This window comes from Fringilla coelebs, assembly GCF_963513975.1.
Source record: "Fringilla coelebs genome assembly, chromosome: 9".
Classification (NCBI taxonomy): Eukaryota; Metazoa; Chordata; class Aves; order Passeriformes; family Fringillidae; genus Fringilla; species Fringilla coelebs.
Genome location: NC_140067.1, coordinates 28,771,291 through 28,893,186, shown reverse-complemented (window position 1 = coordinate 28,893,186; position 121,896 = coordinate 28,771,291). Strand labels below are relative to the sequence as shown.

At 46.8% G+C, this 121,896-nt stretch overlaps 6 protein-coding genes across 10 annotated transcripts; 2 read left to right on the top strand and 4 right to left on the bottom strand.

The window, feature by feature from the left end:
- Positions 1 to 4,026: 4,026 nt before the first annotated feature.
- On the bottom strand, positions 4,027 to 44,292 carry RXRG (retinoid X receptor gamma; the record flags this gene model as incomplete). Of its 2 annotated transcripts, none has more annotated exons than XM_084211113.1 (10): positions 4,027 to 4,174; positions 4,830 to 4,935; positions 5,211 to 5,302; positions 6,012 to 6,144; positions 6,738 to 6,867; positions 7,997 to 8,157; positions 10,773 to 10,952; positions 11,581 to 11,725; positions 15,356 to 15,597; positions 44,196 to 44,292. In XM_084211113.1, 10 exons carry the CDS (start codon positions 44,290 to 44,292, stop codon positions 4,027 to 4,029), a joined length of 1,434 nt encoding a protein of 477 aa, XP_084067239.1. The 2 variants fall into 2 exon arrangements, with proteins under 2 accessions (XP_084067239.1, XP_084067240.1); XM_084211114.1 differs by lacking the exon at positions 44,196 to 44,292 and adding an exon at positions 26,830 to 26,878.
- Positions 44,293 to 55,731: 11,439 nt separating this feature from the next.
- On the bottom strand, positions 55,732 to 64,216 carry SELE (selectin E). Its single transcript, XM_084211091.1, has 16 exons — positions 64,121 to 64,216; positions 63,792 to 63,864; positions 62,975 to 63,361; positions 62,533 to 62,640; positions 62,228 to 62,413; positions 61,425 to 61,610; positions 61,155 to 61,340; positions 60,444 to 60,629; positions 60,174 to 60,359; positions 59,450 to 59,635; positions 59,180 to 59,365; positions 58,696 to 58,881; positions 57,606 to 57,713; positions 57,279 to 57,300; positions 57,096 to 57,167; positions 55,732 to 56,735 (listed from the first exon to the last, which is right to left on the bottom strand). The coding sequence occupies exons 2-15, from the start codon at positions 63,826 to 63,828 to the stop codon at positions 57,110 to 57,112; spliced, it is 2,208 nt and encodes a 735-aa protein (XP_084067217.1). The 5' UTR covers positions 63,829 to 63,864; positions 64,121 to 64,216; the 3' UTR covers positions 55,732 to 56,735; positions 57,096 to 57,109.
- Positions 64,217 to 75,591: 11,375 nt separating this feature from the next.
- Positions 75,592 to 78,382, top strand: LOC311157096 (14 kDa phosphohistidine phosphatase-like). The gene is made up of 3 exons (XM_084211506.1): positions 75,592 to 75,757; positions 76,570 to 76,694; positions 78,207 to 78,382. The coding sequence occupies exons 1-3, from the start codon at positions 75,628 to 75,630 to the stop codon at positions 78,297 to 78,299; spliced, it is 348 nt and encodes a 115-aa protein (XP_084067632.1). The 5' UTR covers positions 75,592 to 75,627; the 3' UTR covers positions 78,300 to 78,382.
- A 4,272-nt stretch (positions 78,383 to 82,654) lies between these two features.
- On the bottom strand, positions 82,655 to 84,487 carry METTL18 (methyltransferase 18, RPL3 N3(tau)-histidine; the record flags this gene model as incomplete). Of its 2 annotated transcripts, none has more annotated exons than XM_084211818.1 (2): positions 84,406 to 84,487; positions 82,655 to 83,832 (listed from the first exon to the last, which is right to left on the bottom strand). In XM_084211818.1, the coding sequence occupies exon 2, from the start codon at positions 83,705 to 83,707 to the stop codon at positions 82,655 to 82,657; it is 1,053 nt and encodes a 350-aa protein (XP_084067944.1). In that variant the 5' UTR covers positions 83,708 to 83,832; positions 84,406 to 84,487. The 2 variants fall into 2 exon arrangements, with proteins under 2 accessions (XP_084067944.1, XP_084067945.1); XM_084211819.1 differs by having other exon boundaries at positions 82,655 to 83,835; positions 84,406 to 84,445.
- Positions 84,427 to 113,011, top strand: FIRRM (FIGNL1 interacting regulator of recombination and mitosis). Of its 2 annotated transcripts, XM_084211817.1 has the most exons (24): positions 84,427 to 84,642; positions 85,235 to 85,274; positions 85,970 to 86,058; positions 87,240 to 87,344; positions 87,880 to 88,017; positions 89,447 to 89,609; positions 89,934 to 90,018; positions 90,543 to 90,681; positions 91,122 to 91,202; positions 91,525 to 91,589; positions 92,982 to 93,130; positions 93,677 to 93,785; positions 94,277 to 94,463; positions 94,794 to 94,876; positions 95,241 to 95,292; positions 95,574 to 95,667; positions 96,342 to 96,523; positions 97,201 to 97,323; positions 98,217 to 98,312; positions 98,732 to 98,845; positions 99,247 to 99,351; positions 99,667 to 99,747; positions 100,473 to 100,586; positions 100,870 to 101,248. In XM_084211817.1, the coding sequence occupies exons 1-24, from the start codon at positions 84,544 to 84,546 to the stop codon at positions 101,053 to 101,055; spliced, it is 2,679 nt and encodes an 892-aa protein (XP_084067943.1). In that variant the 5' UTR covers positions 84,427 to 84,543; the 3' UTR covers positions 101,056 to 101,248. The 2 variants fall into 2 exon arrangements, with proteins under 2 accessions (XP_084067943.1, XP_084067942.1); XM_084211816.1 differs by lacking the exons at positions 84,427 to 84,642; positions 85,235 to 85,274; positions 85,970 to 86,058; positions 87,240 to 87,344 and adding an exon at positions 112,905 to 113,011 and having other exon boundaries at positions 87,900 to 88,017; positions 100,870 to 101,051.
- Positions 101,422 to 117,400, bottom strand: SCYL3 (SCY1 like pseudokinase 3). 2 transcript variants are annotated; one of them, XM_084211814.1, is made up of 14 exons: positions 116,168 to 116,407; positions 113,938 to 114,212; positions 112,934 to 113,119; positions 112,173 to 112,286; positions 111,415 to 111,471; positions 110,625 to 110,727; positions 110,005 to 110,116; positions 109,594 to 109,671; positions 108,039 to 108,178; positions 107,565 to 107,752; positions 106,504 to 106,675; positions 104,597 to 104,728; positions 103,305 to 104,032; positions 101,422 to 102,143 (listed from the first exon to the last, which is right to left on the bottom strand). In XM_084211814.1, the coding sequence occupies exons 1-14, from the start codon at positions 116,373 to 116,375 to the stop codon at positions 102,081 to 102,083; spliced, it is 2,556 nt and encodes an 851-aa protein (XP_084067940.1). In that variant the 5' UTR covers positions 116,376 to 116,407; the 3' UTR covers positions 101,422 to 102,080. The 2 variants fall into 2 exon arrangements, with proteins under 2 accessions (XP_084067940.1, XP_084067941.1); XM_084211815.1 differs by lacking the exon at positions 116,168 to 116,407 and adding an exon at positions 117,302 to 117,400 and having other exon boundaries at positions 101,423 to 102,143.
- Between the last annotated feature and the right edge of the window lie 4,496 nt (positions 117,401 to 121,896).

Below are 121,896 nucleotides of genomic sequence, written 5' to 3'. Positions count from 1 at the left end.
GCCCAGCTGTCACGTTCTGTGCAGGTCCCCACTGCTCACTGCTGGAAGGGGATCAGCAGCACTCAGCTCCCAGGCAGCCACAGCCACAGCAGCTGCCCTGGCTGCAGACAGCAGCAGCCAGATCCCTCCTCCAGCATCACCTTAACTCTGCCCAGCCAAGCAGATGCAGAAACCCCCAGGAGCAGGCAGGGCTGGCCCCAGAAGCAGGCACACAGGAGACCCAGGAAGAAGATGGCCATGAGCCACCTTCCTCGGGACAGGAGTCACTGGGCCAGCACCATCCAGGTGCCTCAAACCCCCGAAGCCAACTTTGCACAGAAGAAAAAGCCTTGCCCAGCAGCAGAGATGTCCCTTGATGCCACTCCTCCCTGCAAGGAGCACACCTCCCTGTCCTTCTGCCACCCCCAGAGCCCTTCAGAGGCATCAGCAGCTGCACAGCCAGCTGGGCTGGCCAGCCTGGCACAGAGGCAAGCCAGAGACCAGCCCACAGCCACCAGGCTGTCAGATAGCCCTGGGGTGATGAAATCCTCTGAAATCCACCAGACCATGCCTGTCTCAGGTAGAGCTGATTGCACAGAGGGCACAGGAAGAGAGGAGAGAGAAATGGAGTGGCAGCCTTGCTTAGACAGAGGTTGGTCTTTATCACTCACACTGATAAACACTTAGGGATTTATCAGGGCTTCTCTCCCATGCTTTCCACCACAATGTACCTTGCCATCCTCCCTGAGAGAGGATACACACACTGCTTCCCACTGCCATCAGCAGCAGCTCTGGGGAGCCTCCTCTCCTTCTTCCCTCTCCTCCCTGTGCCCCAAGAGGCACCAACTGAGCTCAGCCTCCCAGCTGAGCCTCCCATGGGACAGCAGAGAGCTGGGAGGGACACTGAGGGGAGGAGCAGAGGAATCAGGCAGCAAAGGGAGTATCCCAGGGAAGCTCAGGTGAAATGGGAAAGGCAGTCCCATCAGAGGGCTGCCAGACAAAGTCCAGACAAGAGGTCCTTGGGGAAAGGTCAGTGTTGGTGGCACTCAGCTGGACCCACACTGTTGGTGTCTGAGAGTCATGTCAGGTCTACGGGATCTGTCCCCAAACCGCTCAACCCACCAGGGAGCCCAGAGCCAAACTGAACATAAACCAGCTCAAACTTTTATAGTTTGAGATGTATTCTTTTTATTCTCAATTCAGAAGGGCTGTTGTTGGACTCAGCAGAAACTGAAGCAGCTGCTACAGAACCCAAAACTCCACTATTTTTTGAAGCCCCCTCCAGAGAGCATTGCAGAGGGAGCAGCTCAGAATTGATAAATGCTTTGACACATTTGGCCTGTGCACCAGAATAAAGCTTGTCCATGGTGGGGGGGACCTGCTACTAACTCAGGAAGCTCATGAGATGTGATGCATGGTGGCAAAGAGAAAATGGCCTTGCACCAATCATTCCCAGAGCCTGGCTTGCTTAATAATCCCAGAGCAAAGGAAAAATTGTCTGAGCTTGATCTGAGGCTATGAGGGGCTTCATGGGGTAACCAGTGACTGGATGAATCTTTCTTTGGCTTATCAATGATGGTGATTTCTGCTGCTTTATGAAAATTAGGTTTTTCCAGGCTGGGGAAGCTCCAACCATGCCAAGCTGCTGTTCTTCTGCAGCAGCTCAAAGAAGGATAACCACAACAGTGAGTTATTGCCAGCTGCTATGGGATTTGTTCCTCAGAGTGTCCAAAGACTCCCTCCTACGCTTTGCAAGGCTTGGGGAGGCACAGCTCTTGGACAACACCCCTGTAGAGAGGTCTACAATATGAATGAGGAATCCAAGGGTTGGGACCAAATCCAGGAGATTGCATCAACGCTCAGGTCCCCAGTGACTGCAGCTAGAGCTGGGTTGCTCCATGACTTGTTTCCTCTGCAGAACACATTGGTTTGCTAGTGGCACTGGCAGATGAGCAGGGGGTGTCTTACAGAGGCCACGTGGAGAGTCATGGTCTCTCTGCCCTGCCAAACACAGGGTTGGGGAGTTTGTGGTGTGCTGTGTGTTAATTCTTTTTTTGAAAAACCCAGTAGTCATCTGGAGAAACAGGACAAAGCCCTGCTCAAACTGCAGCCTGGAGACCTTGTGGCCCAGAACCCAGAGACTAACCTTCCAGACTGCTAAGAGAGAGTGTGTCCTGCAGCCACCTCGAGGCTTCCTGCCCCGTTTTGGTTGCCATATCCATCACTTCCTAAATCAAAATATCACAGGCAGAAGCCTGGGATTGTTTACAAACAATGGATTGAGATCAGCATCCATCAGAAAAGAAATCTGACCCAGGCAGCTGGGGACCAGCTCCTTAGAAGTTTACATCTCTTAGAGGGGAAGCCTGAGCAGCCCAGGCTGGAGGTGACCTCTTGCTTCATCTAACCAGCAGTGTGGTGTGGCACCATCCCAGCACAGCCTGTGTGCAGCATCTCAAATTCCATCAACACTTTTTCAATGAGCAGGTTGTGTATTCTCTGTATTTAAACACTTCTCTTTTAACCAAAAAATTACCTTTTCAATTAAAAAGTAGCTTCTTGGTCAGTGCTTTTCACAGGTTTTGAAATTCCCCCTGGGTTTTTCTCAGGAGGAAAAGAAAAAATTAAGTGTTTCGTAATGTCGGGGTTTTCCCTCTTTGTCTCTGCTCTTTTAGATTCTCCTTTTCCCTCTCTCAGTGAAAAACTGGAAAATGAATCATGTCCCCGTGTGGGAGCTTTAACAAAACGTTTCATTTTTATCCTCCTTCCTTTTCTGTTGTCAGCCCTCCTCTCCCTCCAACCTCCCCGAGCCGGCAGCGTCGCAATCTGTCACGCGGACAGCCAAAGCTGCATCTCACCCCACTGTCTGCTGAGAGGGTCAGGAGGGGCAGATCACTTAACACTACACCTGTTTTATGAATAATAATACAGACAGTTTTGCTGGGTTCCTGGGAGGACATTTTCCCACCAGGATAAGCGCTGCATATTGAACAAATTAATGTCTTTAACTCGTTTGACTCTGGTGAGCTCGGCTGCAATGGGGAGCTCCAGCGGTGCTGTTGGAGCAGGGGAAAGAGCAGGCAAGCCTTTGAGGGGGGTTTGTTAGAGGGTCTTGTTTTTCCTTCCCTGCAAGTTTCACTTGTGGAAGTGGGAGATTATAAATTTTGGGGTTTGTGAAGTTGTTTCCAGAGCAGAAATATGGAGGGGAAAAAAAAAAAAAAATGGGACGCGTGAAGCTTCAGGAAAATCGGGAAAATGGAAAGTTATCCATGAGCCCACAAGATCTGCTTCACTTCAAAATGCTCCACCTGGACCAAAATTAAACACTTTGGTTCTTCTGTCAGTGGCTAGACTAGCTCAGAAAAGAAAAACACCAAACTAACCAACTAACTAACCAACCAACGAACCAAAACCAGACAAGCACCCTCTCACACATTAAAAAGTTATTTAAATATTACTTTAGAACTTCAAAGAATTCGAAGAGTCCAAGAGTTTAAGACGGTGGAATGAAATGTTTTGATTCACAGCAGCCAGTTTCTCTTGGTCTTTCCTTAGCAGAAACAAGAAGGAGCAATACCTGAGTCTTCTTTCAGCCAGGGGACTGCATCCATCAGCACAAGCAGAGATATCCCAAATGACATTTCTGCCCTGACTTGGGCTGTCCCAGAGTGTCAGGAGGAACCCTCAGCCCCACCCCAAGCTGGACCTGTCACCACAGCAAAAGAGGACACTGCCCTTTCAACTGCAATCAGTGCCTCACTCGTTATTTTATTTGTTCTGTTGACTTTTATTGAGAATGAAAAAATAATTTAAAGCAATTATCTGTACAGGGGGCAGGGGGGAGGTTAGCTGGGTAGAGGATCTGTGACCCCCCCAGAGAGGCTAGGGAGGGCTCGAGGGGGCGATTTACAGCTGTACAAAACCACGACAATCCCACCGAGGAGGAGCGGAGGGCCAAGGACATCTCTGGAGCTCTCACAGGCTCAGAGCACAGGGGCAGGAGGCTGTGCAGGGCACAGAGGGGCCAGGCTGTGGCCTGACAGACCCTCAAGTGACCTGCAGGGGTGTCTCCAGCATCTCCATGAGAAAGGTGTCGATGGGGGTGTCTCCAATCAGCTTGAAGAAGAAGAGGTGCTCCAGGCACTTCAGCCCGATGGAGCGCAGTGCTGGCAGGCGCAGGAGCAGCTTGGCAAACCTGGGAAAGACCAGAGTCAGAGGCACAAGGGAGGCACTGGCTGCCCTCTCCCACCTATTTCCAAGCCTGCACCAACCCAGATTCTCCCAAAAAAATGCTTTTGGGGCATTCTCAGACTTAGATTCTCTTAAGCTTTCAATATAAGCATTTGTTGCCTCACATGGTGGGAATATGTACCTTTCCAAAATGGAATTTGGCATTTTTAAAGCTTAAAAGAAAGCAAATAAAAAAGAAGATATGTCCAGATTTGAACATCTTAACACAACCTACATCCCCACAGTACCATTTAAATCTGTCTTCAAAAACTCCCCAGGCTCCCAGAGGGTGTGCAGCCCCTCAGCTGCCAGTCACTGCCTCTGGTTTGGAGGCACAGCTGGAAGGGAGTGCAGCTGGCAGCCTGTTCCCTGTTCCCCCTGCCCAGAGCCCACTTGCAGTGTCTGTGGGGACAGCCAGAGCCAAAACCAGCAGAAGATTCTGCGGGCACCGACCCAGCTGCCGGCGCTTCAGGAGCTCGGCCAGCAGAGGGTAGGATTAGACTGGAAAGCAACAGAATTCCATCTCCACGGCACCCTCAAGGCTGGGGATTTGGGCATTGTGGCTCAGGCAGAGCCAGCACAGCCAGGCTCCTGTCTGCAGGGTGGGCACGGGCACTCACCGCCCTGGTTGCTCGGGGTACTTCTGCTTCGTGTAGGCTTCCAGCGTGGCATAGACCTTCTCCCGCAGAGATTCCACTTCTGAGGGGCTGGACAAACCCTTGGCATCTGGTCAAGGCAGGAAATACAGGTGGGGAAAGGGTCTCTGCAGAGGGGGTCTTTGCACTGTCTGCACAGGCAGGAGAGGACTGGGACAAATCTGGGTCTGCTGGGAGCTGTCCCTGCCCATTGCAGGGATAGGGGTGGAATGATGTGGTCCTTGAGGAACCTTCCAACCCAAAGCTTGAAACCTGTCTGCAGCCCTGCTGCTCACTGTCACAGTGACCTGCTGTGGCCCAGAGGGAGTGCTTGTCACCTGGGACTGTCCCCAGCCTCAGGCTTACCTGGGTTAAACAGGACAATGGCTCGCAGGCACCCCAGCTCCGACTTATCCATCTGCATGTCTTTCATTTTGGACACCAGCTCTGTCAAAACCCTGCATGTGGGGGACATGGGTGAGCAGACAGTCAGAGACCAGTTTTTCCACTGAAAATAGGCACTAGGAATAGCCTCAATTCTTCTCTGCAGGAAGAGAGGCATCTTTGAGGCACGGCCATGCCCCACACTGCTGTTCTACAAGTGCATCAGCAACATCCTGAGCATCAAACCTGCTCCTGTTCTCACTTTGCTCAGCACACAGCACTCCCAATTTGCACTCACTCAAGGAAAGCCACATGGCTTTTTTCCCCTTTTTACTGTGTGGTGCAAAACATGGGCACTGTCCTTACACATGCCAGGTAAGGAGTGGTGAGGCAGGGTCCTGCCAGGCAGGGAGCAGGCATGGCAGGGACAATATACATGCACTTGTTACACAAGCAAGTTGGGGTTTAAGGCTTTCCCATCTAAAGCTCTTGGTGAGCAATATTAGGCCTAGATACAGCTACAGCAAACTCTTGAGACAAGAGCATTCCTCCCCCTGTACACCCAACCCAACATCTGCTTCTGCAGCTGCAAATCCCTTCCCACTGTGCTTTCACCCCATTCTTGTTTTTTAAAATCAGTCAAACATCCCCTGCTCATTCCAAGCTACTTCTGCCCCAAACCATGAAGAGTTTGCTCCAGTTCCCCTTAAGGGCATGTTTTCCATTCAGAGGGGAAGGCAGAGCCAGCCTGGCCAGCCCTGCTGGGGGATGGCAGCCACGTACCTGTCAAAGATGGAGCCCACGCCAGCGCTGTGGGCACTGCTGCGGTGCACGTGCAGGCCCGTGGCCAGCAGGATCCCATCCTGGACTGACACAGAGCGATGGGAGAAAGAGGCAATGAGCAGCTCATTCCAGCCTGCAAGCACAGGAGAGGACACTTCAGGCAGTCCAGCCAAAAACCAGTCCCACATGGAACAGCAGAGCTGGTTTCTCCCTGATGGTTTTGGACTAAACTCAGGGGAGAGTTGGCACCCCAGGTACACCTTGCAAGGGGTGGGCAATCTCTTGGAAATATTTGGAAAATGCTCTCAGGCACATGGTGTGATTCTTGGGGTTGTTCTGGGCAGGGCCAGGAGTTGCACTTTGATGATTTTTGCCGGTTCCTTCCCCCTCAGGATATCTTATGATTTGATGACCCTGACTAGGAGCATGCAAGGAGCAGAAACTGGCTCAAAGGGAAAACAATTAAAATTACAAGAAAGAAAAGGGGGAAAATATTCTGGGTTTTCTTCCTAAAAAACATATTCCTAGCAACTGCAATCTCTTTACAAACAACAGATTCTACTGCCCCATCCACAGCCTCTGCCAACCTCTCATCATGTCTCAGAACGGGACATGCAGGAATGGATTGGCTCAGGATTGCACATTCACCACCCAGCCTGGCTGGCTCTCACACAGCCCAGAGAAGGGACAGGGGCAGCAGGGACAGCCATAGGTGGGGGACACTACCTGCCCGGAGGAGAATGACTTGGTCTTCCAGTGTCAGGTCAGAGAAGTGGGGGATGCGCTTGGCCCACTCGACCAGTGTGAAGAGCTGCTTGTCAGCAGCGTGGCAGATGTTGGTGACAGGGTCATTTGTCTAACAGAGAGGGGTACCAAAAGGAAAAGAGCAGAGGAAAAGAGTAGAATTCATCAATGGAAAGTCTTTGATAATCACAGTTGAGTTAATGATACTCAATGCCACAAGTACAACACCCAAACTAACAATAATCTCAGGTAGGTGCTGTTGGGAACAGCTGGTATTTGTTACCACTGTCCCCTCTGCAGCCAGCCAAGTCAGCTTGATGCCTTGGAGTGGCCACCTGGAACAGAGGCTAGACCAGATTAAGAGGGTAAAAACAGGTATTTATTGCAGGTGTTCAATAGGCACACCTTGGGCAGCCAGAAGGGGGCTACACCCAGGATGGACAATGGTCACGAGTTTTTCAGACAATTATAAGTTTGGTCCATTTCCATATCAGGGGTTTATCCTCCAATTACAGCTTCAGGTAACGAAGTCATATTCCCCCAGCTTGCTCCCCACCAACTCACTTTTGTTTATCCTTTTTGGGGCCTGAGGCTGTAGGGTGTCCTTGAGTTTCAGGCCCAGAGGGATTGTTTTGTCTGACCAAAATGTGAAGACAGTAGCTAACACTCTATATGGCATTTAGAGTTATACACTAAAGCAGTACAGGATTTGAAAAATATAAAAGCTAAAATCCTTAGGCATCAAGCTGGTTGCTAGACTTTTCTGTTTGCTTGTTACCCTTTGCAAAGCAAGTCCCTCATGGCCAGCTGCAGTCCTGCTCCCCAGGGCATATCTAAAAGCCAGGGAGCAGCCCCTGAACAGGCATGAGCACCAGTTTCATCCAACCCAGTAAAACCACAGCAGTAAACCTGCTGTGTACAGCTCCACCCCAGCCTTGGTCACAGGGACAGACAAGAAGTGTTCAGGGCTATGCATGTGTGAAAGCCAGCACAGGGCTGAGGCTCTCCAGCATCTATTTCAATAAGGAGATTCCTCACTGAAACTAAAAGAGACTGGGGAAAAAATGCTTGGAAAATAACATATAGCTGTCATTCAGAGTATCTCCAAAACAGAAACTGCTGGTGATTTTTAGGTGGCGTGGAGCAAAACTCCCTTGTACAATGCTTTTTGTTCACATGGTGCTTGTCTGCTCAAATCCCAGCTCAAATCTCTAGCAGCAGGTACTGCCAGGGGCTCTTACCGAGCTCTCTGTGCCCATGTCACTGTAGGCCTCTGTTTTGGGCTCCACTGCCAGCTCAGCTTCCAGGATCCTCTCCACAGGCATGTCTTCACTGCCACTGCTTGTGGACTCGGCCTCGGTCTCACTGCGCTCCCTGCTCCTCTGCCTCTCCTCCTGCACAGCTGTGGGACACAAACACGGCTCTCACCTGCTCACAGGGGGTCCCCACAGGTGGGATGGAAACCCCCTCAAGCAGGGCACAACAGAAAATAAACAGGGGTGGCATTCACATTCTCTGAAAAACTTCCTTTGCCCAGGGTTTTTCTCCTGGGAAGCTGAAAGGCAGCAAGAGAGGCCTCAGAAAAAAGGAAAACAATTCTTATCTCATTTGCTTCTCCTGTGTTGTGCTCACGTGGAATGTGTTTGGGGATTGTTTACCCACAGGTGACTGCTTGATTGAATTCTGGTGTGAGTTGTTTTGACTCTTTGGCCCACTGGCGCCAAGCTGTGTCAGGACTCTGGAGAGAGTCAGGAGTTTTCATTATTATCTTTTTAGCATTCACTAAGTATCCTTTCTGTATTCTTTAGTATAGTATAGTATTCTTTAATATAACATAGTATAATAAAGTAATAAATTAGCCTTCTGAGAACATGGAGTCAGATTCATCTTTCTCTCCCCTTGTCAGTGGACCTGCATTTTACAACAAATGGTTATTTCAGATGTTCACCCATTAAAATGGCTGCTCCCACACCAAGAACTCTGAGGTTGCTGCAGATCAGTAGCCTCCAAATTTGACCAAAGATTGTGATTTCCAATATATGAAGCTCCAGAACAGAGGGAAGAAGGCTTGATGCCTCCAGATGGCAGCCTGGACTCGGCTGTCACTGCGTGCTGGAGGAGGCAGGAGAGACCCAGCACTCACAGACAGGTTTTTTGTGCTCTCAGCGTGCTTCCACCAGTCCCAGTATGCTTTCAACAATCCCACAGCAGCCAGAGCATCCAGCAGCAGGGCCAGACAGTCCCAAACCCCCAGCTGGATTCACACCTACTGCTTGTCTCATTCCTAAGCAAAATCCTACCACATCTGGCCCAGCCCTGGCATTACCTCTCCCTCCACCACCTCTCTTCCTGATCCTCCTTACTAGAAAGTTCCTTCTATATCAGTACCCCAACACCTTCACTGCCTTCTCCCCTATCTGTAGGTTTTCCAGAGAAGGCACAGAATCATGAAATTCTCTCCAAAGCTCAGTTTTTAACTCCCAGGGCTGCTGTGTGTAAGCAGGTCAGTGTAGGACCTGTATATCTTGTGTGCAACAAAAGTCCTGGTACACTTTTTTTTTTTTGAGAAATCCCAAAGGGAAATACAACAATCCTGCTTAAGAAGTGACCAGCAGGCGTTATATTTGTTCAGTTCACTGCTGGAGTGAAATGGCAGCACCCAAGGAGATGGATCAGTGGGGCATCCAGCCTGGTGCTTGTGAGGAAGGGCAACACAGGACACAATATATGCCAGCCAGTTGGGGGGAATATTTGTGCTCTTTAGAGTAATGGACAGGAAAAGCCACGCAGGTGTTTCTGAAGTCACCAAAATCTTACTGAAAGAAAGAACATAGCAAGGAAATACCAATCCCATCACTTAGCCCCTGAACTCAAGCTGCACTCTGTCCCCAGTTTCTGCAGCTCTCAAAAAAACCCTGTGATTGCTGCAGCCAAACTCCCACAGGATCCACCAGGATCCTGGGGTTTAAATTTTCACTCTCTGCAAAAGGAAGTTGTGCTAACACCGTGATCCTCTGAACCACTTTGCACCTGGCTGGATGAGGGTGCTATGCCTGGGATTAAGTTTTTTGATTCCAGCCTGGCATTGTGCAGTCCCCTGCTGCCCTGTGAGCTTGAGGCAGCACAGCTTTGGTGATGCTGCAGGATGAGGACCAGCTCATGCCCAGTGTTACAGCTGCTTCCCTGGGCAGTTCTGCTACTTTATCTTAGCAAAAATAAGCTTAAATGCTGTGTTGGTTGTTGCTTCCTGACCTTGCATCTGTTAGGATAATTTGGGAGACAATCCAGCTCAGCAGGTGAGTGGAAATTGCAGAGGGGAAATGACAGAGAACTATAAAATGAGAGATAGAAATAAATCATTCACCCTTATCCTCCAGTACAAGAATTAGGTGGTGACAAATGAAGTCAGCAAATCAAAAACAAAAAAATGAAGCTGCTCTTCACAAAGGAGACAAGAAGGCTGCAGGACCCCTCATTGCTGGGTGCTGTCCCCAGCAGAGGTTTACAGGTTTCCAAGGGGTCCAAGCCATTAAGAGTCACTAACTAGAGGCAAAGTTGGGTCAAAATCAGTTAAAACATTCAATACTCACCAGTGTGTATGATTAGGTGAGAAACAAAATACACTGTAACATCATCCCCATCGGTCTCTTCCCTTATTAGCCCTTACCAGGAAAAAGTCTTCAGAGAAGGAAGCATTTATTGCATCCTGTCCAACATGGGAACAGGCTGCTCAGGGAGGTGGCTGAGTCACCATCCCAGAGGCATTTAAAGGACAGGTAGATGTGGCACTTAGGGACAGGGTTCAGTGGTGGAATCTGCAATGGTTCCACTTGAACTTAAAACTCCTTTCCAACCTAAACCGACTCTCATTCCCTTTACAGAATGAGGTCCAAAACCCCCTGATGCCCTCAGTGTGGGCTTCTGGAACGCACCAGCCTGGGAGGGTCACCAAGAGCCTGATTTATCCTGATGAATGAAGGAAAATTTCTCCAATCCCACTGCTCCCAGCAGCCCTACCTTCCCTCTTCATCCCCATGGCGAGGCACTTCTGATAGCGGCAGTACTGGCAGCGGTTGCGCTGGCGCTTGTCGATCAGGCAGTCCTTGTTATCCCGGCAGGTGTAGATCAGATCCTTCCTGATCGTCCTCTTGAAGAAGCCTTTGCAGCCCTCACAGCTGTACACCCCATAGTGCTTCCCTAGGGAGGTAAGGGAATTGCTGGGCAGGCAGGTATTTACCCTTCCTTCCCAGATTTACCCTTCCTTCCTTGATTTGAGCGTGGAGGAGCTCAAATCAAATCCAAAGGTGAAAAAACTGCAGGGACTGGCAGGCCTGAACTGGCTTCAGGAAGTCTTTGCAGCAGTTTGACTTAGTCAAACCACAGGACCACTGTTTTCCTGTGATAAGGAGGGGCTGCATGCCAGTGGAGTGATGTGGAGCATCTTAGCTGCAGAACAGCCACAGGCAGCAAATGGGGTGCACTGATATGGAGAGGGCTTGCAAGGCTCACTGGGGTACCAGAGAAAACCCAGACACAGCCAGAGCCCAGCTGATACAAAGCACAGGGAACACAGAGATTTTGGTAGATTTACCTTTGGTAAATAGGGACAGAAGGTAAAATGAGGTTACACACACGAGGGAGAAGAGTACAGCATTTAGTTTGCTCACTTTTGGGCACTGATCTGCAATACTGTCAGCCAGATCCAGCCATGACCTTACCATGCCAGTGTGGCCCCAGTGAGCCTCCAATCCTGTTCAGTGCTGCACAAGAGCACCAGGAGAGTTCTCAATGCACAAAGCCTTCCCCAAGAGAGAAAGCCTCCTACCTGAGGACCTGTCCCCACAGATGGCACAGATGTGTTTGGCTAGGGATCCTGGACTTGTGGATGGATAATTCATGTTCCCCATCCCCGGGAGACCCGGCAAGGGCTTGACATCCTCCGAGCTGCTGACATTGTTCAGGACATTGAGCTGCAGAAATCACAAGACAGGTTAGAGGGGAGAGACTCACATCTCAGTGAAGCCATCCCCAAATGGAGATGACCCTTCCCTTGCTGCTCCTGCCAGGCTTGTCCCCCAAGCTTATCCCCACGGGGCTGCCCTGGGCAGACAGACATCCTCTGCTGAATGCAGCAGGAGGGGTTTAAGCAGGCACTAAAGCAGATATTGCCTGATGTTGTAACCAAAGCCAGGACTGAGCAGAGCTGGAAAAGGGCAAGCACTAACCTCAGCTGCTCAGTTACAGCCTCCAAGCCATGAGGCTGCTGGGATCCTGGCTGCTTCATTAGAGGATGCTGATTGCTGGCTGCTGGCAGCCACAAGCACTAACAGCTTAGTAAAGCAGAGCTTTGCAGACAGGTAATTTGTTACAATCAAACCTGCACTGCTGCATGGCTAGGGAAGCTGTAATGGTGTTTAAGAAAAGAAAAAATAAATAAAAATTAGTGGGTTAGCTTCCCTGATTCACAGTATCTGCACTTACACGTGAGTTCATGGCCATTTGGTGACTCTCTGGGACTTAGTTTTCCAAACACTATCACAGGTGGCAGATTTGGTGTTACCAGATTATTAAAAAAAAAAAAAAAAAAAGGATTGAGCTGAGCAACTAAAAATCAGCAGCTGGCAAATGATGCAGAGCCCCCAGCTGAGATCCCCAGGAGCTGCTCCTGGCTGCTGAAGTTAAAGGTTACAAACCCACATTGATTAGAGACCAAAGCCTGACGTTGCCCAGGGCTTCCTTTTATTGCTGTTTGTTTTGGAGCCATGTCAGGCAGGGCCGGGAGGGTTAAGGGCCATTGAGCACGTCTTGTCAAAAGCTGTCTGGGCAGAACAATCTCCCTCCAAGCCCACCATCCACCACCAAATCACCTTCCCCACTGTTGTGGGATGAGGGCTGGGATGGCTGTTCCATCCCTGGGTTTGTTTGGAACAATTGTGCCAATTTATCAGCATAAAGAAGGCAGAAGCAGAGATAGAAAACAAGGGTTTGGACGAAGACCCAGCTCGAGCCTTCATTCCAAACTCTGTAACATTTAAAATACAGTTTTATGCTTTCATGCATCTTGCTGAAAGTTCTCCATTTGCTCCAAGAAACTGTACATTTCCCACAAAAAAAGTGGTAATTTCCACAGTAAATTTCAGTAAAGAACAATGGTTCATCCTACTTGAATTTTTGGACCTGTCATTAGAAAAATAAAAAGGTGAAGCCTGTTCTTATCTCCCTTCACTGCTATCCCTTCATTTTCCAAGCTTAAAAGGTTTAATAAGATGGAAAATAAAAATTATCCAGCAAAAATCAGGAGCCAAGTTGTTTAGCTCCACTAGGACATAAAAGTGTATTGGGAAAAATTGCCCAGAGGAACAGAGGTTTGATCTCCCCAGCAGAGACTCAAACCAGGCACTGGCAACTGTAAATCCTTATGCTTCAAAATCCAGGCCAAGGAAAGGAGAAATAAACCCCTTCCTCCCCACAAGTGTCCATCAGCAAAACGCTGAGCCAGGAGGAACTTTTTATGGTTTAAAACGTAACTCAGAACTGGGGTACCACCTTTTCTTCCTTCCTGCCTGCACTTTGAAACAATAAAAAGGAGAGAGGGTACAGGGGAGGGGGACACACAGGGCAGTTTTAGCCATCAGTGTCCTTAGAGCTTGACTCTTGCAGGTGAAGTGCAATCATGGATGATATCTGGGACAACTGCTCGAACCCAAATCCATTAGCTGCCTCCCTGCTGAATCCCCAGGGCCCAGCTGTCTCCTTCCATTAGAGGCAACACAAATGGAACCTTCTCCTCCGATCTGGGAACTTGGCACAGCGCCCAGGCTGGGGAAACCACTTCCCAGAGCATCCCTAGTCCCAAAGGAAAGGCTTCCAACCAGCCAGTGCTGCCACAATTTCCTGTCCAACCATCCTGTCCTTGATGTCACGGGTACAAATACTGTCAGATCCATGGGGAACAGCTGGGTGCTGCAAGGGGAAGAGGGATCCTCCAGCATTCCCACTGCTGACTGGGCTGGGGAAAGGTAAGCCAAACCTCCTCCTCTTTCAGAGCTCTTCAGGGGCCTCCCCATGCCATCCTTTCCCGGCCTTCCAGGCACTAGGAAGAGCTTCAGGCATTCCAAGGAGTAGCAGCATGGTATGGGGCAGAGAGGGCTTGAGGACCATCTCCTTGCTTTTTCCTCAGCAGGAGCCAAGAGTCTTCTGAGTACTTCCCACCTTCAGGTCCCACTAATAAAACTCAGAATCTTGCTCCTAAGAGGCAGAATTTTCACTTAGATCTGGATGCCCAGAACATTTCAGCTCTCTGTCGAGACACCACAGTGCCAGCAGAAATGCAGGAGGCAGTGCCAGGCTTTTGGAGCAGCATGTCTCCATCCCACAGAACCACCCTGGGAGGCTCCCAGCCCTCCCATGGCTCTGGGGAGGCACCAGCCCTAACACCTGTCTGGAAGGGAAACCTCAGCACCCACGTGAGCACAGGCAGCAAGCATGGGAGTGCTTCATTTTGCTCCAGGCCAACTTGATATGCAACACAGTAGGTGGCTGGCATTTAGCATTAACATCTGTCTCTCCCTAGAAAGTCTGTCTCCTTTCCAGACAACCAAACGAAGCAGATACGCTTTTGCAGGAGGAAGGGCAATGTTTCACACGCTGCAACCCCTGGCTATCCTGTCTGTTTCCATGTACAGTAATTATACACTGCAGCAGAGGGGAGCTGGGCTGCACCCACAGGGAGGACAAAGCTGGAAATTAGCTCTCTTCCCTCGCCCTGAGTCATCCAGGGCAGCCATTCCTCTGGCTGACCTGGATGACTCGAGACCCTGGCAAAGGGCTCAGAGACCTTGGCACGGAGTCAAAGACACCTGTGCTTTGATTTTAGCCCATGGAAACAATTACCAACTTTGTGTGAAGAGTTACAAGCCACAAGAGTTTGAGTAGAATGATAGTGAATTTGTCACAGGGTGAAAAAGTAGAATTTTGGGGATTTAGAATGGGGGTTCAAGAGGCAAGATGGAGGAATCTGGGCATGTCCTGTCTTTCTTCTCCTTCTTGCCCTCCATCTTCTGCTGGGGTGGTGATACTTTTAGATGGTTTAGAATAGAGACAGACTGTCTAATATAGGTGATAGGTACTGGAAAATTATTGTAAATAAAGTACATGTAGTTCTTAGCATAAAAAGTTAACACCACCCCAAGGGCAGGCACTGTGCCACAACCTGACCTGCTGGACAGATCTCAGCAGGTCAGAGAAAGAATGTAGCAGATAAGAGAAAATAAACAACCTTGAGAAGCAGAACTGACAAATCTTGACTTCTTCCACCACGGGGCTGGGAAAAGAAGACTTTCTAATACCTCGGGAGGTATTTAAACCACAGAAACCCGAGAATCCTGTAGGGTATTTAAAACTGGTGTGCTCTGAGTGTCTGTGCAAGGCTGATTAATGCAGATTCACGTGCTAGAAAATATTCTTTCCAGCTGAGCTCCCCGAGTGGCCGCACTCCCCACCAGCCAACCCTCTCTGTCAACTTTTGGGACTTTACCCATGCTTGGGACTTTACCCATGCTGAACACTGAACTGTAGCAAAGAAAGCATCACATCCCCACCTGTGGGCTGGCGTGTGCCACGAAATTCACGCCGGGGGCCGAGGACAGAGCGACGGGGTGCGAGCCCAGGGAGGAGGCGATGACCCTGTAGGGCGAGCCCAGGGCGCTCATGGGCGACGGCAGCGCCCGCGCGGCGCTCCCGGGGGGCTCCAGGAAGCTGGGGGGCCCCTCCACCACCGGGCTCCCCGTGGAGAGCCCCGAGGACAGGCTCACCGACGTGGAGCTGCCGTGCACCGGGGAATCTGCAGAGAGAAGAGGAGAGATGGAGTGTAACAGCCACCAGCTGCCCAGCCTTGGTTGTTGTCACCATCATATTTTCAGGAAAAATCCCTTTGCCAGGATTTCTTCTCCTGAAAAGCTGAGAAGGCTCAAAAAAAAAAAAAAAAAAGGAAAACAATAATAATCTGATTGCTTCTCCTGTGTTTTGCTGCTTTGGAATGTGTTGGAGATTGTTTACCAACAGGTGGTTGTTTCATTGGTTTAATGTAAATTGTTTTTACTTAATGACCAATCATGGTCCAGCTGTGTCGGGGCTCTGGAAGAGGTCACCAGTTTTTCATTATTATCTTCTAGCCTTCTGTAAGTATCCTTTCTCTATTCTTCAGTATAGTTTTAGTATAGCATTCTTTAATATAATATAATACCGTAAAATAATAAATTAGCCTTCTAAGAACATGGACTCAGATTCATCATTTCCTTCCTGCCACGGGGGACCCCAAAAATACCACAGGTTGTGTCAGCTTAAAATGCCAGCCCAGCCTCAAAACCAAGCAGCAAAGCACGCTGTAAAGGGAAAAGAACAAAATGTTGGTTATAGTACAGGAAAGTGAGTTATATACTGTTGGAATGCTGGTTACTGAGAATTTGAGTATTACTGTGCTGCCCCCCAAGAGAACACTACATTTAACCTGAGACCATAGAGAAGACTTCCAAAATTAAATTATAAAACTAAGGTTATGAGTGTGTAGTTTGAATAGAAGTGTGTAATATCACATAGTAGAAAGCCTAGAGTTTAAAGCTTTAGAATACAGTATATATCTATATAGAATTTATATATATTTTTATATAGAATATATAAAACAAGATAGAAGTTTTAGAGTGAAAACTAGTCCTTCTTCACCTTCTTCTTCATTAATTTGAGCAGTATTGTATTATATATAATAATAATAATTATATATATATATAAAAAAAATAAAAAAGTCTGCATTGCGAGTCATGGGTAATTAGTCATTTAGTTAAAAATAATAATAATTTAAATGTCATTTCTTAATTAGACAGTTTATCCTTAAAACACCTTGTAGAGAAAGAAATACAACTCCATTTTTAGCTTGTTAGAGTGAAGCGCTGTAAAACTCAGTTTGTGAGATTGTAATATAAATAAGAACCAATAAACATCTAAGTCCAAACAAGAAATACCATCTCACACATTTAATCCTAACCTTGGCAGAAGAAAGAAACTAAAGAATCCACAATATACAGCAAAAAAATTTATTGTGGAGATAATATTTAATATCAAAATATTCCTTTTCCACTTCAGTGCCTCAGCAGACTTGGAGGAAGGCACCACTGCGTGCCTCAGGCTGCTTTTCAGTTTTCTCTGAACTCTTCCCTGAGGTCTCATTTCTTTTGTCCAAGCCAACTCTAGGGACAGCACATTCCTGAAACCCTGACATCCTCACCAGCCAACCTGGAAACTGGATGTTCCACAAGTCTTATGATGAAGCGCCTCTGCTCCTTGAGGTGGCTCTGGCCTTGTGCTCCCATGGCTGAGTTTTCCCCTCCCCACCCATTGTGTATCCACTGTGCCTTTTCACATGTTCACTCCCCAACCTGGGTGCCAGCATCTTCCACAGCAGCTGGAGCAACCCAGGAATGGCTCATGACACGCTTGCAATGGAAGTTTCAGGACAAGGCAGCCCCAAAACAATCTGTCCTTTATTTTTCCTCATTTGTACAAATCAGAGCAGAGACTTTGGCCAGGAAGATGTCCCAGGGGACTCTCACAGCTACAAGGACAGGGGGTTTTCTCCCTGCACACTGAAGAGCTGCAATGCACATCCCCAAGCTGAGCCTCACAGCAACCACACGAGATCAGTCTGCCACTGAACCTTGCTGAGGAAGAGGTGGGGCAAAAAACAATATAACCGTGATCATTGCCACTTCAGGGCAGACTCTGAGGCTGAACAGCCCAGCCAAGGCCTAAATACTGTCTTCTGTAAGACCAGTCTCAAATATTCAGAGGGCATCTAGGCATCAAATGCCCACTAGTCTCAGTGGGTCATGCATCTAGGTGCATTTTAAGCATTTCCATGACCTTTTCTCCCTCCCTTAGAATTTACCAGCCCTAGTTAGCATTAGCTGTCATTAACATTTCTGTGAACCATTATTTCTCTGTTGGTTTTTCAACACAGGAGATGATTCCCTGAAGTAGCAAGGCAAAGATGTTGTGTGGGAAGGTCACACAGCTGCTTTTTCATGGCTGGCACAGAGGATACATTCTCCCATTGCATTTGCAAGTAAGGCAACGCTTGGGTGTTTTGTTTGTTTGTGGTTTTTTCCCTCCTTTTAACATTACTGCAAAGTTATTTACGTGACAGTGTTTGTTATTCTACCTGAAGTAACAATCAAATCTGATTCAAAGGGAAGATGCACAATAAAGACGGGAAAAGGTCAGCTTGCTGAATAACATTAAAGACATTTGTCAGAGTCAAGGAGGACTCCATCCGCCGTTATCAACCCGCTTCAGACTTAATTCTGCTGAGGGAGGGGGAGAAAAGGTCTTTGTCAATTCTTGCTTTGGCTTTTTGGATCAATTCTCCCGGTGGGAAAGCGATGTGCAGCAGAAGGAAGCCAGCTCAATGACAACAGCAGAAGCCTCAGAGGCAGCGAGGCGCTCTGGAGGCAGAAACAGAGCTCTGCCTGCTGCCACAGAGTCACCCCACATCCCCCTGCCACCATCAGGGAGACACACAGCCTGACTTCTGCTAGCAGACAGCAAAATCCCTGCCTTGGAATGGATTCCAAGTGCTTCAGTCCTTCATCCCCGGGAGAAAGTGCCTTTAGCACTGGACAGAAGCTGTGCTGTTTGTCTGGACCTCCCCTTACCTAAGCAAGCACTCAGCTCACACAGGCACCTCAGATGCTTCTTGGGGCTTAAAAGGACCATCCTGACTCGGGCCATTATCAGCTTCAGTGAAAAGCAAATGCATTTTTCATCACCTGTGGTGCCACAACACACAGTCCTCCTGTGCAGGATTCTTTCTAGGTCTGTGCAGCACAGACCTAGAAAGAATTTGCTTTTACGCCTCTTTAAATAACTAGGTAAACAACATTGCCTTTGAGGATTCCTCAGCTTGGAAAATAAGTCATTGCAGGGGATACTGGGCAGAGATCTATCACACCAGGACAGCTGAGCAGAAGAATGATTCTTCATCCTTTTCCATTAACACAGAAAAGGGCATATTTTGAAAGTATCACGCAGAAGATTTAAACCAATAAGGAAAGACACCCAGGAGAGTTGACTGTTTGCTTTTATGCCAGACCTTTCAGAAATGCTGTCACTGCTAAGTTTCTCCATTAGAGAGGCTCCAAGTTCCACAAGGAGCCAGAGCAGGGCTTTCACACCAGGAGGCTGCTGGTCAGTGCAAGCCCTGTGGTGGGCCCCTGCCCCTGCCAAGGGGAAAATGTTTCAGGGGAATCCCCTAGACTCCAGGATGGGATCAAAGGTCAAAGGCAAACCTGGAGGGTTTTACCCTGTTACACCTCTGTTATCCCGGCAATGAGATACTGAAGAGGAAGTGTGAATGGGCAAAGGAGTGTTTGCTGGTGGAGATGGATGGGTAAATGAAAATACCTACTGGAGAGCACAGCCAGGCTTTGCCAGGGCCTGATGACACAAACCAGAGTTAATATGCTTGTTTCTACAGTGCCTGGCTACACTGTCCTGCCAAGGCTCTCACAAACCCCTTGCTCAAATCCAGCAATGTTAAATTTCCATGTACCAAACAACAACTTTATCGATCTGCTAAAAATTGGAATAAAACCCCCATTTAGAAAAGCACAACAACAAAGACAAAAAGCTCACAAACCACAAAAAACTTTGACTTCCAGTTCCTTTCTGGGATAAGTCTGCTAAGTCATCTGCCAGGGGAGCAGAAATGCATTCTCCTGCACCTGGGGAAAATCCTCCTCTCAGCTTCTCATTTTCAGGCTAGAGTGCTCAGAGAGGGATATAAGAAATGAGTGTTAGCAGACTATCAGCTTGTGAGAGGAGCAATTTTCATGGCTGAAAGGTGTGCAGGAATAGCCAAGCCAAAGCATCCTTGACCCTGGGGTTAATTATTCGCTCAGCTGAATACACTCAAACTTGTTACAGTTCAAAGAAGCCATGGAAGTTTGGACTGTGCAAGCAGCCAAGTTTTGAAAGAAAATAATTAAATTAAATGACTTGCAAGAAAATACTGATGGTCTGTGTCCCACATCTCCCAGCAGAACCCAGAAAGTTCCTGGGTTCACCGGGATGGAATGGCTTTACTCCAGCTATTTTCTCTCATCATTTGGGACAAATGGCAGTGGAACAGGGCTAGGTGTTGGGGAAGATGAAACAAAAAAGCCTTATAAATATGATTGCCTGGCAAAAGATTTTGAGAAGATGGAAACTATAAGCAAGATTGAAATGAAAGCAAGCTCTGAGATACTTTAGTTACTGAACAACTGGAAAACAATGGTCTGGCTGGCTGAAGGTAATTCCCTTCTGGATCAAACAACACCCTCTGCTTGCAGACAGGTCCAAGGTCAGAGCAGACCCTACTGGCTTGGCAGAAGGGGCCCAAAGAGGAGTTTTTAGGGTTTAAAATGTAACACAGTGTGGTAATGTGATGATTCTTATGGGCTGTATGTAAATGCTGTAGGATTTGTATCTTGTACTAGATTGGTTAGTGAGAATTAGAATGTTCAGCACAGAAGATTTATGGTCCTGTAACGGGAACTTCTCTCTCTTTTACTCTTCCTCGCTCTCTCATCCTCTGTACCACGCTCTTGCCTTCCCTCTCTTTACTTCTCTGGGGCTGCTCTGAGCTGTGGCTGGCAGCTCCCAGCAGGGCCCTGCACCCAGCCCTGTGCAATAACCCACAAGTTCCACGGCCTGGCTTCAGAGTTCTCTGCTCTCCGTCCGTCCCCACCGTCCTACCCACCCTCGCTCCTACAACTGGGGAGGAGCTGCTCTGCAGCAGGGAAGCAGCTGCGGGCAGGAGCAGGGTGGGCTGGGGAGACAGGAGTCAGTCCTGCAGCCAGCCCCAGCCGGCCACCCCCGCTGCACGGGGCACAGGTGACATTTACCCAGGCCTGCAGTGTCCATCAGGTAATGCAAGGTGACAGCAGGGACAGGGATGCCCCGAGCACAGGGCACCAACCACGCTGGCCATGTCCCCACACCAGCTGGGGAAGGCCAGCTGGGATCTGCACTGAGCATAGGGGCTTGCTGCTGCTTTTTACCACCCACTCTGCATTCACCATTGGCTTATTTCTGATTCACAAGTGGGGCTGTTTGTCCTTCTGCCCTGTTCCCTTCTCCACATTAATGTCTGGACGGGTATATCACCATCATATTTTCTGAAAAATCCCTTTGCCCAGGATTTTCTCCTGGGAAGCTGAGAAGCCTCAGAGAAAAAGGAAAACAAATTCTTATCTCATTTGCTTCTCCTGTGTTGTGCTCACATGTGGAATGTGGCTGGAGATTGTTTATCCAACAGGTGATTGTTTCATTGGTTTCATGTGAACTGTTTTGACTTATTGGCCAATTAGGGCCAAGCTGTGTCGGGACTCTGGAAAGAGTCATGAATTTTCATTGTTATCCTTTTAGCCTTGTGTAAGTATCCTTCCTGTAGTCTTTAGTATAGTTTAGTATAATATTCTTTAATATAGCATTATAAAATAAAAAATTAGCCTTCTGAGAACATGGAGTCAGATTCATCATTTCTTCCTGCCACGGGGCACATTGCTAATAAAATACAGGTAGTTTCCTGTCCAAGTTCAGGGCAGCTCGATTTTATATTTATTTCTTTCCTGGAGGAGCAGGGGAAGGGAGGACAGGAGGATTGTGTGGATTTTCCAGTATCTCTGCTGTAAACATGCACTGCCCAGAGAAGCCAGTGCCTCCACCAACTCTCCACAAGCTGCCTTAAACAGAAGCACACACTCCAGCCTTCTCTTTGAAGGGGGCAAAGCTTAAGAAAGAAGAACTTGGTTAAGGGTGTTTCACTCTTTCAAAGTGGCTCTGCAAATTACAGCACTGTTTGTGGCAGGGAGCAGCTGAAGTACACACACACAGAAACACAAATAGTGTCCATACTGTTGCTTCAGCATTCAGAAAAAGGATCATATCCAATACCAGCTTAAGTATCTCTGCTGACATCAGGAAAAATAATGAAGAAAGACACCAAGAAACACTCATTTCTCTGCATTTTGAAAATACTGCCCTTGAGGACACAAGCAACAGCATTACCCTCACCCACCAGCTACTGAAGCTAAGCAAGCACACAAAGCTTTGATACTCAACTTCCAACTGTGTTTCATCTTCACTTTATCAAACTCCTAATCCTGGGATAGGAAACTTGCATGAATAGCCTCATAAATCAGGAGCAGAAGAACACTATCTACATCACAGCAGAAGTGGAGGTGTCCAACAGACGCACCTGCAGGCACAAAAGCTCCAGGTCCATCACACCAATGCTAAACAGCCAGGTCTGGGCTGGCACAGTGAAACTGAACCAAGGTGAGCTTCATAAAGGCACTTTGGATGCACCCCTGTGCTCCAAGCACTTCACAGGTAAAGCTGAGGAAGGCGTGGAAAGAAAGATTTCTCTTTTGCAAGAGCACACAAGTGACCCCAGATATCTTGGTGAAGGAAGTAGGAGCAGAAGGAACCAGGCTGCAACCAAGAAAACTGTCTTGATTTTCACACAAATAATAGCAGCAAACATCAGCTTCAGCAGTTACACCTGAGCAGAAGGAAGAATTAAAATGCACAGACCAGAAACATCCAGGCACTGCACACACTGTCCGTTTAACCACCACAGGCTGCAGGTTTGTTTTGGCCAGTGCCCCTTCTGCTCTAAACCCTGCAAAGCCTTGAGAGAAATACCTGTGTTCAACACCAGGGTCTGACCTCATCTAAGGCCTAAAACAGCCCTTGAAGATCCCCGGCAAGCTGAGAGATGATGATACTCTCAACATTAACAGTTTCCTTTTTAAAATCAGAGAGAATCAAAAGCTGGTAGTCATGAAATAATGAAAAACACTTATGCTCCCAAGGCTTCAGAGAAAAGGTTCACAAACATTTAAAGGTGTGAGTTGCCCTGCCTGACACATGACTTTGCAGATACTTCATCCTCTGCAGATCAGAAAGCACTGAGAAGTGGGAAGAGGCAGGCAGAGAAGGGCTGATCTCAGGAGAGGAGCACGAGTGTGCGTGGGAGGTGCAGCCTGGCAAACAGCTCGTCCTTGGGGACGACCTTGAAAGGGAAATACCTGAGAGAAACACTCCTGAAAGTGGCTGCAGTTATGGTAGCAGGATACCCACCACAACTGGAATCAAGCAAAGTTCTGCTGCTGTGACTGCAGAAGTTGTTTTTGTTTAATACAGAGAAGATGATCCAAAAAACTCTTCCCTTTCTAAAGATATTTTTAACCATCCAAGCAGATTCCCACAGACAGTACAAACTGCCATGCTAATATCCCACAGAAAGGTTAGTGGGTTTGCCTTGCTTTTAAGGTCCAGTAACCTCTGTGTTTCCATCTTCCTGCTCAACTCCATGCCAATAAATAATGCAGCCTTCCTTGAGAACTAAAAACGAAGAGGAAAACTCTCTGGAGCTGCAGTGGCACCTATAGGAGCAGGGGTTTAGCCAACAAGGACCTACACTGGGCAGCAGAAAGTTTCCCTCATCTCTCCAGGTGGTGGGAAGAGCTGCTTCCTCTCTTCTCTGGTAATGCTCCTGTGCCTCCCTTGCAAACAGCGGCCATCCAAAACCTGGCCACAAGAAGCTGTGTGTCCTGTCCAAATGTACTTGGATTTACTAAGCTATTGAACCACTGTCCAATTTCAGTCCAATCAGGCCAAGACCTCAAAATAGCATCTGCTGCTGAGGCTGCACCAGGGAAAGACTCCTTTAGCAACTACACATCAAGTAATTAAAACAGAACTGCAAGCCAAATTTACTCACCCTAACAAGGTGTCACATCTCCCTGGTGACCACAGTAACACACAAGAGTTGGATAAAGTTCCTTGTCTCCAATGATTGTTTGATCAGATTTCCCACTTGGCCAGCAACCACCAGGAAAAAACATGCACAAATTCCTACAGTTGTCTTTGAATTTGTGGAGAAGCTACGGGTCCCCAGGAGAATGGATCCCACTGACTGCAGGAACCGTGGTTGCCCCAGGCAACTGAAGACAGGAGTCTCCTGCTTTAAAAGAAAATTTTTCACAAAATTTAAAATTTCATTTCCCCAGATACTGAAGCTGCCCACTCACTGGATTTCCTCACACCTTTGCTGGGTCAAAGGGCTCTTGTCCACCCTCACATCCACAGTTATAGGAATGGACACAGCAAGCCATGACATCCAGGGGAAAAAGTATCCTGCACATGTGAAAAGGTGCCAGCCAGGCAGCAGAGCCAGTCCAGCACAATGTGGGTTTTCCTCTCCCTATCCCCTAAACGACCTGGCCTAACCCTGCTTTGCTTGGGAGAGCTGACAAGATTGCAGCCGGAGGTGGTGTGGCCACAGGCCAAGTTACATGAGTACCAATAAAAGAGACTTTGTGGAGGAGCCAAGTTAGTTCTTGTCCCTAACCAACGGTGCCAGAGTGTGCTCAGAGAGAGAGGACAGCCAGCACAGCATCTTTCCTTGCCCTAGGAGCTGGGCTTTGGGTGATATGCATCCTTTTGGAGAATAAAAACACATTTTTAAGCCCCTTCTTTGCTCCTGTAGCCCAGCCTTAGCCCAGCACATCTCCTGCTTTAGATGTCTAAGGGTGACTCATCTGAGCATTTTCCCTGCTACTCTACAAACTCATCTGTGACACCTTGGAGTCTGATTGTCCTTTTCTCATCACTAATCATGTGCTTATGACCAAGTTGTGGATGTATTTCTCAGACAAACTTGGTGGTGCTAATCAGATGTTTAAGATGAAAGTGAGTGTTGCACACACCATCAAAAACACGCACCTTATTTCTAACCTGAATGCAGATAAAATTAAGGTAAAGCAGATGTAACAGCTACATGAAAGCAAAGAAAAAGACAGCAAGTAGATCCCTTTTTTTGCCATTATGCTGAAACTGAAGCCCAGGATTTCAGAGCTAAAGGAAATCTGAATGCAAGAAGAACAGCAGAGCCTGCATCACCTTAACTTTGCCCTCCAGCAACACCGTGCAATGAATGCTACAAGCTGACAGCTTAGTGTGGACACTGCCCTGGCATCCTGATGTTCTCCCTAATTCACATCCAGGAAGAGTTTCATGCTTTTCCAAGGATGGGGGAGCAGTAAACACCAGGAACACATGGTGGGCCTGATGGAGATGCAGGCTGCCTGCATGGGCTTCATGGTGAGGACCCAAGGCAGTGGAAGATCCCTTCCACCCGTGGTCACCATCTCTCCTCCTCCAAAGCCTGGCTGCCCTCTGACACAGGCCCAAAGCTGTCTGGCCAAAACAGGCACTGCTTTCTCAGCCAGCCAGAATCCCCCTCACCCACGGACAGGGAGCTGCCACATCACCAAGCTGCCACAGGGACATGGAAGGCCTCTGACTTTGAGAGGAGTGTGGCCAGGAGTGGTAAACTCCATCCAGGGAGCACAAGACAGGACAGAGGGACTGTTTTAAAGCATCCCAAACAAAACTTGGCCAATGCTTTTGCATCTCTGCCAGGCATTCACATTACAGAAAACACCTCTGTTTCTAACACCAAGTTGGAAGCAGGTTAAAACCCCAGTTTAATACTTTAAATGGAAGCTAAACTCCCAATATACTGAACTGTTAGACAGCAGTCACTTCACCTTCATTGGTGGAACAGAAATCCCTCTGCTCCTATTACCAACTTCCTCTCCTAGAAATCTCCCAAAGGCTCTGCTGAGTGTTGTGACCCTTGTCTGTACAGGGATCTCTGCCTGGTTCCTATAAAAATCAGCTTGACTGTCACTTTTCTTTTGGTTTGTTGCAAATTTGTAATAGAAATAAATTAAACACAAATAACACTTTCATTGTTTCATTCTTATTGCAGCAGTAGGAGAGAGTTCAGCTTGTCTTTGCTGGGTCCTTAAAACCACCAGTGAGCAACACATTCTCTCAATGAGCCATCCCCTTTCTGCAGAAACAGCCTAAAAAGGTATTTTGGAAAGTCGAGAGCTTGTGAAACTCGAGGATAACTTGATGCAATACCAATGACTTTTCTGGAGTTGGAGAATTACCAGAGGTGAGCATCTGGTGAAAAAGGGAGGGGGAAAAAAGCCCCACACAAAGTGGGAACATCCCATGTGCAATGTGATGTCTGCACAAACTGCTTCTCCAGCAGAGAAATAACAGGCTGATGTACACAGCCCGGGGGCCTCCAGAGCGAATCCTGGAGGCATTTCCCTACCTTGAAGGGCTGGGAACAACTTAAGGAGCTTTCCAGAGGTACCAAGACCTTGCACACCCATGCACTTTGTTCCACCAGTACTTCCAGCAGTCCATAGGTGGGTGCTCCCAGCCCCTCGCAGCCGAGCACTCCAATCTACAGCTCCTCAACCCTTGTGTCAGGGCAAGGGGAATAACCCCAGATAAAACATAAAAAGAGCAATCCCAAAGTGCATTTTCCGAGAGCAGCCGCGGTTCCTGCAGCCAGGGCTCGCTCACGGTGGGCACGGGGGTGTCAGAGCCTCCTGGGCAGCCTCCCTTGGCTAATCTGACACGGCTCCACACGATTATGGTGGGATCTGTGTCACAAGGGCAGCAGACAGCCCCACAAAGGCAAGGAATTAGCCCTCTTAAGATTTTCGCGGGAGGTGTTTCAGGTTTCAAAAGTAATAAAGTAATTTCCACACCCCCCCCCCTTCCCCGCCAAACAAGTTAATAAAAATGAAATTGGAAAGGTGCTTACTTGGTTTGATGCTGCGCTCACAATGAAGAGATTCAAGCCACCACACACAGACACAAACATGCATCTCCCAAATGATCCGCTAAACTTCAAAGCGGAGTGGAGCGCTTTGACCCAAGCCCGCAAGATTTCAGGCAGCCTGGCGTGGCTGTGCCGAAGTTCACAGCACATAAAACCACAGGACAGCTTCCATCACAAGGGCATTGCAGGTTACAGCCGCATCCGAGCTAGGTTAAACACGTTTTTAAATTCCTTTTACACTCCCCCGCTGCCGCCACCGCGGGATCAGTTCCTCCCCCTAACCCAGAAGGCACAGCCCGCAAACGCAAGGAAAATACTTACTGCCAAAGCCCGCAGGAAACTTAATGAAGTGAGGATAATTCCCATACATGTTTAATCTTCAGTTCATCGCTCGCCTTTCTCGACACAACTGCCTCCTCTCAACTTCAAAGCTGCCCGGAGCGCAGCCGGGCTCGGGGCACGGCTCTGAGGGGGCTCTCGGAGGGTGCCGGGGCAGCTTCCCCCCGCCGCGGGCCCATCCTCGCCTCACGCCGGCAGCAGCCGGGGCCGAGCCAGGCCCGCGCTCCCCGCTCCTCAGCGCCCGCTCCCGTGCTCGGCTGGCTCGGCTCCCTGCGAATTCCCGGCGCTCCGGGCACGCAGCATAATCGCCCGGCGGAGACGCCAATCAATGCACGGCGGCTCCGGTATGGATCGGGAATTGGGAGCGGGGGGAGAGGTTAAGTTGTTCAGGGGAGGAGCGTCGTGGGGAAGGAGGGGGTGATTTGCTGTTCCACCGGTGGTGCTTCCAGCCGCTCCGGCCGTGTGGAGGGTCTGTGTGGCCAGGGAAAGGAGCAGCCCTGGCCAGGAGGAGTTGCACATCCCTCCACCCCGCGTCCCACAGCAGATCCTGCCTCAGCTGCGCTCCCGAAATCACGGCACGGCCCTGCGGCGCTGGGCTGCAGCCACCCCGGGGAAATGCCAGCCTGAGGGCCAGCAGGACCTTCCTGGGGCTAGCAGAGCTGGCAGCTCGGCTCTCATCCCCAGCCCCACCCAAAGGAGCGCAAAAGACACGCAAACCACACCAAAAGCCTCATTAACCGGTTGCTAAAGCTGTGTGGGGCGGCAGGAGGTGGGACACAAGACAGAGCCCGGGGAGGCTCAGTCCATGAGTGTCAATCCCAGCAACCACAAGGATTTCTAACCTGTTGGCAAAGTTTGCTGTTTCAGGACAACACTGGCTTTGCCTCCACTGCTGTCCTTCAACAGCCACGCTGGGGATCCTTGTTAGGAGCAGGAGGCAAAAGCCTGGCACCAGGCAGGGATACCTCAATACTGACTGCATACAGTCAGTAAAGTTGACAGCACAGCTTGACAGCCCCAGACCCACATCCACAACTTCATCTAATGCCCAGCCCTCCCGACAACGAATGTCTGCGGGAAATGTGCAGGAATAAGCAGAAACGAGCAGCCAGCAGCCAGGCAGGGGCAGAGCCACATGCGGTCCCCAGCACTGCCCCCTCCAGTGCCCGGTGCTCCGGGTCAGGAACAGTCCCAATTCCCTGACTGGCAAACCCCAGCCCAGCTCCTGCAGCTGCTGGGAAAGGCAAGGATACAGCACAGCCCCCTGGTTCTGGGCTCTGATCTGGGAAGCCTCAAATGAAGCCACCTCAAAGGAATGGAGGAGGGAGAAATTTTGCTGGAGGTCTGCATTAATATATGTGCTGGAGGAGAAGGTGGCTTGCAGACCTGGCAGCCACACAGCAGAGAAAGGGGCTAGCAAGGGGCTTTGCCTTCCCAGGGGGACCATGGGGAGCATGGCATGTAAGCAGCAAGACAAAAGGAGAGAAGAGCAGATTAGGATGTTTGGCGTCCTACAAGGGCCTTTTGGCACTTGGCTCCCTCCAGGTCACCCCAGGACCCACTTTGCCCTTTGGCACAGAGCATGCTGGAAGGGAGGCTATGGAATCTGCCAGCCCAGAGCTGCTCAGAGCACCCAGCAGCAGCTCAGGGAGATGCTGACTGAGGTGCAGTCAGCCCTGAGGTATCATGTCTGCAGGAGAAGGAAAGGTTGCCCTTGTTAGCTCTGTTTTTTCCTTTGCTCTCAGACGTTGCCACATCCATTTATCTCTAGCTAGAGTTTAGGCAAGGGAAAGGCTTTTTCCTCTCCCTTATGTTAAAAACCTTTTTTTTTAAAGGTGATTTTATTTCCTCCAATTCCTGCTCTGCATCTGTGTGTGAGGACTTGGTGATGTGCAGTATTTGGAGGACACCATGGCATGGATGCACAGCTCTTTACAGGCAGGACGTACATGAGATCAGCTCCAGGGCTTAGAATTTACCTGGGAATGGGAACCTAACGCTTGGGAGTGCATCTCCACACAGCAGAACAAATGGATAACCTGCCTGCTGTCAGGAGCAAGGAGGTTTGCAGGCAGCAGTATCAGCATTCTGTATAGCCCATTAGCTATGGCCTAGGTTTACACACACCTTCTTTTTTCTCACAGTTAAAAAACAAAAAGAAAACCAAAAACCCAAGAGATCAGTATTCAGAGTAGGTTCTACTGAGGCAAAAAAACCACTAAGCAACTGCAGTCTTGCAGGGGGAATACAAACAGCAGAGATCACTCTTGTATTTTCTCTCTGGCCACCTTTCACATCTCATTTGTTTTACTGCACAAACATTAATGGCACTGCAGACCTGTTTTTAGAGGAGGAGAGGCAGCTGAGCACACATCCCTCTCACTGGACACAAGTTTTGAGCTCTGGGGAAGGGAGACCAAAGGGTTTGATGACCACCAGAAGAGCACAACACAGCAGCATCTGACTGTGTGGTGCTGTGTCCTGTCCCTCTCCTGTTCAGCTGAGCTGGTGTGCTGCCCTGCCACCACCCCAACATACAAGGCCATCCCCAGGGAATGTCCTCAGCTCAAGCCAGTCCCTCCAGTGTTCACAGCTGCATCCAGGTGCAGGAGATGTAGGCACAGCTTCTGTTTCACTGGAGGCTGCCCCACACTCCACCCTGTCTAATCCAAGTGTTGTCAATCCCAGCAACCACAAGGATTTCTAACCTGTTGGCAAAGTTTGCTGTTTCAGGACAACGCTGGCTTTGCCTCCACTGCTGTCCTTTAACAGCCACGCTGGGGATCCTTGTTAGGAGCAGGAAACAAAAGCCTGGCACCAGGCAGGGATACCTCAATGCCCTGCAGGCAGAAACCCAGGGCACTGCTGAGGATCACACTGCAAGGTGCCTTGTTTCAATCTCCTGATAGAAAATTGGATTTCTCAGCAGGGCAAGTTTTTTTCCCTCTGTCACAAGACCAAAAGAAACATTTTTCAATCAAAAAAGCCTTGCAAACAACCTGCTTTCAAAAGAAGTGATTTTTCACACACACACACACACAAACACGCGCTCAATAAGATCCAAAACTTCACACGAGAGAAGGACTTTGTGCAGCCTGCCAGAGGGATGTTTCTCTGATCTGGTGGCATGGGAATGCTCTGGCATGCCTGTCCAGCCCCCATGCAGAGCTGCAGTGTGGCCTCGTGCCCCTGGTCCCCAGGTGCCCACCAGCACTCAGCACTCAGATGCTGTTTTGACACAAATCCACTCTTGCACACCAGTTTCGCTTCCACCTGCTCGAGCCACACTTCCCTGCCATGCCAGCCTGGCTTGTCCCTTGCCCTCAGGCTGGACAGGAGGGTTTGTGCCCTTGCCAGGCAGGGGCAGAGGCAGCTGCATGCCCTGGGAACGGGGAGGTGTGAGCAGCTTTGTGTTCTAAGCACCAGCCGTGCCGAGGTTTAGCAGCACCATTTATTCTCACCACGCGGGATCTCAGCAGCTTTAATTCCATGCTAATGAAGTTTTAGTAGGGAATTATTTTTATTGATCTGCCCAGAGCAAAGAGCCTGATTTTAGACCAGCTCTGTCAGCACCCCCTTCCCCACAGCTCTTTTCTTTCTTTGAGAGAGGAAAGAAGACAAAACAGCTCTGAGCTCCTTAAAAAGGTTGGCAGTCCCAAGCAGTAAGTGGATTACTTTATTGATTTTTAGCAGATCTGGGTTAGTTAGTGCTTAGCACTGCAGAACACATGCACATACAGAGCAACTTCAAGGAAACCCCTCCAGGCCCTTTCCTCAGGCAAATCAACTGGCAGGCAATTAATTTAGGAGGCCACCATGGATTTTGGAGCATGGAGAAGTTTCAGTCCCTGCACCCAAGTCAGTCTGTGACAAACAGACTCTAGGAGCCAGCCCAGCCTCTCTTAAACAGTACTGCAGGACCTTACAGAGGCAGCCCCTCAGTTTCTTGTAGAATAGCACAATTCACAGCTTCAGAGTATTAAATGCTTTTTATTCCCCTGCCTGTCCTCATTGTTGTGTAAAAGGAGAAGACTGCCACTGTTAATTTAGGAAGGAAAACCAGGGCCATGCTGCACCCAGACGGGATTCAGTGCAGCCACACATGGGGGCATCAGTCAGAGCAGGACTCCTGACAATGCAGAATTGTTCAAGCCAGCTGAGATGCTAACATTGTGTTGGGATCCTGAGCTCACTCATTCACCTCCCAGGTAGCTTGCCAAGGCCACTGTACTGTAGATAGATTCCTGAGTGTGGTGGAATAGCATCTCAAAGAACTCCTCCACCACTACTGCTCCACCAAGCCTTTAGGATGCTGGTCTCTGGAGCCTGACTGCATAAGGGCCTACAGCAGAATAATTTTATCCTACTTTGTGCCAGAACCAGGAAAGCTGGAAAGTAAATATGGTCCCTTTTCCTTGAACTAGGAAAAACCCAAATATGTTCCAGAATTCCATCAAGCCCAGCCTATATTTGTTCAAAGGCAAGGGGAGTCCATGTATATACTAATGCCATAGATATGACCAAATAGAAAGGTTGCAGCTCTTATAATCCCACAGCATTCATCTTCCTCCTGCCACACTGCTCCAGAGTGACAGAATTCCAGAGAAAACCTGCTTCCTGTGGGGTGCTGATGTTAGAGCTAGGGCTCCCTTCACATGGCTAAAGAAGTGCAATAAGGGCTACCAGGCTGAGTGCCCTAAGAGCCAAAATGCCCATTCTCCTCCCTGCTGGCCTCTGAGGGTGACACAGACACCAGGTGACCTACTCAGGGCCAAACTGGAAGTCAGTGCCAGAGCAGGGACTTGAAACTGGATTTCTCCAGGCTGGCAAAGTGGAGCCAACCTCATCCATGTGTCGCACTGGTCCATGGCATTGGCCTGGGACAGGCACAAGTCACCAAAAGCAAGTTGCCTGCCTGGAGGTGGAGAGGAAGGGAGCTGCTGCATCAGCCCTTCCCCATCCATCCCTGCCCCTCCCCGTGCCCAGCAATAACCACAGACACCAAGCTAATGAAATTAAGCCCAGAGCCCCACCGGGCTAATGCAATTACTGACAGCAGCACATTCAAAGAGCAGCACCACAAACACACCTGCAGGAGCACAGCCTGCCCTCTCCTTCTCCCCAGGCCTTCCCTCTCTCTCCCTGAGCCCCACAGCTGCCATCCAGTGTGAGTGCCACCCCCAGGGTGTCAGGCCAGGGCCATCATCCCCAGTGCCAGGCTGCTCCAGGGAGGAAGGGCACTGCCTACCTTGCAGAAAGCACCGTGCCATGCAGCCAAGCGCAGCCTCTGAGGGCAGATTTAAAGAAGCCTGTTAAAACCTTGGGAGACCTGCAATTACCAGCACCCTAATGAGGCCCTGGACACTAATCAGCAGTGTCACTGAATCCTCTTATGCCTGCCTAAGCACCTCCAGCAGCTTTGCTGGTTGCGGAGCCCAGCTGCCCAATCCTGCAGGGAATTACCTCCTCAGACAGCCACCGGTGGTGGTGGTACTTAGGTCTTTTGACAGAGATGAAGGTAAAGCGCTCCCAGGCATTTGTGCAAGGTGACAGAGATACCTGACAAGGCTTCTGCCCAGCCCAAAGGCACCTGGGCCAAGCCCACACTGGAAATGCACTGGAGTTGATGCCTTAGGATTTAGCTTTTCTATTTTTCAGATTCTGTACTGCTTTAGTGTATAACTCTAAAACCCCACAGCCTGCCAGCTACTGTTCTCCCATTTTATTCAGACAAAACAATTCCTCTCTGGGCCTGAAACTCAAGGACACCTTATTGTCTCAGGCACCAAGAGTTGTAAACAACAGTGAACTGGAGGGGCAAACTTGAAGTAAATGACTTCATTACCTGAAGCTGTAATTGGAGGATTAACACCTGGTATGTAAATGGACCAAACTTATAACTGTATGAAAAACTTGTGACCATTGTCCATCCTGGGTGTAGCCCCTTGGAGGCTTTTGACTGCCCCAGGTATAGTGTGGTATTTTTGGGGTCCTCCGATGAAGGGAGGAAATGATGAATCTGACTTTGTGTTCTTAGAAGGCTAATTTATTATTTTATGATCTATATTATATAAAAGAACGCTATACTAAACTATACTAAAGAATAGAAAAAGGATATTTAAAAGGCTTAACAAGATACTAATGAAAAACTCGTGACTCTCTCCAGAGCGTTGACACAAGGTTAAAACAATTCACATTAAACCAATCTGTTGGATAAACAGTCTCCAAAGCAGCAAAACACAGGAGATGCGAATGAGATAATTATTGTTTTCCTTTTTCTCTGAGGCTTCTCAGCTCCCCAGGAGAAGAATCCTGGGCCAAGGGATTTTTCAGAAAATATGATGGTGACAGTGTAGCTGTAGAAGGCCTTCAATAAATTCCCACTTTTATTCTCTTAATCTTGCCCACCCTCTGTTCTGGGTGGCCACTCCAAAGCATCAGGCTGAACATTGCTAAACCAGCAGAGATATTGTTAAACCAGCAGAGATATTCCCATGCTGCCCCTCCCTGAGATGCAGAGGGCAGATTTAGGCCTGTCAGCTGTACCCACCAAGCCAAGGGGATGCTCCAAGAGAGGTTGGAGCCCCCGGGTGAGGCTGGCAGGTGGCCCCGTGGCGCTGCTGGCCGCGGCTGGCGGGGCGACAGGCGGCTCTGCCTCTGTTGGAGCTCCCTGCTCCAACAATGCACTTTTGAATATCATGAGGGCAGCAAAAACAACAGGTCCACTATAACCATGAGATATCCTGAGGCAGAAAATCCATTGGGAGCCCAGCTAGAGAGAGCAGAGTCAATTAGACACTTTCTGGGGCGTCAAGCTGCCAACAATCCCGGCCTTTGTGCCAATGAAGAAACACTGCCTATGTGCTTCCCAGAGACTCCCCCTTGCCCCAGCAGAAAGGTCAGCAGCGTCATGGAAAAGCATGCAGCAAAGTATTCCTGGGAAGATGGATCCAAAGAAGTGGCCATTTGGATCTTCTGGAAAATAATGCTTTGTCAAAAGCATGGGCTGCTTTGGGTTGGGAATCTTTTTTTGCAAGGGAATGAGCAAGCCCGTGATGCAGGGGATTTGTGCTGCAGCACGGAGGGGTTTGGGTATACATTTTATCCTGGAGCAGTGGTGGGGTTGAGAGGGTGGAAGCTCAGAGTTTGGGAGTTCACAGCTCCCTCCTTGCTTTCAGATAGGTCACTCCAACTTTTTACCTTTCCTGGAATAAAGATCAGAGAGACATAAAAGGAACCACAGCATTCCAACTGGGAAAGTTCCCCATCCCTCTTACTTCAAGGGAAGCACCTTATTTCTCTTGTCCATGGTACAGGACAGCAAATTGTGCTGTAAAACCAGGATTTCAGGCTGGATGAGCGCTGAATGAAGTGAGGATTTCTATGTGCAAGTGCTGAAGTCGCTCAGATCCAAGAGCAGATCTCTGACAAAAGGGCCTTGTGTCCAGAAAAACTTTGTTGGGAAAGCTCTTAAGTTCATCTTGACAAGTTATTTGATGTTCAGCATGGGATATTCAAAGGACAGGTGAAGAAAGGTTCACTTGATACCTCCTTGATACCACCCTCCAAGCAAACTCTCCACTCAGACCACCTGAGAGCACACAGGTTGTCACTTAAACACAAGCCCATCTTTAACCCTGCTGTTCACATGATGAAGCTGAGATTTCTGCAGAATGCCTGAAAACAGGTCATCTTCCTTCAAAGAAAACTACACCCTGACCAGGATTTCCTCATCTGCTGAAAAAAAAAAGAAAAAAAAACCAAAAAAACAAACAAAAAAACCCCACAGGGTTCTTAGAGAAACCTTGAAAGACACAGCCCATGCAATTTCCCACTTTTCCCACAGCAACCATTTTTCAGACAAAGCATCTCAACAGAAGATGTTCTTTGTCCAGGTTAACCCTCCATTATTGCTTGTAGGGACAAGTACTTAAAAAAAATTAAAAAGGCAACCCTCAGTCACAACAAATTTCTGATTTAGAGGCTTCTTTGGTTGAGTGAACTACCTGAGTGAAACTTGGTCCTCATACCTATCTCTTCTGGAAAACTGTCAACCCCTTTCCCCCCACCCTTGATCCTGCTCTATTCTTTTGCTGGGAAACCTGGATTTCTGTGAGCAGACTTGTTGGCCAGAGGCTGAGCTGGTGACACACAAGGCACCTGCTGGACCTTGCAGGGCTCAGGGAAGGTCTTGTCACAGCAGTGCCCTGCTGAGGGCCACCAAGGGCCCCCACCTGCATCCTCCCTGGCAGGTGGCACAGCCTGCTGTGCAGCTGGGGGGCTTTTCTTGCTGCTCTCATGCTGTGCATCCCCACGTTGATGCTTTTACATTTCCTCCTGCTTCAGCAAGTGCAAAACTCTGGAGACAACCTGTCAATCTCCATCACATCCAGCTGCCTCAAATGGTCTATTTATACCTGACAGGCAAACGTGGCTGTCCTGGAGTTCAAGGGAACAGGGGTTATTTCTGCTTGGAGTAGCTCCTTTCTCAGGGGAGGGAGGCTGGAGGCATCCAAGAGGAACAGCTTCACATCAAGGGCTAACACCGGCACCTTCATGGCTGAGGGCACAGCCATGGGTCCCCAAGGTCCCAGCCACAGCAGGCAGGCCCCAAAAGCCCAGAAGGTTGATATCTATCATAAGATATCTAATCCCAGGTCCCTCTGGGTCCTGCCATGGGAGAGGGGAGCTCAGCAGGTACATTTGGATTTCTGATTCTGCTCCAAGAAAGGCCACAGCTTCAAGCTTGTTTGTCACCATCATATTTTCTGAAAAATCCTCTTTGCTCAGGATTCTTCTCCTGGGAAGCTGAGAAGCCTCAGAATAAAAGGAAAGTAATAATTGTCTGATTCGCTTCTCCTGTGTTTTGCTGCTTTGGAATGTGGTTGGAGATTGTTTATCAACATGTGAATTGTTTTGACTTAATGACCAATCACGGTCAGGCTGTGTCAGACTCTGGAAGGAGTCACGAGTTTTCATTTTCATTCTTGGTAGCCTTCTGTCTGTATCCTTTCTCCATTCTTAAGTATAGTTTTAGTATAGTATTCTTTAAGATAATACAGATAATAAAATAATAAATTAGCTTTCTAAGGACATGGAGTCAGATTCTCAATTCCTCCTCCATCTGGGGAACCCTGAAAATACCACACTTGTTCACACTGGGTTTCTGCACTGAGCTCTGCCTGGATCAGGTGTGAGCCTCTGACTGCACACTGTCAAATTAATGCCACAGTGAGGGCTCCAGCTTTCTCTGAATCACTCCTGTCTCTCCTCACATGTCTCCAACAGAGTCTGCTCTCTGGCAGATCTGTCCAGGATAAAGCCTGCCTTATCAAATTGGCCCCATTACAATAATTTGAAAAGATCTGAGGAAGGAGAGGGAATTTATGCCAAATTAGCACTATGGATCACATGGCCACAGAGCTTTAAATCTGGACCAAGGGCCCAAGAGCCACATCCACCAAATCACCATGGCACAGCTCCAGTCAGCACTTCTCAGGCAGCTGTCTTTGGAGTTTAGTCCTTGCTCCAGTCACTGAGGCATTTCCTGTTAGCCACAGTGGGAAGCTGCCTCTCTCACAGGATTCCTGGAGCTCCTCAGACAGCTCACCTGGATCCCACCTCCACTTCACTTCACTTCTGCAGGTGCCATTGGCACATTTAACCCCTTTTACAGTAGATTTCTTCCTGTCCATTGGATCCCCTGAAAGCAGGGAATGAAATCAAATACCAGTAAAACCCAAATGTGTCCTCTAGAAGGGAGAGGCAGGCTTTTTAAGGCTTTGCTGTCTCCTCTCATGAACAAAGCTCTCCTGTTTCTGTAATGACGCAGGATTCCTGGGAATGGGTCTCCTGAACTCCACTCAGGAATTTCAGGCAAGCCTCAGAACAAGTTTCCATTGCTCCAAATACCCCAATCCAGCAACTCCGACCGTGCAATTCCCCAGCTCACACCTGTGATGCCTCTGAGTAATCAGGGAATAAAAGCTCCACACCACACCCCCCCCAGCCAGTAAACCAGAGCCCATCTTTGCCCAGAGATGCAGCTATGTCCATGCTCTGGTGCAAATATACCCACACAGCCTCTCCACAAACACCAAATCTGGAGACCCAGCCCAGGCATGGCAACTGCAAGAAATTAAGCACAACTCAAGTAATGAGGTGTAAAATGATGTATTTAAGATGAGCCAACCCAAAGAATCCCTTCATGAACTGGCAGTTAAAACAAAAAAAAAAGGAGAAGGGGGATATAAAGAGCTCAGCCCTCATTGTCTCTGCCTCCACTGGTGGCCCAAACCACTCCACTCTTGGTAGTTTGTGCTTGTCCTCTAAGCCATGCAGACATTTTGATTTCACAGGAAAGCAACAGGTTCATTTTGAGGTTATCTCTTTATAGGTGCAACCAATTCCAGCAGACTCTGCCAGCCCAGTCTGTTTGAGATGCAGAGGACCAAGCCTTCCCTTTGCCTTGCCCGCACAGACACACAACTCTCATCTGTCCTAGCAGCTCATCTGCCTTCTGCTGGCAGCCAAAGGGAGACAAACACAGCATGAAACTCAGCCAAGATGTTCTCCAGCAAGAAAGTTCCCCTGCAGAAGATGTTTTAATCCCTCTCTTCTCAAAAGCCACAAATTCCCCTGTAACAAATGGAAAACCCAGTGGTATTTAAAGCTGTGGGAGCATGACAAAATTCCCCATGCCCCAAAGAGAGGAGCAGCCCAGGATCAAGGTTGGGACAGACCACACCACACATGACAGCCCAACAGCAAGGAGCGAGCACTTGAGGAATTTGCAGGGATGTGGAATGACATTTGCTGTCAAATATCTGCTCTTTGCCCCTCAACCCCTTCTTGGGAAAAAGAGAGGGAAAGAAAAGAGCAGCAGCCACACATTTTGGCCCTGTCCTTTTGAGCCTCTGAGCAGAAGGAGCAGCCTCCACACAGCAGAAGCAGAGAAATGACCTGAGATGATGTGGGCATACTCAGGTACTGGCACTGCACTGATGTGCACTGACTTAAGTCAGCTTATTAAAGCAAGCCCTGAAGATCAGCTTCTCCACAGAGCTGTCTCCTCTGCCAGCCAGACATATCCCAGCTGAAAAGTCTGAGCCTGGTCCCTTTTCAGGCTTTAAGTTTTCCAGACCAGCAGCACACCCTGAAAGGTTGATAAATTCACCAGTCCTAGGGCACAGTCCCAGGGTCTGTCCTGTCAGCACAGGCCAAGGAGTGTTCCCACCAGGAACTCTGGGCACTTAAGAGCCAAGCCATATCCACACAAATTAGTCTCCACGGCTCATTTAAGGAATGAGGCTTTTAAATCACACCTATCTACTAAATCTGGCAGCCCTGGTACCTAAAATCCAGGGCAGCAAGGACCCAACACTGCAAGCCCACCATAGACTGTGCAGGATACACCCCTCAGTGCCTTGAGTATTTCCCTGAATCCCCCCAGGCATCTGTGTCTGGTGGGAAGCTTTCCAGAAAGGAGAGCAGAGCCAGGAAACACCTTTACCTGCCATGCTTTGGCACACATAACCTCTGACCCAGGACAAGCAAGCAGCAAGGGAAGAGAGTATTGATGAACCCATGGGTAGGTGAAATGGAAGAGCTGAAAGAATCCAGGGCCTCAGGTGACTGCAGGAGACACACCTCTCTGACAAACAAAACAATCCTGTTTGGAATGGCCAAGAGCAGCCCTGGTGCCTTTTTTTGGGTGGAAACCAAGCAGTCTGTGTGGCCTGGCTCCCAGAACCCCAAGCAGTGAGACCAAAGAGCAGAATCTCAGTCAGTGTTCTCCGTCTCTCCCACTCCTCTAGGAATTTGCACCCTTCTGTGCCTTCCCATCACATTCAGGGAAGAATCTCCCAGAAGCTCCCCCATCATCTGTAACCCTCCTTGGAGAAGAGCCTTGTTTGTGTCTCTGATGAGCACCTTGCACGGCCACTCCCTCAGAGCAGCCACATTCCCGGCCTTTGCAGCAAGTCAGCAGTAAGAAAAAGGTCATTTACTTCTGTCACCATCTGTGTGGCAGTGGACAGGGCCAGGGTTGCCAGAGGACATCCAGGTGTGCTCTGCAGGCATGTCTGTGCAGATATCCTCACAGATTTGGGAGCAGCCTGTCCCGGACCCACAAGGTTATCAGTGATGGGAGATGCTGAGCAGCTCAGGCTGCAGGTGGGTACCTGCTGGAGGAAGGACTCACTCTGCTCCTATCTTCCCTGGATGCATCCATCATTTTCAAGATGGACAGACCTTTGGCCTGGCTCTGTCTGAGTGCTTTTTACATCCAGAACAAGCTCTCACCCAGCCCACACAGCTCTGAGCTACCCCAAATCCAAATCCCAGCCTACACACAGATGGCAAACAAACAAACAAAAAACCAAACAAATAAACTCACAGACCCAAGTTCAAACACCAGCATCCCTTTTTCAGCCTGGAGAGGAAGGCAAGGAGGATGCTTGACGTGAGATGTGATGTGACCACTCCCTGGCATCCCACTGAAGCCACCTGCCCCATCCCCTGCTGAGCAGGCACAGCCAGCCCCGGGGCACGTGTGGCCCTGTGCGTGCAGCCGGTGACAATGGTGACAATGGCTCCCCAGCCAGCACAGCAGCCCTCCCCACGGGCTGGGGCTCTGCACGAGATCCCTGTCAGGGCCAGGGAGCATGGCCCAGCCCAGGAACAGGGCTGAGCTCTTCCCTGCTCCCTCTGGCCATGGGGGTTGAGTCTAACCAGGGTGGGACAAGGCTCTTTACATCTCAAGTGCTCAAGGTGCTGGTGCAGCTGTGGAGGGGTCTGTGTTGCCCAGGTGGTGATTTGCCAGGGGACAGGTCCACAAATGCTCCTCCCTCCTCCCTCCCCCCTCCTGCCCTGTTTCACCCCCCAGAGTATTAGGAGCATTAATAAACAATTATGCAATTATAAATATTTTTAAAACCTCACCAATTAACTACAGGACACTATCTCAAACCCACCAACACAAACACTACATACTCACACTAATAAAGGCCACCACAACAGAATTAAACACCTATCCTCTGCTTCATGCTATGACCCGTAAAAACCATTGTAAACCTTAAAAAACATATCCTTTAAAAACATAATACCCCATCAAAACCAAATCCAACATCAATTATCATAACACCTGAACCAAGAACCATAAGATTCAAGAAGGAGGGGGGAATATTCACGTGCTCCAGGGTCACTCTTGGCTTCCCTGGTCACATATCCTGAGGAAAACCCACCCTAGAGCATGTTCAGCCTGCCTGTGAGCTGCCATTGCCCCAAACACAACCCCACATCCTGGCCTGAAATCCTGCCCCCAGTGCCCTGCTGTCCCCTCCTCGCCTCGTGTATGCCTTTAACAGTTTGCTGGATTACCCATTGCAACTAAAATAACAAAGCTACAAAAGAAGAGGGCAAACAGACTCGATATTCTGCAGCAATTAGGGCTAAACAGGGGAACGGGGAGCAGGGAATGAATGGACAATGGGGAGGGCAGGGACGTGGCAGCCCGGGCTTGGACAGGCCGGGCACGAACTGTCCTCGGGAGGCTGGCTCCAAGGCAGGGAGCAGAGCTGGACGTAAGGGAAGCAGGGAGATGAAAAGGGTTATTTAAACAAGCACAGGGCAGTCCCCACAGGGCCTCCCTGTCCGCTTGGCTTCATCACAGAGTGTCCAGGGAAGAGCAGCTCCCTGCTTCCCCCCTCTGCCAGCGCTTTCGGGTGGCGGGGGGACGCTGGCAAGCTGCGGTGGGGTCCGCTTCGAAAGGAAGGAATCCATTAATCTCTCTGGTAATTACTGCCACATATGGATTTGCACAATTACACTTCGTTAATTGGTTATTACAGGCAAGCCAGACTGATTGGGCAGAACGGCTGAGCTTTAACCCCTTCACTGCCCCACCAGGGCCAGGCAAATATCAAGGCAGCCTTGCTCCCAAAACAGTGCTGTGCTCTGTAACCCTGCTGGCTCCCATGCAAAGGACCAGCCAGCACAACTCCCAGCACCCAGACAAGATATCTTTGCTCCCATGCCTTCCTTTCCACTGGGGATCCCAAAGAAATGGACCCAAGGAGAAAGGAGTGAGCCTGCATCTCAGAACAGCCCAACTCCCCAGGCAGCTTCATCTGCTCTGAGTTTGCAGCAGACCCACCATGTAGTCCCCAGGGTGCTGAGGGATGGCAGACTCGGATTTTGTTTGTTTTGAGAAGGAGACTGAGATTCCTTGTGCACTTCGGCTTTGTGCCCTCAAGCCCAGCAGGGTTGGTGCCAGCGACTGAAGAATCCACCCCTGAGTCTGTCTCAGTCTCTGAACTCAGCCTCTCCTACAGGATTTGCAGTGTAATGTTTTACTTCCTCCAAACACTCAAAACAGAGGCTTTACTCTAGCAACAAATGCATACATAACCAGAGTAAAATGAGCTATAGCAAGAAATACAGATAAAGCCCTTGTAAAACTCCTGGCAGCCCAGGACTTCTGCCAGTTGGGAGTGGAGGCAGCCTGGCCTCCCCACAATGCCACTGTCACCTCTGCCTCTCCTCACTGGTGGGAAATGGACCATCCAAAACATAGCCCCAAAATGTGCTGTTCAGGATGCAGCCATGTTTCTGGAGAAAGCTCAGAAGAGGCAGGCCAACGTGAGAGCAATTTCTGCCAGAAATCTATCAAAGGCTTCCCATTAAAAACCTGTAACAAGAAAGGAGCTAAGATCTTCCCAAAATCCCCACAGGGCAGAAAGGCTCGTTTGAGGAGAGAGCTGTGCTCAGCAACTACTGACATCAAGGACAGAGCAGGCACTAGCATCCTGGTCCTTCAGAGCTGCTGCACTGCCCCTGGGACGCAGGAGAGGCACAGAGGAACCTGCTCCAGACAGCTCCTGTGTCTCCCAAGGGCAGCCCAGTGAGGCAGTGCCTCCTGGGCAGCAGGATATGGCTTAGCCCAGGCAAGACTGGGTCACAGACTGATTTACAGAGCCAGGCATCACACAGCTTTCACTCAGCTTCTGAATCACCCCAGCAAGCAGCAGGAGCAAGGGAAGAAACCAACATTATAGAAAGGTGAGAGGAATCTCATTCCAAACCACCCTCTGGCCTCATCCTGTGGATAAAAAAAAGTCCTTGGGGCTTTGGCTGAAGCAAAAAGTATCTGCAAACAAACACATTCCCACCCTTTCCACTGCCACTGCAGGGATGTCTGCTACAACACTCTAGGTTTGGCCTAGGATTAACCTTCTCATTAGCTAATTAAAGTGCTTTCAATGTTCTGTCTCCACTGCAAGGAGTAGCCGAGTAAGAAAAGTCTTGTCCCTCAGAGGTCACTGGAATGACATGAAAGTTGCAGCAGGAGTTGTTCCTGTTGTTCCATGTCAGATTAAGCCCTTTTCTGACCCAGAGATGGGGCAACTGAGAGCTGTTTTAAAAACTTTTACTCCTTTTTTAGTCTCATGAGAAGGGTGAGACAATACAGGTGTTATAATTCATGCCATCACAATCAGAAGCCAATTAATTCTTAATTACAATACACTAGAAGTGTTTCTTGGCCCATCAGCTTTTGCTGTCGATGCCTTAAAGCCAATCATCTAAAATTACCCCTTGTAAATCCTACTACAATGCATCTTTCATAGTTCTATTTCTCCAAAGTATCCAGCCTTATTTACAAAACTCGTTTCCAGTTCCATTTCTCTCTCAGCCATGTCTGTCCCATCCCATGGCATGCACACTATGTGAACCTTCTGTTGAGCTTTAAGAATTCTCTACAAATCCATTTCCCATTTCTCTTTCTCGTGCAAGAGGCAGCTCCCAGCTCTCTGTCTGCAGGGACAGGCACAGGCAGCATCTCCCGGCTCCCCGCCGTGGTTTGGGGTGTGCGTGAGCTGCTCTCTGAGGAAGGGAAAGGTTGCAGACCTCTCCCCTAAACCAACTGCCTCTGCAGCATTCAGAATGAATCTTCAGAGCTGTCAGGGGGAAGAACCTGCAACTGAGCTTAAAAAGGTCAGCTGGGAAAAGTCAGGATGGGGAGGATGCTCACTTAATTGACAGATGCAGAGTGGAAGGGGCCAGCCTGGGAGTACCTGCAGCTGGTTTGGGCAGCACACACTGGACTCCATCTCTGGGCTCTGCTGGCTGCAGCTGCTGACAAATGCTCTGTGGAACACTCCCAGACAGCAGAGTTTGGGGGCTAAGCCTGAAACTGAGACTGGGGCTGAGCTCCAAGCAGGGATCTTGTGCTGCCTTCCTTCATCCTGAGGGGTGAAAGTAGGCTGGCAGTTTTTCAGAGAATAAGATAATTTTCTCTCTGTCCTTTAGTTACATATCTGCACGACACAGGTTGGTTTTCATTCCCAGAGTTCAGAACTTGTGCAAAGGTTACTTTGCATCTGACTGGATCAGTTCCACTGATATATAGGAATCAGGCAAACAGTGTGCCTGCTGATGCTAATTAAACTTGATATTGATATGGATATGTGACATATTTACTAATAAAGCAGCAACAGGTAGCTGGTTTATATTTCATGTGACTTGGAAATATGTAAAGGCAAGTAAATATATTCCTTTCTGTCAGAATATTGATACACACATATTCCAAAAAGCTCATATGCAGCAGAGGTGGTGAAACATATTGAATCAGTTCAAAACACAAACCAGGTTCAAAGGGATCTGAAATTAATTAGGCCATTAAGACAGTTTTCCAGTGGAATTCACTCTCTCTCTCTCTCTCTCTGTACATACACGCACATATTTAATATATTTGACAGAATCAATATTTATTTAGGGATAGGTTCAGTTTTTAGTGAACCATCACTTTGTTAAAAGTATTATTCTCATGGAAAACTCTCGACTAGCTCTACGAGTAACTGCCACCTGACCTTTTTTACCCTTTATGAGCCAGAACTCCTTTAGTATGAGCCATCAATAAACACAGTATCCCCCTCCACACCCTGAAAACTTTCCTTTTCCTATGCTGCAGGAGGAAAACACAGGCTCATGGGTCTGGAAAAAACACAGAGGTACAAAAGCTCAGTTTGCCCATCTCCCTGCCCCAAATCAGAGACCTTCAAGGACAGAGCTGCCACCTCCTCCCCGAGCCATCACACCTCCACCTCTCCTGTTAAATAGCTTTTCCCAGTGTCTGGACTCTCCTGCCGTGGAGAGTGCAGCACACTCTTATGAAGGTTTCTTTCCAAAAACCTGCCCTCAAATTCAAGTCCCATAAAGGCTCTGCTCAGCTGGCACTGCTGGCCAAAGGAGCAGCATGCCCAGAAGGCTGGGCACACCCCAAGGCTCTCAGTGGTGTCCCCTGCAGCCTCCCAGCCCACAGCTGAGCCCGGGGTCAGGGCAGGACTTACAGAAGTGAGGGAAGGATCCTGTCTCCAGGGAATAAGGAGCCTGCATGCCTGGCTGCATTTCCAACCTGTGTCCTGTCTCTTCAGCAGACTCAACCATGAAGGGAGGTTTGGGATCAGCTCCCTCAGCAGCTCTGGGCTGTTGGAGAAAGAAAGGAGTATTTACGTATTACAGAGCAGCATCTTCCCAATCTCTCCTAAGTTACAAATTTACCTCCCAGACCTTGACCGGGGCTGGGGTTTCCTGTGTTTGCTCTTCGGGCTCCTGTCTCTTTGGAAAGCAGGAGATGTTGCAATGCCAGGGGGAGGGCTGGGGAGGGCTGGGCTGCCTGGGAAGGGCCCTGCCACGCCAAGCAGTCGGTCCAGAGCAGCTCTGCTGACAAAGTGTCTCCTGGAAGCCACTTCTCTTCTAATCCCAGCTCCGAAAGGAACGAAACCGAGCCAACAGCTGCCATCCATACGGTCTGAGCATCTGCCTCAGCTCTGCCCTCCTCCTTCTCTCTGCCAGTTGACTGCTTTCTCTCATCTGCACCAACTCTATCTGGTAACAAGCATCAAGGAGGTGGCAGTGTCAGCCCCATCACCACTGGCCTCCCATAGAGACCAAGCACAGCTGGTTTTGCCTCACTAAAGCTGTCTGAGGACAATGGGGGCAGGTGTGAAGGCAGCAATGTTCTGTACACGTTCCTGGGCAGTGTCCCTCGCTCTTGCAGGTGACCTGGACAGACCCTTGTCTCCAGGAGGCTTCAGAAAACAACCAGCCTGTGCTGTGACCGGTTTTTCTGGTGCTGAAGTTAGAGCCCCTGGCTTTGTTCCTGTGCTCGCTTATCTCTGTTACATTCTCTAACCATGCATAGACATCTTCGTGTTTGGATTTTGCCAGTCCTGATGGAGAAGAGCCACAGGCAAACAACATTCCTCTCCCCTGTCTGAACTGATAATCTTGGTATCTCATCTCCTTGGTGCTCCCCCTCGGGCTGTGTCAACACCGCCGGGGTTGTGAAGGGCGAGATTGCTCTGCCTCCACTGCCCCATCCTGTGCGCTGTGTGCTGCCCAGCCCAGCCCAGCTCCACCAAAAATTCCTCTGGGGTGCCAGCCAGACCTGCTGGGGGGTTTTAACCACCTCCCCCTTCTAGATTTCTCCACGTTTGCAGCAAGAAAATGTGCAGGTTTCGAAGCGCAGAGTGGTCTCAAGATGTTGTCCCCCGGAGACTTGGAGGGTCTGGAGCCTCTGCAGGGCTGAGATCGGCAGCCAGGGCACTGCCAAAGCCAAGTGAGGCCACACAGCCCCTTCCACATCAGTGCCAAGTGCCAGGACATCTCCTGCAGCAGAAGCAGCCACAGGAGTTCAGGCATGCAGAGCTAGCAAGGGTGCCAAATCGCTGCTTTGGATTTGCTTTGCCTTTTCAGGAAATTCTTAATCTGAAACTGCAACAAATTCCTCAAATTCAAGTTCTCATGGAGCTGAAACCCTGAAGGGTAGTCTGGATTGAAGCCAGGAGGTGAGAAAAGAGACTTCTCTTTAGAAATTAATTGTGCTCCATCAGCCACAATCATTGCCCCTCTTATGTCCTTGCACTGCTGTGGGTAAAATAGGTCCAAATTCCTTCTTTTCTTTCTTTATTTTGTTTTTAGCCAGGAAGGGCTGCCCAGCAGTCAGATCACTGCTCAGGGACTCCAGATCCCCTCAAATCTGCCAGTGACCTTTCAGATCCACTCTGGCTTGCCTCCCCAGTGCCCACAAGCAGTGAGGTTTTCTGAGCCCTGAGCTGTGGTGCTCAGATCCCTCTTCCCACCCTTTTCCCTTTCTCAGACCTAACACATTACAGCAGCTGCCAGGGCATGGAGCTGCTCCAGAAATGAATCTCCAGCGTGACATGGCGCAGCTTTGATTCCACCACAGGAGCCATAAGGAAGGCTGCAAAACATGGTTCTGTCAAAAAAAAAAAAAAAAAATCTTTACTTGAGGCACTTTGTGTGGCTGTGAGCAGAAGTAGCAGGACATGAACTCTCCAAGCACACAAAAGAGCTGAATCAACGTCCTGCTGATGCAGTCCAGCCAAACAAACTGGTGATGGGCAGGGCTGTGGGTCCTCATGTGCCAGGGAAGGATTTACAGTGCTACCAAAGGAATTATTTCAGCCCCACGGTGACAATACCCACCTGCTTCCTTATTCTATTTTATTGATCTTGCCCTAAATACATGTGGCTGGAGGAAATGATGCATAAATTACTAACAAGTTAATTTCTTGTTCCAACACAGACTCACAACGGCCCTTTGAAGGGGAACCAGGAAAGACAATGTGTGAAAGGATAAAGGCAATGAGACAAGCTTGGATGTAATAATCCCATGTGAATGATTATTGCTGCAACTAATGTAATCTAATAATGAAGAATTTACACCAGATGTCCCCCAGAATATGCTGGGCAGACTCAGGATTCAGCAGTGCATCCATTTCTAAGGAAACCTTGTTAGGAGGGGAAAAAAAATGCTGTTGTCTGTTCATCAAATGAGAGGTTGTAGACCTTTATAGACAGAGTGGTAACAAAAGGCTGCCTTGCAAAGCTTCCTGGAAGGGTGCTCAGCAGATCTGATTGTCCATTTGTTTTCAGGTGAAATTGAAGCCTTGGATTTGGCCTAGAAAGCTCCAAATAGTCCAGGAGCAGCCTGTTTCAGGGCTGACACCAGGATCTCCCCTGCCTCTCCCTGGAACTCAGGGGGAGCTTCTGGGACTTCAGGCTCCAGGACAGGTGAAAAAAGAATGGAGAATCACTTGTTTTTATTTATTTTGAACTTGAATCCCTTCAGCTCTTTCAAGTACATCCTTAAAAGAGTGCTGCATCCCTGTCCTGTTCATCCCTGTCAGCTACCAACCGGGCATTTATTTCCCTGGCACCTTTGGCAATCCGCCAAACCAGAGCCCCAACATCCACAAGTCTTCTTCATTCAAAAACCACTCTGAGCTAAGTGTAAAAATAGGCACAAACCACCCTTTTTACTCTCCCTCCTTGCCTCTAGCTTATTCATCACCTCTTTGAAGGTATTTTGTACAGCTATTCCAGCTGCACTTTGGGGTCTGAACTGCTGTTCATAATTCCAGTGGTTACTCTTTAGTAACCACTGTTATTTAAGTAGCTCTGTGGGATGAGGGGGGAAGGGAAGCTTTATCAAGATCCAGATCCACTAAAACACAAACCACTACATTCAACTTGAAAGATTTGTTTAAGCCCCATTAACTTAATTGGGACTTAACATCTCTGCTCATTGCTTGTTCCCAGAGATCTCTGCAGACACGTGTGACACCAGCACTGAGTGGTGGGGACTGTGTGAGCCTGCTGGCATTGTGTCCAAATTGCATCCCCTGTGCTCTCCTGTGATCCCCCTGTGTCAGGTAGCTGGATAGTGGAGGCTGCTTGTCTGTTGAGATTATTTCACAGGGGCTCTCTGACCCGAGCCTGCGTGCTGCTGCTCTGTCCTAGCAGGCACACAGCTGCTCCAAAGGCCTTTGCAAACAGTGACACGAACATAGCTGCACTTGCAAACAGTGACACAAACATAGCTGGCTGCACTTAGGACTTGCAAACCCTGATTTTGGCCAGTTTGTGTGTCAGGCATTGCCGTGCCTAGAAACGACTTGCAAACAGGACCAAAGATCAGGTCTAATTTTAGTAAGCCCTTAGGCTCTGCATCCCCTGACTGGGCTGGCTTTGATGAAACACAATCATAGGATGAAAGAAAGCAAAAACCCAGCTGGCACCTGCTGGGAGGGCGGGGAGAGAGGATCTGGCAGGCAGGAGGTTCCTACAGGGATTGCCAACACTACTACACGTCTGATTTGCTTTTTTGGGCAGCACGGTGAATCCAAAGGTGATCAGCGTTTGGCTTGGCTGGCCAGACAAGATCTGCCTGCATCAGACACTGCTCTCACTCTTCTCTCTCTCTCTCTACACCTCTCAAGGCAGCTCCTTCTGCTGCTTCACATCCCCAGCCCTTGAGTTTCAGGGAGGGTTGAGGCTCTGCTGGAGTGCAGCACATCAGTGGGAATAGCTGCTCCCTTGCAAAGAGCCGTCTGGCTGGCTGGGCTGCTCCTGCCAGACATCTGGACAGCCAATTTCACATTTCAGTTTGCAGCACAGCGCAAGGATTGTTGTTAGAGGATGTCTTTGAGCCTCAGGAAACTTAGTTATCTGTAGGATTTTTAGGACAACAGCTTTATTTACAACTCAGTGTCACGGAAAGACAAATGTTGAACCAAACTGGCAATGACTTTATTCTCCAAATACTTTCAGTGAGGAAAAGTGACTCTGAACTGAGAAAAACCTTTGCTGTTGTCTGAGCAACAAAAGAGGTTAGTAAAGATTCTTGCCTAGCCTTTCTCCAGCTCTGAAGTAGTGAAGAAAGTGCTGCAGCCCAGCTGCGCTCTTGAACCAAAGAGCATTTTGCGTTCTTCTTGCAGCACTTTCTTTCTATAAATACCCAGTGGTTTCAGTGTAAGATGCAGGTGAGCTGCCTCAATACATTCATAAACCTGAGGGAGTCAGTGCCCTGCAGCAGCAATCAGGCAGCCTCCTCCTCTGACACAGGGCAGGCAGAGCAGCCCCAGCTCCGGGCTCTGGTAACCCTTGTGAGCTCCCCAAACCCATCCCTTGCCCCCAGTCTCTCTCCAGAGAAGCCCACAGCACCTCTGGGAGTGCTGGGCTGTGGAGAACCTGCACCCTGGGCCCAGCAGCTGGGTTTTAGGGAGGGGTCTGCCCTGCAGGGCTGTGGTGGTCCCAGTTGTGGGTTTCTCTGGGTCTGGGTTGAAGGCACTTGAGATGGTAGTTCATGTTCGGACTCAGGTGTTTATTATTTCTTATCAGTAAAACATCTCACTGCTGTGAGTTGGGCAGCTTTGTATCAGAAGGCACAAAATGGCCAACAATCTCTTGGTGCAAGGGCTTTTAAGGCTAAACTATCCAAGTAAGAGCTGACAGCTAGATTATTGTCACCATCATATTTTCTGGAAAAATCCCCTTGCCCAGGATTTGCTCCTGGGAAGCTGAGAAGCCTCAGAAAAAAAGGAAAGCAATAATTATCTGATTCCCTTCTCCTGTGTTTTGCTGTTTTGGAATGTGTTTGGAGATTCTTTACCAACAGGTGGTTGTTTCATTGGTTTCATGTGAATTGGTTTTACTTACTGGCCAATCACAGTCAGGCTGTGTCAGGACTGTGGAAGAGGTCACCAGTTTTTCATTAGTATCTTTTTAGCCTTCTGTCTGTATCCTTTCTCTATTCTTTAGTATAGTTTAGTTTAGTATTCTTTTATATAATATAGTATCATAAAACAATAAATTAGCCTTCTGAGAACATGGAGTCAGACTGCCATGGGGGACCTCACAAATACAACATTATTTTCCCTTTTAACCCAATAACTGATCCCAAAGAGCCCCAGTGGGGACTTTTCTGCCCAAATACAAAATGCCCCCAAACCCATGGAGAAGGAGGAAGGAGCAGCATGAAGAAGAAACCCAGGATGACACCCTGTGCCCTCCATCCTGCTTCCATCCACAGCACACTAAAAACCCCAAACCCTCAATTTCTCACCCAGTGACACACCCACACTGCTCTCTATAATCTATTTCACACTTTTGTGGGTTCCAGTCTATCTTGAAGTCTGGGAAACTTTCTCCATGAGTGAGGGTCAGAGTCAGTGCTGCCCTGGGGGTCAGGGCACCCCAGAGCAGACAGGGAAATATTCCCAGTGCCCTGGGTTTGCACACAGGGCCCTTGTGGGATGGAAAGGGCTGCTGAGGGCATTCCTGTGTCTGCTCTGTGTCACAGGGAATGGAGCTTGCCTGCGCCGGAAACCACGCTAGGAAAACATGCAGACCTTGGTGGAAGCTACAGCAATTAGGTTAATTAGGGCTGGGGCAGGCCCATATGTTTTCTGATCTGTTGTTTTTTAGGTCCCCCTATTGCACCTGTTCCCACAGCATCCAAACACCCTGAAGGCTTAGGTTTTCCCACTGGAGACATGGGAACAGAAGGATGGCTGGCCTGGATCACAGCAAAGTCCTGTCTGGCCTCCCATCCAGCAGCAGAAAGAGAAGGCAGGGGGGTGACAATAGGAGGTGTCATTCCCCTGGTACAGCTCCTCTGCTCCTCCTGGGAAGGTCCCAGAGCCCTCCTCTAAGGACTTCTGCATCATTCTGTCCCCATCCCTGCAGGGATTTACAAAACATGGGTGGATGTGGCACTTGGGGATGTGGTTTAGTCACCCAAAGCCCCGCTGTGGTTTGGAACATCCTTTCAGACATGGGGGGCACTGCAATGGGGGCCACCCAGGCTCCTGTCAGAGAGCCCCTGCTAATTGCACAGGGTGCACAGCACCAGCTCCCACCTGCAGAATAACCCAGCCTGAGACAGGGCTTTGTGGCACACAACTTCACAGGGCTCCTCAAATCCTTTTTTCTAGGATCCTCTGACAAGTTCTTTCCTCAGGTGTAAGCTCAAGGAGAAATCTGCTCTTCAGAGGTAATTTTGCTCATTGAAAAATCTGGTGGAGCCCATGTTCCTAAAACTCCTCCAGATGATTCATCCTTGCACACTGCATTTCCCTAAGGCAGAATCACTTTCTAGAGCTTCATGGAAGTAGAGTACCTGCTGTTTGCCACCATCTCCATTTCCCCTGCTCATGCAGGAACATGAACAAAGTGCTTTTAAAGTCTGTGGAGTCTCCATCACCCATTTCTGCCACAAAAAGGCTGACCTGCAGGACTTTTCCCCCACTTAGGAGGCAGGGAAGGATGTTGTGAGGGTTCATTCACCATTTAATGGGCTGAGAACCAAAATATGCCCGGTGTGCATGCAAAGAAACAGGAAACAAAAGTGACAAAACAAAAGCTTTGACTGATCATTGTGGGTGTGTGTGTGTTATTAGCATTGTCTGGCAGCATTTGAAACACTTTGGTCAGCAACTAAAGGAGACACTTCTGAATTTAATGCGGCCAAACTGAACAAACAGCAGTCTGGAGAAAATGAGGATCTGTGTCTGATTTCTTTTCAGCAGAACCCAACACTTGTAAGCAGTTGCAGTTACTTTACAAGATACTTTGTACTCCTGGTAAGTTTTAAAAATGCAGATTTTAAACTCAGTTGTAGAATTAGAAGACGGAATCTGGTGCCTCTGGTTGTTTCCAGGGGTTGCACTGACCAAAAGTGATCTGCTGTGGAGTAACAGAGATCTTCCCCATGCTCTGTCAGTGACCCAGCAGTCCCCACCTTACCTGCAGAGCTCTCTTCTGCTGCCTTCAGCAGAAATGCAGAGAGGACTGGAGGGGGCCCTTGCTCTCAGCCTTAGAGAGGACTTTCCAGGACAGCCCCCAGTGCCTTCCTGCTCAGACTGTGCCATTTCCCCACGGCTATCTTGGCTGCTCGTGCAATGACAGCATTGCACCATGTCTGATTTCCATCTTATCTGGGCTGTTTGCACTGACACAAGATGGGGTAAAGCAGGGACATTGCTTTTTCCTGCTGGATTTTCACCTTGGTTTGGGCCAGGCTGAGGTCCTGAAGTGAATTCATCCTGCCTGATTGCAGCTCCTCCATTCCCAGAAATCATCCTATGGAATAAGCCCCGAACAAAGCCCTCTCTCCCCTTTAACCCTTTTCCTTCCACCCAAGTGCTCCATGGCCCAAGGCCTGCTCCAGAAGGCATGAATTCAGTGTGATTCCCTCATCCTGCCCACTCAGAGGCTGTCAAAAGCCAAAAATGACAGCACTGGAGTGCCAGAAGCGAGCAAGTCACCTGCAATTTCACACCTGCCATCGCTGCTTTCGTGGCAGCTGGCAAGGTGAGAAGCTGATGAAGGTCCCACTTGGCCCAGGCTGAAAGTCAGAGCAAATGTTGGGCTTTTCAGGGAATGTCCTTCCCTGAAGTAGGAAGGCAGGGAGAAAAGCTGCTGGCAGCTGCCCTGGGGCATCTGCTGCCTTGCTTAGGAGGCATTTGTGCTTTTTGCACGCTGTCCTGTTCTTGGCAGCAGCTTCCCTAAGCTGGAAAAAGCACTGGCCATCATCAGCTGTGGAAACACCTTCTGGGCTGCAGCTTTCTTTCTGTGGAGCCACAGCTGAGCTGTATTGGCCAAGTCTGAGTCCCTTCTGAGTGAGTGCCAGGGGAGTAGCAAAAACCCCCCAGCAGGTTTTGACTCCACTGGTCAAATCTAACCTGCACTTTTGATTGTTTCTTCCTACAGGTGTGCAGGAGAGAAGCCATAAACTAGGCTGGGGAGCTCCACAGGATGCAGATGCTGTGACAGGCTGGGCTCTGGCAGCTCCTTTCTGCCTTCCACCAAGTTTCTGCTGCCCAGGACCAACAGGAACCTGTCCTGCCTGTGGCTGGGCAAGCCCAGGCTGTATTTCTCATTTGCTGTGAGTTATGGCTCCCAGGGAGCAGCAAACTTGTGGGCTTCTCTGCCTCATCACATCCATTTGGTCCTCTAGGTCTGTGTGGGCTGAAGATCCCTGCCCAAACACCCACCAAAGAGCAGGGAGAGGAGCCAGCCCCCTGCAAGAACCAGAGGAATCCAAACAGCAGCAAGACTCAGGACAGAAAGCAGACTCACAGAGGCCCAGGAATGTTGCATTGCACAGACACTGTGTTTGCAGCCTGCCTGATATCCTCTGGCAGCTCCCAGAGCAGGTTATGGCCGCTGGATCATGACACCAATTCCTGCAGGAGCTGCTGCTCCAGAGTCCTGCCAGGCCCCAGCACAGCACACAAGGAGCTGCAGGGATGTGCAGCCTCCAGAGCCTGGAGCAGGGGCTCATCTTCACAAGAGAAATACTGGCCAAATGCTGGCTCCAGCCCTTAAAAACTGGAGTTTTGGAAGGCACCTTCAGCCAGACCCAAGTGAATGACTGCTTGTCTGGTGGCTAATGGCTTATGAAAACAGGGGGCACAAACCCAGTCTTGTGCCCCCAAAGCCCACAGAAACACTCACCCCAAACCAAACACTGCCTGTCTGAGACTTGCAGCAGAATTTTGTTTCTGACTCCCCCAGTCTGTCAGCCTGCAGAAGCGACAAAGCTGAAGCCACCCCGGGTGGGTGGGTTCATCAGGAATGTGTTAAGTTACACCACAAACTCCATCCCCGTGCCAAGCAGAGCACACACAAAGCTGTGAAAGGACACGAGTGCCTCCCAGTTAATGTCACCTTCACAGCTTCCATAGGTCACAGCACAAGCAGACACCAAAACACGGCGCCAGGCAGAACACAGAGCCCACTCTGAACAATGCCATGGGCCCGGGGAGAGATGAGGAATTTAAGGGAAGCAGAACAACAGGAAATAAGGAAAGTCCCTCCAGCGAAGGTCCTGTGGCCCATCAGTGGCTGCTCAGCACTGCAGTGACACAATGGAGTGACTAAAGGCCTGCCTGGCAGCCAGCATTCCCAAGGCCATTGTTGGCAGCACGGGAAGGACACGGATACAAACAAGAGCTGAGTTCCCAGGCACGGGCAGAGACACATCCACTGCAAATGAAATGACTCCCTGAAGCCCTTCAAGGCCTGCCTGCACCATGCCAGCCTAACTGGGAAATCGTATCCTGAGGCAGGAAAAGCTGTGCCAGGAGGGGATAAAGAGTCAAGCAACCTGGATGAGCACGGGCTGGGTTTTTGCCTGTGTTGGCAAAACTGGACTAGCAGTAATTATGTTGCTGGACCAGCATTAATTATGAGGATAGGTGGAACTTGAGCATCGCTGCAAGGAAGGAGATCCCCTTCAGGGAGTCTTTGTCTGGCCTAGGGGATATATGGGAGAAGGAGAGGATGAATCCCACCCAAATGGGATCTCACTAGAAGAGCATTGCCTCTAAAAGTCACAAAGCTTGGAGAAAGAAGAGGGATAATTTTATAGTCTCTTTTCTGGCAATAAAGCCCCTGTAAGATCCCAGGAAAAACTGCCAGAAGCACCAGCTCTGGTCAGGAAAGGAGAAGCTGAACTGCCCTGGGCAGCAGGGTGGGATCCATGCTGGATAAGCTGCTCTCTCCAGAGGATGGCCATGCACGTAGAAGACACCAACAAGGGCAGGCCAGGGGATCCGTGTGGTGCTTTAGCTCTCAAAAGAGCTCCTCAGGGATTCAGAGCAGGGCGTCCCGGGCTAATCTCTGCGTCCCTCGGGGAACCTGAGGATTACTGCTCTACATCTGCTCCCAGGGCTGGGCCCCACCTTGTCCAGGCAGTGGAAGTGCTGACAGCCACTCTCAGCTCTTTAATCGGTTTGGGACAAACAGCAATGGCCTCTGTCCCCTGTGGGGCAGCACCTTGTGGCATTCATACTCTCTGAAAAATCCTCTTCGCCCAGGATTTTTCTCCTGGGAAGCTGAGAAGCCTCAGAGAAAAGGAAAACAATTCTTATCTCAATTGCTTCTCCTGTGCTGTGCTCGTGTGGAATGTGTTTGGAGATTGTTTTTCCAACAGGTGATTGTTTCACTGGATTCTGCTGTGAGTTGTTTTCACTCTTTGGCCAATTGGTGCCAAGCTGTGTCAGGGCTCTGGAGAGAGTCACAAGTTTTCATTATTATCTTTTTAGCATTCTGTAAGTATCTTTCTGTATTCTTTAGTATAGTTTAGTATTCTTTAATATAATACAGTATAATAAAATAATAAATTAGCCTTCTGAGATCATGGAGTCAGATTCATCATTCCTTCCTGCCATGGGGACCCCTGCAGATACAATAGCACCTCTTAAGCCTCTGATGGTTTTTCTTTACTCTAGGCTGGGGCAGGAATGCCCCTCAGAGTTTGTCTGGCAGCAGCTTCAGAGCAGCTTCCCTGGTGTAGTGGTTTTGGTTTGTTAATTTGAGATTTTGTTAATTTTGAGATTTCTTGGTTAACGTACTAAAGAGCGTGGTGGGTTCAGTGCTGGTGAATTATGAATGTGTTTATTTTTTGTTGTGAGATAGGATTAGGAGAAAGGTAAAGTAGGTTTCAAACTTTAAAAGGGTATAAAGAAAAATGTATTAAAAGAAAGAGTAATAGCACCTGGACACGGCCCTGGTCCTTCCTCCTCCCGTTCAGACTGGGGATGCTGGTTTGGGATCTGCTCTGGCTGCGGCAGTCCCGGGCAGGCAGCCCCATCTGCTGGTTGCTAGGGAAATACGGGATGCTCCAGGGGAAATTTAGGTTGGATCTTAGGAAAAAGTTTTTTTGGAAGAGTGATAAAGTACTGGAATCGTCTGCCCCGGGAGGTGGTGGAGTCACCACCCCTGGATGTGTTTAGAGAAGGATTGGTTGTGGCACTCAGTGCCGTGGTTTAATTGAGGTGGTGTTAGGGCATGGGTCGGACTTGATGATATTAAAGGTCTCTTCAACCCAGTGATGCTCTGATTCTCCAGTAATGGACAGCCTTGCTTTTAGCCAGTCTTCTCCCGACCCTCACATTCTTCTGTCGAAGCCACAAGTCTCAGGCCTGACCCAAATAACTTAAATTATTCACATTTACAAATAGGGAGCGTTAAATTGAAAACATTTTATTAAAAAATGTTACAAATAGGACAATACATACTGGATTAAATGAGAGGTTTTTAATTTATAATCATAACTTAAACATAAATTAAAAGAGTCTCATTTGAAGATTTAACAGCTTAAAAAAATCATACTTGCAATATATAAACATACAAATTTCAGTCTTCCATTTCATTCATAAACATTATGCAGGCATGCAATCCTTACAAACACTTCCAATTTATTTCCAAATACATTCTGATCAACAGCCACAGACCCACTCAAGAGCAAGTATTTTACAATACATGAACAGTTAAGAGCATAGAAATATCCACAGTAAAAGCTGCTCAAATAAATACATATGTATATACACATACTACAGTACAGAATCCCACAGGGATGAGATAATTTCAGATCTACCTGCTGTGTTCAGAAACCAGAGTACCCTGTGTAAGCACCATGGCTCCTGGTGCTGTTGTATTTTTAAAAAAAGGCATCTAAGTTTTCTGGGATATGCAGCAAAAAGCCAAATAATTGCCCATATCACTGCAGGCATATCTATGGACTGGGACATCTGAAAATAAACTGACTTCCCCAAACCAGATCAATAGTTTAAAAGCTGTTCAGTGAATATTTTTCCATCCTGATTCTTCTGTTTCTGCAAGCATAACCCCTGTGACTCCAGAGGAGACACCTGCAGCAGTGTAGTGATGTGAAATAATGCATGTCTTCACCTCAGTACCTTTGAGTGGAGCAGAGGAGGAACCAGCCTCCTCTTTAGGCAGCAGTGCACTGCTTACTCACCACCTGCACAGGAGATGGCAAGCTCCCAGTTCAGGATAACCACATGGCTGAATGGAGGCAGGATTTGGCCACAAGGCCAGAGTTCTCTCTTTGTCTTCAATGGAAATACCAGACAGCTTGAGTTCAAGATTTCTGAATCACACACGAGGTCAATCTCTTGTCAGCAAAAGGTAAAAACATCTGGACAGCTGCTGATTTGCAGGCAGTTTCATTCTCCAGAAATCTGAGATGTAAGTGAAGGTGGCTGCAATTCCTGTGGAGAGCACAAAATTCCTCCATAAATCAGAAAACTGGCAGAGATTCGTATTTGCTCTCATCTCAGAGGAATTTTGTATGCAGCAGGTAGCAGAACTGCACAAAAGTGTTCCTAAATACCATTTGCAGCTGGACAGAATGCTAAGCACAATCATCCTTCAGGAGCTGAACAACCATTTCTACAGCAATAAATCCATCAGTCTTGTTAGGAACTGCCATGCAATGCCAAGATGCATATTAGATGTCCCAAAGCACCTATTGCTGTGTCAGCAACTGTACAGCAATTAGCAGCTCTGATTGATTGCTTGTGTGATTAAAAGGAAGAGAATTTGTGAGTGAAGCCATCACATGTGCTTACCTGAAACACTTGAGTTAGACAGTCTCTCCAGCACTTTGGAAACTACCTTCACTGGCTGTTTCCTGCCAGTTCCTGTAAAACAAAAAGTGAAAAGTACTTTAGTGACAATAGGTTTCTATCAAATGGATTTTAGCAAAGCGATGGCTGTGGTTTCTTCGTGTTGTTTTTTGAGACACAACTTACCTGAAAGGAATAAACTTCTTTGCTGCAAGAAGAATAAGAAAAGGTATTAGTATTTCAAGACAAAAGCCCTGATTTTTTTTGTCTAAATATTTGGTGTTTACTATTTTTTTTTCCTTTTTCAGATGTCCGTCCAAAAGCCAAACATGGCATACATGGAGGGCTCTTGAAAATTGTTTTGGAATTTATCTAAGCATGGGAATTACCACTTTTTCAACAAGCAAAGTATAGGGCTTTGGAGGTTTTGGTTTGTTTTTTTTTTTTTTGTTTCCTCCACTGCAAACTTTTCAGGAAGATAAAAAACTCAGTGGAGCCAGAGCGAGCGCTCACCTTTCCTCCGGAAGCGCCTTGCAAGCCAAAGGAGGAATGATGCTGTGGACAGCAGAGAGGCAGAAGTGGCTGCTATGCCCACAGAGATGTAGCTGGCTTGGTCAGAGGCTGGAAGGATGAAAAGATTTCAGTGAGATCAAGGGGCACAGGTGGTCTTTGAAGCCCTCTCTCTTTCTTCCCTTCCCTCGTGCTTTTCAAGAGGAACCAGAAGTGCAGCTTGTAACACTTAAGCTTTTGCTTGCTGAACACAAGGTTAAAAGCTGAATACTAAAAATTACCCCATCAATTGCCAGCAAAAGTAATGGCAAGGCAAGAAGCTCCCTACACCAGGGCCTGCCTCTAACCTCCAGCCTTGCCCAGCAATTTGTGCTCCTCTTATTTTTCATGTTGCAGTGCATATTTTAACTCCCTGTGTGCTGCCTTCCTCTTTGAGCAATCCTGCTGAGATCAATGAAATTCTTCAAGGATCTAAATTCTGTTCAAGCAAATGAAAGTGGAATTGAGGTTTTAGGACCTCAACCAAAAGCATTCCAGGCAGGCCAGGGGTGTTCCAGCTGAGGGCAGTGACAGAGCTCTTACTGCCTTGAATGAAAAGGCAAGGCTGAGCTTCTGTCCTTTAAAACTGCAGCCACTGAGAGAAAAGCTCTGTGAGGTCTTTTGGCTGAGGAGTGCATCCAAGAAACTATCACACCAAATCAAAAAAACCTATAAAATTTTCCACTGAGAACCAGACTTATGAGTGCAGATTTCCCCACAAGGTTCTGTTTGTCTAGAAAAGCTTTTGTCTCTATTCGCATAGAAAAAAAGCTCATAGTGAGAAATATTTTGTTTAAAAACCAAACAGAAAGAACTGAAATCTGGTTGCAGGGTTTTTTTATATATGAGAAATCAACATTTTCCACCAAGATCTTTTAGGATTTTTCCTCTCATCTATTTTCAAGCATGAGTGATTTTGTTGGGCTTTTGAATTCATGGACTTCTCTACATGTTCTAGCTCGCTGGTTGCTATTACCACCCCTACCACCCTTCCACACCTCATCTGACAAAAAATACAGTGTCACCTCCCTGTGGCTGCTCACAGGCAAATTACCTTCACATGTGGGCAGGCTGGCACTCCAGTTTCCTGAGTGGCTGCACTCAAGAACACGAGAGCCATTGAGGCTCCATCCTTCAAGGCAGCTGAAGTGGCAGGAGGTGTTGTAGGTGAACATCCCAGCCCCGTGGGAGCAATCCATGGAGCCTTTCTCAGGAGGGCTCAGTGCTTCACACTGTATGACTGAAACACAAAAAGATGTGGTTATTCCTGCTGTAGGGCAGTGAAGTATGCAAGAAAAAAAAATTAATAATCAAGAGGTTCCAAGCACACAAATAGTGAAATTTCTATACAATTTCCCATGGTTTGCTTGTATATAAACTTTTGCCAAAGAATGCAACTGGAACTAAGGGATCAGTCCTTGGGATCTGCTCAGGAAAATTGTTGGGGATGGATGCTACTCTTTGATTACATCTGATTGAGGAAGTCTCTTCAGATTCTTCCAACTTTAATCAATGGTTTCCAACCCAGCCAGCCTTACCTTTGCATCTGGGCACCGGCTCTGACCACTGTCCCCGCGCCGTGCACTCGGTGCTGGGGGAGCCCTCCAGGACGTGTCCCTCGGGGCACTGGAACCGACAGCGTGAGCCGGCCGTGAGCTCTGCAGGAGCGCGGTCGCAGCTGACGGAGCCTTCTGCCGGCCGCGGGACAGCCTCACAGCGCACGGCTGCAGCACAGGGAGAGCACAGCCATCAGCACAGGCAGGGCCGGCAGCCCCGAGGGCTCAGCCGAGCAGGGAGAGGGGAATTACCTGCACACGCTGGCTGCTGCCCGTCCCAGGCCCCCGAAGAGCCGCACTGCAGGGTAGCCGGTCCTGTCAGGGTAAATCCTTCCTCGCAGCTGAACTCGCAGGTGGTTCCCCAGGTGAGCTGCACAGAGGGGTGGGAGCAGTTCACAGCCCCGTGGGCAGGCGTTTCCAGGGTAGGACAGGTCACAGCTGAAAGGGACAAGAGACAGCACAGAGCTTAGCTTGGAGTAGGTCAGGATAAACAAACACACTTCTAGGAGCTGGCAAGAAGACACGTCCTGCCTGGAGCTGTCCCCTACAGAGCCATCACACCTCCCTTCAGACCCGGCAGTGTCTCACAAACAGAGATTTCAGGAGGTTGCACAGTGCAGCCAGAACCCTTAAATATGCACCCAAAGCACACAAGTCATCCTGGGAATGGCTCCAGATTACTCTCCACCCTGGACTGCATAAACTGACACTTGCTCCCGTTTGGGTTTTAGGGAATAAAGAATCCCTGCCAGACACTCCACTGTTAAAGTGTGTTATTGTGTGTGTTGGGGGCTGTGCCCCAGAGTGCTGTTTGTCACCCTGCGCTGCTGTTTCCTCACTAATACACGACCCCTCCTTGGGATCTGCTCAGGAAACGTGCTGGGGATGGATGCCACTCTTTGATTACATCTGATTGAGGAAGTCTCTTCAGATTCTTCCAACTTTAATCAATGGTTTCCAACCCAGCCAGCCTTACCTTTGCATCTGGGCACCGGCTCTGACCACTGTCCCCGCGCCGTGCACTCGGTGCTGGGGGAGCCCTCCAGGACGTGTCCCTCGGGGCACTGGAACCGACAGCGTGAGCCGGCCGTGAGCTCTGCAGGAGCGCGGTCGCAGCTGACGGAGCCTTCTGCCGGCCGCGGGACAGCCTCACAGCGCACGGCTGCAGCACAGGGAGAGCACAGCCATCAGCACAGGCAGGGCCGGCAGCCCCGAGGGCTCAGCCGAGCAGGGAGAGGGGAATTACCTGCACACGCTGGCTGCTGCCCGTCCCAGGCCCCCGAAGAGCCGCACTGCAGGGTAGCCGGTCCTGTCAGGGTAAATCCTTCCTCGCAGCTGAACTCGCAGGTGGTTCCCCAGGTGAGCTGCACAGAGGGGTGGGAGCAGTTCACAGCCCCGTGGGCAGGCGTTTCCAAGGCAGGACAGGTCACAGCTGAAAGGGACAAGAGACAGCGCAGAGCTTAGCTTGGAGTAGGTCAGGATAAACAAACACACTTCTAGGAGCTGGCAAGAAGACATGTCCTGCCTGGAGCTGTCCCCTACAGAGCCATCACACCTCCCTTCAGACCCAGCAGTGTCTCACAAACAGAGATTTCAGGAGGTTGCACAGTGCAGCCAGAACCCTTAAATATGCACCCAAAGCACACAAGTCATCCTGGGAATGGCTCCAGATTACTCTCCACCCTGGACTGCATAAACTGACACTTGCTCCCGTTTGGGTTTTAGGGAATAAAGAATCCCTGCCAGACACTCCACTGTTAAAGTGTGTTATTGTGTGTGTTGGGGGCTGTGCCCCAGAGTGCTGTTTGTCACCCTGCGCTGCTGTTTCCTCACTAATACACGACCTCTCCTTGGGATCTGCTGGGGATGGATGCTACTCTTTGATTACATCTGATTGAGGAAGACTCTTCAGATTCTTCCAGCTTTAATCAATGGTTTCCAACCCAGCCAGCCTTACCTTTGCATCTGGGCACCGGCTCTGACCACTGTCCCCGCGCCGTGCACTCGGTGCTGGGGGAGCCCTCCAGGACGTGTCCCTCGGGGCACTGGAACCGACAGCGTGAGCCGGCCGTGAGCTCTGCAGGAGCGCGGTCACAGCTGACGGAGCCTTCTGCCGGCCGCGGGACAGCCTCACAGCGCACGGCTGCAGCACAGGGAGAGCACAGCCATCAGCACAGGCAGGGCCGGCAGCCCCGAGGGCTCAGCCGAGCAAGGAGAGGGGAATTACCTGCACACGCTGGCTGCTGCCCGTCCCAGGCCCCCGAAGAGCCGCACTGCAGGGTAGCCGGTCCTGTCAGGGTAAATCCTTCCTCGCAGCTGAACTCGCAGGTGGTTCCCCAGGTGAGCTGCACAGAGGGATGGGAGCAGTTCACAGCCCCGTGAGCAGGCGTTTCCAGGGCAGGACAGGTCACAGCTGAAAGGGACAAGAGACAGCGCAGAGCTTAGCTTGCAACAAACCATTTAAAGTTTTTTTTTCTTTTCTGAAGCTTAGCAACATATCCACTAAACAGGAACAGCTTTAGAAAAGGGTCTACTATGCCACCATCTCACAAAGCAGACAGAAGGGGAAATATTTTAAAATGGGAAACTAGCTCTTCAGGCAAGACTGTTAATTCATCGGCAGCTCATGACAGCAACTATTTAAAATCCAAAATTTCCCTATTTTGATTGTTGTTGGGTGACCTTTGATGCTTTAGTTTGCTTAGAAAAGTATCTTATTCTAAGCCAAACACCTCAGAAAATGATCCCTACAGTCAGGAGTAACTGGCCTGTTGAGAGCAGTCTCACAGCTAGGTCATCTCAATTCCCTGTTTCCACCTAAGAGTTGGAAAAGTCTTTCCCTGCAAGGAACGAGGCCAGAACAATCATCCTACTCATCTCACCTCCTCAGGATCAGAGGCCTGTGTGCTGCAATAAAATAGCACCTACACCATGAAATGTGTTACAGAGGAATTGGCCAAACTTCCATTTGTACCCACTGCCAGCGCAGCACTGAGGTGCAGAGGACCACGTGCAATGCAGCAAGCTCACCTCTGCATGCTGCAAGGGGGGCAGACCAGAGCCCAGAAGAGGTACAGTGGACAGACTCCAGTGCAGTCAGCTCATAGCCCTCCTCACACTGAACTTTGCAGGAGGAGTTGTAGCTGAAGTCCCCCAGTGGATGGCGGCACTCGAGGCTCCCATGATCAGGTTTCTTTAGTGGATCACAGCTCTTAACTTCAAAGAAGCACAAGGAGGTACACAGTCAGTCTCTTTGGCTGAGCAGGTAAACCAAGAAGCCAAACTGAGCACTAGGTGGCATGAGTTGGTCAAGGAGCAGGATGAAATGATCTTACCAAACTCGCATTCAGGCCCATAGAAGCCAGGGTTGCAATGGCAGGTGTGGTTGTTGATGGTCTCTATGCATTCTCCATGGCCGCTGCAGAGAGATGGGTTGCAAGAAGCTGGAAAAAAAAAATAAAGCAAATTATGAAAGAATCAACAACAGTCACTAAGAAAACATGGCTAGCACTTTGTTTGTCTTTCTGACACTAAACAAGCCCTTTGTATAGCAAAAGAAAATCAGGGGGCTGGCATTGAGGATTATCCTGTCATTTCACAGAAGAATTTCTGAAATGCACACCTTTTACAGACTAGCTCACAGTAAAAGGGTTCTGCTGGCTGGAAACTCCAAGACCACTTGTTCTGAGGTAAATATTAGATGAAGTTAAACAACTCATCCCAGCCACCACCTGAACTCCCCAGGGTCACACTGGAGTGACCTTTATCAGACCATACCTGTGTAGCACAAGGCGACCTTCTTCTTGTCACACTGCTCATCGTTCCATTTGCCATCATCCTTCCCTCTTTTGATGTAGATCTCAACGCAGTCCTCGTTGTTCCCTTTGCCATTTGGCTCCCCTGAAGCCCAGTTTCTTGCTTCTTCTGTCAGTTCTTTGTTAGTTCCAGTCCAGGTCCACACATCATTAACTTTTCTGATTCCAATCCAGTAGTAACCCGGATTGAAGGGTAAGAAGGCATTGAGATGCTTGATTTCCTCCTTGTTCTGGATGGCAACCAGGTTAGTATACTTCTCTCTGCACCACAGCTCTGCTTCCCTGTAGGTCATGTTTGTGTCTGAATAATGGTACGTCCACCCATTCACCCCCTGCAGCACTGTAAGTCCTAGAATGAGAAAATATCCAAAAGTTGGTGTCTGACTTCTCCCCTCCTCTCTCTCTAGAAGAGGACATTTAAGCTCTATAAACACTGCAAACTTGTCAGTATCTGAAATATGCATCAAAACTCGTGGTAATTATTTTACAAACAATCACCTGGCAAGCTTCAAGCCAGGCAAGTCAGCTTCAAGTCCAGGACTTCAGCCTGTGAAACTATGTCTGATCACACAAAGCTTTGAGACTTATAGGAGCCAATTACGGCTTTGACAGGCAAGCAGGGAAAACGTGCCATTGCATCCAGAGGTTGTTCTGTGTGAACACAGCCTCAGGTTAATTTGGGCAGGTTCAAAAATTCTCTTTGATGCTGAGCTCAAAGAGAACAGTCCCACTAATATTGTCATCCCACTAGTTTTCTACACAGAGAAATACACACTTACCATAGGTAAGAAGAGACAGGAACTGCAAGCAAATCATGTTTCTGAGAGTTTTCTCTATCTTTTAAGCAGATGGCTATGAGAAATCAAAGAAACACATTTGTAAAAAACAAATGAGTCAAAAATCCATATAAAGTACTGGTCATGCAATTTTTGCTATGTACTTTTAAACAAGTAGGATTTCCACAAACTATTCATTTAAAAACTGTTTTTAATATCAAGATACTTTAAAATGTAAGCAGCTTTTAAGGAAAATGGACGCAGATTTCCAGCTGTCCAGTCCTCCTTTAGCTGGGCAGTGAAACAGAATAGCAGAGTCCATTTCTACTCACATTTTGTAGCTGCAGTGTCCAGGTGACAGAATTCCTCTGCGCTGCTTCCCAGAGGCTGTGGCTAAATGGATGAACTCAGCCTTGAAAATCAAGTTCAGCTCCAAGTGTCTGGACTCTGTAATGCACTGCCTTTTATTCCCTCAAATAGCCTGCCCTCCACGAGACGGGAAATTCCTGTATGGAAAAAAATTTCTTGGAAAATCCCAGGATCTGACCCCCCCACACGTTAGGACGGATGTTTCCCCCGGCCAGAGCAGCCCTCCCAGAGAGAACACTGTGGTGACAGAGTGCCAAGTGCCACATGACACTTTTACTGACAGAAACACACAATTCCAGGATATCAAGGAGGAGGAGGACAATTAGATGGAATTAAATGCATGAATAAGCAGATTGCAATTTTTCACCTGGCATAATGTTTTGCAGTAAGGAGGCGTCAGTTCTGGTATCTCAGTAGGAAAGACACCGACACTCAAAGCTGGTTAACCAAGTTGGAGCAAAAATGGGAAGTGCAGCACAGGACAAGCCCTTCCTTATGGATCTCAGCTGTGCAGAGCTCTCATTTGTGGTCAGGTTTGCCAGCTCCAGGATTGCTGGAACTCTTCACAATCCAGGTTCATCAGTCACTTGTAGCAGTCAGGCCTGAAACGTGGACCTTGCTTTGAAGAGTCCCTTGGACCATATCCTTCAATGTCCTGATCTCAATAGAGTTACAGCACCTGAACAAGTGCAGATAATATTTCAGTGGACAAGGCAATGCACTAGGAATTCATGCACATTTATTGTGTATACCCTGATTAATTATACTGCTGCATAAAGCTTCACTGCTAGGAATGGGATTTAATGAGGCTGAACATGCAAAGGACTCAGCAAGTGCTGGCAGCAATGGGAGGCCACAGGGTAGCACCCAATTCATATCTGTAAAGCATAGTGTGAGTTTATACAGTGCATGTTGGAGCTCTGATTTTGGAGCCTCAGCCTGTTCTTACAGAATAAAAACCAATGGCTTCTGGATTCCAAGCTAACATCAACTGGTATCGCCCAATTTTTTCACAAAAAGGAAAGAACTGTCAAGTAGCCAAAGATCTCTGCCCATCAAAGAAATTATCTCAGAAAAGAGCACAGAATAAAGAGTATATTTGAAAACAACCCCAGTTACTAACAAATCAGGAGAGTTGACTAGAAACTGCAACAAAGTCTTAGAAAGCAGGTCAGGTACTGAAGAGAGTGAGGATAAAAAACAACACACTGAATATTTGGAGGCAGAGGAACACTTTCTAGCAAAGCTAGAAACACAAATGGACAATCAAGAAACTCTGGAGAGCTGAGGTTAGCTTTTGGCTGGCCTGGGCAAGCCTTGCTTAGAAGCACCAGACATCCTGAGGCTTGCAGGCAGCATCAGATCAGGGCTGCTGTTTATTTAGCCTCAAACTGGCAATGAAAACTCTCCCTGTTTGCCAGCCCTTCTCTGTTAGGAGGCTTTACCACCTGAAGGACACAGACAGAAGCCTGTATTTTAATGCACCTATACAGCACATCATGCAGCAGGGCCTAATTTCAACATTATTCTACTACAAACTAATGTCAATCAGCCTTGATAGGGAAGGGTTTGTTTTTTTGTTTTGTTTTCTAAAACATTGATCAGCTGTTACAACTGTATGCTGAGAAAATTTATAGACAACTTCTAGGAAGAACCTTTATGCTCCCAGGCACCAAAAGACAGAAAATGCTACGCCTTTTCCTGGAGATTCCCTTTTCCAAGTCACTTAATGAGCTTCCTACTGGTAAGCACTCACCCTTGTCATGGCAGAAACTCTGAAGAAAGCTCTGAGGAAACTTCATCAGAGTTCATTTGCCAGTGGAATCTCCGGAGGAAGGAAGAGTTTATTTCATAGTTTACAGTAGTCTTCCTTTGCAGGGGCTGTCTGAGACCTCTTGTCTGCAGCAGATAAAGAAAGCCCCACAAAAAATAACAGAACACCAAAGTAATACGCTTGCAAAAACTCCAGCCTAAAAAAAGACTGTTTCTTTTTGTTGGCTGTATTCCCTTGTGCATCATTGCCATGGGGCTCTTTTTGGTTTTTCCCAGGGAATTCTGCTGTCCACTGATTGTATTCTTATTTCCCTCTAATGTACTGGAAGATGAAGGCAAAATTTTCAGGAAAAAAGAAAGCCTGAAAATCATTCTCAAAACCCCACTGTAGAGGTTAAAACCTCACTAATAAAAGTCAAAGGCACTTAAAAACTGGGATTCCTCTGAGCTAAAGCTTATCTTGGATGCTAAACTACATTTATATTTCAGGGAAAATACCTGTGCTATATTTTCTTAGGTTGAACTGGAGATAACCAAGCTAAAAATGCCATTTCTGATTTCTGTGTTATTTATTCTCTTTTCAAAGTTATTTCACATTCATGCTTTTTTACTCTTTTGACAATTGATTAGGGAATGTAATATCCTTGCTTCTTGAGCTGTACAGAGCTGGATGAAACTGTGTCTCTCTTCTTATGCTACATGAGTACAGACATAGTTTCTTAAGATTAACACAATTCCTCTCTGCCAGAAAACAGGAGACTCTAAAGACAAGTTTTTAGAAATGCTGAACAGTTCTTGTTCCTACACACTCCAGAATTTCATTTGCACAAGTGAAGGCCCAACTTTTTATAGGGAACTCTCCAGATCACCTCTTTTCCCTTACAAACAGAGGTGCACTGACAATCCTGTTGCCACAACTGATTCTCCAGTTGGAAGGTTCACTTAAGAGGCCACTATGAGACATAAAGGGTAAGAAAGGACTTTATAAACATATTAGGAGTAAAACAAATAAAATCCAGCCAGGTCTGCCATTTAAAGGACAGCAATTGACAGAGGACATGTCAAATGTCATTTCTTTCTATATAAAGGAAAGTTGATATTCACTGCAATAGTGTGGGAAAAGAAAATAGGTCAGACTATGGAGTGAAGACTATTTAGGTTGGTTACAACCAATCAAGCTACAGTTAAAAGATCCAAACCCTCAGTAACTAACTTTGAGAATATGAGCAAAAAGATGAACAAAAAGCAAATATTGCCTCTCTGTATCTCAGAAAAGAAGATCAAGGTAATTAGAAGCCAGACCTTCCATGTGAGCACCTAGAAAAGACCCTAGAATATTGAAAAATGTTAAAGAAAACCATTGAAAAATCAGCAGAAGGCTGCTAGGCTCTCAAGAACAGCTGACATTGATATGATTGATCTGTTCCTGGTAGATCAACCTGGCTTGTGCCTCAAGGCTGTGTCAGTAATACAGAAACAATAGGGCACTGTGGTTTATAATAATTAAGGTTTTTAATATCGTCCCATGAGACATTCTTATGAGGAAACAAGTGAAACAATGCTCAGCTGAAATCACCATAAAATGAGCACACAAGGGATGGAATCAGAACTCAAAGGGCAGATTTCCAAAGAGCCCTGTTTGTCCAAGAGAACTGTTTTATTCCCACTCCAGTGTAAAGAAGGGTGCTGGAGGAAAGAAATATTTACAATCTACTAAAAGCCAAAAGGTGCTTTAGAGAACTTAGGAGACACGTGATCAAGAATGTTTCACATCCACTTGGTGCTTAACAAGTAGCGGTGGATTGATTTGTAGGGACAAAGTTTTAATTGAAAATTTTCCAAAGAGGCCATGAATTGCTGAAACAGGGGTTTTGTAGAGTCTGTCTTTCTGTTGGAAATTAGTAAGTTTTGGTTTGAGAAACATTTTTTTCAGTATCTCTATCAGTATCTCAAGAAAATTTAATGCAGTGAAAAATTATTTTACTTTATCTGAAATTCTGTTGGACTTGAAGAAATCACAAATTCAAGACAAATAGAGAATGTGGTGGGATCCCAGGTAAACAGACTATATAGATGTACATTTGTACATGTAGAAAAAGACAGATTTCCCATGTGTTTTTTAAAGACTGGTTCTTTATCCACATCTTTATCTTGCATCTGCATTTACATATCAACAGACAAAAATAGAGCTTTGAGTGCCTCTGAGTAATCCAGTTCCATCTCTCCTAGAAGATATTTTTGTCATTCCTAAATTAAAACACGTGATAGGTATTTATTTCCAAGTGCTTTGTATAATGGACATTTATCCCATGGCATAGAACCACTTGTAATTTTGAAATAGTGGAAAAACCTCCAGCTTCACCCACAGTAATACTAGGAGAGGAAAAGTAAGAGATTTAGCCAGCCTGGAGGGGGAAAAAGGAGTTCTAGTGCCAGTAGTGAAGGTGTTTCCTGTTTGGAGAGGAGCTTGCAACACTTAATTCTTTAGAAATTAAGAGACAAAGGGTTTAAGGCACAAGTTTTCCCTGAGGTCCAGATGGGAAGAAAAGATAATTTCTGAAAACATACTCATCCCTCAGCCTCTGTGTCTGATTAAGTGTGAATAAGGTAGGCAGTGCAACTGCTACAAAAAGGCTGGGATTTCTCAAGGCTGCCTGAGGCAGTCTCCACTCTGTCTGGAGTGGAACCCCAGGAGTCAGAAAATCTTATCTCCACTTCTCATTTCGGGAATTCTGATGTGACTCAGTGCACAATTTCCTCCAAACAGGCAAAAATACACACTGAAGAATCTAACCTGATGCTGGGGGGGATCACTTGCACTGGCCAGGTGTGAGTCAAAGCATTGAAACATGAAACAAACAAGGAGCACAGGAAACAACAACTCATGCCTCGAGTTAAGATAAAAGCAGGACTGGCCTTAACATCACACCCTGGCTGCCTGCAAGTGGAACTGATCCCATGCAGAACTTGATTCTTTCTAATTCCACTGTTGGGAGTTGTGGCAGAGAAGCTCTTGGAGCCTTGTCACCCTTCATGTACACATAAAAAAATAAGTATATAATGCATGCATTGGCTGTTCATTTACTGTCCAGCTCTGTTCCACAGCCCCATGGTCTCAGCAGGGAGATGTCCCAGAAGTGACACTGACAGGAGATGTTGGCTCTGAGGAACAGAACAGGTACAGCTTTTGGCAAGTGAGAGAAGTGAGAGCAAGTTTTGGGATTAGGGGGTTAAGTAGGTGGTTGAGACTGTAAAAGTGGTAATCATGAGATACAGTTTTTGTTTGGCAGATTCTTTGCACAGCTTCTGCCGAGCTCTGTTCCATTAAAATATTGTGTTGACTTATCAGAGAGCATGTGAGCTTATCAGCAGCACTGGGTGGCTGACATGACCCACCAGCCTTCATTTGCTGTATCAGGAGGAAGAGGCTACAAAAAAAGGAAGAAGATGCAGCAGCTTCACTTCCTTACTAATGCATTTCACCATGGTTTCATGGATTCCAAGCTTCAGCTCTCTTCTCTTCAGTGCTCAAGTTCAGCTTCAGGTACATCATTTTTATACATCAATGGACACAGCATTTAACATGCTTGAGTCCTTAATCACAGCAGTATCCAAGAGCAATCATTAAATCATTAAACACAGCATTCATTATAACAAATATAACAGTCATGAAAGGTCCATCACCAAAACTACTGGAATTCTGTGGAATGAGAACTTCCCATGGGGTATCTGAAATCCTCAAGGCAGAAGACCAAAGCACAAGGAACAACTGCACAGCACTGAGAAGTAAAACATGACCCAAGAACAGCCATCAAGGTGTATCATTCAAACCACTTTTGACTTTTCTCAGTCAACAGACCAATGAGAGAACAGAAGTTGAATCCTGTTCTTCTTATATTCAAGAAGAGTCTTTGAATTAAGGACTCTTTCAGGAGCTTTTTTTTGCCACAGACATACCATCTATGAATTATTCAGAGAAAGAAAATTATTTCCATCAGCAGAATAAGTAATTACTTTTTAGGACAGGTGTTTTTAACATAGAATCATTAGTGAAGTCTACTTTAATTGCTGCATAGAATTGTTGTTTCAAGAACAAAGAACTCTTCACTAACATTGAAAGCAATGGTGTTAAATTGTTTAATTTTATCATTTCCCAGAATAGAAATCCCAACAAACTGGCACCACAAGGACTTTAAAGTTCCAGTTAACTGCTACCAAGAAAATTAGGACTTCCCTTATTTCTAGGGCTTGAAAACAATACTTTAACTTTTCCAACAAAGATTTTGCACTTCTAACACTTAGAGATTTCTTGACTCATCAGGAAGGATGATCTGTCACCTATCTTGAAATTGTTTCACTTTTATGTTTGAGCCTAAGAAGAGACCCACAAAGTGGATTTTCTCAAGTGCTAAGCATGTACTCCACCCAACAGACCCTGTTAATAATCCTTAAATGTTAATAATGGGTTGTCAAGCACTGGAACAGCCTACCCAGGGAACTGGAGGAGATATTTAGGTGCTTAGGGACATGGTTTAGTGGTGAATTTGGCAGTGTTAGGTTTCTATTTGGATTCTGATCTTACAAGCCTTTTCCAAACAAATGATTTATTCTGTGATTCTGTATTTATCCATCCTGGTGCATACTAGTTGTGGTTTTTTCCTCTCATTTATCAATAGGCATTTACCCATCATTTGCAGTCACATGACTGCAATCAGTAGCAGAGTCTGGTTATTTGGCCCACAGAAATAATATCACTTTCACAACAGGTATCAGCAAGAAGAGAAGGAATTGCCATTTACCAGCTATAAAATAATACTGGGCCTGCATACAACATTCTTATTTCAGGAAGTTAAGAGTGCAGTTAATCTAAATCCCCACAATGGGGGTATACAAATACAGTGGGGAAACTACCTTAGTGTAAAAATAAAATGAAAGATCCAGATTTATGGCACCCTGAATATAAGTAAATTAGGAGTGCAGATGCTCTATATCCTCTAGAGTCAGACAGACAAAGGTTTATCTAAAGGTTAAGTCAAAGGACATAACTTCAATTTATATCCAGAATTATGCTAGTAAGACTTCATACCATTACACTCCCCATCCATCATCTTCATTCTGATTTTTTCTTAGGAGCTGCCATCCCAATACCATGACAAAGGAAGGGCATGGTTTCCCTGCTGAATGCCTCCAGCTCTAAATATACCAATCAAAAACCCCTCATAGCTCTACTCCAAGAATGCAAATGCGTGAGCTTATCTTGAAGAAAGGCAGCTGAAAGGCCCATCCTGATATTCAGGATGTCACATATCCCACATAAATGAACTCTGATCAATTAAACAGCTCATTCACACTGTTTGTCTCTGCAGACCACAAAGGAACAGCTGGGCCTCAGGAACCATCACCTGCACACTGCTTCCATCATGCCCCCAGCATATGGTGCAAGGCACGGACACCAAGAGCAGGGAAGGACAACCAAAGGACAGCAGAGCCCTGGAAACAAACCTAGAGAGCTGTTTCGTTGATGAAGTGGATTCTGGGCATGTCCTGTGCTCTCTCACTTCAAACATTAACAATTCTGAGACAGGCTGGTGATATTTATGGTCACTCAGAAGGAGAGTGCAATGACACCTCCTGGTAGGAAAGCCCAGGCTTTTCAAGGAATATATACATGCCATGAGATCCCTTCTAAAGAAATACCTCTCCAGAAGCCTATTAGAAATTTGGGGTTAAGCCTGGGGTAGAGGAAGCAGCCAGGAAGGCTCAGAAAAGTAAAGAAGGTGCTCAGAAGTTTTCTGTATATAGACAGATACAGATGGTACAAAACCCCCAAATGGATAAAAAAACCTTTTGTGAGTAAAGGTAGATCAGAAATTAGAGAGGGTTTTTAGCCAGCAGAGCAATGGTGTTATAAAACTGCCTTCTATGAGGAGGAGAACAAAACTTGGTTTTCCCCAGATCTTGTTCATTTCCTGAAAGGGATCATTATTTATGAAAGCAAGATATGAGGGGTCCAGAAAAGACCCGTCACAGATGCCAAAGATGTTAATCCCAAGAGAGATAAGGTATTAACCTGCATTTGTTCTGGCCTCTTTGCTAATCTGAGGAGCTGCTAATCAACAGCTGTAGAAGAAGAATCTTTATTAAATCCTATTAAATTGAATAGGCCAAGCAGCAAAGAAGACCTGTGATCTTTGATGTCCATGGCAGAATTTACAGCAGTGCATTTCCTTTGCACAATTGCATTATGATCAATCTGATCAATCCCAGGGTTACTCCTGCTCTAGAATAAAAGGTAAATTTGCAAGTAAAGCTAAACATTAGCCTTCATTTTACTTTCTCTGTTGTGTGAGGGTTACATGTGATGGAAAGCACCTACTTCAAAAGCCTTTCCTTAATATTTTCCTGTAATACAAGCATGGGCTAAATGTATCCTTACATCTTGTGCTCTCTGTCAGAGAGCTCAATAAAAGGAGAAATTTATACACCTGGAGTTCAAAGTGATTGCTTCCCTTTTCCTGATTCCAGTTGCCTGGATTGATCCAATGGCTTGAGGGAACCTCATGTTGAGTTTCACTGCAGCACAGAGTATAGTTAAGAGCTTTGCAAAATAACAATATAACTCTTCTAGTCACTTGCCATTTAGAGTTCAAATTGCTAAAAAAATGAAGATGTTTTGGCATTAGGATACTCCTGGCTCACAGGATCTGATGATAGGAAGGACATAAACAGAGCAATTTTATTTATTTGGGTGCAATCCAAATCCTGCAAACTGCAATGCAAAACAAGACCCAAACAATGCTTTTTAGGACTCCGCTGCAGAGAGACAAGATGTCGCTTGAACAAATAAATAAAAACCCCCTCAGTTTTCTCAGAAAATAGTGCCAAGCCCATGACAAAAGGAAAGTCCCTCTGTGCAGTTTTGTTGGAGACAGGCAGTGTCTGGCTGAAGACCCCTGTCACCCCGAGCCATCCTCTCTGCACCCCTGAGGTCCACAAAGTGACGCACCGACAATTCCCACCAGCAGCGGGGAATTTTTGTCTAAAAATGGCCTAAAAGTCAAGAGGAAGCTCCTATACCTGGGCATGGCACAGGAAACCACCCTTGGATTAAATGGGTGCTTAGGAAGGGAGAAGCATTAAAGAGAACTGGACAAAGCTCTGCTGGGATTATTACTAAATCATGAAGTTATCTGCTCAAACTCATGTAGGGTGAAGCCTGATGCCTGTCCTCCTCATTGAGAGAAAATTCCTTTCAAGTTTAGCTTCTGAGGTGTGCCACAAGTATTTCCTTTGCCACCCTCACTATTGTTTGTTGCTAGTTCCTTTCGTGCATCATAACTGAAATGGGGCAATAAAGGTTTTCAGGGCCACGCAACAGATTTCTGTGCTTGAGGAAATGAAGGAAACCATTCCAGGGAGAAAGAAAAAAACAGAGTTTGTGCAAACAAACAGCCTCCATAACGCTGTGTTAGTACAGCATAAATCGGAACATGAGATATTAGGGTAGATAAAGTAAGCAACCACAACCAAACCAGACCTTTGTCATATCTCTAAATACTAATAAATTTATGTTTAGATGGTATGTGCTCTTCCTCTGTTTTACTGATGTTTTCCACTATGTCTTAAATTACATAACATTTTATGTATTTAGAGAAGGTATTCAAGTACTAGTTTTAGATTTTAAAGCTATTGTTGATGGAGAAATTAATTTCAACAATAACTTAAATGTTCATATGTATGAAAAGAGAAAAATAGTTTAGTTAGAAATTATCTACAATGTAACTTAAAATGCAGCTATGTGGAAGTGCCAGATGTTTTGAATTTTTAAAAAATTTCTAGTCGTTGAATATGAAATTTCCCTGATTTTGGAGTAAACACTTGATACAAACTGTGCTCTTACTTCAGCACTGCAATTAGTTTTCCTTTGGTGAATGTTATAGATTTAATCTTCAGTGACGTGGTAACAAAAGGGGATGGCTTTAAACGGAAAGAAAATAGATATAGATTAGATATGGGAAAGAAGTTCCTCACTGTGAGGGTGGTGGGACTGTGGCACAGGTTGCCCAGAGAAGCTGTGGATGCCCCACCCCTGGAAGTTCAAGGTTGGATGGGGCTCGGGGCAACCTGGGATGGTGGAAGGTGCTCCTGTCCATAGCAGGGGTTAGAAATAAAGGATCTTTAAAGTCCCTTTCAACCTAAACCATTCAGTGATTCTATGAAATTATTCATTCTACACATCTGTGACTGTATGATCAATTTGTGTGGGGCTTGCCTAAATCATCAGGTGCACCTATAAAACAATGCAGCCACGAGTTGTTGTATAGTATTTCTTATTGAGCTTCAGTACAACATGTGAAAAATGCATATTTTATGATTGGCTTTTCGCAAATATTAAAATGAGTATTATATGTGTTGTGTTAGAAAGTAATGCTGTATTCATTAAGTAGTGTGTTGAATAAAGTTTTAGGTTATAAAAAAACGTTAAAATAGAAACTATGCTATGTAGGATACTTTTTTAAAGAAAAGACTTGCAACAAGATAACAGCCAGAGGACACTTAAATCTTTCAGAGAAAAAGAATTTATTGTCCTGTTATCAGAAGAAACGAACTTCTTCCCGCCTCGAAGGTGGAGGTGCTGTTAGGATTCAGAGGAAGAAGATGATGATGACCAGACAAAATCTTGTGTTTGAGTGGAATTGATGCATCATGGATGAGGTGTATGAATATGCAACAAGCTGTTGCTTTTAAGGGTTAATCCTCTGTCAACATGGGGCCTTTTTTGGGCTTGTGCTGCCCAGAAAAAGGTACCCGGACGTCCGTAACTCTTTGTTTCTGTTGTCTCATATTGTCCTAATTCAAATTGTCAAATTGTTATTATTAGTCTAATTGTATTACTATTTTTATAACCATTTTATTGCTATTAAACCTTTAAAATTTTAAAACTAAGTGATTGTCGTTTTTTCACAAACATAACCTGAGGAATATTGGCTGTTAGAGCTACCAGCCTCCCTGGGACCCTCTGCTCTGGCACAAACACTTTGCTTTGCCTTGTGCCACCTACAAAATCCCAGCTTGAGGACAACGGAGAAGAGTCCACGGCTGCAAAGGGAGGGATGCAGGACAAGAGCTCTCTGAAGGGCACTTTAGTGTTAGAGGCAGCGGTCAGCTCCTGCTCTTGTAGTCTGTGAAAAATACTTTGTTTCTCTGCTTTTGGTGCCTTGACGCTCACGGAGGAGCGTCGGGTAAAAGCAGAGTTTTATTGCCGTGAGGGCTTCTGTCAGCCCCGAGGCTCGCATGACTTCAGTCCCAGGTCAGAAGTTAAAATATTAAATATATTGGTATAATACTTCTCTTGACTTGTGGATTTGTTGTCGGACTCTGTAACAGAACCACCTTGGTGTTTCATTGAAACCAGAGAAATAGTCATTTACTTCTTTTTAAGCAGATGCGGTGCTGCTATTTTTAAGGTTGTACGCGGCTACACAAGAGCGATCCGTAGAAGCGCAGCTTTGCAACTTGACCTAACGACAGAACTATATTTTTTTTATCGCTATATTTTTATCGGCGGGCACCTCAAGGAGGTGCTGCCCGTCCCCTCAGGGCGAGCCGCTGCCCACAGCCCGCCCCGCCTCACGGCCGCCATGGCGCCCGCCCCCGTCCCGCCCCGCCGCCTTCCCGCCCCCGCGGCGGCACCGCCATGGCGGCCGTGCGGGACGTGGAGATCGACCCCGAGGGCACCTTCAAGTACATCCTGGTGCGCCTGCAGCGCCCGGGCGGCGGCGAGCAGCGCGACATCGTCCGCGGCACCAAGGCGGCCGAGTTCCACAGTGCGTGACGGGGCCGAGCGGGCAGCGGCCGCGGCGGGGCCTCCCCCCCTCCCCGGCGGCGGGTGTGAGGCGGAGCGGGAGCCCTGGCCTAAACAGCTCAAAAGTCCCCTTTTCCCCTTTCTGCGTCCCCCGTGTGATAGGAAAATTGGGGCTGTATGTCTGTCGTGTGCCTTTTCGGAAGCCAGCTGAAAGGAATGAGGAGGTGTCTTTTCAAACAGCGGGCCTGATGGTGGATAAGGGCAAATACTGAGCCGTGAAAGTAGCAATGGAGGGGGAACCATAAATTCCTGTGGAATTCCGCTAATTGACACTCACTCAAGACTGTGCTAAATCCCTGGATTTACAGAAAAATAACAGACACACAAGGAGAGAAAAAAAGGTGTGGGGGGTACACATTAGAAACGGGGTCTGTTAGGTGATTGGGGAAGTCTGTACCTTTCAAGGGAAAGAGAGAAATGGAAATATTAGGATAAAAAGGAGGCTGTGTCTTCTAACAATTTAGAGACCCCACGGGAAGTGCCCATGACCTCTCCCTTCATTTGAATAAAATTACAGGACTCCTCTGTCTCCTTTATGAACGTAAACCTCTGGTGTTAGTGGATTGATTTTCCTGACACAATCAGCCTCATTTTGGAGAACGATGGATGCTAACTAACTAAAAAACTTTAACTGCTTTAACTGCAGCTTATCTGTGCCTCTGAAGAGAAACCTCCCTGCCTTGTAGGTGAAATAAGAAAGTAGCCAAAAATTAGCTCTAGACTATTAAATGCCTAGGCCCTGTTCTAATGTCTCTCACCATTCTTCTTGTGCAGATCATATATTTGAAAAAGTAAATCCTGAGATGGAAAAGCTGGGATATGAGTGCAAGTGCCTTGGAGGAGGGAAAATTGAACATAATAGCAAAGACAAGAAAATCAGGGTATTTGGGCTCTCAACAGTAAGTGCATCTCTCATTTTCCTTCAAAAGCTTCTGTCTCTGATGCTTTGGGATTTTTGGTTAATAGCATGGTAGCTTTTGGCAATTTACATCTCATTTTAAGCATTTACTGTGAAACTTGCCAGGCTCACTTGTGAGGTGGATTAGAAAAACAATAACTTTAGGGCAGGGGACCTGTATTATTAATCTAGCTGCCAATTTAAGTGTTAGAGGCAGTGGTCAACTTTTGCAGTCTGAGAAATAGACTTTATTCTCTGCTTTTGGTGCATTGATGCTCACAGAGGAGCACCAGGTAAAAGCAGAGTTTTATTGCCATGAGGGCTTCTGTCAGGTGGAGACCCTGGGGCTCAGATGACCTCAGTTCCAGGTCAGAAGTTAAAATATTAATTATATTGGCTTAAGGCTTCTTTTGACTTGAAGGTTTGGTGTCAGACTCCAAAACAGAAGTACCTTGGTGTTTAATTGAAGCCAGAGAAATCGTCATTAACTTCTTCTGAAGCTGTGCTGCTATTTTTAAGGTTTTCAGAATGGTTGCTAAGGCAAGAGTGAGCCATGGATTCTATTGCTTTCCAACTGACATAACTATATTATCTGTTATTTTTGAAAAGCTTGCATTTTATAATGCATCAACTTTAACCTTTTCAGTTTAAATGTTTGTTTATTTAAGCTGTTCCTCTTTGGGGCCGTCACTGATGAATAAGAGTATGTTTTGTTTGATAATACAACCTTGAGCTCTTTTTTTTTTTCAGTTTTCAAAGTAAACTTTCATGTGAAATATTATGGGAAAAAATAACCTGTAAATCACAGATTTCTATCTGTGTACTGCACTGTTGTTATGTGTAGTTCTGAAATAAGAAATCAAGATAACTTTGATCATGTAAGACAATATTGGAGAGGCCACTTTGACCACAACTGCCTTAAATTTCAATGAAACAGTAACACTGTGACCAGTGATTTTTAAATGAGGGCTAAAAACCCTATGGGTCATCTGACCTTACCTTGGAGTTGCAATGGGTGAAGAGCACAGATACTTAAAATTGTGCTATTATCACCTGAGGCAGGTGGGAAATAAATAAAACATGAAAACTCTGATTTCTTTAGTGGCCAGAGTAGCACTCAAATGCTCACACTTGTTTGCTTATTCCCTTTCCCTTCAGCTGAGCCAAATCAGCTGTTTGTATGCTCACAGATTAAAGTGGGTCACTGCAATCTCTGTGGTTTAAAGCAGCATTCCATAAATACAGTGGCTGATGGGTTGGGAACGTTTTAAAACAAGCTTTCTGCTGGAGAAATTGTGTAGAAAATGCATTTTCTATTGGACCCACCTCATTTATTTTGTAGAACTTCAATTTGCAGAGGAAGGAATTGGAGAGGATAATAGAAAAATAAAACATTATACTGCAAGAGTATCTTTTTTAGAACTTTTGATTTGCATGTGAACAACTTTGTTTTGAGGAGAACTGAATGGTTCTGAAAACTTCATGTTCATGTCCAATTTGTTCTGTCTTGCAGGGCTATGGAAAAGCAGATCACTCAGTCACTGTAGAGATACTGAAGAAAGAGTATACAGATTATGAAATTACATGGTCAGATGACAAGAAATAAACTTGTGAACACAATGAGCAGTTCCAACCTGGTAACTGTGAGCTGTACTTTGATAAATAAAATGGAATGTGTGTTCTATGTGAGCAACCACAAATCTGGAGGAACTGGGCTCTGCCATGGTTTATAATATGGTTGGTAATCCTCAGATATATCTTATTTTTTAGGTCATTCCTTTGTGCAGAATATGAAGTTCTGACCCTTTTTCCTTTCCTTTTGATATGTCCTTTAGTTCAGCACTCCCACACCTCCTTACCTCTAATTTGTTTTCATCCAGTCCCATTTCACTGATCTATTGTAGGATACCTAAGGATTTACCATCACCTTCAAACACCACTGGGCCAAACCTGTCCACTGATCTTTTGACCACAGTGTTTTCAATATTTTTTTTTTTTTTTTTACTTTTTTTTTAGGCTTCTCATCTTTCTTACCCACATTTAAAAAAATTGGTGTGGAGGGTGGCGTTGATTGTTACAGTTCTTCAATGATCCAAATCTTTGATTTACTCAATGATTTTAAAATCTAGTATTCTGCAGAAGTAATGATCAAAATATTTGATTTTCCTGTATATAAATATAAAAATTCTGCCAATGCTTCTTTCATTCTGATTCCCCTGGACTGCTTTGATTTATGTGAATTTAAGAATGCTTTTTTTTCCTTTTTTTTTTCCCTAGCAGTAATTATGTTATAGTGAACTACCTCCTCAGTACACCTAGACAGTGTCTGAATTAGCTAACATCACCCTCCTATTGTGACAGGATGTTGCTGTTTGTTTGTTGTGAAAATTACTTGCTACAATTTTGACTCTTTGTTTCATGATACTTTTCATTTAATTTATTTGTGGATTTATTGGCTTGCTGACTCCTAGAGGTAATTCTAGATGGTGATATATTCTAGGTGGTGATATAGTCTTCCCTTTTCTGTGGTTCCTACTGCACTTACCCAGCAGTATCTGGTTGGTGTAGGGAAGCCTTTTCAGCATGCAAGTGACTCTAACAGTACAAACCAGGAAATCTGAGACACTTTAGGCCAGTTTCTATCACCAAAAGTCCTACTGTTACTCCCCTCTTACAGTTGTGATCCATGTTAGGTCACCTTTCTGTGCCTTTGTTTCAGTTGTGGAGAGGAATTTTCTGTTCTCATCCTCAAACCTTTCAGTCCACTCCTCATCAGAAGAGTTCCAAGGTCTCCATCCCAGTAATCTCAGAGCAGAATCTCCTAAACCTGGTGCTGTAGGTCTCTTGGTTGGCACCAGATTCCCCCACTTGCAGCCTGGATTTTCCCCTCCAGCACCCTTGCCTGCTTTTGCATCTGCTCTTTGGGCTTCTCTTTGAGTTCCTGTGCAATGGTTTTCTGGCTGCACTTCAAATACTGTAGGCAGGATTGATTTTACTTTACAAGATTTTGATTTCAGAGCCTGTGTGCCTAATAACCAAGAATAGCACACAAGTCAGTAACCTGCAAATTGGGCACTTCCCAGTTGATTATCAAAGGCTTTTTTTCCCCTAAGCTTTAGTAAAATAACTGTAGCTGCCAGTATACAGACCTAAGTTTTAAATAGCATCATTTCCCAAAACTGGCAAATAGTCTTCAAATGGAAGTCATCAGGTAGTGATAACTCTGTTAAAACAAACAAGCCTTTCAATTTAGTTTCCTGAGTTATTTAATGAGTGATTTTAATCTTTGTCTACACAATACTTACAGGAAAGACATAACTTACACTAGACTTATTATTGTAATGACGTGTTCAAAATGGGAGGGGAGGAAAAACAGTGAAGATTTGGAGTGAGCTGATAAAAATTGAGTTGCCAGCTGATCTCTACCTTTTATTTCTTCATAGAAGATTTTAATGTGTCATTAAAAAAATACTTTGAGGGACCTCCCAATTCAGTTATTTTTTTAGTGCAATGTCATTTGGGGCAATTTAATTTCCCTAGTCATTAAGTAATACAAGTGTTACAAAGTAATGAAAAGTTTATTTTCTTCTATTCCAGTTTGTGAAGTGGAGCAGGGTACTGGTCACTAGGGTGGTGAGGATTTCTCAGGTAGAGCAAGCCTTAATGTAGATGAGGGAAATTACTATTATTTGAAGTCAAAACATCAACAACCTACAAAACTTAAGTGTTGAATTCTATTTCCTCTCAGCATGGACCTGCTGAATTCTAAGAACAGAACTCATCTCAAATATGGAAGTCCCAATGCTAATTGTGCTGACTTAACCTGAGAAAAAGCATCTTCCATTTTCTAATCAGATTCTGAAATTGGAAGCTAATTATGCTGTGTGGGTGTTACTTGTTTTGCAGGTGTGCAGTCACGATAACATTGAGGCTCTGCCATTCTTCCCTCAAAGTCCTAAAAATTCTGATTTTCTATTTGCACAAAACCAGCTATGTTTGAGTCAAATACTGAGTGAAGGCACAGTAATTAAACCAAAGATGGTGAGTTTGATAGTGGAATATTATCAAGAGGAAATGTTATAGTAGAAGATTATAAGTACATTCTTCATTTATTCATCCAAAATTACATGAGATTCTTGTTCCTAACCATATTCTTTCTCATAGAGCTCAACATTTCTTATTACTTGAGGTATGGTTCTCTGGAACTGCACTAGACTAGCAAGTGTAGAACAACTTATTTAGTGCAAGCCATGATTTATCTTAGGATTGAGTTTGAAAAATGACAAATGATAACCCATTTGTTTCCAGCTTCTCTGTTTTGACAGAAAGAAAAATAAAAAGAGCTGTTAACAGTGCCTTCTTGATTTGCCAAAGCTAAAACTTTTTTTGTTCCTTGCTCTGTAGTCAGCAGTTACCGTCATTAAGTTTCAGAGTTGTGCAGAAAAATTCCAAAGCACCACGGCAGTCATGGCAAAACTGACGTTTCCCCTCTCTCTCCTATCCTATGAGAGGCTAAATTCAGTAGTTTCCACAGCATCCCTTTAAAATAGCCTGAAACAGTAGTGAAGGCTCTTCTGTGAAGTGCAGGAAATCCTCTACAACTCTTTATCTTAATAGCAGGAGGTTCAAAATAGGAACCTTGGCATTGACTTCCAGCACCTCCAGTGATGGAAACTTGATGGCATAGTTAAAGTGATTTAGATCACTGCTGTACTAAGTTTCTTTCCATCCCCTCAGACTATTTCCTTCTGCTCTACACTGAAGATCCTTGCATCCAGTTTACAGCTGTGGTCACTGTCTCCAAGTTTATATTTCTGCAAAGGTACCCCAAGCAGTGCACGATGACAGCAGCTGTCTAAGAGCTTTCTGTCTGGTTTGGGCCAGGGCAAAACATGCAGTGGATTTCTTCCTTTTGTTTGAATTTCCAGTGGCAGTGAGTGCTCAAGACCAGGTTGTGTAGTTCTGCAGTGATCTCTTCAGCAACATCACTGTCTTCAGCCTAGGGAACTGCCTTATATGGCAGTCTTTTCTGAGTGCTTTCTGTCCTGCCAAACTGCTGTGAAAAGACTGAAGACATGTGGATGTTTAGTAGTACCCCCAGCAAGTTTAGAAAAAGGGGCAATTAATTTCTGGAAAAATCTTGTTTAAAACAGTACAGCAATCTATTAAACTCCTGTAACAGCACAGTTTTTCTCCTTTTCCAGTTATCTCCTAAAGCTCAGTTCTATCATCATCCTCCAGTATTTAATTTGTAGGTTTGTTGGTTGGTAGAAGGAGCTTATCTTGTGTAGAATATTCTTTCAAGTCAGCTTCTAAACCAGCATGGCTTTTTCTAATTCCTTGCTAAAATTTCCTTAGCCTACGACAAAATCTGAATGTGAAAATTTACAGACCACGGTGGTTAATATTGTTACACTCTTTAAAGGGCTTGAATACATCACGTGTGCATTACACATGGAAATATTACATGGATTCCTGAGATCCCCGTGAGTGATAAATACAATCACATCCCCCTCTGCTGGCAAAGCAGCAGAGCTCAGAGGAGTGTGGTCTCTGCCTGAATCTGGCTGCAGTCAGGCTACCCAACCCTTGAGAAAAGCCTCTTGTGCTAATTTTGGATGCTAAATTTACCTCGTTCAGCCACAATACCTCATGTATGTCATTCCTGTGATGTACAATTCTGCTGCTCACAGAGAATGTGAAAGCCTGGCTGGAGACAATGACTTGCTTAACTTTTGTATGTAAATTAATTATCATTAACAGATGCTGCTTTAAACAGAACTCTATGCAAAATCAACATCAGAAAAGTCCCCCACTTCTAGTCAGACACTAGAATTTGTCAAATATTTCCACAACCACCATCCTTAATTTGTTAAACCAGAATAACAGAGGAAAAAGCAAAGAGAGACATGAGGATTAAAACATTTTTCAGTTATTTTTTGGAAGATCAATAGTTTAATTTTAACAGGAATTTTTAAAGGCAATTTCCATAATGCATCGCTGCAGACCCTGATCAATTGTTTTAACCATACTGGTTTTTAACACGTTTTTGTCTTCAATGAACTTCTCAAAGAGACAGACACCACCACCAACTCCAAAATAATGCACTTTGCTTGCCAAATACACACAGCCATTTCTATCCAGGAGCTGAGCCAGTGTATCATGCAAAGCACTGTAGTACTCAGGATTATAGATAGTCTCAGAGGTGAGAATTATATCATACTTCATACAGGGTTTGTTGCAGTTTGACAGGAGCTGGCTGAATTGAGACCACTCTCCAGAAAAAAATCTGCATCTGTTGAGCACATCAGGTGAGCCCTCTGCTTTCCTGGGCCTCTTTGAAGGAGGCTTGCTGGCTTTTCTGTCCTTCCCACTGCCCATCCTCCTGCCTTCACTGATACAGTTGGCCACCACATTAGGCAAGGTTATTTCATCAATCACTGTGCTGTTGTAGTCCTGAAAATGGACTCTGGCAGCTTCACTCTGTAAAGCAACAATTCCCAACAATCCAGCCCCGCAGCCAAGATCCAATACAGTCTTGTTGGTAAATTCTATTTCAGCCTCAGACAAGTAGTCCATGAGATCAAAGGTGCATTCCCAGATTTTCAGCCCTCCTTCATAGACTCCTGGGATGAGATCAGAGTGAGAACAAACACTTTTGGACACAATGCCTTCGCTGTCAGCATCACCTGAACATGTCATTTCCACTACAGACAGCTTTACATGATACAGACCCAATACTGTTTCCATGACTTTATTTTCCAATACTTTGTTGAGATCTTGAGGAATGCTGTGCTCCTTGGCAGCTTTCACACAGAGGTTTGTCTTCAAAGCTGCCTCATCCTGGTGCTTAGCAGCATCCACCTTCGGGCTGGGCTTTGCTGCAAGATCGACAGTTCCCCTGCTCTTTTCCCTGGATTCCTGCTTGTGTTCTGGAGAGCACAGCAGTAAGAAGTGAGCGTCTGCCTCGCTGTTCTCATTTTCATCAACAGCAAAATTAAATTGAAAATCCATTTTCAGGAATAACAGTTTTTAAAAAACTTAATTTATTACAGCCAAGCTTTTGTGTAGGTATTGTTGCAGGACACAGTATTTTGCTGGTGCAGTATCAGATGTCTTGCCAAGAGCCAGGTGAACTGCTGCTGGAAAGAAGAGTAAATAGTTTTATGTATCATTAATATCAGCACAAACCGTCTAGTTGTAGAATCCTGATTTTCATTACCAGGCTCTCCCGGAAAGCCGTGGAGTCTCCCTCTGGAAACATTCCAAATCCACCTGGACGCGTCTCTGTGTCACCAGCTCTGGGGCACGCTGCCTTGGCAGGGAGCTTGGACCGGATGATCTCCAGGGCTCCCTTCCAACCCTAACTATTCTGTAATTTTAAAAGCCCGCTTTCTAACGACTTAAGACCCCATCTCACATACAAGCGAATTAGGACCGCTGCCAGCTCCGCTACGACTCACATTTCACACTCAGCGTTTCAAGGCGCGGCGCGGCCCCGGTGCTGCCGCGCGCTCCGGGTTCGGGGCTCCGGGAGCGTTTCCCTCCCGCTTTCCCCGCGCCGTGCCCGCACCCACCGCGGCCGGGGTTCGGGGCTCCGGGAGCGTTTCCCTCCCGCTTTCCCCGCGCCGTGCCCGCACCCACCCGTGGCCGGGGTTCGGGGCTCCGGGAGAGTTTCCCTCCCGCTTTCCCCGCGCCGTACCCGTACCCACCGCGGCCGCCGCTCGCTCCGGGCCATCCTCCGCCGCTCCCACGTGCGGCCGCTTCCGCTTCCTCGGGCGCGGGGCCTTGTGGGAGCTCCGCCGCCGTTCCCGCCGCTGCCCCGCGCTGAGGGGAGCGCGGCCGCCGCCATGTCCCAGGCGGACCCCGAGCTGCTCCTGCGGGAGCTGGACGGCTGGGACTGGGAGCTCTGCCGCCGGGAGCTGCCCGCCGTGCTGCCCCGGCTCCTGATATCCTTCCCAGCAGGGCTCTGGGGTGGCTGTGGGAAAGGCACACGAGTGGTATTGGAGGGGCTCTGTGTGTGTGTGCGCTTCCTTCGGAGTTCCGCGGTCCGACGGAATGTGTGTGAGGGAGAGCGGTGGGATCTTCGTGAGGGGCCGGGTGCCGGGAATTTCGCTGGACGCGGGTACCGCCTTTCCCTGCAATAAAACATTCATAGTGTCTAGAACATCGCGTGTGGTTCATTTAGCACCGTAGATAATCTCCGACACACCTCTCACCTACCCCCCCCCCCCAAAAAAAAAAAAAAAAAAAAAAAACAAAAAAAACAAAAGAAACCCAAATCCCTAAAAAAACCAAACCACACACCACCGAAAAAAAATCCCCAAAAAAATCCAGCCCCTCAAGACTTACTCCCTAATACATTTTGGAAAAACTGTTGATCCTGTGGGTGCTCTGGTCTATCAGCCTGTCTTGGTTGTGGAGCATCCCCACCAATTTCATAGGAACGTGAGACAGTGATAGAAGTCACTGTGGCTTCTGCAGGTGCTTTAAAGATAGCCTTTATAGCAGAACAAATTTGATTTTCTTTAACGTTTTTACTCGATGTATGAAGAGTCTGAGGACTGGACTGAGCATATTCGTAAGTAATGGCTAAGAAGTGCCTCTTCCTGTGGAGCCCTGTATTGCAATTGCATTAAAATTAAAATCACTGCAGTGCTTAAAATACTTCTGCTACAACTTTTCGGAGTCTTCAGCAATCCTGCTGGACCTTGCACACTTTAATAACTACACATTGATTAAGTTTTATAAGTGCCCCTATAGAAACTCTGCATCTAAGGCTGCTTTTTCCTTTCTGTTACCTCTGATCTTTAAATGCACAAAAAAAAGGGTGTTTTTATCTGGTGTTTTATTGTCTTTTGGGCTGTTACCTTCCAGGTGACTAAGCTGATAGTTTAAAGAAAATGATGCTTATATGTAACTTTATGAGTGTTGCTAAAACTGTTACATTGCATATTCTGTTGCATTGTAAAATGTGCTACTGTTTGCAGTTTGGCATGTGGCAAATTCTGGATCTCTAGGCTGGCACTTGTGCTCAGCCTTCAGCGAAGTTTAGTCAGGTGTGCTGCTGTTTTTGATGGGTTTGTGCATGTTGGAGCTATTACAGTTACTTGATTTTTCAGATAATGTATGTGTGTTTTCATGCATTTCAGATAAGGCAAATGCTCTGTTGCCTGTCTCAGAATCAAGTACCCGATTTGCTTTTGCTTTCTGCATCCTCTGGTAGGTTGCTGTATATTTCTGAGAATTACACATTGTGAATGTTTTTCTTTGCAGGTATTCTGAGGATCCTGACTGAAATGTTTTTGCCACATATCAGCCTTGAAGATGTGGAAGGAGTTTTTTTCTCAAAAGTATTACCTAAGGTAGGACAGCTTCAGTTAACTGTGGAATTGTCTGTCAGTCCAGTGTTAGAACCTGCTTACATTGCAGTGATTCTTTGGGGTTGCACAACATCTATGAGATACAAAAATTGAAATTTACCTGTTAAGAGTTTTCACAGTGTTGTGTTGAATTGTTTATGTGATTGTTCTCGTTCTTTACAGTAGGGAGAGAATCAAATATACAGTGTTATGCTTTCTATATTCAGCAATAGACTTGGGTTTATTTCTTTCTGAGAAGATTGGGCTTTTTATAAAAGGACCAAGGTGGAGAATTTTTAAGTGAGGGAGCTTCTCAGGACAAGTAACCTGAAGACATCAATACTCCCATATCACAAATGAATGTTGTGAAATTTGTGAATGAATATAGTGAATAATCTTTTAGACCATACTGACCTCACATATGTTTTCTTTTTTGATTAAATGATGGAGAATTTTGTGCCATAGGTATATTAAAATTAGTGCTTGCATTTCAAATGAAATGAAGAGGTGCCAAATTACTGATTTAAGTTTCAAGACTCATCTTGTCCATTTTAAGAAGTCAGTAAAAATGGCCACTTGATTTTCCTTTCTCTTATTTTATCTCAAGTAACAAGTTTTTGGAGATTACAAGAAAATTGTCTCATAATAGGCATGTCCTGATAAAAGATTGCTGTACCACTGTTTATCCTGCATGTGCCTCAAAAGTCTTTGAGTGTCTTTGCAGTCTTAAAAATAACACTCATCCAAAAACCTCAACTAAAGTAGAAATAGGTGTTGTCTGTATGTCACAGACTTTTTTTTTTAATGTATTCAAAATGTTAATCATTCTCAACAAACTAATATTTTTTCTGAGAAAAAATGAAAATATTATTTAAAATCATGTGGTTTGGTATATATTTCATGAAAATTAGTTGCATTTTTAGCAACAGATCTTAGAAAAAATAATGCCTATAATATCTTCTGTCTAGAATATATATATATATATGTATAAATGGTTTTTGTTTCTTGTTATATCATGCTTTATGACTGAAATGCTGCAAAATGTTTTCTGCTGTAATTCCTCTCTGTGCCCCTATGCCAAGGCATCAAGCAGGTATTGAAAGGTGTTATTTGTTTAATCTCTTTATTTATTATTATGTGTACCTTTGTAAGTAAAACGTTAAAGTTTTGTTGTGTTCTGCCAGACTCTCCATTTCTTTGATAACTTGATGTGTGAATTATCCAGCAAGGCCAAAGGACTGACCAGCCAGAGCACAGAGTTATGCAGTACTGTAAGGAGTCTGCTACAGGCAAGTCCCATCTCATAAGCTGTCAAAATAATGTTAACATCACCCTTTGCTTTTACCTAAACTACTAAAAAGCTTTTAGAATGTTTTTTGCCAGCTGCTGGTGGTTAAAATGTAATTTAATCTTCCTTTGTAGTTTAGTTAACATTTTGTGAATTATTTGATTACATGTAGCGTGCAATGCTAATAATAGTTTTAAAAAATCATCTCAAATTCTGCTCCAAGTCCTTCCTGCAGTGGGAATGTGACTCCCCATATTTAAAGAGTGAATCTGGCACCTGTTTATTCATATGTCACTTCATTCTGAATTTTAACATTTTTGTAAATTGAGAGCAACAGTCAAAGAAATAAGGAGTTTTCATAGAGGGTATGGTATTGGAGAAAAGCTCTGGAGCTTCATTCATCTTTAACAAACTACTTATTTATGCAACTAGCAGTGAACTTTAAATGCAGTGAAAATCCAGGTGTATTTCAGCTAAGAAAAGATGCTTCTGGAGGTATTGCAGGAGTGATTGATGTTGTTCAGTCTTAACCTCAGACGGTGGTGCAGCTGCTGGAGACGCTGACAGGCTGCGTGCGCTACGTGTGCTCGGTGCAGGAGCTGTCCCTGCGCAGCATCCACTCCCTGCCCTCCTCCGTGCTCTGCGTGGTGAAGAGCACCTTCACACACTGCAAGGTAGGGCTCTGCTGGGGACACAGAAATCCTGCTGCTCCTTGGCTTTTGGGAAATGGAAGAATCCGTGTCTGGGTGGGCTGTTCGGGTCCAATCCGGCTAGCTATGGACCCCAGCCATCACCATCTTACATGGCCAAAGGCAAAAGACCAGAAGTGCTCTTCTCTACATGGAGACAAATGTCCTCAGTTTATTCCCAGGAGAACCACCAGATGGAAAGGACACACATGGAAAAAAGAGGCCGGGCCAGCTGTCTCAAGGGGCTTTTAAGGGCTGGGAAAGGAGGCTGGAGGAGAGGGACTACAGCCAATGGGATACAAGTGAGGAGGGGCAACGGGAGGGGTAAACCAGGGAGAGACCACTGACACTTTGTTGGGGTCAGGGAGGGAAGACCAAGACTATGACCATGATCTTGTGGTGGTAGGATGCAAATCATGTGAACAGTACAAATTGCCAAACACCCAGTGCAAGCAACTAAATAACTATTTAGTACAATGCAACAGGGAAACACTTTAGAAGGTCTTATTTTGGAATTGTACTGTTGTTGAAGTATAGTTGTACAGTGACCCCAATGCAGGGAATAATGTGCTCTGACTCCATGATTCAGAAGGTTGAACAATTGTTTTATTAAGCTATACTATATTATACTAATACTATACTAAATTACACATTAAAAAGATACTGTACCAAAGAATACTATATTAAAAGAGATACTAAAGAAAAACTGTGACTATCTGCTGGCAGCCAGGACACAGCTTTGACCCAACTGGCCAAGGAATTAAAACAACCTTCACTGGTGTCCAGTGAACAAATGGCAAGTTCCAGAGTGGATTGAAAGCTGAGATTCGCTGGTTTATGTTGGTTACAGTGAGCAGTGTGTATCAGTTTCAGATATGGACTGATCTGGATTTTCAGATGCAACAGTAACTCCCTCTAAGCATTGAAAATAAAACAAGATTATTATAAGGACACGCTAACTTTTGGTCGCCTTTCATCTTCACTTTTAGTATTTCTTTCTTATGGGAACATTTACATCATTTTTCCATGTCAGGACTCAAACTCAGGTGCCATATCTTTATCTAGTAATTCTAATATGAAAGTATTGGGAAGTCTTTGGCATGCTACTTCCTTTGCTGTTGACATTGTCCTGTTTGCTTCAGAAACATGATCTCAGGTTCATACATGGAGGTCTGGTCCAAAGCCCCCTAAACTCACAAGAGCCAGCCAGACCTTGTTAGTTTCCCACGAGCTGCAGGTGAACATATTTTATATTGAGTGCTCAGGGGCTGTGTATTAAGTTAAAGTAGGTACATCTGGGCCCTGTTCTTTTTTTTTCAGAGAAATGTATGCCAAAGCTCTTGGTGTTTTCTGCATGTGAAAAACCAGGCTGTGAGTCCTGAGCTGTTTTACAAACCTGTTCTTCCCATTTCAGGACAGTGAATCGGTGTACTATGGGCACCTGCATTTAATTTCTGACCTCCTACAATCAGTGTTCAAGGAAACTTACTCCCTTCAGAAACAGCTGATGGAACTGGTTGATCTGATTTCCATTGGCTCTGCTTCCACTGAAGATGACATCACATATATGGTGTCAGGTAGACATGGATTTGTTACTTTTTTAGTCTTGCTCATTCTTTTTTTCTTTGGAGAGTATGTTTGAAATTTTAAAACAGGTTTCTGAGTGTGCTCAGTTCCTGCTGTCCTGACCAGCTTTTCAGAAAGCATCATTTTGAACCTGCAATATTTCCATTTTTCTCCTGAAGCCTCCTCTGTGGGTTTGTAGGACAGGGGCAGCACCTAAACACTGAGCCATTTTCCTAATTCATATCTGTGTGCCGGTATTCTCTCAGTATTCTCTTGGGATTGCTGTGAAATCATAAATCTGATTTAACTCTGTTGCTCTGCTGTTATTTCCTTAGTAATCCACACTGTGCTGGAGATTTGCTCTGTCATTTCCAATATGGACCATGCTCTTCATGCCAATACGTGGAAGTTCATAATCAAGTATGTACCTAAACTCTTTGGGTTTTATTGTGGTGTAGTTTTAAATAATGAATGTCTCAATTGCTTTCTGCCCAGAGTTTCTAATACAATTAAAATGAGAGAATTCAATGTAGCTGTTTAGTAAGGAAGTTGAGCTAGGAGGTAATATTAAAGCACTGCCAGTGAAAGCAGGTAGGAATTGGTACGAAAAGTAATAGAAACTTGACTTTCTGTACTGCAAAAAATGCAGAAGAAAATTTGCAACGCTGTTGTCTGAGTGAGGAGCATTAAGAGGTCTGACCTGCAGTTCTGTAGATGTTTTTGCCTTGAGCTGGCTGTTTCATACTTCCATCCTGCCTCTGCCCTGGCTTTCAGTCATGGCCAACTCAGTTCTCTCTGAGTTTCTGCTTTCAGTGTTCATGGATATTGCACCAATCACTGCTGTATAAAAGGCTAAAGAGAAGAATTCGTTATTTGGATTTGTAAGAGCTCAGTGCATGATCGCTTCTGACAATTAAATACTTGCTTATATTCCTGTCTTTCAGGCAAAGCCTGAAGCATCACTCCCTGCTGCAGTGCCACCTAAAGCACAGTGACATCCTCAGTGGCCTGTGCAAGGACATTCTTCTTTCTTTTGACTCCTGTTTGCAGCTGGCTGAGCAAATGAAGGTGTCAGAAATACAGGTGAGTTAAAAAGCTCCCAGAGCTGCCAGGGAACTTGAGGAGGAGAAATTCTTTGTGCTGTATTATTGCTTGGAGTATTTTGGTTTGGGTGTTTTGGAGTTTTCTTTATTTCATGACAGAATACCTTTGAAACCACCTGAAAAAAAGGCCCACAGCTTTGTGTAGATTGAGGATGTTTTAGTGAGACATCAAGTTTTCACCATACTATGTGAGAATTTCTTTTATTTCCTAAACTGACAATATCCCAAGTTCAGGCAAATCCTTAATATTTCTCTGAAAATGCTGGAGCATACATACTGAAAATTTTTAGTTTTCCACCCTTAGCTTTAGAGTCTAGGGAGAATCAAATGTGAAATAGGTTTTGAACACGCTTAGCATTCTAACTTCCTATTTTACTGTATTGCTCTCTATTAACTTTTAGAACTGCTTCTTTTGAACAGGAGGGCACTGACTTCAGGCTGTTCCAGAAGACAGTGAAACTGTGCAGGTTCTTTGCTAACTCCCTTGTACACTACACCAAGGTAGGTTTTAATACATCAATGCTATGTTAGTATTAAATTTAAGCCTCTGGTCTGCAAATGGAATCATTTTGTACTGTGTAAAATCTTTATGATTTACAGCTGTCCCATATGGGCATATCCATGCATAGCCTGCTTTAATCCTTCCACCTGTAAATACTCACCAGCCTGTGCAGGGTTACTGCTGGGATTTCCCAGAAAAATAAACTGGAACAGGTTGTTTCATGCAGTGGCACTGAGGATTGGTAGGAGAGGTGCAGTAATTAATGTAATTAATAATGGATTTTATTTTAAAAGTATCACTCAAAATCGATGGCTTTTGCAGGAATTTCGTGCCTGCCTCTCTGATTCCTGTTCTCAGTTACATCAGCTCTTTCTTCAGATATACAGGTAGGTGAAGTACAAATAATTGATTATTGATAGTATCTTGAATGAATAGCATTTCAAAATTACATTCTTAAATTACAAATACTTTGAGATGTAAAAATGCACTTCTCATTCCAGAGTTGTTGCTATCTTTTTTCATGTACAGAAAACTAAAATATTTTAAATAAATTAGATGGTTTGGTGTTTGATAGTCACCTTAAACTCCATTCTTGATCAATACTGTGCATGTCCCATAATAACAAACCATTAACTTAGTTGCAATTATATATGCAAGATTTATTAACAAATTATGTGTAGAATATGCAGAAAAAAATTTCTACAACTAAATTCAGGTGTCAGCAGTGCCTTTTGACAGATTGTTTCTAGTTTAAGACAAAGTTTGGAAAAATTTGTCCTGGAGAAAGAGGGGATCAGAAACAGAGTGTCCTGAAATTTTTTATCACTTTACTGTTGTGTTAATAATCTTGTGGAATCTCACAGAAGGATGCTGGTTCTCCTGGAAACAGATGCTCTTTTAATACTACACTTAAAAATGTCTGCAAGTGGTTTATCACTTTCCTTTCAAAACTTTGGTTGCTGCAGTGGTGGGGAAGCATAATAGAACCCAGACTTTATACTAATAATTGTTTCTTCTATGAAATCAGAGGGCTGATTTCTGCCCTTTGGTGGAATTCAAACTGGGTTCTGTGCTGAGATGTGCACCTGAGTTCACTGCATATTCCACTGCAAGATTGGGTGGATATTTTTTAATGAGTTTCTTCTTCTAAGTTTACTCCCCTTGTAGGTTTTTCCCAAGTGGATGATTGTAAGCTTTTATTCACTCAGGGAAACTGAGTGGGATTTTTGAGTAGGAAAGTTGCATTTTTACAGTTCACTTTATAAACGCAAGAGTAGACAGTTTTTATTTCATGATCTCTTGCTTTATTCTCATATTGGTTCTTTTTTTCTTTTATTGCCCAAGGTGTTTTTTTTCCTCTTCAGAGAAGCTGTGATACCCTTTTAGGGTCATGTGTTAAGTTAGTGCTGTGATATTTATGGCTGTAAAATCGTGTATAAAGGTGTTTTCTTGGCTTTTCCCTTTCACTTGACTCTTTGTGATCTGATATGTTATGTATTTTACACATATTTTCTGTGAGCTTGTAAGGTTTTCTTTAAATGTTTAGTAAAATATTGGATTGTGATGCTTATTTTAAAAGCTGGATGCAGAGTTGTAACTCTTGGGCTATAACAGATGTTCTAAAATGGAGAGCCTTTTCTGTCTTTTACTTCACAGGAACTAGGAAATAATGAATTTGCCTTTTTGTAGTTCTTTTGGAGAAAAGTAGTATTGCTAAAAATGCTACTGAGAATATTTAACTTCTTTTTTTTTTTTTTTTTTTTTCCATTCCCCCTCAGCAAATTTCCTCCCAGTCTTTATGCTCCAAAGATCTTGGAAGTTCATCAAGATGAAATATCCCAGGTTTTTCTTGTGGCTCTGGACCCTCTCATCACCCAGCTCCTTCCCTTTAGTCCTTTCATGGAACGAGTGTTAAGTGAAAATTTAGGTGGGTTGAAAGTACAATCCCAGTCTGAGGGGTCAGCATTGACATTTTGATTTTCTGGACCATAATATTCTGTATTCACTTGCTTGTCTCTGGTTCTTCTGTAAGTGCTGTGGTAGAGCTGATTGCCTGCTAATTTGGGTGGATTTTATGACAGTTGATGTTGTTGCTGGATTCATTTTTTCCAAAGTACTCATAGCAGCTCTACTGTTAATCTGATTAACAGAAATCCTGTCAATTCTGCTCTTTTGCATAATTTCAGTCCACATTTGCCACAAACTTTCAAAATTAGATGGATTTTTTTTCTGCTATTGTGTTGGTAGGGGAAGACAGCTTTTTTTCATAAAGTAAATATTTTCTGTGAAAAGTAGCATGCCTGGGAAAATATCAGCTTTTTGTTTCAACAAGCTCTTCTCCTTGATTTCTGCCCTGACCAAGATCTCACAATTCTGAGATAGCCCATCAATTTGCCTCTACACTTGCTTAAAAGCCAGTTTACACACACAGTAAATATATCCAGACAAACACTTGAAACCCAAACGTTTACAGGTCTCCCTCCTGAGCAGCAGCTCCCCCAGTGTCTCCTCCTGCTTACCATAATGGACAAGCTGTCTTCTCAGCCAGAAGAAGTGCAAACTCTCTGGAACACAGGAAAAAGGTACTGAAAAGGTTTTTGTTTTCACCACAGCAGTCATTCCATACAGGCAAACAAAGGGGCTCAGCTGCTGGAGCTTCCTTTGCAACTGAACTTGGAAAATTGTCACTATGGATTTCCATCCTTATGCCAAGACTAACAGGATCTGATGTTCATTGCCTCACGAGTGAAGGATACAGAGATGCCTTTGTTTCTTCAGGGAAGGAGTGGTATTTAGAGTATTTGTAGGGTAGGAATAAGGCTCTGAATGTAACTAAATTAAAGTCTTACACTTTTATGCCTGAACCCTCTAATAATCACCTGAATTGGTAAAAGAGGAAGGCAATCAGCAGCATAAATCTAGTGTAAAAGCACTAAAGTTATTGCTATCTTTTCTGGCTGAAGACAAAGATTTTGTAATTCCAATGTTGCTTGCAGGATTTGAGACTTACATGTCTCTAACCAAACTGTTCTCTTTTTCTCTTTTTTTGTTTTTTTTTTTTTTCCCCTTGCAGCCTGTCTTTGTTTTCAGCTCTCTTCCTCAGTTTCCAGCAATGTTGTGGGGAGCTTTCTCTCCCTGTGTGTTTGCCACAGGTGGTCAGTGCAGGACAGCCAGCAGTTCCCATCACACTCTATCACTATGTCTGTGTCCACCTGTGCTCCTTCATTGCTTCCACACCCCCATCACACTTCCCTCAGCTGGTAAGATTGGGTTTTGCTTATCAATTTGCTTATCAAGCTGTTGTGATGCATAGGTGCTACTTAAAAAGAATGGGTGTGGCTCTGAAAAGATACTCAGAGAGAGCCATCTCAGAGATGGTTTTGTAGAAATCAGCTGTGGCACAGTTGCATGGCTGGAGTTCGGTTACACAGCAAATGTCACTTTTGGGAAAGGGGAAAAGAAAGTTCTTGCTCAGTGGTCTTGGCAATTTTTATTCCTTTTCAGACCAGGGAAGGTCAGGTTGTTATAAAAGCTTAGTGCTTTGTTTTCTGTGCTATTCAGACTGTGCTAATTTTCCTGTTTCTCCTCAGGAGTGTGCCCTGCTGGAAGCTGTGCTGGGTTCCAGTATGATCACATCTCTGCTGGCAATGGACTCCTGGTGCTTCCTTGCCCGGTGAGATGCTCCTAGTACAAGTCAAGGAGGTTTTCCACAGATCCACTTCATTCTGTTGTTTTACATAATTTGCAGTTTGCTTGAGACAGAATTGTCCCAGACTTATTATTTTCAGATTCAGAAAATATTTTGAAAATTAGGAGTAGAAATGGCTTAGCCATTTTTATGTTCTTGCAAGCAAGAGGAACATAGCTTCTCTTTAATAACTGATTTTTGAAATGGTTATCTCAAGTAAATTGTGTCTCTGCAAATCAAGTTTGAATATGTTAGAGGAAATGGCAATTTCTCAGACCAGATTTATGATATTTAGTCTGTAGAAGAATAGGAAGTACAGATTCACAAGCTGCTGTCTCTCATGTTTCAGGTATGGAACAGCTGAGCTGTGTGCTCACCACGTTAATGTGATTGCCCACTTGGTAAGAACCACAGTGATGTTTTCAGTTTGGCACCAGTTTTAATCTGAGTGCTACCAGCAAAGCTTCAAATGGAGATTTTTTCAGTTCTTCAAATTGGCTTAGTAATTAGCAGAAGCAGTACAGTGAAAATAGAAACCATAATGCCCTGCTTATTTTATTTACAGTGTTACTGCTGTGATCCTACATAGCAATTCTCAGAATATCCTGTACAGAATTTGTCTGCTCAGTGGTGATTTTTCCTTCTGTGTAATGAGGTGCATTACTCTTTTATCCTCATGCAGGTGAGGGCTTGGCCCAGTGACTGCTGCCAGGTCCCTGCCCTGGGTGTGCTGCTGAGGCGAATGCTCTTCCTGATGGCCCCAGAGCATCAGGCAAGTACAGCACCAGCATCTGCTGCTGTCAGTGGAAGAGATTTGAATCAGTGCCCTGTGTTCAAACATTCCCTTTCAGTTCTGGAGAAGGGACAACATGCTGAGTGCTCGCTTGCTGCACTTGTTATTGTATTTGTTATTACTTAGTCTAAGTCATTGTCACTAAGTTGTTACTTATTGTGGGTACCTCTTTGTGCAGATGTGCTCTTTAAAACAAGAAAAGCACATTGACCTTTCTTAGAGTCTTGCTGGGTAGCAATAAAGTCTTTTTTTTGACAAAGTATGAAAACAGCACATCTCCCCAGATTGGCTGAAACTGTGTCCTGTCATTGCATCTGTGACATCTGTGAGTGTCAAGGGGAGTGTCCTGTCCTGTCAGTGCCTCTCTGTGTGCCCTGGAGGGGCTGAAGCCCTCTCTTCTACTCACTAGGGCCATTGCTTCAAGCAGCTGAAAGAATCAGTTGATTAATCATTTTGATGTCCTGGATGTGACAAGAGAAATGGCAGTTTCTAAACGTTTTTCATATAAAAAGATGGATTTTATTGAAATACTTTGCACAAATTGTTTCACATAATAAATCTGAAGCAAACCAGCAGTGCATTTTGGTTTCTCATCTTCCAGGCTATGAAATAGTTTTCTGGGGTGTTTAATTTCTATTGCCTTCTGTTTCCAGGTAGAATTTGCTCATGAGTTTCCTCCTGAAGAGGTGCAGAACTTGGCTGTGTGGCAGCACGTGTCCCTCAGAGCCCTGAGCCCTGACCTCAGGGCACAAGTGGCCTCTCAGCTGTGCTCTGCAGGGCTCTCGAGGTGCCAGCAGTGGCTGAACAGCAGCCGGGCCTCGGGAGGGCTCCCTCCTGTGGTAAGGAGATCTGCTTCTCTCTGGAAAAATGAATGAGCTGTGGTTTTTCAAACTACAAGGGTTCTATTGCTGTCACCTCAGTTCTGTTATTCAGTCTGTTGCACAGCTTTTTGCCATGCCTAGCTGGCATATGCGGAAGCAAGAACTCTCATTTTAATGTTTTCTAGTAGTATGCAGCACCTTAGGACCTCTGCTGTGCTAGTGGAGGTTCTGTGATTCTCCAGTTATTCTAGTTGTTGTTTGCTCTCTGGCTGAGCAGATGTCTTTTTCTTCAGAATTTCTCATTTATGCTGTACCTTAACATACAATTCCTCTTCAATTTTAAAACCTGCTGGCTTTATGCAGCATCAAATCTGAAAGATGCTCACTGGTCTCTCTGATGAAGGAACATGAGAAACCAGAGGCTCCCACATGAAGTGTCTGCTGCCAGACTTCTCCTGCCAGTGCAGCAAATGACCTGCAGTGTGTGTGAAACTCAGAGGAGTAATGGGTGGTTTCCCAGCTCTGGAGTCTTTGCTGGCTGCTCTCCTGCTGGATTAGCTGTTCTGTACAGCTGAGGCAGCACATTGGGCTTCTTGCCACCTTGTATCATTTTAGATGTTTCTTAAGAGCCTGGGGTTTTGGGTTGGCTTTCATGTAGTGTGTTTTGGTTGGTCTTACACATTTTTTCCTCCTAGAACACCGCCCTTTCTGTCCTGTTGGCTGTCTGCAGTTCTGCTGATGCCACTCTGGAGGCAGAACTTAGGACATCTATCTTGGGAGTGCTCAGTCAGTTCTGGTCTTTTCTCCAGGCTAAGCAGGTAGGAGAGTTTGCTGCTCCAGCAGTGAAAGCATGTCTTGGAGAGTCTGGTGCTGTTTCCTCAGATTGTTGTTACTCATTTGTTTGACTTGGATTGGACTGTTTCAGTAAAGCACAGTGTACCAGTGCTGCCCATCTGCTCTCAGCTGGTTTTTCTATAGGGCAGGCATGAGCTCTGGGAAGCTTGAGTTTGAATTTCCTGAATGTTACATATATGGTTCCTGGTTACTCCATCTGTTACTCAGTGTCACATTCAGACTTGCTCAAGGAAAAGCCTGAAATACCTGATTTTGGTTCATACCAGTTACAAATTCAGTGTATTTTAAATATTCATCAGAATGTGACCAAAACTCAGGGGGATTTGATTAGAGCACAGCCCAGCACATGGAGACACACAGGGCCAGGCAGTGTCCTTGTGACCATGTACCTGTTCATGGCTGCAGCTGCATAAAGGAAAGAAAAAAAGGATTGTCAGGGTTTTCATGCTCCAGATTAGAAAAGAAAGTTTGAGAGAGGGAGTGAAGAGCCAACAATGTGCCCCTTCAGAGGTCTTTTCAAACCTCAGCCATTCTGTGAGGACATTTGGCAGCTGAAAGTGAAAAGAAATAGTTCAGATAACCTTTTGGTGTTTATTTTAGTGAGTGGTGGAAAGAGGAGGGTTAAGAAAGAAATGTTCTTCACAAAAATTAAAGAAAATGGTCTCATAAAATATGACTACCTAGAAATACTGATATGAATATTTCAATCTTTTCTTTGCTGCTTACAGTGCAATGTTTTACATCTGTGAAATCAGGCTAACAATTTTGGAATGCTGCTGTAACTTGACATTCTCTCCTAAGCAGTTATTCCATGAGCTAAAATGCAATGTTACTGATACCATGTGCTCTCTTCAAGGTCACAGATGAGCCATGTCTCCAGAAGACTCTGTGTTTATTACTTCACCTTTTGGAATTTTTCATCCAAGCATTAGATGCTCAACTGATGACCCAGGTAAAAAAGAAAAAAAAAATCCTAAAACCTCCAACACCACCTTATGAATAATTCACTACATGAAAATCAAGTTCTTTGTGATTTGTTGAAATCTCAAGTGAGTTATTTCATGGTCTGGCCTTCTCTTAACAAGGAAATAATCTTCCTTGATTACTTTCCCGGCCTTCACATTTTGGTTACCACTGCTTTTGAGAAACCCTTTCCTCTGTAAGATAATTGAGATGTAAGGAAGTGCTATAAGGGTCATGCTCATTTCTTCCTAAAATGCCCCTGCAGCTTTATCCTGACCAGTTCTATTGGAGGTGCAGCATACCTCCTTCAGGTTTCTGAACTCCATGTGTTTGGATTTAAAGATGAGCCTGCTCAGCTTTCACCTGCAGTCTGTCTGATGGGGCTTTGCTGGGGTTTGTGTCCTGCAGGTGTTTGCACTGCAGTCATCCCTGCTCCAGCTGCATCCCCCGGATCACGTCCGTCTAGCCATGGTGGATTTTCTGTCTTCCACGGGAAAGGTGTTTATTCCACAAGAAGCACAGGTAAAAGGAATTGTGGCCTTAGTGAAATTGCCTTGTCTTTTGATAAAAAGACTTTTATTTAAATATGCAGTTAAGGGATCAAGTTCATTAAATGGATACAGGTATGCCAGGATAGTTGTCTTGGACTAAGGGTCTGCAGCAGGTTTATTTTTCATCAAAACGTGCTGAGTGCATGCAAGATGCTTCAAATGCCAATCCTTTGTCACTGGTGAGAAGAAACAAGAAGTGAGAATAGAATGTCACCTCCCTCACAGTGGTTCTTTAGCCAGACAGGGCAGTAGCACTCTCACATTTCCCAAACCTGTCCCTCAGTCTGACAGCCAGTCTTCGATAATAAATCATGATGGTGAGATATGCTCAACTGACTCCTGGGAGCTGATGGCTGCTTGTTCCTGTTGCAGAGGCAGGTTGTGCCCCAGCTGTCCTGTCTGTTTGCCTCTCTGCTGGCTGACCACACCTGGCTGATTCACCAGCACGCCCTGGAGGCATTCACTCGCTTCGCAGAGGTGAGCAGAGCACAACTCTGGGTGCAGGCATTTGGTTCTGTTAACTTCTCTGGTACACAAATTCTCCTGACTCAAATGTTTGCTGCTCCTCACTGCACAATCTGGATCTGGGTTACAGCTGTTGCACACTGAAAGTGCTGGGGGCTGCTGCAATTGGAAGAGATTTTAGGAGCTAGAAATGAGGAAGGATTTGGAAATGAAGGGCAGTGGTTGCTTGCATTGGTTGCAAGAGGCCAGGGACTGTCACAGAGACATCATCTATTTTGTTCCCTTCTTAGCATGAATGTACTGAACAACCAATAACATTTTTGACAGGAAACAAGACATGAAGATGTTGTTCCTTGGTGCCTTAATTCTGAAGAAGCTAAGAACAAAGTTGTTAATTTTCTGGCTAAGGTATGTATATTGTTTAGCCATTTTACTGCTATCTTAATTGATGCTGTACATCTGCTGTCAGCAATACACAGCATGGGTCTACACTTGCATTATCTGCATGGCCATTAAGTAACTTTAAAATAAACTGTCTGGTTGAACTTCACTACTTGCTTTAATCAGCAGAATTAGTAACTGCCATTCCTATGCACACTGGTCCTCCAGTACTTTCAACTTAAAAGCAAAGCATTTATTATCTTTAAACAAAAAATACTTATTAAATTGCTCTGTTGTTTATGAAAGAAGTTACCTGTTTAAAAGACAGGATTTGATAATTTGGTTTGATTTCCTTCCCCGTTTCTCTTGGATCAGTTTCTGAAATATAAATGAACATGTATGAAACATCTCAGTACCTTTTGCATATCAGGAGAAATCCTCTCAGGGGAGGTTGCTGCAAAACAATGGCATTGGGAAAGGGGGGGCAGCTGCAACTTGAGGCAGGGCTCTCTGGTTGAGCAGCTTTTGGCAAGCAGATAATTTACAAAAGAACTGGTAGCTGCCAGTGATGCTAACCCAAAGTTGTACATAACCTCAATCTTTGATCAGAAGAGTTTGTGAGAAATACTATTCTTTGAATTGCACACTAAAATCCCTCCCTCTCTCCCTTTTGTTCTGGTCTATAAGTTGTGCCTATGAAGGTTGGTAATGCTGCCTGGGTTTAGTTACCTCTCCTGGGGCTTTCTCCCTAGACAAGGCAGGTGGAAGAGACGAGAGAAGCACGAACAGAACGCCTGAAGCAAGAAAGGATTACCTGGAGTGCACAGGTTTTGAAAGTGGATGGAGAATTGCAGTCAACAGGAGAGGTACGTGTGATTCTTTAAACTGTTAATTTCTGTCAGTTCTGGGGAGTCCCTGGAAAGCTGAGCTGGTCTTGCTGCCCTCCATGTCCTAAGAAGAAAGGTCACATGCACTCCTGGCCCTTTGTATGACATTTTAATGGTCTGTAGTGCCTGCCAGGCAGCAAGAACCCTCACAGGACAAGGGACTCCTGCAGCTCTGTTCCACCTAAGGGGTTTCTTGCATTTGGATGAAGACTGATCCCTCTTCAACAGTATTAAATTGATTCATGTTTGCTTCAATCTGCAGCCTGTGGCCAAAAGAGCCTGTCACCCGCCCTCTGAGGAGCAGTTCAAGGCAGCAGTAGGCACCATGGAGGGAGCAGTGGAGGCTGTGAAGCTGCTGCTCCAGAAAGGGTCCCCCCCAGGCTGGCTTGCAGTGAAGCTGGAGGCTCTGCACGCAGCCATAGCCACCCTCAGGGACAGCCTTCGGTAGGTGCTCCTCGGGGCTTGGGGACAATGACCCAGCTCAGCTCCCTGCTGGGAGGGAGGAGGTGCCTTTGTGCTGCAGAAGAAAAAGCTGTGCCATGGGGCAGTGCTCTACAGAACTGCTGGCTCTGGGGCTGTGTGCCAGGGTGGACTGAGGGCTGCAGTGCCAGCCTCTCCTGCGTGGCCTGATGGGTTTGAGTGGACACTACTGGACAGGGGAGCTGTGGGTTTGTATACTGCTTGTTCTTTTACTGATTGGAGATAAACATCCCATGACATTGGATTCTGAATACTGAGAGGTTTGAATGTGTTGTAAAAGTAGCAGTGACCCTGTTCCTGTGACATGCAGGTACTCCACGCTAGGGTGATCCTTTAAAAATAATCTTTATTGGTCTTTACAGTTAAGAGCAGAAAGAACATGGTGCTTAAGCAGTGTGTGGTTGTTCACTGTATGGTTCCTAGCACCTCTTGTGCCATCCATTGACAGAACTATACAAACAGAAATAAATAAGTTGAATAAACTGTACATTCATTTTAAAATCATCTCTTAGCTGAAAAGTTAAAAGGAGCCATTTCTAAGGGCTTTATTTTTCTGGGAAAGGAAAAAAAAACAAACAGGAAAACCAAAGGAAAAGGCACATTAACCAAGAAACTCAGTGTGACTTTGATTTATTGTCAGCAGTTTTTCAGGGAAGGGGTGAGTTCTGGATCAATCTCCTCCACCACTCTTGGCCTGCAGTAGCACATCAGCACCATCACCACCATCACGCTGTCCTCTCTCTGGGAGCAGGGGCAGCACCACAGCTGGGCATATTGCTGGAGTGCAGGCTCACCCCTGCAGCTTTTGGCACAGACTGGGAAGGAGCATCCCTGGCAAGAGCTCAGGCCCCACAGGATCTTGTGGCTGTGCAGCAAGTGCCTGCCTTGTGGCTAAAGCAGCGCTGAGGTACTTTATCCATTGTACTGGGGAAGCAGCAACTCCTGTCACAGGATCCAGCACACCATAAATCACCTTGGTCTCGCTCAGAACTGTTACCAGTTTGTATCATCTTCCCAGTTCAACTCCTCTTCTTCACCCCAGCCTGTAGCTTCAGCCTAGAATCACATAAAATTATCAAGATTAAGGGATGTGGAATGTACTCGTGTGCTTAGCACAGGCCCAGGAGCAGGAGCCTTGTGTGGCTTGGGATGGCAGAGCATCCACCCACAAGGCCAAAAGCCCAAAAATGAAATGTCAGTATTTGCAGCTTATGGTCTTAAAGAACTTTGTCTTTAAGGTGATTCCTCTGTAGTTCAAAAACAGACTTAACAGGGAGTCTTATTTATTTTTTACTTTTTGTATCAAACCCACTTTCCATTAAAAAAGGATGCCATACATTAGATGATATCTTTCCCCTAGGAAAGAGCTGTTTTCTTGTTGTATTCTAACACTAAGTTTGCTCTCCCCTTCTCACTGACACAGAACTCACTGCCTTCCCCCCAAAATGGGGTTGGGGGCATGACAATCACAGGACATTGTGCCACTTTCAAATGTCATAAACAACTTCAGTTTACAGCCCAGGCTCCTCTCCCCATGCTCCCTGCTGTCCCTGGGGTAGCTCTCTTGAGGCTGAATGAGCAAAACAACTTGAAGTCAACACCTGTTCCCTAAGGGAGTTATATGTTGAAAAGGGAATGCTGCATTCCCCTCCTTGGAAACAGCAATGGTCTTTAGAGTCTCCCTGAGTGGGCCACAGGGATTTATCTGCTTAAAGAAACTCCAGTTTTGTGACCCCCCTGTCTCTGAAATAGAGAAATGTTTCAGCTATTCTTTCATTAAAACAACACAGCCAAAAATCTTTACTCTGTAATCCAGAGGTTCAGGTTTCCTGGACCTTAATTTCCAATGCTATTATGTTTTGCTAGAGTCAGGAAAAACACTTCAGTCCTGAGCACTCTCTGTGCCTGAAAGCCCCTTCTGTTTGTGGATGGGACCGTGTCTGTTCAGCAGCCAGGGTCCAGCCTTGTTCTGCCTGTCTTGACAAACCAAAACTCTCCTTAACAGATCACAGGATTCCAGGATACAGCAGCACAGAGTGAAAGCTGGAGCTAAAACTCCTTAGTACGTGTAGTAGTGTACAAATGGAGTCCATTCCCTGTTTCCTAACAGCTCTCTCTGCTCTAACAAGTGCCCACTGCAGTACCTGGTGCCTGCTAAGATGCTGTGTGCTGAGGAGCCTCTCAGGGCTGCAGTCACCTAAACCTCCAGCCTCTTACCTCAATCACATCAGCTGCTGCAAATTTGGATGAAAACAGCACAGTCTGGGAGGCCCCTTCTCTGCTGGATACCCCACCTGAGTGAGTGGGAATAACTGCTTCTGTCCTTGCCTCAGGTAAAATCAAGAGGGAGGAAGAAGGTTTAATGTCTGGGATCATGTCAGCAAACCAGTCCAGCTCTGGGTCTTGCACAGGTTTCCTCTTCACTTTGATTGTGAATTCCTCTCCCAGGCCAGACTCTGATGAAGACTTCAGCCTTTCCTGAAAGGTTTTTGGCAACACGGTTTCTCCCAGTTGTTCCTCATGGTCCCACTTGTCATTGCTCCAGCTGTTCCCATGGCAAGGCTTTGTGGGGGGACTCAGTCTGAGGCTTTTGAGTTCTTTGCTCAGTTGCTGGGTACCTGGCAGAGGCCTTTCAGCTGCAGCAGCCTGTGTCACAGTGGGGCAGTTTCCTGAGGACAGTTTATGACTGGGGCTCCTGGGTTCAAAGTCATCCCAAGGCTTCTCATCTACATCATGATCAGCAAAATAAGGTCCCGTGCTGCCCGGCAGCTCCTGGGGCTGGATTTGAATGTTCACAGTTTTCTCAGGGTCTGTCTCCTCTGGCTCACTCCAGTCTGGCCACTCCTCTGCTGGCTTTTCTGAGGTAGTCAAAGAGCTCCTGCTGCTCCCCAGTGTATTAATGCTTCCAGGAATTCCATTCAGGGGGGGCTGAGTGCCTTGCTCACCTGTGGAAGACAAAGGTGTTACCTACCCATTTAAAGAGAGCAAGTGCAGGCAGAGTTGGAGTTGTCTAAAACTTCTCGACATTACAGGCACCACCTGGCATGGGAACAAGCCAGTAATTGATTGGAAGGAAATCCTTTTGCATTAGAAAGCAGGGACACCTTCCTGCTTGCGAAGGAGGGAATTCACCTCAGAGCCCTGGGGCAGTACAAGCTGATTGCTGATAAGCACGAGGTGACTGAGAAAAGGCCATGGAAGGAAACAGAATCAGCTCTGTCAGAATGAGCTGCCCTGTAAATGCAGAGTATCTGGCGAGCTGTGAGGGGTGAAAGCACAGCACAGCATCTGCCATAACAAAACAAATTCAAGTCCAGGCACCCAGTGTGTCAGCTTCCCAAAGAGCTTTTCCCTAAGATATTAAGGAGCACACTCCCCCTCCTTCACTGTTGCCTTCTGTGGTTCACTGACTTTCAGATCAGCACATGGGGGGAAAAGGCACATCTTTTCAAGCAACACTTCCATGGTGAACACTTGATTTCTGAAAGAAGCACTAGGGCACGTTTTACCTGTCTGTGAAGCCAGGGGATTGTCCTGTTGCACAGGAAGCTTTTTGCCAGAGCTGGGGAACAGGCTGGGACTGCTCTTCAGGGGCTGAGAGGTTTGGTTTCTCTGATTGATCACTCTGTGACTGGGGGAGCCTGCCAGGATAAAGGAAAAGAAAGGACACAAGTCCACAAGGTGTGCTGTCAGTCTGAGCTCAACTGCCTGCAGCACTGGAATGTTCTTTTTGAACAACACTGAGGCCTGGCACAGCAATCCAACAGCTGCACCTCCTGATCCATACAGAACACAATACTCCTCTGTTCCTGCTGCCTGCAGCTTGTGTCAGTACAAAGTTATGGCAACTGTACACGGTCAGCTTTTGCTGAGATGTTCTTTCAAGAAACACACAATGAATAAACTGATTAGGATCAGAGCAGATGCTTTAAAAATGCTGTTTGCCACCTGGCTGGATCCAAAATCCCAACTGCGACACAAATCCCCTGGTACCTGCCTTATACAAAAGCACTGCACTCACTCACAGCAATTCCAAGCATAACTCATGACACTACACAAAGCCCTTTCCATGCCTGGGGTGGGCTCAGCAGCTTCCTGGAATGAGAATCTCTACTCTGAAGGCTGACTGCCAGCCTGAGGGGAGGTGGGTGGTGGGCAGTCCAGGCCCTGCTTTGCAGCTGCCCAAGGCAGGTGTATTTCCCTGGCTCAGTGATGCCAGCTTGGCAAGCACGTGGTTGCAGGTCATTTTTGGGAGCTGCCAGGGTATGATCAGTACTGGTGAAGTTTTACCAGCCTCAGCTGTGTGGGACCCTGTTGCCACCACCTCTAAATGGCATAGTTTGGGCCAGTGCTGCACTTCCTTCCACGGGGCTCATGTGTGTTCCCAGCCAGCTGTGCCACCAGACACACATGTGGCCCACGGGAAAGGACTGCAAGGACCACCCCCTCCCCCACTGCCCTTCATTAAGGGCACATCCTTTGAAAGGCTTGAGCAAACAGCTCATTAAGCATCACATGCTCAGCCTCCTGTGCTGCTTTTTGCAGATCACTCACTGTTGAGGACAAAGGTGGGGTTTTTGTTGTTTATCAAGAGTTAAATCAGATCTAATTTTAAGTATATTCTGAAAAATAAACCTGGTTTCAGCCTGTGATCCAAAGTGGTTTATTTACTACAGTCTACTAAAATAAATAATGTAAAGAAACTAATGCAGTGAGCCATCCACAGATTTTAATGAAGGGTGGTAGCTGCCAGTACACACATAGACAGGAAGCAAGCACTTAAACTGATCTGTCATGTATTTCATTTGGTATCTCTACATCTAAAGTTACACAGATGCTGACTTCCCTTGTTATAAACATTCTTAATTTCAATATCCAGAGAAGCTTTCCCTTAGCACATTTGGTTCCAAGTTATCTAGCAGGTGCAGGGGCTACTGTCTTCACTTGCATTAGCTGAAAAGCCTCCAGAGAGCTGATAAAATAGGGAAGTTCGTATTCCTTTTCCAATCTATGAATAGAAATTGGGGGAAGAACGTGAGATTTACTGGTTTTAAGAACAGAAAGGACAGAGGGAATATTCAATAACTGCCTATATAAGTCCTTCAGAAAGAAAACACAGTTTTTCCACAAAAGACACACACACACACTATCTGCTTTACTCTTAAATGAAGAAGAGGTTTCACTTCTTCCCAATATGTTTGGTGTATTTAAAATACTTTCATGTAACTATTCTTCTGATATCAACTCTGTATCTGCTAACAGCACCTAACTTAAAATCCAAGTTTGGCTGCAAATTAGCTTTTTTTTTTTTAATTAACCTGTCACCAAGAATAGATCAATAATCCAAGAAATTCTGCCTATGCTGCTTGGACAGAACAGATGAGCATCCCAAGAACACTCTGACTATATCTTTTACCTTCTGGAGAGAGATCAGCAGTTTTCATGAAGCTTGGTGCAGAGCTTTTGAAGATCTTTGTTCTTTCTCCACCCACAACCACTTCAGGCCCAAGCAGGGAGACGAGGACAGCCAGGCTGTGCAGGGTTATGGCCACGATGGAGTCACTGGTGTCCCTCAGGCCCAGCAGCACCTGCACCAACAACACACAGAAAACTCTGGTTTTGCACTGCTTGCATCCTCAACTGCTACTTTTGCAGCACATCTCATTTCTAATCCCCTACAGCCCTTACTGGATGTTGTTTCCTAGCATAAAATCAGCCTTTCACTTTGTGCTACCAATTAAGTAGGGTGGCTGATCCTAGTGGGTGAATGGGGCCCTGAGCAGTCTGGTCTAGAGGAAGGTGTCCCTGCCCGTGGCAGGGGGTTAGGTTAGATTAGATTAGATTAGATTAGATTAGATTAGATTAGATTAGATTAGATTAGATTAGATTAGGATGGTCCTTCAGGTCCCTTCCAACCCAAACCGTTCAGTGATTCTGTGAAGTCCCATATGTTGGGGAAGGCGAAACAGGAAAGCCTTATAAATATGATTGCCTGGCAAAAGATTTTGAGAATATGGAAACTATAAGTGAGATTGAAATGAAAGCAAGCTCTGAGATACCTGAGATACTGAACAACTGGAAAACAGGGTTTAAACAGTTAGGGTTTAAAATGTAACACAGTTTGGTAATGTGATGATTCTTACAGGCTGTATGTAAATGCTGTAGGATTTGTATCTTGTACTAGATTGGTTAGTGAGAATTAGAATGTTCAGCACAGAAGAAGATTTATGGTCCTGTAACGGGAACTTCTCTCTCTTTTACTCTTCCTCGCTCTCTCATCCTCTGTACCACGCTCTTGCCTTCTCTCTCTTTACTTCTCTGGGGCTGCTCTGAGCTGTGGCTGGCAGCTCCCAGCAGGGCCCTGCACCCAGCCCTGTGCAATAACCCACAAGTTCCACGGCCTGGCTTCAGAGATCTCTGCTCTCTGTCCATCCCACCCCATCCTCCAGGATGCAGCACCCCCTGTGCTGCCCTGACCTGTGGCAGTATGATGTTCTTCAGCTCCTCCCGAGAGAACAGCTCGGCGTAGGCGTGGATGTGAGACAGCAGCACCATCCTCACGTGCTCCTCGTGCACCTCAAAGAGCTTCAGCAGCACAGGGATCACGTGGGCCTGGAACAGGGCTGGTGACAGCAGGCAGCTGGTCTGGCTCTCCCCACTTTGCTCTAGGGAACAGAGGTGAGGATGGGAAAAGGCTGCTTCACCCACCAGAGACAGCTCACCCAGACGCTACTGAGTGGTGACACCAGGATCGTTCTAATTCTCCTCCCAGCATCAGCAGAGCAGTGCAAAGGAGGAAGCACAGATAACTGTCCTGTCCAGTTCTGTCTCTTTCAGCATTTGTTCTGCTTAGGGAAACACCACTGTTCCCTTGATCCAATGAAACAACTGCTCTGAATTCATTCAAAACTTGTCAGGAATAATTATGATGAAGAAGTATTTAAAGGTCACCTTTCTTTGGGCCCAGCAGATGAGGAAGAAAACTCTTGACAGCTACAGGTTCTGCAAACACGAGCTGATTGAGCAGGAGAGGCACCAGCCGTGACGCTATCAGCTCCTCTGACAAGCCAGCCACCCTGTCCAGCAGGAATCTGCATTCCAGGAGACAGCAATTAATATCAAGGCAGCATTCCATGCATTTATGCCTGTTTCCCTTAATATCATTTTCCCCTTTTTGTGTCTGACTCATCCAGAGTCAGTGTCCCACTGCAGCCTCTTTCTCTGTCTGCACTCTGACCCACAGAGAGAAGCCTCTGCTCCTGCCTGAGGCAAAGACAGCACAAACCAGGAGCCAGAACCACATCCTGCAACACCCCACACCCGGATCACGGGCTGGCACAAGCACATCCAGCTGGCACAGGAAGCTGCTGGGGCATCAAACTGCCTCAGAGCTGCTGGCATCTCCTGTGAAGAGCTACACTCAAAACTGCAGCAGAGAGTTCTCCTCTCACTCCACAGCCTGGTCCATTGCAAGGATTTTCCTGCTGCTTTGGAAAAGGCTGTTCTACCTACCACACAAGGGAAGTTTCCCTTGCACAAACAGAATCCCATTTTGAAACCACTTCCATCTAATGAGGCCAACAGATTGGGTTTATCAGGGTTTAATTTTGTGCAACTGCTCTTGTCTGCCAGATTTTCATTTTTAAAATATTAATTATCAGCTACTGCTTTCTCTATGCTTGGAGGAGACCAAGAGGAGCGTGCACATGCTGTGAAGGCCTCTCTGCCTGAAGAAGGGCAGCATTCCCCTATCTTTAAGCAAAGTGTTCATCCCCTCCCTCAGTAAACTCTGCTGACACAGAGATAGTGAGAAACACTCTGAATGCTCCTGCTAAGGATCCCCATTCTCCTCTTACTTCTCCACTTAAACCTCAAATTAATTAAAAATAACTGATGTATAAAATAGGCAGGAAAACAGCTCTGTGAGAACACCAAGGCTCTTCTATATGGAAAAAGAAAAAAATCAGCTTCTCCCCTTTTCAGGGCTAGATAATACCATGATTACACAGAAAATTCCCTGACAGAAAAATTCTTGAGGACCACAAAAGTGGGATTTACTGCAAGATGTTCCACTACTGCAGCTGAGACATCCATTACAGGCAACAGCTTTATTCTTGGCACCACATGATTAATTCACCCAGCAAGTCTTACTGCAAACTCTCTCACTGGCAGCTGTATCCCTCTGGAGGCTGGGGAGCATCAGGAGCATCAGGATGATGCAGAGCAGATGATGCAGGGACTGCTCCTCCCAAACACCAAACCAGTCACAAGGAATTGGAGGAACTGGAAATGAGGTGGGGAGTTTCCTCTTTGATAGGGCTCTTACTTTGGCTGGAGTACCCAAAGTGTTACAGAGTGAACAGGGTTCTGTCAAAGCCACCAAATCTGCCACCTGAGGAAGCACCTCTGGCCAGGAGCCTTCCCAGGTCCCCCCACAATCCATTTGCAGAAGCGAGCTTTATCATTCTGAAATAAGAAGCTTCCACATCACAGTTCCTTCACTTACTTGAAAAATTCAGTTTTCTCCTCCTCAGACTTTAGCGTTAAGGTCTTCAGAAAATTCACAACTTCCAGAAAATCATTCCTAAGCACAAAACCAAAAGCTGTCAAGTGTAATCCTCAATGATGCCTAAACCACCCACTGTGAAGAGATTGAAACCCCTCACCACTCCTTTAGCAGAGAAAACAGACAGAGGGACCCAAGTTAAATGCTGGTGGATCAAAAGTGCCAGCAAGGAGGTGACAGCTGAAGGCTGCTGCTCGGCACCTCTTTGGGAGGGCTGGTGGATCAACCCTCCTAATTCAAAGAACCTCTTTGTCAAAGAACCCTGCAAGATGCAGGGATTAAGTCTGCGCTCCCATCCCACCTTCAAAGCAGTATCAAGACCCAAGAGAGGCCTGATATTCCTGTCCTTACCTGAAGAACTCATGAGACAACAGGCTGGACAGTGGTGGGCGACACTTTGGGTCTGGATTCAGCAGTGTACAGTGCAAGGTTTGCTGAAAGCTGGAGAGAATATCTGCTGAAACTGAAATCCAGAGCACCTACAGTTAGATTTCTATCTCCACACTGAACAAGATACCTTCAGGACTCCTCCACCCCCCACAAAACTTATTTTTAGCAGAAGTGCAAAAGGAAGGGGAAAATAGCATTTCCATTTCCCTTCCTAACCTGCCTGGCTACTGGGCCTCCAAGAAGTGCTACTGTTCTCCCAAGGAACTTCCTGCTGCCTCTCTGCTGGAAGTGGCAGCCCCTACTCAGCTGTGGCTCTCAAGACCCACTTGCCACATCCATAACCCTTGGCAGGACCCCAGCAGGTTTGGGTCGTGTCACACGGGCTGGTGACCTCCAGCCACACCTGACCACTTCCCCAGAGGAAAAGGGGAACACAGGAAAAAAGTCTGCAAACAACGAACAACACTGGCCACTGAGCTCACAACACTCCTGCCAGCTGCAGAGCAAGGTGGAATGTTCAACCACACAAGGAGTGAACCACAGGGCCTGTCACCAGCAAAATAAACCAGTGTCATTCTCACCCTGATCATTGAGAACTGTCAGGAGATTCTCAACTGTTGTCCCAAATGCGTAGGCGTCCCTCGCATGCCCATAGCTGCTGGGCAGGATTTTGAAGTCTGCAGACTGAAAACAAAACAAAAAAAAAGAAAAAAACCAGCAAGGCAGGAGCTTATGAAATATGTAGTGTTTTCCATAAGTCTTTATTCCCACACCCCACCATATACACTCTCTAGTTCTTTTTATAGGCACCAAAGCTCCACTGTGTACCCTACAAGTAGAATATTATGCTAAAAAAACCTCCCCTGGGGAATTTATAACCCAAAGGAGCAGCTCCAACATGATGAAACAACTCCCTGATGAATGCAGGCAGTCAACAGCTTTCAGCATTTCTATGGAAACAGGCAGTAATTAGAGAGCAGAAGTGTGCTCCTTCAGCACAAGCAGCTCCAAGGATTCTCAATGGTGAGGAAGTGACTCACAGGTAGGAAAAAAGCTGTGCTGAAAGTTACACAACCACGGGACCACACTGAGCTGGGCACTCTCAGCAACTACTCTGATTTTTGCAAAACTTTGGTGATTTAGAAGCAACACAAAGAGTTTGAAAAGTAGCATTACCAGTGCCCAACACCATTCCCAAAGCAGGGATAGGACAGAGGAGGGAGAAAAGGAACAGAGGTAACCTCAGATAATATCCAAGAGCCACTTCCATGCCATTTAGGCATGAGGAAATACAACATGAATGTAAAAGCATTTGCTGACCACCAGGTTTTTCTTTGCTGGCAGCAGGGAGCCCCTTGAGCTGTCACTCACCATCTCCTCGCAGGGGATGCACGACTGGTCTCGCACCGACCTCACGTGACAGAGGAACTGCAAGGACAAGAGGGGGCCATGAGCTGCCTCTGTGTCCCCTCAGTGCCCAGAGGGGGCCATGAGCTGCCTCTCCCTGTGCCCTCAGAGCCAAGAGGGAGCCATGAGCTGCCTCTGTGTCCCCTCAGAGCCAAGAGGGGGCCATGAGCTGCCTCTGTGTCCCCTCCGTGCCAAGCAGCAGAGCAGGCTGTGCCCCTGGGCCGGGGGTGGCAGCAGCTGTGCCCCTGCCCCTTCTGCTGGCAGCCAGGGCAGGCTGTGCCTGACTCTGCACAGCAGGCAGCAGAAATCAAAACAGGAATTGTTCTTTCTGCTACCAAGCAGTGAAAATGCCACCAGTACAAGCTAAGGAGGCATTTAAATTATTTTCCTTAATGGCTTGTTTCGACCTGAATCTTCCTGCTCTTTTTAAATTTTTAGATCAGTCCAGAAGGGCAAAGATTTCTCACTCTCCAGCCAGCAGTGTCCCTTAGAAAAGCAGCTGTGTTTTGGCTAATGGAGAATTACTTTGTGTGGACATTTTACTTTATAGTAATGGTGTCCTCAGAGCAAAGATCCAGGACAGAGCTGGAAGTGAGCCAACACATTTAATAGCAAATCCAGCTAAGTGGAAGGACTTGGGCCTTCACCCCCATAGATGGCCAGATTCCACAGGCCAAGAACCCTCCCCTGGCCATCCAGGGTGCAATTGGTTTGGCTCTTACCTCTGGGGTGGCTTCACTGAATTTACAGACTGTTTCCATTCCTCCCAGCTTCCAGTGCCCATCCTCACTCACAAACACAGATGACAAACACACGTTGTTATGCGTTAGGTTTCCCTAAAACATAAAAACCAAGAAAAGGGTAACTGACTTGGGGCATAGATGAAGATGTAGAATCTTAATCAGCACTAATTAGGTACTGCAGGGGGCTGAGGGAAAGCTGCCAAAAAACCACACAGCTCCTTGGGACTTTGTGGGTGACCAGCAGGTGCCAGGCAGGAGGGCCAGGGTTTTAGAGCAGACAAAGCCCTAATTGTCACAGCCCCTGCAACGCAACTGAAAATCCAGGGAAGATCTCCAACTGTGAACACAAAACCCCAGAGCTACAGTCTAAGCTGGGATTTACCTGCAGTCCTGGGCAAACACAGTGCCCAGACAGAACAGCAGTGACACCAATCTCTGGCATGAGCTGTACACAAACACCAAGGCCAAGAGATCCCAGCTCCCTAAAGCAAGAAGTACTACAAGCAGATCCATGAACTGAGAACTGCTTCCTCCCTCATTTCCACAACATTTTTAATTACCCTTCCTCCTCCAAAGCAGGCAAGTTTAGCAGTTTCAGCCTACAAGAACTGTGGGGCACGTGTCTGTCCTTTTGGGAGGAATCAGCAGTGAGTCACCCAGACCAAGCCAGGTACAACACTCTCCTGTCACATTTCCTCCATCTCCCAGCAGAGCCTGTTGATGCTGCCAGGGGTACCTACCCTATCATGGAGGAAGATGAGTGCCAGCAACACATCGTAGATGCCTGCACAGATCTCTGCAGCAGAGAGTGTCTCCAGGACCATCTCCAGGGGCTTCACCCGCTCTGTGACCAGGTGGATCCCGTTGGCTTCCACAGTGCAGGAGAAGAAGCGCAGGAGGCAAGGGTGGCGCAAGGTTTTCAAGTGCTTCCAGAACAAAGATGTCTGTTAGACCTCCTCTGGGGCAGCTCCTCCCGGTGCACAGCTTAGTCCTGCCCCCTTAGCCATGCTTTCCCATGGAATTCAGACAGCCCATCCCTGCTCCTCACCAAGCACCCAGCAAACTTCCTCGCTCAGACTGCAGAATTTTTTAAATTACAATGAAACAGAATCATAGAATGGTCTGGGTTGGAAGGTCCTTAAAGACCATCTTGTTCCATCCCCCTCCCATGGGCAGGGACACCTTCCACTATCCCAGGTTGCTCCAAGCCCTGCCCAGCCTGGCCTTGACACTTCTAAGGATCAAGGGGCAGCCACAGCTTTGTGGGCAACCTGTGCCAGGGCCTCAGCACCCTCACAGAAAAGAATTTCTTCCCCTATATCTAATCTAAACCTACTCTCTCTCTCAGTCTGAAGCCATTTCCCCTTGTGCTGTCACTACATGTTCTTGTCTCCATCTGTCTTGTAAGTTCCCTGCTGGCACTGGATGGAGAAAAATCTTAAACAGGATAAAAGCCATACTCATAATAAATATGGTCTTTTGGATGGGCTTCACCCAAGAAAGAGCCTGACTTGAATCAGCAGGAGGAGGCAGCAGCTTGCAAAGGCTGTCTGAACATTGCATTGTCTGAACATTGCTGCCCTCAGCATGCAGCACACAACGACCTCTGCAACTGCCAACCCCCTTCTGCCCCATGGCCAGGCTGCCTTCCACTTTCCTCCCGCCCTCAGTCCCAAGGGTCTGACCCCGTTAACAGACTCCCATCCTGCAGAGCTGTGCAGTGTGTCCCAGGCACAGGCAGTACCTTGGCAGCTTTGTTGACCTTCTCCTGGCTGTCCCTCTTGTACACGAACACGGAGGCGCGTTTGCCATCCTGCAGCACGGCCGGGTGGATGGTGTGCCCGCTGGGCAGCGTCAGGGACGGCTCCTCCAGGCTGTAGCTCTTCAAAGCGCTGTTCTCCGAGCCCATCCCTTGCACAGGTGCCCTGCTCACCACAAACAGGCCCTGGCTGGAGGAGGATTTGCTTTGGGCAGGTTTAGTTCCAGCAGGTGCTGTCCAGGTCACGTTCAGAGCATTTTCTGCAAAGCACAGAACAGCCATGAAGAACCTCCTCCTGCCAGTATCCTCCCCTTGAGCTTAAGGACAAGAATGAAATCCCCAAAGTTTACTTTGTAAAGGAAACCCAGTGTCCACAAAGGGGTTTGGATCAACAGGTGGGCAGCTCTCAGCTATGGGGCTTGGACTGCACTGGCACCTGTGTCAGTATCACCAGCAGCTCTGACAGTGCAGCACCCACAGCCCATCCCTGACTCGGCTGCCGAGCCGAGAGCCACCAAAAGCAGGATCCACCAACACCCCCAGGCACACAGACACCTGCTCCAAGGGTTTCACTGACACTAAGCATGGTGAGCAGCTAGGAAGGGTGACTGCCACTCCACAAGGAGCCCCTGGCCTTCTTAAAAACACCATTCCCCAACTCTCCAAGCCAGAGAAGAATTCAGTGAAGGAGGAGGGGTTACAAGCTGGATTTCAGGAGGTTACCTACAGCCAGGTACCCTCCTCCAGGAGCATGTTTTCCTCCTTGATTACCTTCTCTCCACATGACAAATATTCCTTCTGCCTGCCAACCCTTCCTTCCTCCCACAGCCTGTCAGGAAGAGGCTGACACAGATTTCTGTGCCGTTTCCTCACACACAAAACCAGTAAAACAAACACACTGATTGCAGAGGCTTTTTTGGAAAACACTGACCCAGCACATGCTCTGTCATCAGGCCTTGTGATCACAGGCCACGGGTGAGACCTGAACCTGTCTGCACACAGAAGTCAGCAAACCTTCCTCAGGAATCAGAGGGACAGAGCAAACCCTCAGTTTGCAGGAAAAGTGGGGGCCATCGCCTACCCCCAAGCTTTTTATTTTTTGCAACTGGAGAATTGCTTTATTGGGGTTGTTCCCAGCCATGACCTGAGGCTTCAGGAAGGCAACAAACAACAGGGGAGTCTCCCAGCTCCCCACCACAGCTGTTCCACCCAAGCTGCTGCTCTGGCCCCTCACCTGTGTCTCCAGTTAGGTCTCCCAGGAGCCCTGGGGTCAGAAGTCTGTTACAGTTCCCTGGCTCCTTTAACCCTCCAGAGAGTGCCAAGTGAGGGTACAACAACCCCTGCAGCCTGAAATGGGGGGGTGAAGAGGGGCTTTTAATTAATTCTGCGTCCTGATCCACCTAAAATCTGAACTGAATTAACTACAGAGCTTGCAGCTTCCTCATTCTCTCCCCTCTGGTGTCAGGCATGGATCTGCACCTTTTCAGCACTGATTCCTTAAATGGGACCTTTAAGATATAAAGGGAAATTTATGGAAATCTAACCTGCAGCTTCCCAGCACTACCCAGAGGGGCTGACAGGTGAAAAGGAAACACACTGCAGCAATAACACATGCCTCTAAACTTCGTTTTTCTTCAGTGAGCTCCCTGGCACAAGAGCATTCATGCTGCCCCCAGACAGAACACTCTCCTCTGCAGACAGAACCTGGGAGCTCTGCCCTAGCTGCCCCAGCTCATCCTCCTCACCTGTGTGCAAGGCACTAGCTGCAGCTCCTGGGCACAGCCAGTGCATTTCTCTGCATTCTACTCTTCCCAGCTGTGCCTCATCTAGTTGTTCTACCTCAATGATTTCTCACTCAGGACACCTGAAAGCATCTGGGCTGACCTGATGCCTCAGGTTCCTCCAAATGCACGTGGACATATTTGGCTTCAGAGAGAGACACACACACACACAGGAACAGAACCATAGAATGGTCTGGGTTGGAAAAGACTTTAAAAGCTCATCTCATTCCACCCCCCTGCCATGGGCAGGGACACCTTCCACTATCCCAGGCAGCTCCAAGCCCCATCCAACCTGGCTCTGGGCACTTCCAGGGACGGGGCAGCCACAGCTTTCCTGGGCAACCTGTGCCAGTGCCTCCCCACCCTCACAAGGAAGAATTTCTTCCACACACCTCACCTAATTTTCCCCGGGTTCCATTTGCAGCCATTCCCACCTTGTCCTGTCACATTTCCTGATGAAGAGTCCCTCTCCAGCTTCCCTGTAGCCCCTTCAGATACTGGAAGGCTTCTGTGAGGTCTCCATGCAACCTCCTCCAGGCAGAACAACCCCGACTCTACCAGCCACAGGGGAGGTGCCCCAGTCCCTCTATCAATTTCATATTCTACTCTGGACTTGCTCCAACAGTTCCGTGCTCCTCTCATGCTGAATATTGCAACACCAGAGTCATCCTCACGCCTGTGATGCAGCTGAGACCTGCTGTACAACAGCCAGCGGCAAACACACCGCCCCTCTCCGGGGAAGCTCCTCTCGGGATCAAACACAGAGCAGCCTGTGGCACCCCGAGCCTTCCAGCTTTTCGAATGGCTATTGAAACTCCAGCTGGCAAAAGCATCTGCAAAGGTCTGTGCCCAGGTGCGGCTCTCCGGAGCCAAAACAAACCATTACTCACGCAGCTATGAGTTAAGAGCATTAACCCTTTTGTATCTTATTTGCAACCCATTGGAAACGTGAAAATCAGAAGTAATACACAGAACACCCTGGAAGAGACAGGAGCCCGGCAGGGAAAGCCAGAGGGATTGGCAGTAAAGGACAATGTGGATTCGCTACCAGAAAGAGGCGGAATTCCCATTTAGCTTCCGTGCGGAGTGAATGACAGCCGCACACACAGTATGCACCCGAAACACACACCAGCTCGCAGAGAGCCTGTTCCCGGCTTTCCAGGCGCCCTGCCCGCCACCTCCCAGGCCAGCAGAGCCTCCGGGAAGGGCTCTCAGCGGTGCCGGGGCTTTGCTCCCGAAGGCAGGAGTCTCCGAAGGCGACAGCTCCCAGTGCCCGCCCGGCACCCCGCACGAGAGGCCCCTGGCAGGCAGGAAGGATCAGCGCTCCCCCAAGGCCGCTCCGACCCCGGGCACCGGGCAGAGCTCGGTTTTAACACACGGCAGCCCCGGGTAACGCCGGCTGCGGAACAGCACAGCCAGAGCCGCCACTGCGGGAGCTTCGCCCGCTGCCCGCGGGTCACAGCCCGGCCCGGGGGGCGGCACCGCGTCCCCAGCGGGGCTGGCAGGGCCCGGCCCGCCCGTCAGACCCCACGGCAGCCCTCACCCTCGGCCCGCCCGTTCCCCTTCACCTGTCCCCGCCGGGCCGGGGCTCCGGTGCCGCTGGGCCCCGCCGGCCGCTCCGTCTGTCCGTCCGTCCGTCTGTCCGTCCTTCCGCCCGGCCGGCCCGGCAGCGCCGCCCGCCTCGCGCGCCCCCTGCCGCCCGGCGGCCGCAGCGCCCTCAGCGCGCGGGGGCGCGGCCCGCGGAGCGCCGGCCGCCATTTTGGGTGAGGGCGCGCCTCCCTCCGGCCCCCTCAGGAGCGGGAGCCATGGCACCGTCGGGGCCGGAGGAAGCCTGTGGGAGGGAACAGTGCAGCCGTGCGCCCAGCAACGCCACTGGAACCGCTAAACCCAGCGCCGGGTCCGGACTCCTCCTAAACACCGCCGGGGATGGTGACTCCAGCACCTCCCTGGGCGGCCTGTACCAGTGCCTCACTGCGCTGACTGTGATTTATTTTTTTTTTTCCCTCATATCTAATCTGAGCTCCCCTGTCCCAGCTGGGCCATTTCCTCTCGTTCTCCCACTGCAGGCCCGGCAGAACAGACCGGGCCCAGCTGGCTGCAGCCTCCTGTCCGGTGGTTGCCGATAGCGATGAGCTCCCTGAGCCCCTCCGAGCTCCACACCCCCAGCTCCCGCAGCCGCTCCCCTCACAGGGTGTTCTGTAGACCCTTCACGAGCCCTGTTCCCCTTCTTTGGACACGCTGCTGCCGCACAGTGTCCTTTTTAAAAGACATTTTTAAACGTCCTTGCCCTCCCCGTGCCCCGCTGAGGTCCGGGCCGCGGGGTGCGGGCGAGGCAGGTGGTCTGACAGGCGGCGTGAGGGGATCCATTTAATGCCATTAAATCGAATCGCTCCCCGCGCTGCGGCATAAAGCGACTCCGGGGAGAGATTTCACGTGAGTGTTTTGGACGGCGGAGCGAAGGTTGAAAGGAAGGGCTCCAGAGCGGTGGGAGGTCTGAGCTGTTCACACGCTGTTCTCATATCGCCGGTGTTATTCCAGTTTCCTGCAGCGCCAGGACGTGAGGATGTGGTTTGCTCCGTCGCTCGGAACAGCAGCACGGCCCAGCCCCGTGGCCTCGTCTAGACGCGGGTTTAATGGCCAGGGCAGAGTGTTTAACACAGGTGGTCTGAGCTCTGCAAGCGCCTTGGCTTTCTGTAGTAACTCAACTCCACCAGTTTAACCTGCCCTGAGTTTTGTGCTGCCAAATCCAGCACAAACTGAGTAAAGTGTGTTCTTTATGCTTTCCCCCTTCCATTTCTAGGGAAGCCTTCCAAGGCTTGGACAACACAGATGATCCCAGACACACAGGTCTGCTGGACAGTGGCTCATCAATGCCAGAGTCCCTTCAGCACAGCGACAGCTCTGCTCCCTGGATAGCAAAAGGGATTCCCTCAGATCCACAGCACAACTCTGCTCAGCTGAGAGGATTTTCTCCCATGGCTGTGCAGGGGAAGGGCTGTAAGGTGGCACGTCAGGGTGAACATGGGGACACAGTCCTAGGCAGAGACTGCTCCTCTGGCAGGATATGCTGGTAGATGGATGATTTGGGCTTTTTTAAAAAAAGAAGACTTATGATGGAAGGAGCAGGGTGCAGGAAAGTGAAATGGGTCACAGTATGTAGTACATCACACATTACAGGGTTATACAATGCACAAGGAACAGAAACTAAATAAAATTCACGTACACCACCTCTATCTGTCAAAGGTAGGAAAGATCCAGAGTCTTTGGCCCAAATGACACAGACACCTAAAAAGATCCTGGCCCCAAAGTGCAAATTAAAAGAAACTGTGTAATGTTCATTAAGGTGAACATTAGTCACCAGTTTATTCAAGGGGCCAAGCGTGGGTTTGCATGTCCTGTGTGTGTTTGTGGCAGGGCAAAGGCAGAAGGTCAGAAGATGTGAATAACGAGGTAAAGATAAAAACCTAATAAGCAATAACTGATTTCTACTCACAGCCCTTGGCTCCAGCTTCAGGCTGTGGTGTGATTCATGTGGCTGTCAGATAGAAAAAGCAAACTTTGGCTGTTCTGCATCATTTCTGGTGTGTTTCCTTTGCTGGGCTGTCTCTGTGGAGCAGCATTCTTTCCCTTTCCCTGCTTCTCCCGAGTGATCCCACTGTTCCACACAGGCTGAAGTGGCACTGAGGGGTGTGCCCTGCTCAGGGCCCTGTCATCAGGTGTTGCACAAAAACCCCAGCTGGGTTTCTGCCCCCGAACTTCACCCTTTGTCTTTCCTAAACACAGCACACGTGGGCTCCTCCAGAGAACCACCGAGGGATTAGGATTAGGGAGGTGTGAACACCTCAAAGGCAGAGGGAAGAGATGGAACCAGCAGGATTACAGAGCTCCTAGCTAATGCCTCATCAGGACTGGCACTGCTTCTTTAAGCCAGCTGGGCAAGAAAAGACTGGCATAGTGGAGAGAGAGACAGCTGGTGACTGCAGAGGGGATGGCAAAAACCACTTCAGTGGAGTGGAGCAGAAATGGTCTAAAGGCACAGCTGGGGAGCACTGCCTTAGAATCCCACAATGGTTTGGGTCGGAAGGGACCTTAAAGCTCGTCTCATTTCATGCCTGGGCAGGGTCACCTTCCTCTAGACCAGGCTGCTCCAAGCCTTGTCCAGCCTGGCCTTGAACACCCCAGGGATGGGGCAGCCCCAGCTCCAGCCTGCCCAGCACATTGGGCAGCTCTCAGTAGTGCAGGGACAGTCCCCAGCTCTTTGGGAAAGGCACAGGGAACAAAGGCTGCAGTGCTGCGCTCCCACTGGTGCCTTCTCCAGTGATGTCTCACTCCTGCATGGCTATGTGAATTACAACTACAGCACAGCAGCTTTTTCTTTCCAAAGAAATGTCTCAATTTCTTAATAAACAAGAGTGGATTTTTTTTTAATGGGGCAGGGACCGCAGCATATTTTTTCCAGCTCTGGAAAAGTCCATGTTTTTATTCAAATGGGTGTCCAGACCAAGTGGCTGCAAATACCATGTTGTGAATATGAAATCCATGCAGGGGAGTGCAGCCCTCTTCTGTCTGTGCAGCTCCAACACCTCCCTTGGTACCTCAGAGCTCTTTTAAAAGAAAACCCTACAACCTTTACCTGACGGAAAAAATTAACAGATCACAAGAGCTTCAAGGCGACATGAATTGCAGCAGCAGTCAGCTCAGTGGATTTCATGGGTTTTGAGGATGGCCAAAGAAGAAATGGAGGCTGTGGCCTCTCTCAGCCTCTGGCCATGGTGTGCTGCACTACAGGAATTCCATTAAAGAACCTGCCAGAGGGGCCCAGAATCTCATGTATCTAAACAGAGCTTGTCCTGCTTATTCCAGCCGAAGATACATCTTGTTCCAGTTTCATTTAATCCAGAGTGGATACAATTAAACAGAATCAGGGCAGTCTGATTTCAGAATGAAATGCACATGTTGAACTGCAGACAGCTCCACAACCCTCTGGTATTTGAAAGACCTTGAATGGGGTCCTCCATGAGCTCTCAGGGAGATTATTTGTTTACTTTTGCTTTCCCCCGCCCTGTTGCCCTGGAAAGCTCCTAAGTACTGGTGTAGTACAAATAATGATTTAACACAAGATCTTAGGCGGCTGCATGGAGCAGACTGCTCCTAGAAATGAGCCTGTCCATCTGCACAAAGCCTCTCTAATAGCTACCAGACGTAGGAGCTTCTCAGCCATTGCTTATTTCATTGTGCTATTAACTTTACAGCCTCATTATATCTAAAACACTTGCCTAACCAAACTCATTAATTAATTAGCAGCAGGCTGGGAAAGAGGATACTCCTAAGATGGTTCAGGATTGCTGCTGTAGGAAAGAAGAGAGGAGCTCTACAAAGCCTGGAAGAGAAACCAGGAAAAAGAGCACAAAAGTTGCAGAAATTGCTAAAAGAAAGCAGATCTCTCCTTGCCCCGTTTTGTGTAGCATACAGTACCCAGGGACTGAATCCATAAAATACAGATAATCAAAGAGCTCAGACTCTCCCATCTTCCTCTGACACCCACAGGAAATGTGAAAAGTCTATGTGCTCCTATCTTTGTTCCCCCTTTCTGGCTGAGGAACTGTAATTAAAGGGAAAATCAGCCTCGCTCCTGCCTTGAAAGTGCAGTGGCACAGCTGGTTTTCATCTTGGCGAGCAGGCTCTGTCCTCAGGCTACTAAGTGCTGACTAATTTTTACCAAGCTCTGTTTGCAGATAAATGATGTTCTTTTCTTAGCTGCTGCCAGGCAAAGCTACAAATACTTGATCTTTTATTCTTTTCCCATAAACTCCTAACATTGAATACTAAAAATGCAGCCAGAGATTTTTTCCACTGCCATTTATTCTCAGCATGGTCACAACTGTATTACAATTACAGACACCCACCCTTCACTGGAGCTCCACTGCAGCTCCTCGTTAACCTGAAGCTTCCAATTAAAGGCTCCTTCAGTTTCATTGATAGTTTGCATATACTCCAAGGACCCACTTCATTTTGGTTTTCCCCCAAAACACATTCCATGAGCAGGGCAACTGCTTTAAATAACTTCACACTAATTTCTGGAAAAGCCTGACGAGCGAGTGCCAGTCTCAGAAGAATAGCCTGAGTGTGCAGTTTGGGGGATTTCTCTCACAGCTATAACTAT

Bases quoted from the DNA above. Each gene is read 5' to 3' on its own strand.
- LOC311157096 (XM_084211506.1), top strand. From the start codon at position 75,628: ATGGCGGCCGTGCGGGACGTGGAGATCGACCCCGAGGGCACCTTCAAG. The intron at 75,758-76,569 runs GTGCGTGACGGG...CTTCTTGTGCAG, and splicing joins CAAGGCGGCCGAGTTCCACA to ATCATATATTTGAAAAAGTA. The intron at 76,695-78,206 runs GTAAGTGCATCT...TCTGTCTTGCAG, and splicing joins GGGTATTTGGGCTCTCAACA to GGCTATGGAAAAGCAGATCA.
- SELE (XM_084211091.1), bottom strand. From the start codon at position 63,828: ATGATTTGCTTGCAGTTCCTGTCTCTTCTTACCTATG. The intron at 61,341-61,424 runs GTAATTCCCCTC...CCTGTGCTGCAG, and splicing joins GCAGCAGCCAGCGTGTGCAG to CCGTGCGCTGTGAGGCTGTC. The intron at 59,366-59,449 runs GTAATTCCCCTC...CCTGTGCTGCAG, and splicing joins GCAGCAGCCAGCGTGTGCAG to CCGTGCGCTGTGAGGCTGTC.
- SCYL3 (XM_084211814.1), bottom strand. From the start codon at position 116,375: ATGAGAGGAGCACGGAACTGTTGGAGCAAGTCCAGAGTAGAATATGAA. The intron at 112,287-112,933 runs GTAGGTACCCCT...TTTATGTTTTAG, and splicing joins TCATCTTCCTCCATGATAGG to GGAAACCTAACGCATAACAA. The intron at 109,672-110,004 runs GTAAGGACAGGA...TTTTGTGCTTAG, and splicing joins TTGTCTCATGAGTTCTTCAG to GAATGATTTTCTGGAAGTTG.
- FIRRM (XM_084211817.1), top strand. From the start codon at position 84,544: ATGTCCCAGGCGGACCCCGAGCTGCTCCTGCGGGAGCTGGACGGCTGG. The intron at 90,019-90,542 runs GTATGTACCTAA...CCTGTCTTTCAG, and splicing joins ACGTGGAAGTTCATAATCAA to GCAAAGCCTGAAGCATCACT. The intron at 99,352-99,666 runs GTGAGCAGAGCA...CATTTTTGACAG, and splicing joins CATTCACTCGCTTCGCAGAG to GAAACAAGACATGAAGATGT.